Source organism: Desmodus rotundus, chromosome 13 (genome assembly GCF_022682495.2).
Source record: "Desmodus rotundus isolate HL8 chromosome 13, HLdesRot8A.1, whole genome shotgun sequence".
In the NCBI taxonomy this organism is placed as follows: Eukaryota; Metazoa; Chordata; class Mammalia; order Chiroptera; family Phyllostomidae; genus Desmodus; species Desmodus rotundus.
In genome coordinates this window covers 26211448-26332112 of record NC_071399.1, presented here as the reverse complement: position 1 = coordinate 26332112, position 120665 = coordinate 26211448, and the positions used below count along the sequence as shown (strand labels likewise).

The 120665-nt window shown below is 44.2% G+C and overlaps 3 protein-coding genes across 11 annotated transcripts; 1 reads left to right on the top strand and 2 right to left on the bottom strand.

Moving 5' to 3' along the window:
* The first annotated feature begins 41406 nt into the window (after positions 1-41406).
* INTS10 (integrator complex subunit 10) lies at positions 41407-70176 on the top strand. 3 transcript variants are annotated; one of them, XM_045186690.3, is made up of 18 exons: positions 41407-41673; positions 42212-42279; positions 43700-43803; positions 44513-44652; positions 46165-46246; positions 47010-47150; positions 47583-47754; positions 48210-48379; positions 49108-49241; positions 53121-53274; positions 54638-54720; positions 55705-55857; positions 58528-58636; positions 62367-62446; positions 63545-63707; positions 64644-64737; positions 66685-66774; positions 69788-70176. In XM_045186690.3, the coding sequence occupies exons 1-18, from the start codon at positions 41416-41418 to the stop codon at positions 69942-69944; spliced, it is 2352 nt and encodes a 783-aa protein (XP_045042625.1). In that variant the 5' UTR covers positions 41407-41415; the 3' UTR covers positions 69945-70176. The 3 variants fall into 3 exon arrangements, with proteins under 3 accessions (XP_045042625.1, XP_024434667.1, XP_024434666.1); XM_024578899.4 differs by lacking the exon at positions 66685-66774 and adding an exon at positions 67656-67733 and having other exon boundaries at positions 41408-41673; XM_024578898.4 differs by lacking the exon at positions 66685-66774 and having other exon boundaries at positions 41408-41673.
* Positions 70177-74417: 4241 nt separating this feature from the next.
* On the bottom strand, positions 74418-101507 carry HGSNAT (heparan-alpha-glucosaminide N-acetyltransferase). 2 transcript variants are annotated; one of them, XM_071220184.1, is made up of 18 exons: positions 101205-101507; positions 97772-97887; positions 95451-95587; positions 95118-95239; positions 92803-92872; positions 89538-89607; positions 88777-88886; positions 86727-86803; positions 85976-86006; positions 83664-83824; positions 82427-82542; positions 80375-80496; positions 79858-79984; positions 78649-78735; positions 76234-76311; positions 75562-75632; positions 75362-75474; positions 74418-74572 (listed from the first exon to the last, which is right to left on the bottom strand). In XM_071220184.1, the coding sequence occupies exons 1-18, from the start codon at positions 101458-101460 to the stop codon at positions 74478-74480; spliced, it is 1959 nt and encodes a 652-aa protein (XP_071076285.1). In that variant the 5' UTR covers positions 101461-101507; the 3' UTR covers positions 74418-74477. The 2 variants fall into 2 exon arrangements, with proteins under 2 accessions (XP_071076285.1, XP_053772339.2); XM_053916364.2 differs by having other exon boundaries at positions 74418-74634; positions 101205-101506.
* A 4106-nt stretch (positions 101508-105613) lies between these two features.
* POMK (protein O-mannose kinase) lies at positions 105614-120415 on the bottom strand. Of its 6 annotated transcripts, XM_071220228.1 has the most exons (7): positions 120382-120403; positions 118899-118990; positions 117961-118119; positions 117210-117386; positions 115389-115513; positions 114122-114424; positions 105614-106955 (listed from the first exon to the last, which is right to left on the bottom strand). In XM_071220228.1, the coding sequence occupies exons 6-7, from the start codon at positions 114401-114403 to the stop codon at positions 106185-106187; spliced, it is 1053 nt and encodes a 350-aa protein (XP_071076329.1). In that variant the 5' UTR covers positions 114404-114424; positions 115389-115513; positions 117210-117386; positions 117961-118119; positions 118899-118990; positions 120382-120403; the 3' UTR covers positions 105614-106184. The 6 variants fall into 6 exon arrangements, with proteins under 6 accessions (XP_071076329.1, XP_053772607.1, XP_045042631.2 ...); XM_053916632.1 differs by having other exon boundaries at positions 117210-118119; XM_045186696.2 differs by lacking the exons at positions 117210-117386; positions 117961-118119 and having other exon boundaries at positions 115389-115529; positions 120382-120415.
* Positions 120416-120665: the final 250 nt, after the last annotated feature.

Sequence of the window (120665 nt, the reverse complement as noted above, 5' to 3'; positions counted from 1 at the left end):
CATTCACACTCCTTCACCTTAAAGGGTTGATACTCTTCCCTCTTCTGAGGTATCTCCCATCACTGTTCAGTGATGCCACCAGAATTTCTATATAACAGAGTTGAAGCAAGGAAGCTGGTTTGGAAGGCACACCAAGGACTTGACTAGGGGCACGTAGGTGGACTCGGAGTCCAGGTTCATGTGGACTGCTTTGGAGAAGGTGGAGGAGGCTGTGATTGTCTCTGTTCCTGTCATCCAGAAGAAAAAGGAAGATCACTGCAGAATTAATTACATTTCCTTTAGGGGCTCGTAACACCCTTGTCAAGGTACCTGAAAAAGTTTTCCAAACTTTCACAGTTGGGATGCGAATGTATCAGTATACTAATACATCAATACGTGGCATATCATACACATCAATATAGATTGAGAGTCATAAAGCCAGTACTAGGTAAGTGCCTGGTGCCTCTGGATACATCTTGACAATAATTAGTACATGAGAAATACAGGGATTACCCTGACCAATGTGGCTCAGTGGGTTGGGCATCGTCCTGCAAAGCAAAAGGTCACCAGTTTGATTCCCCATCAGGGCACATGCCTGGGTATCGAGTTCCATCGCCAGTTGGGGCATGAACAAGAGGCAACTGATGGATGTTTCTCTCTCACATCAATGTTTCTCTCCATCTCTTTCTCCCTCCCTTCCCCTCTCTCCAAAAATAAATAAATAGTCTTTAAAAAATAATGGAGTTGAAAAAAATAAAACTACGGAAGTCTGATATTATAACGTGAGAAAAGATTCCTTTTTCTAGATGCACTACCCAGAAAGAAAGTAGGTATTATTCTGATTATTATTTAGTAGATATAATTTGGATTATCTTTCAGGGGCCGTCATTAGGAAGCAGTGTCAGTCATCCTTAGTCTCCGTCACTGGCAGAAACAGCAATGAGGGGGAAAGACCAGCCAGCTCACCTCTGCAGGTCCCCTTCCGGAACGCTGCCTGGCAGAACTGAGACAGTGGAGCCAGTAAAAGGATGTGTTCCTTTGCACTGCAAAGCCCACAGGATTAGAAAAACTGGGCTGATCACCAAACCCAGATGTTAAGAAACAATTTTCAAGGCTTACTACAAAAAAAAAATGTTTTTTGCATGGATTTTAGCTTTCGCTGCAGTGTTTTTATGTAGTTATACATTTTTCATAACCATCATGATTTAGGAATCAGAATATGTTATTTGAATTTTCAAGCACAGTATAAAGGTAACAATATGGGGCTGGTAATGTGGTTGTAATAAAGAATATGTAGAAAGTTCTGGAAATAGGTCATGATGCCAGAGTGATGTTATCCCCTTGGGGAAAGTCAATCCATATAAAAATATATTCTAAAACAACACATACGGTGTCAAACTTTTACACGCATCAAATACAAAATATGTAATTTTTAATAGCTTGCTTTCAAGACATACTGCATACATATTAACTTTAAGTACAGACATATTTCACACAGTTCAAGGTCAGACTTCTCAGACTCACCAGGACCCTTGAGAACCTTGACCCAGAGATGCAGAGGCTGAAAGGGCAGCTGTGAAGTTCATTCAGTAAAACACAATTACTCTACTTTCTAAGAGATGCATCAGGCGATCACTTAGGTCGTGTTGACTCTTTAAATAGATCTAATAATCAGCGTTATCTGATTTTGCAGATCACAGTAAATGTGCTGTGTGGCCAGAGGTAGCTCATTAGGTGGGAGGGGTCTGTTGTACTACGGCATAAAGACTTGCCAGATGCTACTACTGTGAGTGGTAAGTCACTGAGATAGGACCTAATTATAGTCCCTATAGTCTACTTTAGAAATCTTGAAAATATACCATATATTTCCAAATAGGTTTTCATTTTACATGAGTCAAATAAATAATGTATGACCCAAAAAGGCAAGCTTTGTTTCTCTAGGAAAAAAAAAAAAATCACACACGTTGAAGACCTCATATACCATGAGCACTGTAACTCAAACATACTCAGGCTTAATTAAGATTGTTGACTGAACAAGGGGTGCCTTTAACTTCTGGATGTTTTACGTTGACGTCTGTAAGTACACACACCAGATCACTGGGTTGGCTCATAATGTTTTCCATCTTACACTCTGCACTATCCATGCCCTTTCTGCCCAGATCACCCCAGAAGGAGGACAGGCTCTCCTCACTGCTCACCCACAAGTCCCTGTCCCCAAATGACATGTGACAGGGGCAGCTCCATGCTGTCAGCAGTAAAACTGCAGGTTCATATAAAAGCCACCTAGTGCACCAAGTGCTTCACAGCTCAACTTTTCCATTCTATTTCTGTGCCCTGAACCTTACGGCCCCCTGTTTAAAGAAGAAAACGAGAGGGTTACAGCGGGAACTACAGAAAAACAAGAGCAGGGAAGCACCAGAGACTAATCCACATCTGGCCCGTGTCTGCCTGACACAGATTCCGGATAACTGAGTACAGAACAGCCCAAACCTGTGTCTCACTCACGCAGTAGTTGCACTCATTCAGCCGCGGGAACTTAGCGTGCCTAGGCCTTTTTTTTTGCACACCCGGAAAACTGGTTTTCAAGCATTTCCCTGGGATAACTCAAGTCTCTTTGGTTTACAGAGAAGAGGTCCTCTCCCTTTCACTCCAGCTTAATTTTTTTTTACTTTGATGGATAAACTATTTTAGATTATTATCATTGTTTCTTTCCAAGGATTATTAGCATCTTTTTTCTAAAACATAGCTTATTTATCATTTAAGTCAACATCTACTACGTCCTGTCCATGTTCAGGCCCCACTGGTGTCCTCTCACTGCTACATAAGAGCAGCGATCTTACTCACTAGTGGGTTAGTGGGTAAGATCTCCACTAACAAGAGAACCTCTTTCAACAACACGCACTATTATAAGAATTTTTGCTACTGAGAGTAGCAGTAGGATGTATGAAGGTGCACTCGGGGTGTTAGAACATGAGTGCTACTGTATAAAACATTAACACTGAACAGGGAAAATGACTTGGGGATAGGAAGGGAAAGCATAGTTAAAATTAATAGATCCAAACATAAGAAATGCCTATAGGAGAGGCAACAAGTGAGATACCCACCCCCAAATGAAAAAGACAGAGAGAGGCAAAGATGATGCTGATACAGAAAACAAGCTTTACCCATTTCAAGTAAGAGTATTTGCTTTCTTTTCTTCTTCAGTCTCTGAAAGGGAGTCATTGTATATAACTGCACTCTTGGGCTCTAAGCGGATGATGTCAGTGGTGCCTCCCTTGCTATCTGAGACAGATGCGGCTTTTTGTAAACACAACCAGAGGGTGTTTAGTCAAGTTATAATTCATCCAACAGCAGGAAGTTAGGCCGTGAGTGCGTGCCAGGCCCAGGGGCCACTATAGCCATAACTCTACACAGTCCTTAACCTCAAGGAACCTCAAATCTAGTGGGAAAAGCCAAATACAATATTGTAAAAATTCAAAGGAAAAAATGAGAGCGATCCCTGAGCTGCCCATGGACGGCTTCATGTGAGAAGTGGCTTTTAAGGTAGATCCTTAGAGAGGAGTGGGGTTTTGATGGGCAGAGAAAATAGGAGGGGGCCCCAGTGAAGCCGAGACAGGTACATGCAGCGCGTGTCCTGCAGACAGTGATCCTCAGTGGCCAGATGTAGGGGACATGTAGGGAGAAAAGTATGAGTCTAAAAAGTGGCCTGAGTCTAAGTAATGGAGGACTTTGAATGGCAGCCAAGAAATTTGCTCTATGAATTTTAGCAGGTGGGAAAGTGTGTTTGTGAGCAGGCTCTGTTAGCTGTCTGATCAACAGTTTTTCTCGCTTGCGGAGAAAACCCTAACTTTGTTCAGAGCCCATCTCCAAGATATTCCATAAGGCCCCGAAAGGGCGGTAACCATACCCCCAGCTATGGGGGGTGGGCGGGGGGGGGGAGTGAATCATGGTTGGTTTAAGCCAACAGGAAAATCAATGTGAAAAATGGCTGGACTGTGGTATCTGTGGGATACTTTAGAAGAGAGGTCTGACATCAACTAGAAATAGAGACAGGCCACAGCCAGAGATACAGAGAGGATGGGGAGTCCTCCACATAAAAAATGTAATCATTTAAATAAGAATGAGAAGATCAACTAGTGAAAGTGATCTCATTTGAAAGAAGGTGGCTGACAGTGATATTTGGGGAATGTTAGAATTAACAAGGCAAGAAAGAGGGTTCTACAAAGGAAATTGGGAAGAAATGGTAAGAAAGAAGAAAGACAGGGGAACCAGAGATGTGCCTTAGGAGCCAGAGAGCTTCAAGGGGCGGGTGGTAGTTGCACACAGAATTCTGTAGCATCCATGGATTTTGTCAAGAAGTTACTGTAGCCGTGGACGAACCACTATCAGCATTTCAGAAACCCAACAGAAAAGGTATATTTATTCACAATGGAACTGCATCTGCTAACTAAATACAGAAATTTTGCTGGTTTTTACTAGAATCATACAAAATCTGTGCAGTTACACTGACATTTTACACTGGGCCCAAGCTAATTTGCTGTTGATGACATCATAGGACTTCCTGGGACATGAATGGTGACCCTGTCACCGTGCACAGAGTATCCCACGTGTCATCGATCTTGGCCTGGAAAACAACAGCCAGAATTAAGCAGCCAGAAGCCATGAACAGGGCACAAGTGTCTATATGTGTTTTTTTTTCAATCCTCACCTGAGGCCATTTTCTTATTGCTCTTTTTTAGACAGAGAGGAAGGGAGAGAGAGAAACATCAGTGTGAGAGAAAAACATCGATCAGTTGCTTCTCATAAGCTCCTAGACCTGGATTGTCTGGGGATCGCACATGCCCAGACTGGGGATCGAACTCTCAACCTAGGTACAGTATGTGCCCTGACAGGGAATCGAACCCACAAGCTTTCAATCACAGGATGACGCTTCAACCAACTGAGGCACACTGGCCAGGGCCAAATGTCTCTATGTTTACTGATCCTGACTGTTTTTTAGTATCACAACCATGTCAGACATTCAAGCAATGACATACATGTATTATATCCCTTTGATAATGGTGAGTCGCATCAGAGATGAAATGGAAAACTAATATAACTACAAATGGAAACAGTCATTTTTGTTCTAGAACCTCAAGACCCTTACTCTGCAGACCCAGCTGTGTTCCAGGCCTGAGTTTGTCCTAAACAAATATGGTGGTCTGTCGGGGTCCACAGCCCCACCACAGAGCAGGGGGTGTCACTGGTCTTGCTGCCCTCAATCTGTGTCCACTATGAGCATCTGCCTGCCAGCAGCTGCACCCTCTCCCTTTAGCATCTGCTTTTTCGGGTAGTTTTAAGGATTGGCCTTGGTTTTCTGGTGGTATGAGTCCTCCTCTAAGAACTACTTCTGCTTTGAAGCCAGCTGTCTGACTAACCCTGGTTCCTTCTTGCTGTTTTCCAGCCTCAGTTCCTCCACCTGCGATACTATTCTCGCACTGAATCCTGCTCCGACCTTGACAACACAGGCAAAGTAAGTTTAGATCTCTGCACCTGAAAAATAATACCATCTTTGCACCTAAACTCCTGTTGCCCATTCCCACACTCCCTTAAAGGTACAGCAACATCACTCAGTCCAAAGTTTGTTGCATCTGATGGACATTGTGGGTGGGCCCGCTAGCCAGCTCTCAGAAGGGCCAACTCTTCCATCTGGTTAGTTCAAATAATGACAATGCTACTTTTATTATTATCATTATTGAGATTTTGGCTTTTGCTGTATTCCAGGCACTGCTAAATGGGATGTAGACAGCTTACACAGCTTTACCCAGGTCTTACAGCCAGTAGACCATGGGGCCAGGATTCACACCCAGGCCAGCTCTCTTTCCCCTTGGACACAACCCTAGGGTTCCCACTTCTTAGCCTGAGACAAAGGAGTTCAGATAACAAATAAAATTTTTCAAAACATTACGCCTATGGGACAAAAACAGTAACAGTCCAGAATTCAGACCTAGCTCACCTGACTCACAAACCAGTGCTCCTCTGCTGGGCGTCACACGTGTCCTCCCAGTGTGTTCTAAACATAACCGACCCGAGTTTTGGGAAGTGAAGCAAAGTATTGCAATGCGAAGTTGAACAAGATTCTAGTTAATGAATCTGCGTCATCATTTGCTTTGCAGTCACGTGATACCATGTTTTGTACTCTAATTGAGATGATAATCCACATCATTTCTGCATTCTCCATTCATTAAGCCAACAACTGGAGTCATCCTGTGTTTACCTATCCAAATAGCGATGCTTTTTTGTTGTTTTGCCTTCTCACAGAACAGATACTTCTTGTTCCTAATTTGTTTTTTTTACCAGCATCTTGGAAGACTACCAGTCCCAGGATCTATAAACAGAGCTTCCATCCAGATAGAGATTTTATCTTGATTGGCCAGAGAAAGGAGGATGGCTCCCTCACTGATAAAGGGCTTTTTGAATACTTATTACATAACTTCTGTTATGTGTTAGAGAATAACACCCAGGAAAGGGGGAGGGGGATATTGCTTATTGACATATGTGCAGTTCTATTTTTTCTTCAGAGTAATATTATGATTACAGATAAATAATTTCACAACACCACATTACAGTTGAATTTCATCAAAGGAGAACTGGGCACTCCTCCTTAAACTTCGGGGTCATTTGCGCATGGGGCCTCTGTCCCCAGGGAAGGAAGAGGCTGCTGAGGCCAACTCTTGGTAGGACATCGCTAGAAAACTCAACCGGTGTCGGCATAGGCTAGGCTCATGCTCTCTTCCAATCCTGCCACCAAACAATCCACTCTGAGAAAAGTTGGGAAGTCACATCACATTTGGAAGTGGTTAAGAAGCTGCCACGCTTACATGGGAAAATGTTTCCTAGCCAGGGCCCCTGGGGTCCTCTTCTGGCAGCGGCCTGACACAGCTCTGAATTTTTAGTTAGAACTAACTGGAGATTGCCAACAGCTATGCCCTTTTAGTTTGGGAGTGGGCGGCTTGCAAAATATATTTATGTTATAAAAAAAGCATACCTAGTCTTAGCTTTTAGATTGTCTTCCTTCAAAGGGACCACTCAGAGCCAGAGAAATTGAGAGGCCAGCAGGCAGCTTCTTAGAGTAACAGCCTAAAAGAGGAGACTAACATTTTACTAGCGTAAGTCAGAACTGTAGCCCCGGTTAATCTGAGTAAAATGTAACCGGTCTCACTGCTCTTGAAATAGATGACATTCTGCAGTGGGAAAGCCAACACCCCACACACGCGCCTATCTCTGCTGAGTATTTGTCGGTGTGTAAGTGCCAGATAGGAACTAGTTGCCTTCAGCATTATTCTGAAATAATGTTTACTGAACTGTATGAAATTCTAAACCTTTTAATATACCTCCTAAGATGTTGTCTGATTCATAAAAATCACAAAAGGAAATGGAAGTACAAACAAAAACTGCAGAAAAATGGGAAGTAAATTTAAATAAATATATCATCAGCCAATGAAGTTAAATAAGTGATTCTAATTCCATACTGTGTTCATTACTATAAACCAGTTCTTCCCGTCCCCACTAAATGAAGGTGAAATTGTTATTTAAATAATGTAATCCAAGTGGTATTGCATTACTAGCTTGCTTGGACTGTGCATGTCAAAAATCTTAAGCCAATGTCAAACCACTGATACTTTTACTACCAAAAAAAAAGAAAGAAAAAAATTGACTTCTGCCATTTTGGAAACTAATTTGGCATTTCTTTAAAAGTTATACACATATCAATGGCATGATCCAGCCATATCACCTGTAGACATTTACCCAGAAGAGAAGGAAATATAGGCCAAGCAGAGATTTGTACACATACGTTCACAGCAGTGTTATTTGTAATAGTCAAAAACTGGAAACAACCCAAATGTCCATCAACAGTCGAATGAACAAAGAAACTGTGGTTTATCTGTATATCAGAATACTGCTCAGAATAAAAAGGAATGAACTATTTAGACACTCAAGAACATGGATGAGACTCAAAACAAGTATGCTGAGTGAAAGAAGCCAAACTAAAAACAGTGCATATTATATGATTTCACTCATAGAAAATTCCAGAAAATGCAAACTAACCTAGAACGAGAGAAAGAAGATCAGCGATTGCTTGGGTATGACGTGGTCAGGAAGGAACAGAAGGGGAGACTCACAAAAGAACATGAGAAAACTTTTTGGGGTGATGGATATATTCACATTCTTGATTGCAGTGATGGTTTTGTCAAAACATAGTTATGTCCAAACCTAGCCAGTTATAAATCCCAAATATGTGTTCTTTATTGTATATTAATTAAACCTTTATAAAACTATTTTTAAATTAACTTTAAAATTTAAAAAATAGGCCTCTGCATTTGAAAGAACACATTCTGTATCTTGCTTTCAGTAAGAATCAGGAAGAATTTTTGGAGACTAATTAAATGATCCTGATATTTCCATTCAAAGGCTAATACAGTGGTTCTCCAAATTTAATAGGCACAAAGACACCTGAGATGCTCATTTAAAATGCAGATTCCTGTGTTTCACCCAGGGGTGAAAAAAGACAAAAACAAACAACATAGATATTCCTTACATACATGAATATATTATATATTTTGCTGATGAAAACAATCTGTAGTATACAATTTACCACATTCAATGTGTTTTAAATTTGGTTTTGTGAATTTCCTAAAGTTAGTTCACTCTTAGGGAATGCTTTGGTAATTTTGCCAAACTCTATGGCTCACCTTATGGTGGCAATTGATGAAGAAGTATAGTTCCACATGACTGTTGGTTGATATTTTCACTGTCATCAACAAGTAAAACGTAAGGGAAACATCATTTATTAATGATGTGAGAGGATTCTTTGCTGAATTGTGTAATAGCTTTTGAATATTGGAAGAGCCTGTCCTCATTTTGTACTATTCACGCACGATGCGTGAAGATTGACACAATGTAAAGTTTAATGGGCAATATTAACGTTTTCTGTATCATGTCCTTAAGTCTGGACAGTAAATAAAACAATAAACCAAACCTGGTTTGTATTTGCCAATTTCCGTGGTGTCAATGCTGTTTATACCACATGGCCAATTTCAAGCTACCACTGAATGTGCAGTTGGGCTCAGATGCACCGCAGCACGCCTCCACTCGGTGTTCCCACCACGCAGATACAACGGACGTGACCTCAAGGGCACAGATAATAGTAAAGTGCAGTAAAGGCCAGAGAAGTGGTGAGTTTTGAGTATTTCTTTTAATTTAATGGTAAGCTTGTATCATTTAATTTTTAATGATTTTTAGTAATTGGCTCATAAAATTTCTTAAAATGTAGTAGTAGTAGTTGGCTCCCAAGAGCCAGTATAAGTTGGCTCCAGCAAACCACTGGCCCCACCTCAGCCCTAAGGAACAAGAGCCTCTGGGACAGGGGCTCAGGAATTCGAGTTCTTAATATCTCCCAAGAGGCTCTGAAGTAAGATGCAAGTAGAAAATCTAATGGCATTTTTATTTCTGTTTAGCTAGTAGGTAATCTTCAGAGGCAACCTATTTTGGGGAAAGAATACAGGATTAAGCATTCCAGCACTAAGGTTCTCACTCTGTTTATGCCACTCATTATACCGCTTTGGGCAAGTCACTGACCCTCTTACTTAGCTCCCTAATCTAATAAGGAGGGAGGGGGACTAAGAAAGGATTGATAGCTCTCATTTTAAAGAGATTTACTTATGTACTGAAGTATTCAGGGTTTAATGGTCTGGTGTCTATGATTTGCTTTAAAATGCTTCAGAAAGCAAAGAAATTAAAAACGACAGCTGAGCTGGGAGGGAGGTAAAATAAGACTGGCAAACTGTCTTTGTGATGAAAACATAAGTTCATATTACACTGTTCTCCCTAGTCTGGATTATGTTTGAAATTTTCTATAATAAAAATGTCCTGGAAGTCACTAATAATCTTCTAGGGTCCCTTCTATCTTTAAAACTATGTTTCACACCAATTAAATATGTATGCAAATTAGGAATTTGGGGACATTTTTGTTAACTTTCGATGTTATTTTCCAGACTATCCATATAGTAAAGGCCCAATTTTTGAAGGCTGTGGAAAGATTTAAACAGACGTGATTCTGATGGCAAATGTACAAAAATTGCATTTGTTGATCTAACATTACAATAAGAAAGCAAAAAAAATTTTTTTAATGTTTCTCATCATCCATGGGTTTCTTATTTGTTTAATGGGATGAGGTCCGAGGTCAGCATCTATTATGTATGGATTTAATCCTGAGGAATCTGAATCTACTTGGAAGTCACAGAGCAAATCAATGGCTGAGTTGGGATTCTAACACCAAGATTTTAAACTGGTACTTGGGGCTCTCCAAAGCCTGTGCAGCTATTTGAGCAAAATGATACTAGGTAACATCGAGAACTTCCACATTGTGAATGTATTTAGTAATTTTTGATTCATCTAATCATTAAAAAATTGTTATATCAATAATGCTACTGTAAATTTTCAGTTTAGGAATTTTAGGACCCTCTTGTATAAATCCGCTACAGTAAAATTAAGTCTATAAGGAGCAATTAAAAGATAAATTATTAGATTAGAGTAAGCAAGAACCAATTATATGCTATTAAAAAAATCTTGAAATATAAAGACATAGTAGGTTAAAGTAGAAGGATAGGAAAAAATATACCATGCAAACTCTAACCGAACGAAAAGTTGGAGTGGTTGTATTAATATCAAAGTAGACTTCAGAACAAGAAATATTGTCCAAGATACAGGGGAAATACATAATGATATAGGGGCCAGTTGCCAAGAAGTGAAAGCGAGCCTAAATGTATGCACCGTACAATAGAGGTTTAAAATACATGAAGCAACAAGACTGATAGAACTGAACGGTGAAATAGAAAAACCCACAACCCTTGAGCTCACCACAAGGGCTGGCAACTAGACCTCAGAGTCTCACATGAAGTTGGCCCTTGCATCGTCTGAAGGCGCCAAAGTAGTCCCCTTGGCACACACCAGAAGGAAAAAAACAATTCTTTCTTAAGAAAGCACCCTCAGTTTAGGCCCTCAGTATTCCAAGTGATTAAAATCGACCAAATCTGAGCTGATAGTAAAAGATCACCAAATATATGGGGAAATAAGCCACCATGAGAGAAAGTTCGGCAACAATAAAGTCAGAACTCCAAGAACTTTAGGATTGGAATTATCAGACACAGAATACAAAATTAATTTGTACGAAGAGGGAAAAGTTTGCATAGCTGAGGAACAAAATGAGAATGAGAAAGCAACAAAACAGAAATGAGCCAACTCTTTTTTTAAAGAACTAAATAGATCTTGAAAGTATAATCATTGACACTAAAGCCTCAGTGAATGGGTAAAATGGCAGAACAGATGTAGTTGAAAAGAAAACTAGCAAACACGATGCTAGGTTAGAAGAGACAGCACAGACTGCTGCAAAGAGACAGGGAAATAAAGGATGTGCCATGGTTGGACCCGGCACTCATTGCTGTGAACCTGTCTTGGCCTCTCACCTTCCTCCCTGAACAACGTGAGCTTCAGCACTCTGGCTTCTCCACCAGCTACTGGACCCTGGGCTCCATGCAGTCACTCAGCCACCAGGCCCAGCCAGCCAGCAGCAAGGCCAGCATCTATGCAGGCTCTGGGGGCTCAGGCCCCCGGATCTGTGTGTCTCACTCCACCAGTGTGTGGGGTGACTGAGCATCTGGAGGCCTGACTGTGGGGATGACCAGGGATCTGGCGGGCATGGGAGGCATCCAGAATGAGAAGAAGACTATGCAATGCCTAAATGACTGTCTGGCTGCCTACCTGGAGAGGATGAGAAGCCTGGAGGCTGATAATCAGAGACTGTAGACCAAGATCTGGGAACACCTGGAGAAGAAGGGACCCCAAGTCAGAGACTGGGGCATTATTTCAAGACCATCAAGGACCTGAGGGCTCAGATCTTTGCAAGTTCTGTGGACAATGCTGGTATCATTCTGCAGATTGACAATGCCCCAAATTGCTGCTGATGACTTCAGAGTCAAGTATGACAGGGAAGCTGGCCATGCACCAGTCAGTGGCAAGTGACATCAATGGGCTCTGAAAGGACACTGATGACATCAATGTCAGTTGGCTGCAGCTGGAGACAGAGATCGAGGCTCTCAAGGAGAAGTGCTCTTCATGAAGAAGAACCACAAGGAGGAAGTAAATGGCCTACAAAACCAGATTGTTGACTCTGGGTTGACTGTGGAGTTGGATGCCCCCAAACCTCAGGGCAACCCCGGGAAGATCATGGCAGACATCCAGTCCAGTAAAACGAGCTGGCTCAGAAGAACTGAGAGGAGCTAGACAAGTACTGGTCTCAGCAGACCGAGCGGAGCACCACAGCGATCACCTCGCAGACCACTGAGGCAGGAGCTGCTGAGATGACACTCACACAGCTGAGATGTATGACCCAGTCCTCAGAGATCAACCCAGACTCCAGGAGAGACCTGCAGGCCAGCTCAGAGAAAGGCCTGAGGGAGGGGAGATGCGCTGCGCCAGGTAGATGAACAGCTCAACAGGATCTGCTGCACCTGGAGTCAGAGCCCACCCAGACCCAGGCAGAGGGGCAGCACCAGGCCCAGGTGTACCAGGCCCTGCTGAACATCAAGGTCAAGCTGGAGGCTGAGATGGCCATCTACCACCTCCTGCTGGAATAAGGGGAGGACTTGAATCTTGGTGAAACCTCTGACAACAGTGACTCCATGCAGTGCACCCAAAAGGCTACACACACCTACAGGACTGTGGACGGCAACGTGGTGTCTGCAGTCATTACACCAGAGTTCGAGGCATTAAGGCAGCTGAAGAGGTGCACCTGTTGGGGGTTAGGAGGCCAATGAAAAGTTCAGAGATCATCATTAAAAAAAAAAGAATGTGCCATGTATCAAATGGCATGAATAAAAATAAATCTTATTGTAAACACATTTTGTGAAACTGAAGAACACAAAAGAGACAAAAAATTCTTAAATGCTGTGGTAACCACATTATTTATTGTCCAAACTGGGACACTCTTTTGGAGTCACTATCCTAAGAAAACAGACTTACACCGGGCTGTCCTGGGCAAACCCAGAGACAGGGTCATCCTATGGAAGGGACATGACACGAGAAGATCACCTCCACGGAATGATGATGAGACTGACAGCAGACTTCTCGCCTGCAGCAATGGAACCCAGAAAACTGCCGAATCCTACCTAAAAAATGCTGAGAGCAAACTGCTATGGATTTTGAATTATGCACTCGGAAAACCTATGTTTCAAGGATAAAGCAGAAATAAAGACATTTTGATGTAAACCAAAACTGAGAGTGTATTTCACTGTACCTTTGAAGAGACTTGGAAAAGATCTTCAGAAAGGAAAGAGAAATACAAACCTGCTGTGGGAGCAGAGTGGGGGATTAGGAAGGAAGGAACGAGCGCAGATGCAGAGAAGTCAGTAAATGTGTGTGCACGTGTACACCTAAAGCAGGTGTTGTCCGCATAGGACAACGATGTCTAATTTGATGGGTACAGATAAAGTGGAAACGCTGGGCAACGGCAGCGTATATTAACACATTGGAAAGAGTGGTCACAAGCAAATGTTCTAAAGCTTTGTATGACCCTGGGAGAGAGAAATTATGATTAATGTCATTACAGTCAAATACTAAGGGTAACCACTAAAATAAAAGAAATAATATCTGTAACTTCCAAACTGGTAGAAGAGGTAAAATGAATATGAAAAAAATTCCATAAAAGAAAGAACAATGAACAAATCTGATAATACCAAGTATTGGCAAGATTGTGGAGTTATGGGAAGTTTTATACATGCTTTGAAAATGTGTCGCTATCTTAGTAAAACGAAATATGTACACATTTCAACCCAGCAGTTTCATTTAGGTATGTATGAGGATATAGTAGAAAATCTCATGTACGTATGTATAGAAACAGGGATGCTTCTAGCAGCATTGTTCATAATATTAAAAACGAGAAACAACCCTACATTAGTTTGCTGGGGCTGCCATAACAAAGTACCACTGGAGCCTTAGACAACAGAAATTTACTTCCTCACAGTTTTGGAGGTTAGAAGTCTGAGTTCAAGGTGTGGGCAGGTTTGGTTTCTTCTAAGGCCTCTTTCTTCTTGGCTTGCAGATGGCCGCCTTCTTGCTGCGTCCTCAGCTGGTCTTCCCGCTGTTCATCACATCCCCGCTGCCTTTTTGTGTGCCCAGTTTCCTTCCCTTAGAAGAACACCAGTCCGAATGTGTGCGGGCCTATCTGAAGGGCCCGATTTTAACATTATCACTGCATTAAAGGTTCTGTCTCCAAATCCAGTCACATTCCAAGGTGCCGGGGGTCAGGATTTCAACATATGAGTTATAGTGAATACAATTCAACCCATATCAAACCCAAATGTATAGCAACAGGGGAACAGATAGAAGTTTGGAATGATTACTCAAAGAAACATCATACAGCAGTAACACGAGTGACAACAACTATATGTGATAAGATACGTAATGTTGATTGGAAAAAGCGAGGCATAAAAGACTAACTCCATTATGATACCATTTTTTACATAAGAAAAAAAGCAAAACTAAAAGAAGATAATATAGGGATGTATACACATGATATCACTATTTTTAAAAGACCAGGGAATGATTACAAAATTCAATACAGTGAATTTTTGAATTCTTCTTGGGGAGAAGCAGGGGTGTGGTACTCAGGAGAACCCCACAGTGTTGCTACTTCCTAATTCATGAGTTGGGTGGTGGACATTTAATAAATAGCTATTTATATATATTTACATCATCATACATAATGTTCATATATAAAACATAAATGTATACAGTTATTATACAGATTCTTTTGCATGTATCAAATATCACAAACCCCTCTTATGGCCCTGGCCAGTGTGGCTCAGTTGGTTGAAGCATCATCCCCTAACCAAAGCACTGCGGGTTCAATGCCCAGTCCCGGCATGTACGGGAGGCAATCAATTGGTGCTTCCCTCTCTCGCATCCATGTTTCTCTCTCTCCCTTCCTGTCTCCCTCCCTCTCTCTCTAAAAGCAATGAAGAAAATGTCCTCAGATGAGGATGAAAATAATAATTTTTTAAAATTTTAAGCCCTCTTATGATATTTCATATAAATCTATTCGAGAATGGATGCTAATTCATTTATATTATTTCAATGTTGTTCTTTTTATTATATTCTTAGAATAATTCAGTGTGGGGTGTAGAATTATAAGACGTCTTTGTAGAGAATAGGATGTGTCTCTGGAACATGATTACCCATACATCAGACTCTCCCTATGCAGTTCAAACATAACACATTTGTGATTTTATCCCACGCATAGTGAGAGCATACAGAATCTATTTTTCGCTCCCCTTACCCTTGTAAATTAATGACTGCGATAGTATAAGTACACTGATTACTTGTTTTAGAGCTGGTTTCTCAGCCTCAGCACTATTGACAACCTGGGCGGATAATTCTTCGCTATGGGAAACTGTCCGGAGCCTGCGTAGGACGTTTAGCAGCATCCCTGGACTTTACCACTAGATGTCAGTAGCACACCCCTGCCCTCAACCCTGGTCTCGACAATAAAAAATGTCGCCAGGCACTGACTAATGTCCCTTGGGACAAAAATCACCCGTTTCAGAACCACTGTTCTTGAGCATTCCTGATGCAAATAACAGCCCACACTGAAATTAATTTTTTCATATCTTACCCGACTTTTGTTCCTTGCCAAATAAATCTATTTTGTTCCTTAATATAAGACCTTAGTGAGCCGCCAAAACAATGCTGACCGCAATACTGATTTTGATTTTTTTAATGGTTTACTTCACAAAGGAGGTGTGGATGTAGAGTGAAGAGAAAGCACCTGAGTTTTTCTGTGTTTTCCCTGTAACGAACCTTAAAGTTTAATTTTCTACAGCTGTGGACTAATCCACTCTTTTACTTAAATTTTTCCAGTTATGTCATGGGAAGGTAAAATATATGCAGAAAATCTCCTTTCTACTTTTTCATAAAAAGCTCTTTATACACTTTCAATAAACCCTTTTCTCAAAATGGATTTACCAGAAATGAAATTATTGGCGCAGCTTATGGCTAGTTTTAGAGCTTTTGAATGCACTGCCTTTACCAAAGTGTTGTTCCAGTTCACACCAGCACCATCTGTGGTTTGAAATAATACCATTTAGTAGATAACACTACTAAAACAATAAGACTTTTCCCAACCACCTTGAAGGTGTTGGCTTTTTCGTTTCTTTGGAATGCTTTCCAATTTCTAGGAACTTAACTTCAAGAAGGAAATGTCTTCAACACGATCAAGGCAATATACAAAAAAATAGAGAGATAGGAACATCACACTCAATTACGACAGGTTGAAAGCCCCCCAGTCATGGACAAGACCAGCATGCCCGTTCTTGCCACTTCCATTCAACGGAGTCCTGGAATTCCTCACCAGAGCAATTAGGCAAAAAAAAGAAACATAAAGGAATCCAGATTGGAGAAGAAGAAGTAAAATTATCTGTTTGCGGATGACATAATCTTATATGTGGAAAACTTGAAAGAGTTCACACAAAAACCTGTTAAAATAAATAAATTCAACAAAGTTGTAGAATACAAAATCAACACACAAAAATCGGTTCAATTTTTTAGATTTTATTTATATATTTTTAGAGAGGGGGGAAGGAAGGGAGAAAGAGAGAGAGAAACGTCAATGTGTGGGAGAAACATCAATAGGTTGTCTATCGCACGCCCCCCCCCACCCCCAGGGACCCAGCTCGCAACCCAGGCCTGTGCCCTGACTGGGGATTGGCAACTTTCGGTTCACAGGCAGGCACTCAGTCCACCAAGTCACACTAACCAGGGCAAAATCAGTTCAATTTTTATACACAAGCAATGAATAACCTAAAAAGGAAATTCAATAAATTATTCCATTTATAATAGCACCAAACAGAATAAACACTTTGGAAAAAAATTAAGGAGGAAAAAGACATGTACACTGAAATTATGAAATAGTCCTGAAGAATTAAAGAAGACATAAATACGGGAAGACATCCCGCATTACTGAAGGAAAATTTAATATCGTTAAGATGACAATATGATACAAAGTGATCTATAGATTCACTGTAATCCCTATCAAAATTCCAGTAATGTTTTTTGCGGAAATAGAATAACCCAACTTAAAATTCACATGGAATCTCAAGGGACCCAAATAGCCAAAATACTCCTTCAGAAAAGAACAAAGTTGGAAGTTCTCATACTTTCTCATTTCAGAACTTACTACAAAACTTCAGTAATTAAAACAATGAGGTAGTGGAATAAGTACAAATATACAAACAAATGGAATGGAACATGGTGCCCAAAATAAGCTCTCACAAAATATGGCCAATCGATTTTTGACAAGGGTGCCAAGGCCATTCACGGGGGAGAAGGGGTAGTGTTTTCAACAAATGGTGCTGAGAAAACTGGACGTCCTCATACCACATACAAAAATGAACTTAAAAATTAACAAAAATTTAATCAAAGACCTTTGATTAAATTAAACTTAACAGCTGAAAACTATAAAACTTTTAGAAGAAAACATAGGAGAACATCTTTATGATTTTAAATATGGTGATAATTTATTGGATATAACACCAAAACACAAGAAACAAAGAAAAAAATAGGTAAGTTGGACTGCATCAAAATGTAAAACTTCTGTGCATCAAGGACACTATTGAGAGCAAAAGACAACTCACAGAATGAGAGAAAAATACTTGCAAATCATATCTGATAAGAGACTGATATATAGATTATATAAAGAACTCCCAGAACTCAACAACAATAACAAAACAACTCAATTCACAAATGGCAAAAGACTTGAATCGTCATTTCTCCTAGGAAAATATGCAAAGACCAAAAGATACATGAAAAAATTCTCACCGTCATTAGTCATTAGAGAAATACAAATCAGAATTGCAATGAGAACACCACTTCACACCCGAGAGGTTGGCTGTTATTTTTTTAAATTAGGGGGAGGGGAATGGCAAGTATTGGCCAGGATACAGAGAAACTGGGTCCTTTGTACATTGTTGGTGGGAATTTTAAATGGTGCAGCTGCTATAGAAAATATTTTAGCAGTTCATCAAAAAGTCAAACATAGAATTATCACGTGATCTAACAAATCCAGTCCAAGGGATATACCTCTAACTGAAAGCAGAGACTCGAACAGACAGATACCGGTACACTATTCACTGCAGGATTACTCACCACGGCCAAAAGGTGGAAACATCTCTGTCCATCAACAATGTGGTCTATGCACATGATGATATATTTTGCAGCCAAAAAATGAAACTGTGACACGTGCTGTGACATGGATGAACCTTGAAAACATTACACTAAGTGAAATAAGCCAGGCAGTAAGGGGCAAATATTGTATGATTCCATTTACATGAGATTCGTAGAATAGGGAAATTCTCAGAGACAGAAAGGACGGAAGGTACTAGGGGCTGGGAAAAGAGGAGAGGGGGTTACGGCTTAGAGGCACGGAGTTTCTGTTTGGGACGGTGAAAAGCTGTGGGGGAGGATATGGTGATGGTCGCACAACCTTATGAATATACTTACTGCCACTGAATTATACCCTTAAAACGATTTAAATGGTAAATTTTATGTTATCTGTATATTTACCTAATGTTTTAAAAGAATGAACAGGTACTTTGAGATGCCAACTGCACAATTAGACAAAATTGAAATCAACGTGAAACACTGAAATCAAGTTTCTAATTTATCAATTTGAAAATCTACTCACCCACAGGTCCATTGGTTGTCATTAAGCCCCGGTCTTATGTGATTCAGCTAGGTTTCCACCCCACCGAATTCTCTTAAAACCTTTAGAGGACAAACCGTAGACATTTACCAACTTCTAAAAGGTAAAAATGCAGTTCCTAATTAGGAAATAAGAACTCTTATACTTAAAAATAGGCATTTACAAAAATAAGGGGGAAAGAGAATGTACAACTTCCTTTCATAACAACACTCCGCCATGTGTACGAGACAGGCTCCAGGCAAGTCCTCAGTCTCTTCGTCTGTAGAATGAGGTCAGCGCAGCGTTACCTGTTCTGCCTCAAGGTCTCTGCCCTGTCCCTCCCCCTGCATCACGGAAAGGTAAACACCGCAGCACGACTCAGCCTCCACACTGAAAACAGGAGGTGGGCAATCTATTTTTTAACTTTAGTTCATGTTCCGTAGACATCTTCAAAGATATACAGTGCTTTTTTAATTATGCGAATTCAAGGGGGGACTACTTTTCTCAAGGATGCATACATACATTGTGTGTGTGTGTGTGTGTGTGTTTTGTATGAAGGAAAATCTAGTCTTGTTGAAATATAACCCCTATTCTTATGTAACACTTTCCAAAAATAACATTAAATGACACACAAATCAATAGAACAACAAACCCCAGGAAGAGGTCCTCTTAGCCCTCAGAATTTGAAATCTGACCACGAGGCACTGCCGACCACTGGGGAAGGCCACGACTGGGGGACACTTGGCCCAGAATTGGGGAAAAAATGTATTTAGATCATCATCTCACGATATATTATTTCGTGGGATTCATAAATTTGTTTCTTTTAAAACCTAATTACATTTAGATCATCACCTTACAATACACACCAAAGAAAAACCATAACAAAAACCAGCAGAAAAAAAGAACTTGGTATTTATTGAGACTTTAAATGAAGCTGCCTTTCTAAAATGAAACAATTTTTAAAGCATAAGGAAAAGATCATCAGCTATGACAGCAGCAAAGGCAAAATTAAAGGCTCGCAAACAGAATCATATATATTAGCAAGTACAAAAGACAAAGGTGAATATCTTTGCTTCATCAGGAACTCATATCAAACTCATTTCCCCTCACTACCACAACCACCAAAAAAAAAAACCACACTTAACTCCTAAATTTTGGAGGAAGGCCTGGAGGTGTAGATACCAAAGCAGTCTGCGGAAATGAGATTAACTTGATGCAGTGAAGGAGAGGAGCTTGTTTTTATGCGAATTGCATATTGTTTTAATTTTATAGTAAGCATATACTACTCTTGTTATTTTTAAAAACATACATTTTTGAGGATATAATGCAACATCACAGCAGATAAACAATTAATTAAAAAGGAAATAATACTAGTAAGCATACATAAATGATTAAACTGTCATTCTATTAAAGAGAAACTAATTAAATACACACTATCACTTTGCTTCTAACAAATTATAAAAGGGTAGGAAACATAATTCCCAGTGTTATTATATAATGATTATAGCAATATGAATTGGCACAACCCTTTGATAAAGCAATTTGAAAATATATTCAAGAGCTCTAAAACTATTCATTACCTAAAACAAATAATTTCACTTTTGATAGATCTGTTTTAAGAAATAATCCATCTAGCCCTGGCTGGTGTGGCTCAGTGGATTGAGTGCTGGCCTGCGAACCAAAGGGTCGCTGGTTCAGTTCCCAGTCAGGGTACATGCCTGGGTTGCCAGCCAGGTCCCCAGTAGGGGGCATGCGAGAGGCAACCACACATTGATGTTTCTGTCCCTCTCCTTCTCCCTCCCTTCCCCTCTCTCTCAAAATAAATTTAAAAATATTTTTAAAAAGAAAGAATCCATCTAAAAATAATACATAAAGAGCTTCACAGGAAAAAGCAGAACAAATGATGAAAGTCCAACTACACTGAAACAGTTAAATAATCATATACACGCATTCACTGAAGCAGGAGACAAACAGTGAAGGATACTTTTGAAGACATTAAAGAACATATAGCATCACAGAAAAAATTTTATGAAAAATCAAAATTCCAAACTAATTATATACTACAATTATAACTACATACTGTGAAAATGTCTATACACAGAAGGAAATAAAGCATCAGAAACGAGTATTCCAAATGTTACCCCCCCACACATGGTTGTGTTTTTATTCAGGTAAGCTCTTACCACAGGGCTAGCACATCGCAAGTGTTAAATAGAGTAGCCGTTATTATTGCCCTTACCATCATTATTAATGGGACTGTGTGTTTCTTAATTTAATGAGCATGTGTTACTTTAAAATAAAAACTAATTCTTTTGAAAAGCATTAAAACTAAATATTAGTGGTGGTGACTCTGGGCAGTGGAATGGTGGGTAATTTATGTATTCTTTTTTGCTTGTTTGATTTTTTTGAACTTCATACGAGAAACACATATTGCTCATATAAATTTTAAAGGGTTTAAATTTTTTAAATTTTTACCACATATATTTAACACATGGGTGTTGCTGATCAGAAGGTCTCTCAGCCAATTTACTGAATCCTATTCACTACAATGCATTGACATTGGTCAAGATAAATGTTCTGGAAAGACAGATTTACACTTCTGACACTACACTTCTGTAAAGTTTACATTCTTACACTGAACATGTTTAAATATATTATTGCCTGTGTATTTTTTAAAATAGCTTGAAAGAAAACTTAAAGAAAAATAGAACATCCCTTTGTCCTCAGATTGTAATCAGAGCACATGGGACCCTTGCTGAAAAAATTAACTCAGTAACTACTCAACTAGTAATCTCGGATACATAGACTTTAGGACGGCAATTACTGTACATAGAAGGTGGTTCAAAAACAGAGAGAAAAGCCAAGTAGCCAGTCATTTCTTGAGTTTGTTGTCTTGGTAACTAAGGCAGCTGTAGGAACTGTTTTCTATTATTTTCCAATCCTGTCACAGAAAAATTTTCAAATGGGAAAGCATGCGTGCTAAGGGTATAATTAATCTCCCCGAAAATGGCACATTAAAATAATGTCAGTGGACATAGGATAAAAATGAAACCAAACAAAAGAAGTAGGAAAATACAAGCCTAAAGCCAAAGAGTGTTACACATTTGGTTCCCTTTATACCGTAACGTGAAAATGTTTGCGACAGGCCAAAACTCTCTGCAGCTGGCATCCAAGGCCGCCCAGGCCGGCTTACTCAGAAACCAGTCGGAGTGGGAAAAAGCTTCCTGCAGCCAAAATCACTAACACAAAGAAATAAAACTCCCACTGGTAAAAGCTTCAAAGAAGAAAAAGTATGACTTCATAGGATAAATCCTTATAAATGGAGTCTGCTTTTAACTGCCATGTGTAAAATGAGAAATTAATACTACCAGTAGTAATTCAATCAGGAAAATCTTTTGTGTGCAACTAACACTGCAGGGCCGCATTGGTGTAGGGACACGTCACAGAGCACCTCCATGGGCCAGCTTTCTAGAACTGGGCAGTTACAATCGACCACACAGATCCCACCAATGTCTGTGAATGCAGGTAGAAGTAGAGACGGATTGCTCTTAGTTGGGTTCGATTTGGGGTTAGCTCCAAGTCAGCCGAACTCAAGACAACTGAAAACGTTTGCAACTTTTTACTCGACCTGAGTATAAAAAAAATCATGGACCTTGTTTTTCACTTTTTTCACACTCCACATTGCCCAGCACAGAGGAACGATTTCTCTTTTAGTGAATCAATAAACCAGCTGGGGAAATGTCAGAGATGTCAGTTAGCAACTGAAAGAGAGATATTCTCAGACTCAGGCAATTAACAGGTGAAATAAGCAGCATTATTATCTGGGTATGCTGGTGTTCAACCAAAGTCTTTCAGGCCAAAGTTTTTTGGGGTTTTTTTCCTGAAAGAAAGGGTTTATTGAGCCATATGCTATCCAGAAAAAGGACCAGGTCCTGGGACATACAGTCTAAATGAACCCCCAGCAGTAGGGCCAGAGGGAGAAGACAGACATCTCCACTGGCTTGGGGTCGACAGGGCTCTTTCATACAGTAAGTTGGGAGAAGAAACATGTCAGTTGTTTTGGAGGAATTTTCATTGGCTACAGATAAAGGAGTGGGAAAAGGTGAAGCAGAGGAAGTCCTGGGGTAGGTGTATAGTCCTTTAGAAAGATGTATTTGCTGATTTTGGATTGGTTGTGTGTAAATAGTCCAGAAAGTTCAGGCATAAGAAAGGTGCTGTGGCCTCTGGTGATTGTCTGTTCTCTCTAGACAGGAGCTGAAATACCAGCTTAGAAGTCAACTCAGAGTTTCAACATACATTCAGGAACCAGAGCAGTCTTTCGCTGGTTCTCTTTGCTAATGGTTTAATCTTCCTGTCTCTCTCCCATTTCTCTGGCCCACTGGAAGTGAATGTAGGATAGGATATCTCAAATTTTTTCTTTTGTCTCTAGCTTGAAAAAAAATTGTTTTAAGTTAAACAGAAAAACTCAGGTCATCCTAAGAACCATACTTTTTGAGTTACCCTCTACACAGGAAGAAAAAATGTTGAGGTTAATTATTGGCCTTTTATACGTTTAAAAGTTAAGTTTCCACTGATTTTTCTTATTACCAAAATAAATTATGCTCGTTGGCCTTCCCTCCTAAAGAAGAAGCATGAGGAAGACTTGGAAGAAGAGGAGGAGGGCAAACAGAATTGAGACAAGCAACAAAAGAAAAGAAACACAAAGCCCAATCTCCCAGCAACGGCCCCCGGGGACCATCTTGGCACATCCGTGTCCCTCACATGTACAAAGTTTCCCCTAAAACATATTATTTTATAAAGTTTTTCCATTTAAAGTGCATAAAATGTTTTCCTCTTTGCCTCTCTCTCCTCCTTCTCCTTCCCCTATTGAACAATCTGCTCCGTGAGCCACTAGGTCATGAAGTGGAGACAAGTAAGGTGAGCGCCAGGGTGAGGGTGGGCTTGGGCAGGTGTCAGAGTCTGACAAGGTGGGAGGGGATGTGGGCATGAGGAGCAACATGGCAGCCCAATGTGCAGTGTCACAGGCCACGTGGGTGTGGAGGACAGCAGCATGAGTGGCAGCCTGATGATGCACAGTGGCCCCTTGCAGGGAGCTGGAGCCTAGGCAGGGCTCGGGGGGTGTCAGTGAGGAGGTGGGGCAGCAAAGGTGATGGGAGATTGTGTACATACAGGGGACTAAACTAATAAGTCAATATTCTAAGGATAATGGAAACCAGGTTTTTCACTGTTGGATAAGAAAGGTAATATCTTATAATATGGAGAGAATTCTGGCCAAGATGGAGGGGTAGGTAGAAACCCTTCGCTTCCTCGCACAACCAAAAGGAGGATAACAACCAATCTAAAATCAATAAACAACCAGAAGTGCCAGAAAATCAAACTGCCTGGAACTCCAAAAACCAAGGAATTAAAGAAACAGTCAACCAGACCAACCAGACCGGTAAGAGGGGCAGACAGAGAGAACCCCCCGTGAGGCGGCGGACCGTGCAGGTGGGGCTGACTAAACAGGAAACTGAGACTCAGAGCTGGCTGTGGACTACAGCGGTTGCCGGCAGGGGAGAAACTCCCAGTCTCACTCGTTAGAAAGTGGGGCTAGACCTGAGCGGGCAAGCTGCATGATTCCCTTTCTGGCCCCTCCCGCACAGGCAGCACTGAAACTCAGCAAGGACTGTTGACCTGCCAGGGTCGATGCCTAAGGCCCTGCCCCCTTACAACTTAACAAGTGTGCCAAGACAAAGAAATAGGGCCCACATGAAAGAACAGAGCAAAACTCCAGAAAGAGAGCTAAGCAATGAGGAGATTGCCAACCTATCTGATGGTGAGTTTAAAGCCCTGGTATTCAAAATGCTCACAGAACTGATTGAGCTTGGTCAAAAAATGAAAGAACAAATCAAAGACACCCAAAGCGAAATAAAGCAATATATTCAGTGAACCAACAGTGTCAGGAAGGAAACCAGGACTCAAATCAACAATTTGGAACAAAAGGGAGAAATAAACATCTAACTGGAACAGAATGAAGAAACAAGAATTCAAAAAAATGAACAGAGTCTGAGGAACCTCTGGGACAACTTGAAACGTTCCAATATATGAATTATAGGGGTGCCAGAAGGAGAAGAACAAGAACAAGAAATTGAAAATTTATTTGAACAAATAATGAAGGAAAAATTCCCCAGCCTGGCAAAGGAAATAGACTTCCAGGAAGTCCAGGAAACCCAGAGAGTCCCAAAGAAGTTGGACCCAAAGAGGAACACACTAAGGCACATCATTATTAAGTTACCCAAGATTAAAGATAAGGAGAGAATCTTAAAAGCAGCAAGAGAAAAGGACACAGTTACCTACAAAGGACTTCCCATAAGACTGTCAGCTGATTCCTCAAAAGAAATTTTGCAGACTAGAAGGGGCTGGAAAGAAGTATTCCAAGTCATGAAAGACAAGGACCTACATTCAAGATTACTCTATCCAGCAAAGCTTTCATTTAGAATGGAAGGGCAGACAAAGTGCTTCCCAGATAAGGTCAAGTTAAAGGAGTTCATCATCACCAAGCCATTATTACATGAAATGTTAAAGGGACTTATCTAAGAAAAAGAAGATCAAAAACTATGAACAGTAAAATGACAACAAACTCACAACTATGAACAAATGAACCTAAAAAAAATAAAAACAACAAAAACAAAACTAAGCAAACAACTAGAGCAGGAACAGAATCAGAGAAATGGACATCACATGGAGGGTTTTCAGGGAGGGAGGGGAGGAATAGAGGGGAAAAGATACAGGGAAGAAGAAGCATAATTAATTGGTAGGCATAAAATTGATGGGGAGAGGCCAAAAATGGTATAGGAAACAGAGAATTCAAAGAACTTATATGTACAACCCACGGACATGAACTAAGAGGGGGAGTGTTGGGGGGTGCAGGGCAGAGGGGGGATAAATGGGTAAAAATTGGGAAAACTATAACAGCACAATCAATGAAATATACTTAAAAAAAGAAAGGTAATAATATGGAAAGGGAGAAAAGTAGAGTGAAACTTGGGTTATGGATTGAAGTTGGAGACAGTGTGAATGCATGATTTTTTCCTCATACACTCACCTGTGAATATGTGTGCTATAAATATGTGAGGTGGTGGATGTGCTAACTAGTTGGGAGGATTCTTTTCACAATGTGTGTGTATATCAAATCACCACAGTGTGCACTTCAAATACCTTTCAAGTTGTTTGCTAATTACACCTCAATAAAGCTGAAAAACAATAAAACATAACAGACAAAAACTACCAGGTGAGGGGAGGAGAGTGGACTTCAGGTGGTGGGCACACAACAGAGTATATAGATGTTGTTTTATGAAAATGTAAACCTGAAACCTATATAATCTTATTAATAGCCAACGTCACCCCAATAAATTTAACTTAAGATAAAACTTAGCGTAGTATCTGGCACCTAATATGTGTTCAGATAATGTTATGACCATATACATCATAGACTGGGTGGCTTATGAACAACAGAAATGTATTTCTCACAGTTCTGGGGGCTGGGAAGACCAAGGTCAAGGTGCCAGCAGAGTCTGTTTCTGACAGGTGAGAGCTCGCTTCCTGGTTGATACACAGCTGTCTTCCCCCCTCAAAGGACCCACCTGCAAAATCATTAGATGGGGGATTAGGTGTCAACATAGGAATTTGCAGGGGACACAAACAGTCTGTGACAGGTACACAGGAGGTGATTTTACAGAAGCCAGGAGAGTGGCTACTGGTTGGAGGGGGGGAAGAGAGAGCGCAATGGGCACAGGAAGCAGCCTCTGGGGAGACTAAAGTTCTTTGCACACCTGGTGGTGGTCACAAGGCCATTTGCCTTAGAATAACTGACAAAGCTATTCGTTTGTTTGGTGTGGTCTTGTATATTCATGTTTTATTTTTCAATGAAAATAATAAGCAAAATTAAATGACAGACTGTGAAAAATATACATGGCAGCAAAAGATTAGTATTCTTATTTTATAATATTTTTTAATTACCAAGGAAGAACATTAGTATCCCAATTAAATACTGAAGGAAGATCATTCAGAGGAGACCTACTCCAATGGTCACTAAGCATAGTCTTGAATGTTCAACCTTTCTAATTATCAAGAAATTCAAATTCAAGCAAAAATAATAACATGGATTGATTAATTTGGAAAAGATTAATAAAATGACAATACCTGATATTGAGGATGGAGAGAATTATCATTCTCCTAAAATGCTGATGAAAATCAGATTTGTCCTAATTTTTTTGGACAGCAATCTGGCAACATTTAAACTAAAAAAACCTTTAAAATGTGTACACTTTATTTAAATAACTCCACTTTTATGATTTAGCCAAAAGAAACTATCACGAACACTTGAGAAGGTATATTTACAAAGATGTTTATAGCAAACCATTATTTATATTTAAAAAAAGTACAGCCCTGGCTGGTGTGGCTCAGTGGATTAAGCACTGGGGATTGAGTGCTGGCCTGTGAACCAAAGGGTCACCGGTTCGATTCCCAGTCAGGGCACATGCCTGGGTTGTGGGCCAGGTCCCCAGTTGCAGGCATATAAAGAGCAATTGATCTATGTATCTCTCACACATCAATATTTCTCTCACTCTCTTTCTCCTTCCCTTCCCCTCTCTAAAAATAAATAAATAAAATATTTTTAAAAATAAAAAACTAGAAATACCTGTCTGATAATAATAAATGTGTTAAATAATCAATTCAAGGAAATATTATGAGGCCATAATAAGTAGAGGTAATGAAAATGTGTTTAAGATATACTTTTGCAAAAAGCAACTTTAAAAGCAATGTCTAGTGCAATACTTGTGTTTCCTCTTAAATGTTTGTATTGTTCAATATAACATACATAAATAGTAGTACAAAAGGAGCAGGTATGGCTGATTTACGGCAAGTGTCTTGCAACTCCCACCCGGGTCCAGAAACAGAACCATTCAAGCATTCCAGGAGTGCCCTCGTGCACCCTCCCGAGCTTTACTTCCTTCCTCCTCCCCAGATAAACACACTCCTGACATCACTGTAATCATTTTCTTACTTTTCTTTCTAGTTTTGCCACTTTGTGTTTATATCCGTGAACACTGTAGTTTTGTCTGTTTTTAAACATTATGTAAATGGAATTATATGGTGCATGAACTTTTAGCTCTGGCCTCTCCCACTCCCTGCCGCTTCACATGGTAGTCTAGTCATTGTTCATGGCTGTTTGTGGATGGGGAAAGGCTTTCTAAATAGCAGTATGAATACACCGTGATTGATATATTCATTCTGCTCTTGAAAGGCATCCGGGGCTATTATGAATAAGGTTACTCTGAACATTCTTCTACTGCACAGGAGCACACATTTTGTGCGGTAAATATTTAGGGGTGGGATTGCTAAGTGAACGATAGGTGGCTCTTCAGTTTAGAACATAATGTCAGTTTTCTAAATTGGCTGTAACCAATTGACATTTTCATCAGCCGTGTGAGAGCTTCCATGGTTCCACATCCTTAATAATTAATACTGGTTATTGTCAGTCTGCCTAAATTTTAATAACTGTATGGTTACAAAGCATTATCTTATAAATTTTTAAAAATGAGTTATTCTACTTTTTCTTTTTTTTCAAAATTTTATTTATTTGCTTTTAGAGAATGGGAATGGAGAGGGAAAGAGAGGGAGAGAAACATCAATGTGTAAAAGATACATTGATCAGTTGCCTCTCACACACCCCCAACTGGGGACCCGGCCCACAACTCAGGCATGTGCCCTGACTGGGAATCAAAGTGGAGACCCTTGGTTCACAGGCTGGTGCTCAATCCACTGAGCCACACCAGCCACAGCTAACATTATCTTATAATTTAATTTGCATTTTCCTTATTTCTAAAGGGTTTATTTGCCACAGACATAGTCTTAATTAATTACTTATTCTAATTTCTTGCATTTTTTTCTATTATATTGTTTCTCTCTTTCCAGAAGTAGAAAAAATGACTGCATAGATATTCTATCATGGTAATAATAATTATTTCTGAGTGATGGAATTATGTGTGATTTATATTTTCCTCCTTGTGTTTTTCTGCACTTTTCTAATTTCCTACAATGATTATGTACTATTTTCAGAACATTAAGGGTTGTACAATTTTAACAAATAAAAACAATTGGTTTTTTGCAAAAGATATTGTCTAGGGAATAAAGTTTGAATGCTTAACTGTTAAATTTATGGGATGTTTGAATGATTTATGGTAGTGATTCTCAAACTATTCCAAGGTGTTCTACAGCTACAGTTGGATAATAGTACCCTTTTCCATTTTACAATGGTTTTGTTTATTTTGTTTAATGCCTTACAACCAAATCTAATACATCAAATTATCAACCTATACATATCACACATCAGCGAATTATTAATATGCCAAATAGGGTCCAGCAGAAACAAAAGTTATGAAAGAAATTTGAGCCATATTAGGACAATCAAACTCCTATATCAAGAAGAATTTCTGCTTTCACTCCCATCAGAGCTCCTATTAAAATAGCAGCTTCTAAAGTAAAAGTATTTATATGCTGACAAATGGCAAGTTAAAAGGCCTTAGATTTCTCATACTCTGAAAATATAATTATCAAATGTTAATTGAGTTGCAACTGTTCCCAGTGGTGTATAGGATAAAAAAAGAATTAGAACAGGATGCTTGACCTTGAAGAGCTTGCCATCCAACTGGAGAAATAAAGCAAGCCTTCTGAAAATAAGAAAATGCATGATAATGTATAAATGATGTAGGGAGTCAAGGAAAACAGACGTTGTACGTAGGATGAAGCCTTAAGTGCAAGCCCAGGACAACAGGAACACAAGCGGTGGGTAAATATGCTTTTCCCATTCTTGGGACTCAGCAATGTCCCACCGTAGATGCCATGGCACGACAGTGGAAGATTTTTGTCTAGATTTATGCTACCCTCTTTCTGTTACCACAGAGGCAGATCAAACAGTTTTAGGATAGTCTCTAAGCTACAACTAACTCCTCAGGATCCCAATCCTGCCTCTGCTGCTTTGCTATGCTCTACTTCTTGCTTATACACAAAAGCATGCTTTCTTTTGGCCAAAGTACCAAGTGTGCCCTTGCATAATCTGAAATAACTTGGAGGCAGCCATGAAATGTTACTAAAAATTTAACTTCCAGCTATCATTCTCAATAATTCTAAATTCCACACAGCAATCTGAAGTCAGCTTTTATAACTGTTAAATTAGAATTTTGACACTGAGAACTTAAATGAACTACTCCAGAGTGTAAGACTAAATAAGCCTGGATGTCAGTGAAGATGATAAAGTGCCAGGAATTTGTCTCTCCATCAGAACAACGTTACACTGGCAAAATCTGTGCTATGTAATTATTTTAGAATTCTATAGTCTATGCAAAGGCTTGTAGTTTCCAGGGGAAGAAGTGTCTGGTAAACTGTGGTTAATTTTGGTCAGTTTCAACCTCCTGCTCCTCCCACACCCCAGCCCCATGGAAGGCAGATGTTCCTAGAGAGTTGCAGGAGCCAGAGTGGCAATAAGGGCTTTGTCCTCCAAATACCAGGGATCTGTGTTCTGATCACAAACTGTTGCTTCCGATCATGGAGGTGCAGACACAGAATATTGTTGCAACCACACCACCGTTATTTTGTGCTCCTCCTGCCGAAGCAGTTTTCAGGGGATTTAAAGAGACAATGGCTATTTTATTCCTTTCATTTTTCCCTTTTTCCCCTTTGGGGTGCCAGATATTTAAGGATTGGTTACATATACATGGAAATTTAGAAAGTTTCCCCTCATGCCCAAAATGCAAGCTCAGAAAAGACCTTAAGTTTACATCTCAGGCAGATCCCTGACACAGAGCCACCTACACACACATACACACAGAGAACAATCCTAAAATTTGTGTGGAACTACAAAAGACTCCGAATAGCCAAAGCAATCTTCACAAAGAAAAATAAAGCTGGAAGCATCACACTTCCTGATTTCAAACTATATTGCACAGCTACAATAATCAAAACAGTATGGCACTGGCATAGAATCAGACATATAGATCAATAGACCAATGAGACAGTCTAGAAATAAATAAACCCGTGCAGATATGGTCAATTAATTTGTGACAAATTTACAATGGAGGAAGAATAGTTTCTTCAATGAATGATGTTGGGAAACTGGACAGCCACATGCAAAGGAATGAAACAGAACCCTATCTTACAACACACACAAAAATGAACTCAAAATCGATTAAAGACTTGACCATAAAACCTGAAACCATAAAAGTCCTAGAAAACATAGACAACAAGCCTCCTTGACATCAGTCTTAGTGATGATTTTTTGGATTTGATACAAAAGCAAAGGGAGGAAAAAGCAAAAATAAACAAATGGGACTGCATCAAACTAAAAGTTCTTTCACAGCAATGGAATCCATCAACAAAATGAAAAGGCAACCCATGGGATGGAAGAATATCATTGCAAATCATATATCTAATAAAGGATTAGTGTTCAAAACATGTAAAGAAGTCAAACAACTCAACAGCAAAAAAAAAAAATCTGATTAGGTAAATGGGTGGAAGATCAAAATATGACAGACATTTTGAATTCTGTTGGATCTACTTACGAGAGTTGCAGATCCCCCTTCCGCTTTGGCCCTGCAGTGGCTGTTAGCATGCCTGATTCAAAGATAACCTAGACCCGGGCTGTCAAACTCACTTCACCGGTGGCCACAGCAGCCTCCCAGTTGCCTTCAAAGGGCCGAAATAATTTTAGGACTGTATAAATGTAACTACTCCTTAACTGTTAAGGAGTTGAAATTACATTTGGCCCTTTGAAGACAACCATGAGGCTGGTGTGGCCCCGGTGAAAATGAGTTTCATACCCCTGCCCTAGACTGAGGTGCTGGAATTTTCCTAGCATACTTTAGAGAAAGGAGTGTGATCCTTTCCTGAGATGGGAATGTTGGAGTTAATTCATTATGTGCAGTCTGTTCAACCAACCCCTACCATACAACTCAGGAGGGCCCAGAAATGCGTTAGTGAAGGCAACACTAGCATCCAAAAAACTTTTTTGCTAAGTGTGCTCTGTAGGCCAGAGATGCCGGTGGGAGATAGTGCCATAGAATTAAGCTTCCTGATATCAGTGGGAATAATGGGATCCCTGTGTAGTAGAAATCAGGTGGCAGCAACTGACCTACAGAAACAAAGTAGGCACAATACCATACTGAGGCACAGGGACAGGGTGGCAATCAGAGCATTTCGGTTATCAGGGTCTGTGGAAGTGTCTAATTGATCATCAAGTTCCCAGGAATAAAAGAGATGGGCAGCCTACTAAGTTATGGCTTGATCTGTGAAACTGGAGACAGTCCAAGCCAGGTGAGCAGAAATCTGACTTGAGTGACAACCGGGAAAGTATCTGATTTCAGTCAACTTGTAGATCCAGAGTTCCTTAACGGAGGTGGATCCCAGTTCTCTCTGTAAAAGGACATGGCAACTGAGCCACAATCTTCTATCACAAATCTTCCTCAAAGCCTTCCACAGAAGGACCTGAAGCCATTTGCCAGGGTGCTGGGCACCGGGGAAAAGGAAATGCTGGACTTCCTAGAAGTACTAGATACCAATTCTGAATTAACATCGACTCCTGAGGGCCCGGAGCACCACACAGGTCTACTGGTCAGGTGCTGAGTGGTGTCTTGCTCCAAGTCCATCCCACACTGTGCCTGATGAAGCTCACAGGAAATGAGCCTGTAATTATTTCCCCACGGGCATGCTTAGCAACCCGCACAAAGAATCCTCGGATGGGTCCCTTGACTAATGCAGTAGGAGCCATTGTATAGGGAGGGTAGAGTGAGTCTCTGAACCTACTCCATCTTGCCAAAATGGTTATCCAAAACCCCATGGTCGCCTCCAGGGGGACTGCAGATTAATGCCACTACCACCTATTTGAAAGGTGTACAATAGACGACTCCCATTCCATTCCACTTAATTTACCTGGTGGTTCGTCCTTGAAAAAGCCAGATGGATCTTGGAGAATGACTGGATTGTCATGAACTTAACCAGGGGTGGTGCCAACTACAGCTGTTGTATTAGATATACAGCTTTATTTTACACTAAAGCAAGTTAATGCAGCTCCTGACACTCAATGTGTAACTATTTCCCTAGGAAACGCCAGCGGAGTGGGCCCCGTGCAGGCGTGATCCCATGTCTGTGGGATCACAGCATGTCTGTGACACAGGGATGCCGACTGGAGCCTGTGACAAGGGCTGACAGGACTATCACGGTGCAGGCACAAGGCACGCCTGTTTAAAAAGCAATTCCTGCATTGCTACTGGAGCCTGGTGGAGACTGACCCCGGGCCATGGGATATCAACTGACCTGTGATCTGAGGTGCCCATCACGATCTTCATATTATCTGAAACATCATTTATGACCCCACCATAAAGTTGGGAGTGTGTACAAGCATTCAACTATTTAATGGAAATATGGTAGATAAGAGAGAGCCTGAGCAAGTCGGAAAAGCACAAGGAACTTTCAAGAGTGTGGCTCAGAGTCCCATGCAGCTAGGCCTACTGCCTCGTGACCCCTCCCCGAACTCCCACTGGTGCCCTCATGGGAGTAGAGAAGGTGCACAGAGGGTGTGCATGGAATGTTGGCAGACGGAATTGGGTGACCACCAAATGACAGCTGTTCCAGGGGGTAGCCCTAAAGCACAACAAGGAAAGTATCCAGGAGATAGGACTTTGGGCAGTTCATCTGATGGTCCACTCTGGAAACAGTCTAAGGTATAAATCTCTACTGACATGATAGGTGGCTGTTGGATTGGCTGACAGGTCAGGGACTTGAAAAGAACAAAATTGGTGACAAAGAGATCCCGGAGAGAAGTACGCGGACACTCGGAATGGGTGCAAAGTGTAAGTGCAGTTGTGTTCTGTGTAAATGTTCCCAAGAGGACATCCACAGCAAAGAAGACTCCCACTAATCAGCTGGAAATGAGATGACCAATCCCCAGGACTGTCAGTCAGTCTCCTTCCCTGGCCATCTGGTGTTTGCTCAATGGATCCCTGGAAAAAAAGTAGCCATGGCAACAGGGACGCTATGTGTGGACTTAACATGAACTTGCCCTCACAGAGAATTTGACTACAGCTACCAGAGTGTCCAAACAACTAATGGCAGGAGCCAAAACAAGTTGCCAAATATGCACCATTCCCCAGGGGAACCAGCCAGCTACCTGGCAGAAAGTGGATTACACTGGACCTTTCCACATCCTGGAGAAGGGAGTGGTTTGTCCTCATGGGAATTCATACTATGACGGATTCAGATTTGCCTCCATAATACGTGCACCTATTCTATTTTCCATGCACTTTCAGAACACTTTATTCATTATCGTTGTGCCCCGTACAATATCACTTCAGACACCAAAACTCATTTTGCAGCAAATGAAATGCGGCAGGGGGAACAGAACCAAGGTATTCACTGGTCCTGCCCTGTTCCCGTCACCCAGAAGTAGGTGGCCCAACGGAGCGGTGGACTGCAGTCTACTGGAGGCTGCGGTGTCAGCCAAACCACATCCTGTGGGGTTGGGGTGTGTATTATCCTGCAGGTACATGATATGCTTTAAACCAACCAAGGGTGGGAAGAGGGAAAGGCCCCTCAAATTGTACCTAATAATCCACTAATGGAATTTTTCCTAACATTCCCTCAATCCGTGCTCTGAGAATTCGGAAGTCCTAATTCCCAAGGGAGAAGGGCTTCTACCAGGGAACGCAATCATGTTTCCACTGAATTGAAAGCAACACTGCCACGTGACTAATAGGCAGGAAAGACAGGGGGTCATTTTATTAGCCAATGATGGATCCTTATTACCAAGGGAAAATAGTCGCTGCTACACAAATGAATCCAGAGGATTCACGAGACACCTCTTTTTACTCCCACTCCTGTACAAATGATTGCCTTAGGGTGGGTTACCCCACGTGCCTGCCCGAGGCATGACTTACAGAGGGAGTGCCCTTCACGCAAAAGCCTGTGTGGAAGGAAATAGGCTAAGGAAGGGGGCAGCACTGGGCATGGACTCAGTGCTGACTCACAAATCTAGCTTTAGCACACACGCTACGCCATAGGTTTGCCCCCCTGGAGGCAAGGGCACTAATATTTTGTGCCCTAATCACCGCTTTGGGAGTTGTTAACTTCTACATGAAGCTGAAGGCATTTCTCTACAGAAAAGGACAGCTGTGAGTGGTTGGCAGCCAGCACTCACAGCAGTAGGGGACGGGCATGAAGCCTGGTAGAGGGCATCTGTGCAGGGCACACCACACCTACTAAATCAATAAGCAACTGCAGCAACCCAATCAAAACACGTCCTCTTCTCAAAGGGGCCAGCAGAAACAGTAGATGCGGGGATAACTGATAAGGCAGATCCCCTGAGGAAGCCAAGGCTATGGGATTCTCAGCACAGATGAAGATTTTGGCCTTCAACGAATGGGATCCTTTATCCTCTGAAACTAACGGGCATGAAATTTGTGTAAAATTAGGTTTAGGCAAATTTGCAAACAAAGGGTGAAGAAATTAAGAACTCACCTAAATGTTCCTGATAGCCATGTCCACAGTATCTTAGTGGCTGGGAAAATAAGTTTTAAAAGACAGTATAAAAGAGCTTCATGTGTGGTAAATCATCAGATATAAAACAGTGTAAGGACCGTGGAGCAAAGGCGGGGTGAGGTCAGGGAGTTTCCCTGAGGCAGTGTTATCTGAGAGGCAAAGAATCAGCCCCTAGAGTTGGCAGAGGTGGCTGTTCTAAGCAGAGTTAAAGCGGCAGCACACAAGGGCACACGGGGATGACAGAGAGCGTGCCTCACTGGAGAAGTGAGAGGAGACCTGGGTGACTGCTGGTAGCAAAGCACAACGCAGAGCAGTAGCTACACGCCTTCCAGGCATTAGCACCACTGGAAACCACAGAAGGGTTTTAAGAACACATATGTGACCAGATGTTTGGCCTTGGTATATAAACACGGCCATCATGTCCAAAATTGAAGGAGTTTAAGGCTTGATGACCTCAATCTTTTCAGTAAAAGGCAAAGTCATCTGCTCATGGTGAAGGTAAGCACTTGAGAAAAATGACCAAGGCTTGAAATACAGTTGACCCTTGAACAACATTAGTTTGAACTGCCTGGGTCCAGTTACAGGCAGATTTTTTTATTGATAAATACAATCAGCCCTTCACATCTGCAGATTCAACCAGCCACAAATCAAAAACAGTATTTTTGCATTCCCAACCACAGATTGAAAATACTGTTTTCTATCTGCAGTTGGTTGAACCTGTGGATCCAATGGGCTGACTATAGTTAATGTTTGGGGGGAGTCAAAAAGTTATATGCTGATTTTCCAACTTAGCAGAGGTTGGCATCCCCGGCCTCCATGCTGTGTAAGAGTTAACTGTAGTTGCTAAAAGAATGGGAAGTGGATTATTCAAGAGCCCAAACTCATACTAAAACCTGCAATTGGCTACAGCATCAATTTGCACAACAAAACTCAGTCTCCTGGAGATTCACTGAACATATATTTATTGCACCCATTTCAAGCCAGTCACAACATCCAGGAAGGTGCACCATAGGATGTGACCCAGGCTCAGTAATTTGAAGAGTGAATACAGTGACAAGATAAAGAGGCAAAGATGTTGAGAATCTGAGTGTCCAAGCACAGGCTTTAGCATGAGTAGGAAGTGGAGTAAGCCCAGGAGAAGGTAGATACACTAGGAGAAAAATGTAGATGTCAAGGGAATAGAGGTCTGAGAAGCTAAAGTAAGGGAGAAATGAGAAAACTGCTATAATTAGAACCAAGCAGGGAGTTGAGGGCAGGAAAGAGGCTGTGTTAGTGAGGGTTAAGAGGGTGCATTTGTGAGTTTTAAAATCTTAAAGTGGAAGGTAAAAAGCAGTATCATGTTCAAAATAAATCTCTGAACTGAGTTCAAGGAACTTCACACTGGATGCTGGGTATCTTACATGACTTAGAAGTTGTCGTGGAGAACGTGAGCCACACTGGAAAATATTTCCAAATTGGGAAAAGTCTCCTGCCAAATATTTTTCCTCCTCAAATGTGTCTTGCTAGCATCTCAAAGTACGGAAGGAAGGTACTGCACCCAGGGGAATTTACATCTGTTGGCCTCCGCTCCATGATCTTGGAGCCTCACTGAGAATCTGGGCCCCCCTGGCTCATGTTTTGCAGATGACAACTTCTAAGTCAGGGACAAGAGCCAGGCAGTTCAGATTCTCCGCAGTACCAGAGGCCTTGAGGAGGAAGCCCTTGTACTGACAAACTCATGGGCATTCTTGCGTACATGACCACAACCGGGAGGAGCGGGTTGCTTTGGTGTACCTACAGCAGCCTTCTGCTGGAAAGATGACGGCAGATACAAATTCATGCTGACTTGAAAAAATAAAAAAGTTGGGTACAAAATAGCCACAAATCTTTTTTTTTAATATTTTATTTAATTTTATTATTTTTGGGTTTTATTTTTTAATGTTTTATTATGCTATTACAGTTGTCCCATTTCCCCCCCTTTATTACCCTCTGCACTGCACACCCTCTCCCACCCACATTCCCCCCCTTTAGTTCATGTCCATGGATCATATATGTAAGTTTTTTGGCTTCTCCATTTCCTATACTATCCTTAACCTCCCCCTGTCTATCTTCTACCTACCATTTATGCTACTTATCCTCTGTACCTTTTCCCCTTCTCTCCTCCCCCCCTCTACCCAATAACCTTCCATGTGATCTCCATTTCTGTGATTCTGTTCCTGTTCTCGGTGTTTGCTTAGTTTGTTTTTGTTTTTGTTTTAGATTCGGTTAATAACTGCGAGTTTGTTGTCATTTTACTGTTCATTTTTTTATCTTCTTTTTCTTAGATAAGTCCCTGTAACATTTCATATAATAAGGGCTTGGTGATGATGAACTCCTTTAACTTGACCTTATCTGGGAAGCACTTTATCTGCCCTTCCATTCTAAATGATAGCTTTGCTGGCTAGAGTAATCTTGGATGTAGGTCCTTGCCTTTCATGACTTTGAATACTTATTTCCAGCCCCTTCTTGCCTGCAAGGTTGCTTTTGTGTAATCAGGTGATATTCTTATGGGACTTCTTTGTAGGTAACTGTGTCCTTTTCTCTTGCTGCTTTTAAGATTCTCTCCTTATCTTTAATCTTGGGTAATATAATTATGATGTGCCTTGGTGTGTTCCTCTTTGGGTCCAACTTCTTTGGGACTCTCTGAGCTTCCTGGACTTCCTGGAAGTCTTTTTCCTTTGCCAGATTGGGAAAGTTCTCCTTCATTATTTGTTCAAATAAGTTTTCGATTTCTTGCTCTTCCTCTTCTCCTTCTGGTATCTAATAATTCAGATGTTGGAACATTTAAAGATGTTCTGGAGGTTCCTAAGCCTCTCCTCCTTTTTTGGAATTCTTGTTTCTTCATTCTTTGGCTGGATGTTTCTTTTTTCCTTCTGGTCCACTGTTGATTTGAGTCCCGGCTTCCTTCCCATCACTGTTGGTTCCCTGTACATTTTCCTTTATTTCACTTAGCATAGCCTTCATTTTTTTATCTAATTTGCGACCATATTCAACCAACTCTGGGAGGATCCTGATTACCAGTGTTTTGAACTGTGCATCTGATAGGTTGGCTATCTTTGTCATTTAGATGTATTTTTTCTGGAGCTTTGATCTGTTCTTTCATTTGGGTTATTTTTTTTGTCTGGGTGCACTTGTTACGTAGTCAGAGGCGGGGCCTTAGTGTTCATTAGGGCAGGGCAACCCACATTGCTGCGTTGTGACACTGTATGTAGGGGAGGAGTCCAAGAGGGAACAGTGCTGCTTGCTCCGCTCTCTGCCGGTTTTGTCACTTCCCCCACTACCTGCAAGGAAATTGGGCCCTTCTGGTGCTGATTCCTGGGTGGGTGGGTTTGTGTACATTCTAGGACCCTGTGGGTCTGTCCAACAAGACCCACCTCTCCTGTGAGGCTGGGAGTTTCTCCCACTGCCACCTCAACCCCCACAGGTGTTTTCAATCAGAGGTTTGAGGCTTTATCTCCCCTCAATGGGACCCTGGGATGCACGGTCAGTCTCACTCCCCAGTTGTTCCTCCCTGTTTATCTGCACTCAAACGTGGGACTGCCCGGTCTGCAATCTGCTGCCTCGCTGGGTCCGCCAGCTGCCGCCTAGTCCGGAGTTCTCTCCAACCGGCTGCCCATCTCCATGCCCCCTACCCGTCTGGATGAATGTTTCTTCTTTAACTCCTTGGTTGTCGGACTTTTATAGAGTTCAATTTTCCATCAGTTCTGGTTGTTTTTTTGTTTTTAAATTTGTTGTTGTCCTTCTTTTGGTTGTGGGAGGAGGCACAGTGTGTCTACCTACGCCTCCATCTTGGTGGAAGTCCTAACAGAGAGGGGAAGGGAAGGAGAGGGCCAGAAAATAGCCACAAATCTTATGTTGTATTCTGGCAAAAAGACAGAAACAATCTCAATTGGCTGGCATTTAAAATACATACAGCCCTGGCTGGTGTGGCTCAGTGGGTTGAGCACTGGCCTGCAAACCCAAAGATTGCCAGTTCCAGTTCGATTCCCAGTCAGGGCACATACCTGGGTTACAGGCTGGATCCCTGGCTGGGGCCGTGTGAGAGGCAACCACACACTGATGTTTTTCTCCCTGTCTCCCTCCCTTCCCCTCTCTCTAGAAATAAATAAAATCTTTTTTAAAAATTCCCATTTGTGTTTTAAAAAATAAAATAAACTACATCCAGAGTTCCCTTATTTAGCCCCTAAATTTAAAAAAGTTAATTTACAATTGCTATCTATTAGAACACTAGAAAACTAAAGATTTAGGAACAAGTATATAGTTTTGTTTTGATTTTTGTTTTGATAACTACAAGCATAAATTTAAAGACCAAATCAGTCATTTTGCCATTTGAAAATCCCTACATAAACTCTGTACATTAAAATCAATAAAATAATGAAAAAATATATGACAGCAATCTGTTTTTATAACCTACTCTTTATAAGATAAACATTATCCTGATCTGTTCAATTCAATTTTCTATCTTCTTTTCTACAAAGCCAAAAAAATTTGATCACTGAGACTTCCTGGCCTACAAAGCGATCGCAAAACTAGGCTGTTCCTGTACATAATCAGAGGACATGAAATATCACCCCTGGAAACATAACGCTTCCCTGAACGCTAATACAGTCGCTACACCACAGAATGACTGAGGTAAATGCAGCGAATCTTACCTAACGGTATCATTGAGGACACCTATGAAACAAAATCGAATTTTTTAAAATTTTGAGTAAAGGTAATATTTAATGTTGCCATTTTTAGACTGAAATTATAAGCAAAGTAACATAATAAAAGAGCTTGGACATTACTGATTTGATGGCATTGGGATGTTACATTGTATTCCTTTGTGCTTGCCCTTTTTGTAACTCTAAAACTAGCACCCTAAAACAAACAAATGAATAAATGTTGCACGCTAACTCACCACTAACTTTAAGATTATTTATAAATTAGTATATATTACACTTTACATGGTATAGTGTATATACCATAGTAATGGTATATACTTATATTTATTTTAAAAAATTATAATTATCATGTACATATTATATAGTAATTTCCTTTTAAAACAGCAATCAGCTTTGAATCCTTAATCTCTTGGTTTTAAATGGAAGCTATCAGTGATAATAGAATTTCTAAAATTTCTGTCTACAGAACTTGGACTGAAAACTCTAATGAACTATTCAGAACCCACATTTTCCTACATTCTTCCTATTGGGCAAATAAGTCCTGCTCCCTCGGGCTCTTAAGTGAGGCCTCCCTTCAGCAGAACACGGAGATGATTTCGTTTCCCTTCCCTCCAATGAAAAACACTCTGGAGTTTTTGTGAAAATGACATTGATTCTGGTTGGAGGAGATACTTAAAAGAACGTATTCTTCTGTAGGTCACACATCCATAACATTGTACAGCCCTTGCTGGGCCAGGTACAACCACTTCTGTAGCTCCCGCAGGATGGAGCAATTTTTTTTAGTACCAGTTACTATTGCAACTGCTCAATCAACGTCTGTTGGAAAAACCAGCGAATAAAGGCGCAACAATAAAATGTGGACATACTCAGAAAAGATACAAGGCACCAGACTAAACGCATTCTCCCCTGTCGAGCACTGTACAGGGGCTCCACATTTTACCCCTAAATTTACTCCCGGGCAGTGACCCAGAGGCTGGTCTCTGAACCCGGCGATCCTTCCCGCAGCCTCCAGACTGCCCTCTGCTTTTCCCTCTCAAACTTCTCGCCAGCCTAGTCCCAGGAGCCAAGCCTCAGGGGAAACCCACAGACCTCCCGCCACCTGGGACTACCCGCTTGCCCCGCGCCTTCCGAAACCTGCCTCCGGCGCCGAAGTTGCGAGCCCCGGGAACAGAAGCACAGCTCCGGCGGGCTCCCGCGCATGCTCTTTGGCTTGACCAAGATCTCGTCAAACCGCCAGAGTGAAAAATCCACTTCTCCAGATTTTGGAGGTGACCTGGGAGAATCTGTACAAAAACACTAGCTCCGCAGGAGGACTGTAGGAACTTGGCCGTAATGGAGGACAGGAGGAGGCTGCCCACAAAACCCGGAAAACTTTTCCGGATTCACTCTACTGGCGTCCGTGCGACCCCAGACATGCGCAGTAACCTCGGCACCGGCAGAGGCAGTGGTGGCGGCGGCGGCGGTGCGGCAGTGGCCGTGGCGGCGTCTCCGGAGCCCGAAGGTTCGGCCACTTCAGGCCGGCGGCCAGACACCTCGTGGGCCATGTCGGCCCAGGGTGACTGCGAGTACCTGGTGCAGCGGGCCCGAGAGCTGGTGCAGCAGGACCTGTGGGCAGCCAAGGCATGGCTGATCACGGCCCGTAGCCTCTATCCCACCGACTTTAACATCCAGGTGAGGTCAGGCCCTGCGTACTGCCGCCGGCGTGGAGGTATGAGCCTAGCAGCGCCGGCTGCCCCGGGTTGGCCACCTCCGGTCTGGCCCGCCCTGCGCCCGTCCTTTCCCGCTTCTCTCTAACTCCCCCCTCCCCATTCTCCCAAGTCTTTCACAAGCCTTCTCCCTGCGGGGCAGGCACCTGGAGACCCAGGGAACCCCGCAGGAGGTAGGGGCTGGTAGGAGGCGTGGCGAGTGTTATTCTGCTGTGAGTCCCGACTGCACATTAGCGCCACTAGGAAAGGCCATTCGATCGTTCATTCATCGCGATGGCAGCCATTTATTCAGCGCCTGCTACTTTTAAGACATTATTCCACTAATTCCGGGAACCTAAGGGTTGTAAGTGAACCTGAGGTCACCAGGTGATACCTTATTCTCGGGCACGCCATCCCTCAGCGGGGTGGGAGCGTACTTTGCGAAAGCCAGCTAGCGCTGCAGGTGGCGACCTTCCAGCGGCCTCCGCAGAGGTGGTGACCCGGGGGTCTGATCTGTGTTGCAGTATGAGATGTACACCATTGAGCGGAACGCGGAGCGGACTGCCACCGCGGGGAGACTGCTGTACGACATGTGAGTGGGGACTCTGGACTCCAACTCTTACTGCACTGGATCTCTCCTGAGGTTTTGTTTCTGTCTGTGAGGTGGGCATTAGGGGAAGAGCTTCAAGTTCATCTACATCCCTGGGGCCTAAAGCTTACTTGGACTTGAGTCTAGTTCTTCTGTCAATTGCTGACAAGCCTTCTGCAGAGGTCTTCTTACGTTAAAACTTTGCTGTCCAAGAATTTATTTTATTTTTGAAATAATACATGCTCTTTGTAAAAGTTAAAACAATACCGATATATACAAAATATAAAATGAAAGTCCTCCCTGAACTCAAGCAGGGTTAAATTTTTTTTGTGTGTGTGTATACATATACACACAATGCATATAATAGGTTTGGGGGGGAGGGGATTACAAAAGCAAGATCATACTAATTATTCTGCAGCTTACTTTCTTCATCCCCTGAAATGGATTCATTTTCATGTTAGTAGGTAGAGATATTCTTCCTAACCACTCTCTTATTGTTAGTTTCCAATTATCTGAAATTATAGTGTCAAAAGGCAATTTGTACCTCTCTTTTGGTGTTTGCTATAGAATAAATTTTACATGGATGTTCATAGTGAAAGGTATGCACATTTTAAATTTTGATACACTGTCAAATTACTCTCCCCAAAAATAACTATTCCAGTTTACATTTCCCACACCTTTGCCAACAATGGATATTACCAGACTTTTAATCAGATTTAAATTTTTGCCAGTGTGATAGAAGAAAATGGTATTTTGCTATTTTTTTAAAATGTGTTTCTATTATATTACTAATAAAATTGAGTATATTTTCTTTTTTTCTTTTTTTTTTGGATTCATACTTGATTTCATACAAAAATTAATTAACACAAAAGTACTGAAGTTAGGTTCACAGGGACACATGGAGAGACAACGGCATTTCTAATGGCATTTGAGACTCCGATTCTCCTCGTTCATTAGCCCCTGGGGTTTCTTTTTTCTCTTAAATTTTATTTATTTATTATTTTTTAACAAATTTTTAAAAATTATTTTACAGTTGTCTGCATTTTCTCCCACTCCCAAATTGAGTATATTTTCAAATGTTTTCTTTGGCTATTTGTGTTTTTTCTGTGGTTTGCCTTTGCCCACTTTTTCTTGGGGTACTTTATTTTCTTGTTGATATTTAGAAGTACTTTACACATTATGATAACTTATCTTTTTATCTTTTCCCTTATGAAAATCTCTAAAAGCTTTTGTGGGTACTTCCTTTTTTTAAATTAGTTTTTATTTTTTTATATTTATTTTGTTTTATTTTGGTACATCTATGTATTCACTTGGGATAAAGAAAAATGTGGTTTTATCCAAATGCTAATGTTCTTACTTTCTTTGCTGGATACTATGTAGAAACTGACATTTTAATTTAATAATGCATTCATTTTAAAACTAGGTTTGTGAATTTCCCAGATCAGCCGGTGGTATGGAGAGAAATCAGCATTATTACATCAGCACTAAGGAACGATTCACAGGATAAACAAACGCAATTTTTAAGAAGTAAGAATGGAGTAATAAAGGTGTATAAATTACCATTTCTGGACTACCAAGTTAAATACAGTAATTGCACAAAAAAGTCACATCTGTCATATTGGTACCCGTATGTATGTTTTAGTCTTGGAAACTAAAGTCTGTATGAATGATGTCACTTGGTCCCTGAGGCATATGCTTAGAATCCTGTAAGCTTCCTTAACGCATGTGGATTTACCAGTTAGCCCAGGGAACTGAATATATATTTTTAACAGGTTTTACAGTAATCAGAAAGCATCTGTACATTAGGCAGATCTTCACAAAACAAGACAGAAACTTTTAATAATTTATGACCTTTCTTTAAACCTGTACTCTGTGTTGGTTGCTATAGGCAATCACAGATTTCAAATTCTATATTAAAAAGAAAATAGACAGCTTATGTCATTTCAGCATAAACAAGCGTATGTTCTTTAGCTTGGCCAGCAACAAGCACTGTTGTGACCTTCCACATATTTCATTCTTGTCTTCTGGATCCCAAAAGGTCTTTTATGGTCATTCAGGAAACATCTTGTGCCCAATACCATGTGACCCCAAAGCCTTCCAGGTTGTAGGTGAACCCCAACAATAGGGATTCTTTATATAGTATTTATTGTTCTGTGTACAAAAATACCTTATGTCCACTTTGGCTTCAGTGTTCTTTCTGAAGGGAACTTTATAAAATGTCACATATCGTGTACAGGTTTATTTGAAACTCTTCCCGGTCGGGTCCAGTGTGAAATGTTGCTGAAGGTTACGGAACAATGCTTCAACACGTTGGAACGATCAGAGATGCTGCTTCTACTTCTGAGACGCTTCCCGGAAACAGTGGTGCAACATGGGGTGAGTGTGATCCTTTCCTTTTGCTTAAGAGAAAATAAAACGCAACAAATTCGTCAGTATGGTCAGGAGCTATAGTGGGTATTACTGTAAAGCAGAAATTCTAAGGAGCACTGGCTAAGATTGAACTGAAATCAAGGAATTTTTGTCAGTAAAGCTAAAAGGATGCCACTATTGTCAAACTCTGCATTTCCAATAGAAGTTGTCTTATCAGGAAGGAGACAGTCACTGAGTTTTGACAGTGCTGTTTATTTGCAATCTAGAGTACAGTACAGTTTTCTTAAAATGCTCTTATTCCATTGTATTCAACAATGTGTTTGAATGTTAATGAGAGCCATAGTTTATCTTCTTAACAGATGTGTTCTCCATGTGCGTTTGCCCTGTGGACACGGTTTTCTCTCTGTTCCTCCCTTTCCTTCTATCTGTAATAATTGAGTGCTACTGGCCGGCCTTGGGAAATGTTAGGAATCTCCTTCTATTCTCTACAGACGCCCTGAGGTAGACAGCAGCCTCTGTGTAGAGGAGGAAACTGAATCTGAAATGTGTTAGTAACTTCCCATAGGCAGTGAGTGGGAGAGTCAGGATTCAAATCGTTAAATCGATGTGCCTTTGGTGGTCGCTGGCACTCTTTGTCAGTCCTTGGCTTGCAGCTATGTCACTCCAGTGTCTACCTCCACTGTCACATGGCCTCCTTCCCTGCGTGTCTGTGTCCCTGTGTCTTCACATGACCTTCTTATAAGGCCGTTGGATTTGGGTCCCGCTCTAATCCAGTATGACCTCATCTTAGCTAATTGCATCTACAAAGAGCTTACTTTTTTATAAGGTAAAATCTGTGTAAGGTCACATTCTGAGGTCGTGGGTGCACATGATCTTTTGGGGGGTTACTATTGAACCCAGTACACTCCCTGGTCATTACTCTGACTTTAAACTTTCTGTGTTGTACAGTTTTTCACGTTGTCCCACCCCAACCTTGTGCATCCCAAGTGGTCGCAAGGAAGGTAATGTAGACATCTTGGTGGATTTTGATAAGCCGACTTTCAGTTGTGCTAGGGCATCAGTCATGGAAAGGTGGCCTTATTAAACTCCCAGCATGCTGTGTGATTGGCCACTCCCGACAACCCTTGAGGGTCATAACCTACATCATCTACATCATACATCTTGATAAAGTTAGTTTCCTCATTTCTTTAAAAATCTCTACTTCTCTATTATCATTTTAACTCTAGTTCTGGCACATACTTTAAGTCTCTTACACATTTTGTCAGTGTTTTAATTGTACCAGTTCACAGGAAAGTAACCCAAAGTGGTCTGTGGTAAGGTGAATTTGGGGTTCCCTTCTAAGAGACTGTGTTGCTGATGTTCTTTTGTTTTCTCATCTTTAAAGTGAGAATATTTGTTTCTTGGGGAAGCTTGAATACGCAAACTCTGTAGTAAATTAAAGAACATGCTGTTTTTTTCATGTAATTCTGGCATCTTGAACTGGAACACATTTAAGTGATTAAACGTGTTTTGAAACAGGTTGGCCTTGGGGAGGCACTGCTAGAGGCAGAAACTATTGAAGAACAAGAATCTCCTGTTAACTGCTTTAGAAAATTATTTGGTAAGGAAAATTGTATTTCGTGTTAATTCCTTCTGATGAGTAGAATACACTAGGGTGAGTATCGTTTCAGAAGTCAGGTTATTTGTAGAAAGCAAAGCAACTTTCCATGTTACGGAATTTAAATCTTTATTTTCTCAGTCCAGAAAGCATCTTAAACAACTTCTAAATTTTTATTATGTAATGTGTAATATCTCCAAAAGTATATGTGTGACTGTATAGTTAAGTATGAAGCTTAATAATAAATATCTGAATTACCGTCCAGTGTAAGGACTAGACCAACAATCTTCGACCTTTTTCATCTCATGTCATGCATAATCTAATTACTAAATTCTGTGGCACACCAAAAAATATATTTTTTGCCTACCTGATTAAAAAAAATAGGTAAAATTTGATTCATTCACATTGAACAGCTATTGTGTTGGCTGTTACCATTTTTCTATTGGACAATCTAAGGGAAAAGGGATCAGTGTCCTTGACTAAATAGTCAGGTACTGCACGTTTTAAAAATTCTTGTGGCACGTGGGTTGGAAATCGCCTAAAAGACCTTTACCCACAATGTAGAATCTGCCCGTTTCCTCTCTGACTTCGCCCACTCGTGTGCCTCTGCGCTGCAGTTTTCAAATAAATGCACCTTAAGGGTTTTCTTCTGCTCTACATTTTAGGTGTAACATTAAGTGATTTTGAAAATAAATTTTGTTTTCGTCAGAACCCCAGGATAGACAGACGACTTAATTGGATTTTTCCTGATTTTTCTCTTCAACAGTTTGTGATGTCCTTCCTTTAATAATCAACAACCATGATGTTCGATTGCCTGCCAATTTATTATACAAATACTTGAACAAAGCAGCTGAATTTTATATCAATTATGTCACCAGGTCCACTCAAATAGAGAATCAGCATCAAGGTAAGTGAGAATGTCCTACAATTTTGTTCAGACAGACTTTGCGATTTCAGTAAAATTGCAAAGTCAGAAGTCCCTCATCATGCTGATTATTCTCCTCTGGATACCAGTTTGATAATGCTTCTTAAAGATGGTTTCTAGAAAAAAATACTGCAGTTAAGAGATGAGACTTTTCTGGAACCAATTGTACCCCTTAATTGAAACAATCAGTTTGCTAAACTGTGAGCTCTATACATATATCACAGTTAAAAAGTCACTTCCTACCTTCTGAATGGCCAGTTGTGGGTCCTTAAACAAAACACGTAACGTGTTGAGACTCTGCACTCCAGCTTTTTGAATATGGAGTCAGACTTCCTTTTTCCTAGCAAGTACCACATAGATAGTTAAGTAGTGATGTTAATTGCAGGCTGTTTTTTTTTTTTCCTCACATCTCAGGTGCCCAAGAAACATCTGATTTATTGTCACCTAGCAAACGTAGCTCTCAGAAGTACATAATAGAAGGGCTGACTGAAAAATCATCCCAGATTGTGGACCCTTGGGAGAGGTTGTTTAAGATTTTGAATGTTGTTGGAATGAGATGTGAATGGCAGATGGATAAAGGAAGACGGTAAGAAATTGTCAATTTCTATAATATGCCTAACAAATCTTTTATAGCATAATCTCCGGATCCTAAGAAACAAAAACACTTTTTTTTTTTTTTCCAAAGCATCTCTTTGGGCAAATTCTGTAACGTGCAGTATTTATGCAAAAGGGGGTAGTTCTTCACTTTCTTAAAAGATTGCCAGCAGAAATATGAAGTCTTAAGGTGACGTTGAGTTTAAAGCACTCTTTGGTCTTCAGAGGAAGGAGAAGCTACTTGGCAGGTTTACGTCATGAAGTCGTGGTCTGGTCACTGCTCTGATTCAGAAGGAGGGCCCCATCCGTGCGCGGACAATACAGAATGGTCGTACATGCCTAAAGCTGCATTTGGTAAATGCAGTGGTTCCACCGGGCCACTTCTCTAGACCTTTCGCTGGCAGGCCCAGAGTAATGAAATAAACTTTATCGTTCTTCATCTTTCAGAAGCTACGGTGACATTTTGCATAGAATGAAGGATCTCTGCAGATACATGAACAACTTTGATAATGAAGCTCATGCAAAATATAAAAACCAAGTGGTTTATTCCACTATGTTGGTCTTCTTTAAGAATGCATTCCAGTATGTCAACAGCATACAGCCATCTCTCTTCCAAGGTTGGTTTGGGAATTGTAGGGTGTCCCAAAATACTGGCCTCAGCGGGGATGGCGAGGAAGATGGAAACGCTTACCTTAACATTGTTCTTGGATCCAGATAATTGTGGGATGATGCCAGTGCTTTTCTTAGTTATTGTTGGTTTCTACATAAGTACGTTTTCATTAAAAGTCTCTGTATCAAAGGAGGTCATGGTACAATGAAACTAAATACAGGTATTGAATGCAGCAGATGAAGCAAAGTATTGAAACAGATTTCACAGAGACTGTGCAATAAACAGATTTTATTAAATAATATATATGCATGTAAATTCTGGAAAACATGAAAAACAGGAAAATAAGAGGGTAAAACCTCCCATAATTCTTCCAGTATAACACAGCTCTCACTTTTGTATATTGCCTTATAGTTTTTCATATATTTGTTTGGAATTTGTAATCATAATGTACGTGTGACTTTGTAGCCTTTTTTTGGTAATTGTATGATTCTTGATAATTATAAAAAATCTGTTGATACATAAGAACAAATACAAAAAAGAGACTTTGATTTGTAATGTATAGCTGTACAGTCTTTTCTTTCTCTACATACTTACTTGTTTTTCTAATTGGGGTCACACTGAGCATATTTTTTAATGACCTATATTTTCACATAAAAGTTGAGTAAACTTCCACCTGATATTACGTATTCTTTTCCTTGCTGCGTGTTTAAGTGTTGATGTTCCCCCCACCCACAGGTCCTAATGCCCCAAGCCAGGTTCCACTGGTTCTTCTGGAAGATGTATCAAACGTGTATGGTGATGTAGAAATCGATCGTAATAAACACATACATAAGAAGAGGAAACTGGCTGAGGGAAGAGAAAAAACCATGGTAATCCTTTCCGATATTATTAATAGATTATATGTTTATGGTTTGCAAGAAATGAATCTTTGTAAAAGATGTCTTTGGAGCTAAATTCATAAAGCTTAGGTCTTTTAATTATAAAATGTACTTACTTGTGTAAATCAGTGGCTCTCAGCTAGAGGCAATTTTGCCCCCTAGGGACATTTGGCAGCACCTGAGGACATTTGTGATGGCCATAGCTGGGTGGGGAAGGGTTGCTATTAGGGTGCAGTGAGTGGATGGCAGGGATAACTGCTAGACATTCTACGGTGCACAGGAAGACACCCCCAACAAAGAATTACCCAGCCCGAAAGGCCAGCCGGGCTGAGGTTGAGAAACCCTGTATAAGTTGTTCATACCTCTTTGGACTGAAACAAAAGCAAACACACCACTTTGGACATGTAGAGCAGGGTGCTGTGGTGCGCACTTGCCTCAGAATGGCAAGTGCCTGGGCGTCCGGGGTAGGACGTAATTGTACCCCACGGGGAGAGGTTGTGGAAAGGTTTTATGAAGGAGGTCAGATCAGCCTCGAAAGTTGTGTGTGATTTTGTCATTGGGAATTGTGAAGTAGCTTTTGTCTAGAAGGGATAGTTTGCACAAAGATGCAAGAGGCTAGAGAACGTGAAGAACCAGTCTTCTCACTGGCCAGGGGGCAGGCCTGTGCAGGACCCCGGTTTCCAGAGGAATCCTTTCTGTAAAATCTTTAGTGGAAGCTTAATGCGTAACGTGGACGTGGAGATGTAGAGGGCCAGGTAGTAAATATTTTGGGCTTTACAGGCCACAGGGTCTCTTGCAGTTACTCAGCTCTGCTGTTACAGTGCGAAAACAGCCGTAGACAATAGTATAGAAATGACGCGGCCATGTTCCAATAAAACTTTATTTACAAAAACAAGGTTGGGCCCGCAGGTCATGGTTTGCTAACTGCTGCTCTAGTTGAAGTGCCCAAGGGGAGCCTGCAGTCTCACTCACTCTTTCCCCGCTTCTCCCTTCACCCCTCCTCTTCAGTTCTCAGGAACATTTTATTAGGCGTGCCAGGATGAGCGGCGTGCCCTCAGATCACTTTAGTCTGATGTCTCCATGGGCTGTATAATGTAGAAAGGATTGGTGCAGGGAAGATGTAGCCATTCTGAATGCTTGTAAAGTTATTAACCCTTTTAACACACTAATTTGTTTCCTCCCACAGAGAAATGCACACATGCACAACTTTGCAAGTAATTTCAGCGGTTGACGGTTGCTTTGAAACGCAGCCGTGAACCCCAGGTTGAGAACTCTGTGCTCACAGGCTTTCCAGATGCCCTGTGATGTTTTAAAAGATCGCTAAGGCTGCTGAGCGTGACCCCACATTCCCAGGTTCTCCTTCTGGTTTCTGAGGGAGTGAGGTGCATTCAAGTACTTCACATTAAAACATCCTCCTCCCGTGTAGATAAAGGTGGTATATTACTAGTTTGAACTAAACAATGAAACATCCCTGTTTAATTAAGTACACACACCATAGCTCCATCTGTCCATTCCTGTCTGTCTCCCCCACTTCCTCCCTGTTAAGCCGTCCCAGTCTCTTCCCTGGATCATGGGAGTTGGCATCCTGTCTCCCTGTTTTCATTCTTGATCCCCACACTCCTCTCTACCCAGCAGCCTGGTTGATCTTTTTAAAACATGAGTCGGACATCACTCCTCTGCTTTACTGCCTCTGACAGCTTCCCATCCTGTGTGGAATAACATCCAAACTCTTCACTTTGTCTTCAGAGCGCTTGCTGAGCAAGCCCTTGGACGCGGCAGACACACTGGGCTCTGTGCTGCTCTGGTGCCCTGAACGGTCCTGCCCCTCCGGCCTCTACCCCTGTCTGCAGTGTGCCCCTGGGCAGGAATGCTTTTCTCTGCCAGGCCGGGTCCTGTCATTCAGCTCTCAGCCTGAACTTTCTCCCTCTGAGGCCTCCCTGAACACCCATCAAAAGGAGCCTTCGATTTTCTTTTTGTTACTTCATTTTAATTCTTTGCATAGCCATTTTTGGCATCTGTCTCTTTGCTGGTTGGTTTGCTATCTGTCCCTTCACTAGAGTGTAAGCTCTGTGGAGCCTAGGACACTGTCTCTTGTCTACCTCCCTATGCTGGACGTGTGAACAGAGCCTGTGCCCCAGGTGGGCCTCTGGTGAGTGAGTGCCTTCCCAGACTTCCCTCTCAGGTTTGGCGCCCAGGCTGCGATTGAACTGCTGTGTTCCTCCTCCCCTTTTTCACCTGTCCCTTGTTACCCACTAGGCCCTGCTCCCATACTCTGGCCCTCTAAGCAGTCTGGGGTTTCCATCCATTTCTGTTGTCCCTCTCTGAACTGGTTTCATCCTGTTGTTCGCTCTGCCCCGCAGTCTGCCTCCACCAGACGGGGGTCCAGCCAGGTCTGTGTGTCAGATCACAGCACAGGACGTGATGGCCCATGAGCGCAGCTCTCAGACACATCTTGTTTCACTCATAGTGTTGGTGTAGTAACCTAGCATCTAAAAATGGGGAGAGTACTTAAGGCAACCCAGATGTCTGACCTCCCCTTAATAATTGGAACATCTGATAATGCTGGTCCCTGATGGTGGCTCATGTGACACGCCAGGCCACAGGAGCTGGGGGGGGGATCCTCTTCTACCCCTACCCACACTCACTCGTATGCATTTCCTGCGGTCAGGACCCTTGCTTCAGAGCATGTCCTCAGAGCTTTAGAGTGCACTTCAACATCCGTTTCTCAAAACTGTACCAACAGGACCTCCACGATATACCCATCACGTCCGAGGTCCTTTCCATAAACCCTGATCACACACATTGCGAGGCAGAATGTTTTCCAGTGAGCGCACCGTTCACAGTAGTGTATCTTGCTAGGTGATGGACGTGGGCAAGGAACAGGGCCCCGATGAAACAGGATGCCTGGCACTTGGGTTTCATTGTGGAAGGGATCTGGGTATGTGTTGTTTCTGAGGGAGGGTGCCCAGCATCAAGGAATAGCAGGAGGATACTGAGCTCTGAAAGTGTGGGAGGGAGGTGGGTGGTAGGAAGGAAGTGCCTGCTTTTTCTGAGATTACCTTGAGGAGCTTTTAGCTAAAATAAAAGTAAGTGAGCTATTTTACCTTTACTGATTTTTTTTTTCAGCAAAACCTCTGAGCATTCCCTTTGGCATTTACAGTAGCTGCCTTTCTCCGAGGCCCCCTCTTTTCTTTGGCTTTCTATTGCTTACGATGCAGAGCAAGTATTACCCATAATGCCGAGCTCATGGGAAAGTAGGACTCTATCGATAAGTGCAGACTGGAGTGATTCCTGGCTGGGCTCCTTGCGGTGGGGGAGCAGAGCTAAAGACAGGTGTGGCCATTGGGGAACTTATATGCAGAGAACAAATGGTAACAGTCATTTCGCTGAATTATTTTTAGGGGACGCAGGCTTAAATTTTATTCACTATGTAACAAGCTCTTATTTGGAAGCAAACTAATGTCGCATATTGAAAAGAATGTACAGTATGAAACAGGCACTACTTACGCTGTATCTCTGAGTGGAAAAATCTAATTTTTGGTTTCTATAACACCGATGTGTTTTTAAGTTATTGGAAGTTTTACATAACTTTATGCTGGAGCCAACAGAAGCTTAGAATTTACCATCAGAAAACATAAACTTAATTTTAGAAGTAAAACTTGAATGTGTGAGAGTGAAAAGATGAAAAATTTATATTAATTTTTAAAGATAAATTGTTAAATTTTAAAAATTCAGTGTACTCACATTAGTATCCATTGATATAAAATCCATGTAATAACCAGAATTGGCAGCAATAACTGTAATAATGCTTCATTGTGTAACTGCATTTGTAATTTTAAATTAATCGTGTTCTCCACACTCTCTAAGCAGAGCTCAGACGACGAGGACTGTTCAGCGAAAGGACGGAATCGTCACATTGTCATCAATAAAGCAGAGCTGGCGAACTCGATGGAGGTGTTAGAGAGTTTCAAATTGGCCAGGGAGAGCTGGGAGTTGCTCTGTTCCCTGGAATTCCTTGACAAGGGTAAGAATATGTTGGTTGCGTTAGTGCTGTTTAATTTTTCATATAAAATCATTCTGCTAAAAAATATTCTATTTGAAATGTCAAGTCACTTGTGGCTAATTAAATTGATCACAATAGTTCACACACATTTTAGGATTCTTTTGAGCAAGATAGCTCATCAGTTATTCATATTCAAATACCCATTTACCTCTTAGCTTCTACTCTGCGGGTATATTATAATTTGGGTTGGGGTGAAGTTTTTGAAGTTGAGGGAGCGCTTTTGGTCTTTTAAAATTTGTATTGCTGGCCTTTTTTTTTTTTTTTTTTTTTGCTGTGTTTGTTTTGTGCTTTTAGTCGTCTGCTCTGTTGCTTTGTGTCTTCCTTACACCGCGTTACCGAGGATGCCAAAGCTAACGCTCCTTTCATCCAGACATCAACTCCACTGCCCGAGACCTCCAAATCCAAATGCTACAGACAGTCTCTCCTCTTTTACGTATAGATACACTTAATATGTTTTATCTGAATAATATGAAAATATTAAGTATTTCAACGTTTCTTAGAAATGACCAGCACTTTGCTAACCAATGTACTTTCACTGTACTTTTGAGCTGAGGCCCATCACTTCCTTTTAGCCGGTGGACATCCACCCCCTGGCCTGCCCTCTCCAGAGCCCTCGGCCATGTTTTCTAAGTAAATAGAGCATCATTCTCTTTCTCCTTGCCACACCTAGAACTGGGGACATGTATGTGACTTTCCTTTTACCTACATATTGTCTTTTGAAAAAACGAGTAAAACTCTTAGTGCCACGTACTATTTTAACTGGGTAAAAATGAAACAAGACCTTTTGGGAGGAAGCAAAGTAATTTAAAAGATAAACGAGGGCCCCAGCTGGTGTGGCGCAGTGGGTTGGGCATCGTTCACAAACCGAAAGGTTGCTGGTTCGATTCCTATCGGGGCACGTGCCTGGGTTGCAGGCTGGCCCCCAGGTGGGGGTGTGCGAGAGGCAACCATTCGATGTTTCTCTCTCCTTCTTTCTCTCTCCCTTCCCCCCTCTCTAAAAATAAATAAAATCTTAAAAAAATAAAAGATAAAGGAGGTAATATGTGAAAAGCATTTTGAACAGTTCTTGGCATGTGGTATGTGCTTGGTAAATGTTGGTGCCTAATCAAAAACATGCTGTGTATTATCGATAAGTACTGTATTTTAACCCTACTACCTAATTGAAGTTCTAGACCATTGCTTTAGAAATTAAACTCTGAAGTTACCGTCCACTTTTTGGTAATTTGTCTCCCTGACAGTTGTTCTCTCTTGCTGAGTTTGTTAGTTTTGTTTTCTGCTTCTGTGTTACATATTTTTGGTAAATTTGCTTTGAATTCTCGCTCAGAATTTACAAGAATTTGTTTGGCATGGAAGACGGATACTTGGCTTTGGTTAAGAATCTTCCTCACTGATATGATCATCTATCAGGTAGAGTAATGTGTATGCCGAGTGCCTGTCTGTACAGGATGCTTGTTGCTGCGAGCCGTCAGCATGCAGGATGGGATGTCCCCCTGTGGGTTGCTGGTCCGTGCTCCGAGGACAGACGCCTGTCTTCAGTGGCAGAGTAATTAGGGTCCACTTTCATCGCTTAGTAACTCCAAAGTGGCAAGGCCACATCTTCTGGGTTCCTTTTGGTGTTTCCAGTCCATTCCTTTGTGAAAATAAGATTTTTACTTTTGAATAAAATATGGATACCTCTCACCCCTCCCGCCCCCTACTCTGATGGAGTCTTTCTGTCTTGCTCTGCTGTTCTCGAGCTCCTTAGGCCTTGAACGGAGGGAGCAGCTAATTCCCTACTGGGATGGAGAGCTTCCAGCCACTGTTGACATGGGCAGGTTGCTGCTTCCATCCTTCATAAGAGGAGTGGTATTAGTAGTAAAGTGTTCATGGAGAAATGGTATATTCAAGATGTACTTTATCAAAGGACTTGGGTTATTTTATTTAATCTTAAGAATTAAGACCAGCCCTGGTTGGTGTGGCTCAGTGGATCGAGCATTGACCTGCACACCAAAGGGTTGCTGGGTTCAATTGCCCGTCAGAGCACAGGCCTGGGTTGCTGGCTAGGTCCCTGGTTGGGGGTATGGGAGAGGCAGCCGATTGATGTTTCTCTCACACATTGATGTTTCTCTCCCTCTCTTTCTCCCTCCTTCCCCCTCTAAAAGTAAATAAATATATATACATATATATTTTTTAAATGTCTATTAAGAAAAAGAAGAAGCAGCAGCAGCGCTGGCCTAACCAGAAGTCGTCCTGCATTGTAAAATGTGAATCCTATGTCACTACCCCTACAGAAGCTAAAAAATTTTTTTTAAATAAAAGAATTAAGACCAGAAAGACTGTTGGCTAGTTAAGTTAGGAGGTTTTTTTTTAATGGCAGTGTGTTTTCCCTTCTTGCTGTTGTGTCTTTCTAAGGGTCAGTATAAAAAGGCAATAGCAAGCCTGCATCATTTAGCAGCTCTCCAGGGATCACTTCCTCAGCCACAGATCACGGGCCAGGGAACCTTGGAGCATCAGAGAGCGCTCATCCAGCTAGCGACCTGCCACTTTGCTCTGGGGGAGTACAGGGTGAGTACCTGTGCGGGGCCCTCTGGTGCACTCAGCCGCCCTGGGGCTTTCTCTCCTTCCTAGAGTTGGCTCTTCGTTCTGTGCATGTTTTCTTGAAATCTGGTCTTTCTGCCTAGATTTATTACCTAGTCTGCTGGAAAATCATGGGGATTTTGTTTTACTTAATTTTTTCTTTACAATAACTTCCCAGAAATTGGGCTTTGATGCTTTATCATTATTCCATTTTGTTGAAGGATTTGTTTTATTTTATTTTTACTTTCTTGCCTGGCATCCCTTTAGAGTGGAATCAGTGCCATTGTACTCGGCAGAAGGGGCCATGACATTAGTCTATGCAAACCTCAGACTCTCTCTCCCCCACGGTGATGGCACCCCGTGGGGGTGTGGCAGGGGCAGGTGTTCCTTCCGTGTTCGTGAGCCCCTCCCACCAGAGTGGGGCCAGTGTTCTTACCCTGGACCTTTCTCACAGTACCTGTCGCAGCAGTTCGCACAGCTTCTGTACCCGATAAATGTTTGAATTCAGTTCAGGCGGTAGGTATGTTCTTTGTACTCCACATATGTACTGTACAGATTTAAGGCCACAGCCTCACACACAGACTCTGATTCTCATCTGTCTATATGCTAAATTGATTACGTAGTGGTTAAAAAACCCTAAGTTAAGTTTTTTATCTTGAACTTTGAGATATGATTTATAATTTTCCAGGAGTTTTAGAAAGAAACAATTAGAGCGTGTGTAGAGTATGTGTGTTTAAAATTGAAAATGCGTTTCTACCATTACTTAGGTAATTGTTGGGTACCTAACCCTAATTTCAGTTAGCTCCTTCCGAGACCCTGAGAGATCGCGTGCTTACCCACAACTACACGTGTGTCATGGAGAAGCAGACAGCTGTGCAGGGCGCTGCCATCCTGCACTGTCGTAGGAAACTCGGAACAAACTGGCCGATTTCACCAAGCTAGGGACCCTCATTCTCTTTGAGAGCGTCAGTTATAGCTCCGAGCTGAGCACTGTTGGACCTGCTTGGTTTCTGGCTTGTCCGATTTCTCAGTCTCTAACTGCCTGTCTTCAACTGAAACTCAACTTGTCCAGACACGAGCTTCCTTGTTTCTCTGGCCCTTTGAGGTGAAGCATCCCAGTCATGGTTGACTCTCGCCTCTAACCCTTTCGTTCTTCCGCTGTGATTCTAACATCTTTGGTGTAGTGCCTTTTGGTTCCATTGCCACCACCCTGATCCGTGGCCCTTAACGGAGTTTTTTGCATGTAACCTTTTTTCTGTCCCTATAAATGATGGTCACTGCTTTCTAAAATATTGCTGTCAGCATTCCACTTAATTGAAAGACTGACGTTCTAGGTGCCCAGAGTTGAACTGTGTGCTGGGAGGGGCGTACGAGCAGGGTGTGGGGAATACGGGATCCTTGCATTTGAGGACATACAGTTTGAGCTGGAGACAAGAGTACAAGGCAGCTAAAAGTGAAATATGAAGTGACACATCTCAGATGTGTGCACAGGTGGGACTCGGGGAAGAGTCTTCACCAGGGTTCAGGTAGGCAGGGGAAGATGTGTAGAAAAGGTTGGCAGCCTGGAACTCTGTAGAGTACAAGTTCTGGCCCCACCATGTCCAAGCCCTGTGACCTGGGCTAGTTACCTGGACCATCTAACTCAAGTTCAGGTTCTTAACAACCAAGCTACCAATCTCAAAGCTGGAGCTCACAACGCTGTGGCAGTGGAAGGGGGGAGGGAGGAGATACCCCCTCAGCCCTCAGGGCAGTTAGGTGTGACCTGGAGCAGCTAGAGCCTCCGGGGCAGTTGCTGCCAGTTCTAGGCAGTCTTTTACATATTTCTTTCTGTTACATGCCAAGGCATGGAAATGCTTGGGAAACATGGGTTTAAGATTTAACTTCCTCATTGTAAAATGGAGATAATAAGAAGGTTGTGCCTGACACATAGAAAATGTTACGGAAGTGGGATCCGCTGTTATTATTAGACTCTGAGTGGGTACCCCAAGGCGAGTGGTGAGTGTGATTTCTTACTCTCTTGAAACCAGCCTGCTCTGTCCACCAGGGCTGCATCTGTCCATCTGTCCTAAACCATTCCCTGCTTCCCCTCTAGGAAGTCACCTCAACAGATACACAGCTCTTCCCCCTAGCTTTCTCCCCTGCTTTGAAAACCTTTTGTCCTCTTTCCAACATTCTAAATTCTTCCCCCACTTTAAGGCTAAGATCAGAATAACCTTCTTGCTACTACGTTTTAAATTCTGTTCTATGCTGTGCCATTTAGTTCTCTACTATATGTCCTATTCTGTTAATTTTTCTATTCAGTGAGTTAGTAAATGTCTTTTAAAACAGAGACATACTTCTTTTGGGTGCCACTATGCTGTTTTAACACCTTGGCAGTTTAATTAATACTCGATTACTTTGAAAGTTTTGTTCTTTTGTTTCTTAACAGCCTAAAGTGAGTTATTGCTCCCTCAAAGGTCTAGTGCATAGATTTAATGCTGCTGTTACTTTCTCTGCATAACCGTGAGCAAACAGTGCTGATCGCTTAGAAAGTGTTGAGGCAATGCCCAGACCTCTGGTGCCCGTTGCCCAGTTGTGTGCAGATTTGTTAGTGCGGTGTTGGTTTGATTTTACTTTCAGAAAACTTCAGACTAGCTCCTGTTCCCTTATCTTCTGTAGATGACATGTGAGAAAGTCCTAGATTTGATGTGCTACATGGTACTCCCCATTCAAGATGGAGGCAAACCACAGGAAGAACCTTCAAAAATAAAGTCCAAATTTAGAAAAGGTACAGTCACAAGTTTTATTTTTATTTTGTAAAAATAGCTTTAGGGCCTAACGCTGGGAAATTTTCTTATCATTCCTTATAAGACAATACTGTGATCTGCAGGGCTTGACAAAATGTATGAAAAATTAATCCCTTGCCAAACTTTTTCTTGGCTCTGAATTCATAAGCAGCTGTAAATCTGTCTTTCTTCCAAAGTTCTCTGCGTTTATTGAGTTTGCTATCTCTTCAATCCTGAACTCCTCTTCCTTCCTTTACCCATTCCAGGAAATCGTGTAGGTGGTTAGTTAAGTGTCTCGTACATATCCTTCTCGGGCTATTCTGAGCTTTACTTCAAGTTGCACATTGCTTGAAAGGTACATACATTTAGTGGTAATACTTAGAGTAGAAAGGAAGAAAGATTTCACTATCACTGATCTAACTTTCCATCTTAAAAGTCGGAAAAAGTTGGGCACGTTAAACCCAAAGAAAGTAGAAGACAGGAAATTATAACGATATGAACAGAAATCAATGAAGTGGAGAAAATTAATAAAGCCAACAGTTAGTTTTCTGGAAAAAATTAATGAAATTGATAAACCCCTAACACGACTGGTCAGGAAGAAAGCGAACACTAATCGCCAGTGTCAGGAATGAAAGAGAGAAGGAAGGTCACTCCGGAGCCTACTGAGACCAGGAGGCGCTAAGAGAGGGAGTTAGGAATAACTGCCTGCCAGTAATTCAGCAGCTTACCAAAGTGGTCAAAAAAATAAACAGAAAATCTGATTGTTCCTATGTCTATCAAAGCAATTCGGTGTGTTATCAGAAACCTCCCCAGAGAGAAAACTCCAGGTCCAAAGGGCTTCACTGGTGAATTCTATCAGCATTTAGGAAGAAATAATACCAACTTTACCTGCACTCTTTGAGAAAATAGAGGAAGAGGGTAATACATTGCAATTCAGTTTTAAGGCCAACATAACTCTAATAGCAAAACCAAACAAAAACATCACAAGAAAAGAACATTAAAGGCCAGCACCCATTCTGAACGTAGATGCCAAACTCCTTAACCGAATACTAGTAAATCAAATATAGCAAATAATGTAATACAAATGACCAAGTATATGGGGAATTTAAAGTTGTTTAACATTCAAAAACCAATAACTGTCAGTCACCAAATTAGCAGATTAAAAGAGAAAAGTTGTATGATTGCCTTAATAGGCAGAGTTCAATTACATTTATATTTATTCCTGATTTTAAAAATCTTAGCAAACTAGAAGCAGAAGGAAGCTTCCTCGGCCTCATACTTAACTAGGAAACACGGAACGCTCCCCACGATCAGCAACAACAGAAGGGTGTCTGTTCCCGCAGCCTCATTCAGACAGGCTCACCAACACAATAGGCAAGGAGAAGAGACAAAGGCATAAAGGTTGGAAAATGCTGCCTTTATTTACAGCTACCTGTTCAGCTACATAGAAAAGCCTAAGAAATCTCCAAAGAGAATAACATCAGAAAATATGGACTACGTAGGGATCAATTTCATGGAAGATGCGCAAAATCACGTGTGTAGATCAGCAGGCACAGTGTAGTCTAACACACCCCCAGTCTGTCTGTAGAGTCGGCGCGAACCCAGTCAGAATCCCAGCAGACTTCTTTTTTTTTTTTTTTTGTAGAAATTGGCAGGGCTGATTTTTAAATTTATAGGGAAATACAATCTTGAACAGGCAAAACAGTTTTAAAAAAGATGAACAAAGTTAGGTGACTTACCCTACCTACCCAAGAAGAAGACTTACTGTAAAGCCAGTTATTAAGACAAAATTGGCATAAGAAAGGAGAATCCAGAAAGAGCCCCACACAAATATGGCCAAATGACTCTCAGCGAAGGCACCACGGTAATTCGGCGAGGAGAAGAATGCCTTTGCAGCAGATGCTGCTGGGACAAGTGGGTTTTCGTGTGGAGAGAAAGAGGGGCCTCAACCCCTCTCTTACACGATTCACTAAAATCAATTTGAGATGAAGCACAGACTAAGTGGAAGAGCTACAATGATAACATTTTTAGAAGAAAATATCTTTGCAACTGATAATAGGTAGATTCCTTAGGGCCCTACACACTTTCTAGAAGAAGCAAGCAGGATAGCTGTGGTAGTCACGAAAGCTCCCCGAGGTACATGGTGGTTCATTATGCTGTTCTGTTTATTTTGTATGTGTTTGAAATTTTCTATAACAAAAGGCTTTTTTTTTTTTTTTTAAGATATAGCCTATACCCCTTTAAAAATTATGTATCTCTGTGGAACAGGGACAGACCTGTTCCTGTGGATGAGACTTGATCTGGCAGACATCAAGGCCAATTTTAAAGCTATAGGAAATAAGTGTAGCTGGGCACAGAGACTGACCGGTGGAACGTAACACCGAGAAGGAGATGACATTACAGCTCAGTGGGGGAAAAGTGGGACTGGGACAATTGATTACAAAAATGTAGAACGACAATAAAAATGAGATTTGTCTTTCAACACAGAAGTAATTTACATTTTAAGATTTAAGTATGAAAACTAAAACTTTGTGAAAGGAGTTTAAAAGTGTGCCTTCTAGGTGGAGACAGATTTAGGCTGCAGAGAGCGCATACCATAAAGGAACAGATTCAGATTGCGGTTTAAAAACCACTGCCTAAAGTGTTTCCCACAAGTGCACAAGAAAATGTGTATACGATGGTTAGTTCGGCATTGCTTGTAATGGTGAAAAGTTGGAAATCTCAGTGCCCATTATCAAAAACCAGAGAAATCAGTCGTGGCATATGTGAACAACAGAACACTATGTACCATTGAAAATCGGGGTGGGGGGAAATGGGTGAATGGAGTCAAAGGTGCAAACTTCTAGTTATAAACTAAGTAAGTCCTGGGGATGTCATGTACAGCACAGGGGCTGTACGTAATAATACCGTGTGGCATATTTGAAAGTTGCTAAGAGAATAGATCTTGAAGTTCTCATCACAAGAAGAAAAACATTCTATAACTAGGTATGTTACTGATGTTAAGTAGACTTACCGTGCTGATCATTTTACAATATATACAAATGTCAAATCATTATATTGTACACTTGTAACTAAAACAATTTTGTATGTCAGTTAGACCTCAATAAAAAAAAAGTCAGTGACTTAGAGCTACAGGTATTAGTATTGAAAATGCAGTTTGCAGGAGGATATGTGTGATGTGACACCATTTGTGTGGTGGACTGAACACATGCAAAGCCCCCTCTGTGGTCTATGAGTGCAGATTTCCACGTTGAAAGTATGCAGTATGCATGGGATGATGGACACTATTTTGAGAATAAGGGTTATCTCTAAGGAGGGAGGGAGGGAGGAAGAGGATGGTATCGGAAAAGATACACAAGGACGTCAACTGACTTTGTGATACTTTATATTAAAACCTTTAAAAAGTAAAACAAAAGGTTAACATTTTATAAAGCTGAATAGTGAGCACCCTGGGGTTTGTAATATTCTCTCTAATTTTCTATATATTTGAAATACTTACTAGTAAAAAATACTTAAGCAAGTTTAGGAAAGAAGATTGGTAAATGAAATCCAGAGACCATTCAAAAACTAATTAAAAAAAAAATTTCTCCTTCACTAAACGTAATTGTGGTTTAACTACTTATGAAACCGTGTGACTGTTGCCTGTCCTTTTCTTTAAGGGAAGCATCTGAACATGTGCTTTTCAAAGCTGTTTTCTTTGGTGATGACAAGCGTACTGTGTACTTTTGTTAGGTTCGGACCTGAAGCTTCTGCCCTGTACCAGCAAGGCTATCATGCCGTACTGCCTGCATCTAATGTTAGCTTGTTTTAAGGTAAGCTTAAAGTTATTAGTGGGAAAGAAACTTAATTTGGAATGTTGTTCTGACGGCCTGGGGCGGCGTGCCTTGAGAACCAGTGTTAGTTTAGCCTGTGGAGGTGCAGGTTGGGCAGTGAGGAGAGCACGTGGGCTAGAGGTGGACAAATGTTTATTGAATGCTGACTGCACGAGGCGAAGACATGCAGGAAGTGATCCCCGTCCTTGAGAAGTTACAAATAATAGTGGGACAGATATTCCAGTAACCTTGCCTGTAGCAGTGTTTAGTAAGTATGTCAGGAATTGATAAACAGTTCAGACTATTAGCTACAGAAGAAGGGGTTGTAAATGTTGGATTCATACAGGGGTGGTGAATTTATTATGGAAAAGATACAGTGGGTGAAACGGTTTTAGGCATGAGGATGAGCTGCAGGTGCCGCGCAGCCTCAGGCGGGTTTATGAGCGAGGGAACACCATTGGGTCTCCACTTTAGAGTAGTAATTCCAGACTTAACTCATCATCAGATTCACTTGGGGCGACGGAAACTGTTTAAAGTGTGATTTTAGGCACAGTTGCTCATTCAGACAAAAAGTCCTTTGCCTGTTTCCAGTTCACACCGCCATGTACTTCTGTGTTGCTCACTGCCTTTCCTTCTCCCCGAGTCCACGTTTTCAACTCCTTCTCTCCGAGACGGCTTCTGGCCCACTCTCCTCCCCCAAGTGACTCCTTAAAAGAAACTCCCAATTCTTCTCTCAGTTACACAGACCACTCAGCTTTCTTTTGCCCTCACTCCCAAATTCAACGCTTCAGGCCACCACGCATGCGCAGGACCCATCAGGACGGTCATGGAAACACACTGCCAGCCATCATTTCCACAGGGCGGGGGCGGGGGTGCCGAGGCTTCTCTCGCTGGGACCCACCGTCCTTAGTGGGCAGTTGTGTGATGATTGCAAGGCAGGTTGGTTTTCTGCTTTGTCCCCTTCTTACTCTGATGACCTCTCCTGTGCATTGTCACAGAATAGCATTTTTTTTAAGGAAGTGGTATTTGGTGTATTTTATTTAGATTGCCCCGTGATTTCCTTTTCCTTCTGTGTCTGCGCAAACCCTTGCCTTGCAGCTGAGAGCCTTCACGGACAGCAGGGACGACATGGCACTGGGGCACGTGATCGTATTGCTTCAGCAGGAGTGGCCGCGGGGAGAGAATCTGTTCTTGAAAGCTGTCAATAAGATTTGCCAACAAGGAAACTTCCAATATGAGAATTTTTTCAATTATGTTACAAGTATCCTTTTTTTGTGTAAGCGTAAGAAATTCTGATTTTTTAAAAAGGAATGCATGTTACACAAATGAATGAACCGATTTGTTGTAGAAATGATTTTCACTATTTGAGGGAGGGAAGGACTGAGGATCAAAGTGGGACAGTGGCCGTTAGTCTTGTGCGGGGCACAAGAGGCTTCAAAGAAGTAGTGTAAGCAGTAGGGGCATCGGCAGCCCTGCTCCGTTTTCCACTTGGCAGCGACTGCCGGGGAGGCACCCGAGATGCCTGAAGGAGTGACCTGAAGGTTCCTGACAGGCCCGGGGTGGCTGGTTTGGCCACAGGCTGTCATAGCTCACGGGCCAGTGTCCCTCAGAAGGCGGCCTCCTGGGGCATTGGCTGTCGCTCGGGATTAGCTGCTGGAGCCCTGCGCCCCAGTTGTCACAGCTGCTGCCGAGCACTCACCAAAGGGGCTGCCCGACCCTACGGTGGCTTCCACGAGAAGTGCTGTATTTCATACTGTTCGCCAGGGGAAGACCACCTTTGAATTGAAGGTTGTGTACCAGTTTGGTGTGTATACTTTGTTGCCTATCTCTACGTTATTTTTGAGTTGCGAGGAATCTAATAATCCTTGTCCAAGTGCCTACAGCGATAGTTCTTAACTTTTGGGGGGATGCAACATCCCCAATGTCATTTTCATTTCTTATTAGGAAAACAAAAGATTTTGCTCTTATGATCATGTAGAACATTTGATCGTTATCTCTGTGAAAAGCATGTTTATCTTTGTGAGGTAGTTCGGTTGGTATAGGAATTGGTAGCTTTGGACTCAGACAGACCAGTTCCAGTCCTGACTCTCCAGATGCTGGCGGGGTGTTAGTTCCTCAGTCACCACTGACCCGTTTCCTCACCCAAGAGACCAGGGCACCTGTTCCCACGTGTGGTTAACCTGAATCTGGCCCGCAGATATTGACATGCTGGAGGAGTTTGCCTACTTAAGGACTCAGGAAGGTGGGAAAATCCATCTGGAATTACTACCCAACCAAGGAATGCTGATCAAGTAAGCAGACTGACTTTTGCCCCCCCCCTCCCGTGCTAAGTGCTCACCTTTTGTGTGTTTGTGGGAAATACCTGTAAGTTTCTACACTTTCCAAAAATCTGTCAGGAAGGAATCCAAACCTGGTCTCAGTTTTTGAGAACAGATTTGATTCTGGTGCCTTTAGAAAGACTTGGTGTTTCCTTAACGACATTTCTGATGAAACATTATTTGAACTGGGGTGTTTCACTTTTGAAAGTTTTTCACTAGACAAATCTCATTCATATTTTCCTTCCCGAAATTTACAGACTGTCTACAAATTTCTGATTATACATAGGGTGCTTTTAATTAAGCCTGCTTAATTAAAGTATCAGATTAGGACAATTCATTAGGAAAAACTATGGACTTTATTTATAAACCGTATTTGGATTTCAGTATTGAGCTGAAACCCACCTAAGCAGTTTCACTGCTTGTACAGCACAAAGAAAAACAGCCCCTTCTAGAGCCTCCACGAACACACTTGCCCCAAGAAGTGCTGGCAGGGTGCTTGGTCTCAGACATGCCCTCCCACACCTAGAGGAAGCTACTGACCATTTATGATTTTTAAATAGCTCATGAATCTTGCTTCTCTCCTTCAGTCCTCATTGTAGTTTGGGTAATATATCCTCTGTGCTATGAACGCCACGCATAGTTTGATTTCCATACGCCCTCTTTTGCGTCCTGCATCTTCAGCGTGTCTTCAGTCAGTATTAGAGTCGCTGCGAGCGACGGAACCCAGAAGGATAAGAAAGTGTTGGGAAGGCTGAAAACGTCTTCTTTTTTCCCTCAACTGTGAAATGAACGAGTTTTCAGTGGTTGAAATTTGTTCTCTGTAGTCTGAGAGACGTCCCTGCTGGATTTCGGTGCGTAGCAAACATGTGCCGTCAGTGATAGGGTCCTGTGGCATCTGGTCTGAAGAACGGGAAGATTAAGTGGGGTGGTTGCCCTTCATCTTACAGATGTTACTAAATATTCTAAACATTTAAAAGAGCGAATGCTTTTTTTTAAAAAACACAAGACCTTTATGCATTAGGTTGCTTCAGCAGGATGGACTGGACATGCTCATCCTCCCATCCCATTACTTCCCTAAGACTAAGTACAAACTGGGAAAAATAACTGCACGGTTCACAATGTTCTTTACGTGTTTGAGAATGAAGATGACTTTTTGACCTGGGAGCTTAGGTAACCCCCGTTGTGTTGTGATTTCTTTTCTAGGTTTTAAGGCTGGGTATACAGGCATACCTTTAATAGCTTTTTAGTTAATTCCCGTTAACACTCATCACACAAATTATCACAATATACATACAGCCTCAGCAGAACCAACTGCGTTTACTTCGGACTAAACCTACAGCTGAGTCTCACTTTAATTAGATGATGCTCAACTGTTGGTGGAAGTGGGAGGAAATGGATTGCCAAAAAAATCAACAGGTGAATCTCAGAGTTGATTGTACTGAACCTTTCTTTTTTTAGCCAGTTTTTACTGAGCTAAACAGTGGTGGGTACATGCAAATAACCTCCAAGATGAATAAAAGCAAGAGGCTCGGACACCCGCGTAATACTGTGAAGGGTGTTTAGGATAAGGCAGGGGGTACACAGCATGCATTTCTAGGCTTTGGGGACAGAATTCCATGCTCCCTACCTTGGTCAATACAATACTTAATTTCTAGACCGTGAAACTTCATCGGAAACCTGCTCTTCCATCAGCTTGGAAGCAGGAATAAGGATTGTTACTTAGTGAGCTGACCTTGTAGGAATTTGCCCAGTCTTCACTATGTGAGTTTCAAAGTTCAATTGAAGCCTGCATTCCAAATTACTGTGCCAAACCTGCAGCGGGAGGAGCAAGCCGCATAAGCCCAAGCACCCTTGCTAATGGAGGTACGATGAAATCTTGAGTAAAACTATCTATATTCCTTTTCCCTTTGGGTTGCAAAGAAATCCTCTGAAGCCATTGCAGACCTCTTGGGTGGCCCCTGCAGCTGAGTGGCAGAGAGGTTGTGAGCAGTGTGCAGCCCCTCCCCTCGGGTAAGGTTGTGAGTCCGTCCCAGGTGGGGCATCTCGGGTGCAAGCAGGTATGGTACCACCCCGGGGCGCCAGGGCTGCTCCACAGGAGGGGTCAGCTCCTTACTCGTTACATAGACATGTCACCCTTAACGTATTTTAAAATAGAGACACATTTCTGTGCTGACATTTGCAGTATTCGAAGTGCATTAGACTGGACGAAATGGGAAACGGTGTCCTGTGTGTGCTCTGAATAGGGTGGATAATAATATTCCACGTGGTGACCACCAGCTAATGTACTAAATCTTCGTTGTTACAGAACTCTGCAAAGCCATGGGGCCCAGGCTCTTACCCCCCGCCCCCATTTTCCTTTTCTCAATACTTTTTGAAATTCAAACTCAACCTTTCTTTATCAAAAAACAGTGCCAGCCCCTCTAGTTCTCTGGAAGGGCCTCTTCAATTTGAGGCTTCAGTCCCATGGAGGATGGTTACAGAAAGTCACTGGGTTTATTTCTAGGATTGGCGTGAGCACAAGAAGAGTGGAAAGTGAAGGAGGCTGGACTGAAAACGCGTCTTCTCAGATGTTAACCCCTCTCCCCACTGCCATTCAATTGCATCTCACCATCCTCTTCCTCAGTGGTTGCTTTTTATGCCAAATGTCAAGTGGGCTGAGCTCGGGGACCAGGAACCAAGATGCCTGTGGACATGGCCCAGCAGAGGGGCAGTGAGAGAGCTCACTAGCTTCTCTCGTCGTCCTGACAGCGCTGCGGCCAGGGGCCTGTGGTGGTGAAGGGGTCTCTGTATGGTCTGCTTCCAGTCTGTGCCTTTTCTCTGGAGTGTTGTTTTTGCAGTGCAGGGTGAGTCGGTGTGGGTGTTTGAATGCTGCCGTTTGCTGTTTTTTAAAGGCCTACTAGCCCTCCCATGGGGTTACTGCAGCAGGAATTCTTACCTGTGCTTCAGCCCAGCATACAGACTGCTGACAGGTACCAAGTGGAAAACGCCTGCTCATGGTGTGCTGTCTGTCAACATGTTTTACTGCCATGGTTTCCAGCTCTGTGTTCCTCAGTGCTCTTTTTCATGCTTGCTTTATTTTCTGATTTGTTCTGCATTCCTTGGCAACACCATCTGGTTGTAATATTGTAACATTTCTTATTTTTTTCCATAAATTGCCAGTGTTTTTGTGTTCGATTTAAAAATCATTATGGATCTGGAAAAAACTGAAAGGTATATAAAACTGGGTCAGATTAAGTGCACGTTAGGCACTGAGCCCTCTCCTTCGAGAAAACACGAGGCATTCCGTTATAAACATTGAAGGGTAATGAACCTTATCTTAATATCTACTCTGAAATTTCTGAGTGACCAGCGTTAGGATTTGGGTCTCAGCAGGCGTTAGCACAGTATTTGCCTGTCGCTGACACTGTTTTTCAGGCCTTACCATTCTGAACTGAAAATATTCGGTGGGCCAGAATGTCACGTTTATTAGCTAACTTAAACCACAAAAGCTAATTCTCTCCTTCATCCAAATTTGCCAGAGGGATAGAGGCTGGTAGAAATGTAACTGAGCTGTGCTGCTGTTTATATATGGAAACAGTACCACTGAACCATGATCAGCAGGACACAGCTTACTCTTATCTTCACTCGTATTAGGAGGAGAGTTTGCTGTGAACCATCAGCGCCCATCACTGTCTGCAGGTACCAGTAACATTCGCTCAGTTGCTCAGAGTTGGCTCCTGTTTGGGACTCAGTCTGGCTGCAGAAATGCAGTATCTCAGGACAACCTAAAAACGCCTGTGTCTGTTCCCAGTGGGACTGTGGCCTCGGCCTCACTGACACTGTCCTGATGACCAAGCGAGCCAGCCAGATTTGACTAGAAGTGTCCCCGAAGAACTGTTTTCTCCATGGCCGTGCGGTCTCACCACATCGTAGTCCATGGGCCCTGCAGAGTGTCCAGTCCCATCTGAGTGCTCTGGCAAAGCTGGGTTTTTCTTCTGTTGCATTGCAACTTTGACTTTGTTGTGCTTGTGATAATACAAGTTTTAAAAAAGAAACATTTGTAGAGTGGTACCTACAGTCCTATTTTGGCCAATACATGAACATCTAATTTTAAATCCTTCTTACTGTGTCTGAGGGAAGTGAGGCAGAAGGGGTAGGGACTGGAGGTGGCTTCTATTTGTCTAACTCCACCAAACTACTGAACAAGTATTAAAACTCCTTTTCTTTTAGTTGCACCCATAGAATTTTGCTAGATGTGCCTTTTCCTCCCTTGTCACTTTGGTGTCTTCAGTTTTCTGGGATTCCCCCTCTAGAGCACAGCGTTTCGAGTGTAGTCGGAGGCCTTGCCTGTGCCCCACTGGCCCTTCCACCTACCTGCTGGTCTCTTGAGCACGTGGGCCAGATCGGCTCCTCAGTTTGCTGGCCACTGACTGCCACTCAGTGACTCTGCTTCCCTCTCCCCACCTGGGCCTGACCCTTGTCTTGGGAGCCCCAGTTCCTCCTGCTCCTCAGGCAGGCCTGAGTCTGGCTGGCCTCAGCACTTGGAGCCGCTGGCTTGCTCTAGCAGCACGGGGACAGAGAGGCTTGAAACCAGGTGGCTGTGCACAATCTGAGCTGTTCAGAGCACCAGCCCAAGGGCCCAGGTGCCTCAGCTCAGTCTGGTACTGGCGGCTGACTCCTCTTTCGTTCCTCTCCTCCCTGCTGCTGCCTCTGCAGCTGTACGCCCTGGCCCAGACTAACTGAATTACGCACAAGTCAGTGTAGGGATGCGTAATGTCAGAGCTACAGGGGTTCACCGGCAAAGCAGGTGACATTTTACCGAACATTTCGATCTTTAAAATATTCTTTCGTTGAGTGGGAAAGACGTCTCTCTAGTTTTAAGTCTTTCTGGGAAGGAATGGGCAACGGGGGTGGTTTGGTTAGGGCTTTTCTTTTTTACTTTTTTACTTAGACTTGAGGTAGGCTTTATTCCTACCCCAGACACACGGAGCTGTGATACCGGCGCTGACCGTGGTGTCATCTGTTTCCCTGTCACTGCCCTCAGGCACCACACGGTCACTCGGGGCATCACCAAGGGCGTGAAGGAGGACTTCCGCCTGGCCATGGAGCGCCAGGTGTCCCGCTGTGGGGAGAACTTGATGGCGGTGCTGCACAGGTTCTGCATCAACGAGAAGATCTTGCTCCTGCAGACTCTGGCCTGACCGCGGCCTCCGCGCCCGAGCGCTCAGCCGCGCGGGGCTTGGTGGAGGACACGGAGCCTTGATAAGTGTTGCTTCACACCTCTTAAAAAGAAGAAAACCACCTGAGTTTTAGCTCCTTAAAAATAGTTTCCAAGAACCTGAGAAGCTATTTCTATTTTTTAAAAGAAATTTTTTGTAATTTTTGTAAAACAACAATCAGCCTGTTTTGTAAATAAAAATCATCCTAAATTTGGAGGTTTTAAAAGTTTATTTTAATTCTTAGGGGTTTCTGAGCAAGGGTGTACTTTATTTACAAAAAGACATTATTCCTTCCATGACCTCAATATTTGCCTTTCCAGAATTAGGTTTTGGTTAAATGTTACATACCAACACAATACTAGGCTTTTCCATTCTGGAAATTTTAATGCCAAAAACCTTTATGCCAAAATAGATTTGAGTGAATTTCTGCTGAAGGAGCCATGTGGGAGGGGTGTGGGGGCGTCTGCCAAACAGCCCAGGAGAGGGAGCAGCGGTGTGGGTAGGTGCCTCCTGCCTTCAGCTGTAGGGACAGTGGGGCCACACTGCCTGGTGCCCAGCTCTGCCTCTGGGTGGCCCTTCACTCCCCACGCACCAGGGACAGTTTTTGTGTGCTTCAAGTCTGTTGTCTGAAAAACAGAGGCATGCCCCTCTCAGGTGGTGGTTGGCAAGACTGAATGTGACTTCACGTGAAACTCTTTGAAGAGGGACTCACACTGTCACTGCTCGACCAGGGCTGGCTGCCGGGTCCCTTTTTGTCTTGCTCTTTACAAACATCGGTAACCAGCAGAGAAACATTTGTTTGTAGGGGGTCTTTAAGAATGAAGGAGCTAAGTTATTCAGTTACTTTGCATAAATTTTGGAAGTCTACTCTGAAAGGCCCTTTTTATATATCTATTAAAATCACTGGAATGGTTTAAGTAGCAAACACATCTCAGAAAACGCTCCCTCCAGCTCGTTTCAGTGTTCATCAGTGTCATGAGCTGATCGCAAACCCACAGACGGTCCCGTTGTTTCTATCAGCGTGTTGTCCCTCCACGGCTTTCCCATCAACGCGCTCCTGCCTCTCGGTTCTGTAACACCTTCACACTGGCGTTTGGAGGCAGCACACATCCAAACGAAGCATTCTGATACTCAAATGGTTCGGCACCAGGTAAAGAACAGCCTTTCACTTATTTGTTAGCGGTGCCACCTCTGTGTGCCAAACTGCAGGGGAAGTGAACGGGGGTGGCTCAAGGTCAGATAGGACAGAGTAACACAGCTGGCTGTGAAAGGTGGGAAAATCAAGAAAACAACGCGAGAGAGAGAGAGAGAGAGAGAGAGAGAGAGAGAGAGAGAGAGAGAGAGTCAGTCAGTCCCCCCCAGGAGTCAGGAAGTAATTCCAGCAGAACCCAAAACGGTACCAGAGGCTGCGGGCTGGGCAGCACAGGGAGCAAGGCTGGCACCCTCGCAGCAGTGGCTCGGATGGGGGTTGGTGGCAGAGTGCCAGTGTGCTGGTGGCACTGTTGTCTGTCGCAGCGTTTTGACAAAGATGACTAACTAGGTAAGGGCCTGGTGAAGTCCGAGGCATTTCATGACATGATACAAACATGTACCATTTCTATCAACGTTGAATTTGGAAATTGCATGTAGCCTGAAAAAAAGTGGCCTTTTGGAACTAACGGCCACTAAAGGCTGATTACCAAAAGGAAAATGTTGGTTAGCTCCACTGGTGAAAAAGAGTATAAAAATAGGCAACTAACGACGAACACCAGCTATGTGATTCCCAAGGAGGTGATCACGGTCCTCCACCCAGCTACAGACTTGTCTAAACCAGTTCCCTTGTCACTGCTGGCTTTTTCATCAAGTGACACACCGGTGGCCTTTGAGGCCCGAGGGGAGGGCTGCCTGGCTGGTAAAATGAAAAGGACGGTGGGGGGCGGGGAGCCTGTCTCCATCCAGCAAGTGTCCCAGCCAGCCTACCTCAGGGCTTCTCCTAGGCGGTGAATACCCTCATAACCTGGCCAAACCAGGACCCCTGCTCCCAGGGTTCAAGACATCCTAACTGACATACTCCCCAGTTTAAGAAAGGCTGATGGACACCTCATCTGGAGAGGCCCAACCCTGCTTTATTGCTGAGATTCGGACACCGCGGCTGTGACGGTCCACCATGGCTCACCGCAAGGGAAGGGCAGCAGCAGGTTTCCTCAAGGGTGACTGTCCCCGAACGGAGAACACTGTCACGGGGCATGCCAGACGCCAATTTTATCAGCACTTACATATTAGACACAAAGACAGCCACCATTTTGCTTTGCTTTAATAAATGTTTATTTAGTGCCTGCTATGTATAAGGCACTGCTTGCGCCATGAATATGCAGAACAAGGCATAATTCTTGCTCTTAGCAAGCTCCCAGTCCAGCATGGGAAACACAACATGTACACAAACAACTCATACGGTGATGGGGGCCGTGGAACTGGTCCCGACAAGGTATTACGAGAAGCCGGAGGAAGAAAATACTACCTTTGAACGAGATAAGAGATTAGAGAGGTGCCTTAGAAGTAGAGGGTCTAAAATGACAAGTCAAACTACATAGGAGAAAACGAAGAGGAAAAAGTAAGGCTATAGTCAAGGTCAGAAGTGGGGGGTCCTGGCCAAGTAACTGGGTGGAGACAGGGGGTCTCGTTGGGCTGGAATAAGCAGGGTGGGCATGGGGCGGGGAAGGAAGCTGGGGGGCTTAGCCGAGGAAGGTCATGTATGTCCGGCAAAGCTGTATCAGCTTCAGTGTTAGTTTTTACAAAGTGGTGACATGCTCTGAACTCTGCTTCATACGGCTTAATCCAGCGACGACAGAGTGACTGCAAAAGGAGGGGTTGAGGGAAGGGGGCCAGCTGGAAAAGAATCACGAGTCTGGACCAGAGTAATAAGGCAGTGTGCCAATGAGAATGGAGAAGCTAACGGGAAGATGGAGACAGAAGGAGATGCAGCACTGACTAAACACGGGAAAAGGGGGGATACCCGAGGTAGGCGGGTGAAAGGTGCTGGCAGCTTTATACCTCCAGATGAGAATGAGCCATTCACAGAGCCAGGAAAACCCAAAGAGGAAAAGGCTTGAATCTGGGGAAACGGAGGAGGGAGGTGAGCCTGGAAGCTGGTGGACATCCAGGCGGAGGGCACGGCGGGCAGGAGCACGCCGGGGTGAGAGTTCAGGGTAGAGGTCTGGGCTGAAGCACAGACCGCAAGTTGTCCGTGCAGCGGCAACAGTCGAAGTGACGTTGGGATGGCCCCATCCCACCACAGAAGGATGCTCTAAAGCACAAGCTATTGTCCCATTTTCCTTAAATGTGGAATTCTCTCGGAAAATTCACAAGTATGATGATGCATCATAGACAAGTGCTGCTTCTCCTCGGGTGCCGTCCCTTCCTCCCTGAGAAAGTACGTCTTCAGGTTTGTGGCTCCAAGCAGGAAATGTGCCTCCACTATGGAGGGTCGCTCTGAAAAGACTTACTCCAACGAGAGTTTTCTAAACTTTTCGTTATCGCTCATCTTGAAGTTTTTCTGTAATAAAATGATTTCTCTAAGGATTTCAGAAAAGCTATTGATGTCGCCCACATCACTGAGTCTTAAGAGTTGGAAGGGACCTGAGAGGTCATCACTACCTCCCTCACTTCACAGATGAGGAAGCTGAGACTCAGACAGGCCCAGGGACTTGCTGGCATCCTCTACGGCGAGGATGGCAAAGCCGGAGCCACACTCGAGACAGTGAGCTTTTCTCTTCCATGGCCCTGTCCCTGGGAAGCAGCTACCGTCTGGATACACAGAGAGACAGATGGGTAGGTAAGCAGGTGGGCGGGTGGACAGATAGGTGATTGACAGACAGGGAAATACATAGCTACATAAGTATATAACTAAGCAAGAGTGGCTAGGAGTAACACATTTATACTTTAACTTTTTTTTTCAAGTGGGAAAAGGATAAAGTAGCTTCTGACAGAAAGGCATTTTCTTGGACCCACCAATGTCTTGCAGACCTGAAAGGTAAATTACCGACTTGTTTAAACATTAAATTTAAATAAAAAATACCATACTACATTATCACACCTCACATTTCAGTCAGCTTTACAGTCAGCCAAAATGGACAGGACGGTATTCGTGGTTGGCTCGGAAAGGCAGTGTGCAGGAAAATGAGATCAGTGAGAATCGGAATTGGTTACCTTGTTCTACCCTTCACAGAGGCAAATGCCATGGCAACCGCCTTTTGAAAAGTTATCCAAGAAATCCTTACATCAGAGTTCCAAACCCATCCATTTACACAGACGATGGCGGGAAAAAGGTAACGACCTTCCAGCACTTAAGTCCCAAACAGGCGGGCCGAGTGCTGGCCCAGCCCACTAGCCCGAGCACGTCAGCACCTTCCCCAGTAACCCGGAAATGCACGCCCCGCTGACGGTGTAATTAACGGCCCGCACGCCCCCCAGGCTCACCAGGGTCTGCCAGCAACATGCTTCGGCTGGAGCGATCAGATTTTCCAAAAAACCTTCTTTTTATAGAGAACGTAAGCAATGAGCACCCAGAGCGCGGTGGCGACGATGTTCTGGACGAGGTGCTCTTTGTGTGACTGGTTGTCCTGCAGCCTCCACTGGAAGGGGAAGTAGTTCCTGAACACCTCGTGGCCAACGTACACCAGAATAGAATTCATTCCTGCAGAGGGACACAGACGATCCTGCCTTCCTATGTCACCTCTGCTCGTCCCCTCAGTTCTGGACATTGGACTTTAGAGCCGTGAAAAACCGAAAGCACGCACTTCTAGTGCCAACAGTAAGTGGTGTGTATCTTAGATACTCAAGTGTAAACTGTATCAAAAATTATTAGAAAACACTCCTAACAGTGTTAATTCCTGAGTGCTAAAGCTGAAAGGAAAGCCAAAATTATTGACTTACACTTTCTCCCAGAAAGTAGGTCCACAGACAGTAACTAACACTGGGATCACAGGCTGAAATGAGCCGTTGGAGTTACCTAGTCTGCCATGGAGCTACAGGTACACGACTCTGTTTATCTCTTGGTATTGTCTCTTGCTATTTCTCATGTATCATCTGTAAGGCAGTGCGCTAACATTAAGGCAGAAAGTATGCCGCATTCCTGAAACATCAGAAACTGAATGACATTCCCCGAATCGTTGCCTGAGGTATCAACAGCAAACACCAGAGTACGTAGGTAAAACAGGTGGACCTCTTTGGAGCAGGCCAGTGCGTGCTGCACGGCCCGGGGCCGCGTGGCCGCCGCTGCCTTCTCCCTCAGCCCGCACAGTAGGAACATGCCACCAGGGCTGTGGCTCGAGGCCCCAGCACTGGGCGTGCTCAGCAGGTCTCTCTGGGCCAGTCTGGTTGGTCACTACCATCAACTTTGTTTGGGGCTGGAGGCAGCTTACCTGGGTAAAAGAACGGGGTTCCTGTCCACATACCCTTCACATCCACAATGGGGTAGAGGATGAGCAGAATGAAGAAGGCGAAGGAGCTCAGCGTGGTGACATATGAGATGGACCTAGGGGAGGGGAACAAGCTGTTCCAGGGCTCCCGAGAGCACCGCGGACCTCACAAACATGGAAATGACTCAGTTTCCTGTACCTACCAGAGATTTTTGTTTACTGGAATAAAGCCTTCATTTTCAGAAATTTTCGTCAAACCAACAGAAATAAGCCCCTATCATGGGAGAGAAAGATGTTAAAGTTTTGTTATGTCTCAAAAAACAATTGTTTTAAATCTGAAAAATATTAGTTTTTTAATTGTTTGCGGGCAAGCTGAAAATTGTGTCATATTCTTTTAACTGGAGAAAGTTTTTAAGGCGCGTGACTAACAGTATTTTCTAAAAGCACCTTTTCAGCATCCCTCTGAGTTGAAGGAAAGCTAAGCGATAAATGAGGATAAATGAGTGAATCCCGGGAGGACATGTGAGTGCAAGGTCAGGGGCGAAGAGCACAGTCAGCCTCACAACCCCTCTGTCCCCTGTAAATCTGGAAGCCGGTTACCATCTGCCTGGCCTTTCCAGTGCGGCTCCCCACCAAGACCCAAACCTCGGTTCTCTTTCTGCACGCGTTCCTGGCTGGCTGACTTATTTATAACAATATTTCCCTTAAAAAATGAACCTGAGAATTTAGGTGTAAAGGTTTGTTCCTCTCTGTTATTCCAGTGAAGAATGCTACCTCTGGTGACTGCTGATGTACCAGTGTTGCTAAACTTTTTTTTCTTTTAAATTTGTATGTGTGAAGAAAAGGCATTTTGGGGGGGAATGTCAGTTACTCACTAGAAAACAACACCAGGCAGTGAATCTGATCAGAATGTCTTTGGTCTGCTCTTTGTAATACAAGAGTATTTTTCCTGCCTGGAAAAGAAAATATGGTATGACCAAGAGAATCACCTAAGGTAATTCTTATTTCATATCCATCCATTATCTTAATCGCTCAACTGGCTCATCTGCCAGCACACGGCTAGACACTGGGATCACAAAGAGGAAAGGCACTGTTATCCCCGCCCTGGACTAGTGGAGACCAAGAGGCACGTGGGGCCACCTGCTGGGAGAAAGACGTTAGAAAGTAAGTGCCACAGAGTGGAAGGCAGGCGTGCAAAGCAGGAAGGGCATCCTTCAGGTGCTGTAGGTCATCGAGAAAGGCTGGAGGGTGGGGAGGGCCAGGAGGTGACAGGCAGGTTGACTTGTAATTCTGAGAAGCACTTTCTCCCATAGGTGATAGGGAGCCAAGGAAAGTCACTTTTTTCCCCCAAAACAGTACCAAGGGACACCCTATCAGACTGGCCTCCCAGATGGTCCAGTCTGGCAGTGGTATAAAAGAGGGACAGGGCAGGGAAACAGTTTAAAAAGAGTAAAATCTGAACTTTGCATAAGAATCCTCCCAGCCCTGGCCGGTGTAGCTCAGTGGATTGAGCCCCGGCCAGTAAACTGAAGGCTCACCCCTCTGACTCCCCGTCAGGGCACATGCCTGGGTTGCAGGCCAGGTCCCCAGTTGGGGGCGCATGAGAAGCAACCACACATTGATGTTTCACTCCCTGTCTCTCTCTCTCCCTTCCCTTCTCTCTAAAAATAAATAAATAAAATCTTAAAAAAAAAAAAAAAAAAAAAAACAGAAAAAAAAAGAATCCTCCCAAATTAGGGATTAATTTCTGAAAACATCAGACCAAATGCAAGTGTTAATAATTTATAAAAATAGCTAAATTTATGTTTTCTACGTGCTAGTTCTTAGAACTTCACGTTCATTAAGCTATCTTATCCTCTCAACACTTACGAAGTAGGTGCTACTGCAGCACAGAGGGGTCAAACCCCATGCCCAAGGCCACCCGGCCAGCCAGGGGCAGAGCGGGGCCCAGACCTAGACAGTGCTCGCCATGTCGGCACTCCGAGCCGCGACGCCAGGCTGCTCCGCAGGCAGACTCACCTGGAGAGCAGGTGCAGCAGTTAATCGCAAGCACAACGTACACCACGCAAGTGCTACCGAGATAAAGGCAACGTTCCTAAACGTGAAATGATTTAACCACCAAAATGTATACAGGACCTGCACTGTCCGATACAGGAGCCACTAGCCTCACGCAACTGCTTCAAATTAAACATACACACAATTTCAAATTCAGCTCCCCGGCACACTAGCACAGCTGAAGTGCCCAGCAGCACCAGGAGACCAGATAGAGTGTTTTCATCGTCACAGAGGAGCGCTGCTTGGCACGTGTTTCTTCTCCCAGTTAGCGCCCCTCAGGTAACGATCTCAAATACCAATAAGGAGAACTTCAGGAAGAAAAATCTACTCTAGGCTGTTCAGAATCTAACATGTGAGATCAACCAAGAATACCCTGTATTGACTTTGTCATAAAATGTGCACAACTTGAGCCCTGGCTGGTGTGGCTCAGGGGGTTGGGGGTCATCCTGCGAACCCAAAGGTCACCCATTTGATTCCCATTCAGGGCACGTGCCAGGGTTGTGGGCCAGGTCCCTGTTTGGAGGCGTGCTAGAGGCAGCCAATCGAGAGGCTACTGATCAATGTTTCTCTCGCACATCGATGTTTTCTTTCCTTCTCTTTCTCCCTCCCTTCCCCTCTCCCTACAAACAAATAAATAAATTTAAAAATATTTTTACAAATGCATAACTTGAAACCATGAGAAGCATACACAAAAGAAAGATGACAGGAGCCCTGGCTGGTAACTCAGTTGGTTAGAGCGTCGTCCTGATACACCAAGGTTGTGGGTTCAATTCCCGGTCAGGCAACATATAAGTGAAGGTATAAATAAGTGGAACAACAAATTTATGTTTCTCTCTCTCACATTTCTTCTCTCTCTCTGAATCAATTAAAAAGAAAAAATAAAGGAAAAAGGAGATGTGACCTGTGACTTCCTAGCATCACCAGTACCCAAACACTGCCCAGTCCAGCAAGGAGTCTTTTATGCAGAAACTGCTGTGCCCGTTTCTAAGACAAGCCATGAGAAAAATAAGAATTTACTTTCAGAATATAGAAATCATACCTAATTATTTGAATGTGCTGAATTTTAGTGACTTTTAGTTTTGACAACCTGTCAAATGTAAACAGAATTTACTAGACCTGTAATACACAGAAGGTGATATTCCAAGTATTTACTTTAATGAAATAGTTTTTGAATTAGTGGTGAATCAGCAATCAGACGCTGTCAGAAAGAGTCTCCTAATGAAGTGTACAAATACCTGAACTCCTAAAAATGCCATCACAATGGAGTTGATGGTCCCTAGGATTCCTTCCGGGTCATAGGCCACCCTGGTGTGATAAAGCACCTGAAGAGAACAGGACAAGAAGGCGGCACTCAGTGACCACAAAAACGCACACAAACAGCCCGCAGACCAACCACAAACCATAATACCCTGCAATGTTTGGCGTGCCTCGTTTTTACTGCAGAAATTCACTGCCATCTTGTGGACCTTATAAGCAGAATAGTTCTGGCCAAGAAAGTGTGTGCCGTGTGGCACTTCAGAAAGGAATGCAGAGACCACGGCTGCGCCGTGGTCCAGCGCGGCCACTTGGCCTCCCGGCCACTCAGCAACATGACACATCTGGAACCAGCTTCACACTAGGTACAACGCCCTCATCATTTCCCACTTTATTCTCTGTGGTTAGCCCTACAGTAACATCATCAGCTTCCTATCTTCTCTTAAGACAAATTATATTCAATACATCTGTATCATTTTATTATAAAAGGTATTGTGGGAAGTGTAGAAATTTGGAAATAGTGTGGTGGATGCTATATTAATGTACCACCCAAATATCGCCCTCCCCCACCCCTTTCAGGACTAAAGCCTTTATTCCTCAGCTGCAAGAAGGGTTAATGGCCAACAGCTCTCAGCCAAGACCCTCTTCTGGATTTGCCCTTGACTGGAGAGAGCTGCCTATCCAGGAGTCATACCCCTTGCTGGGGGCAGTCCCCCCCCAGCCAGGGATACAAGGGCCAGATCCCTCCGTTCAATTCAGAACAACTCCGAAGGGCCACCCCCCTCCCCAGGAGATCAGCTGAGGCCTTTGCTGGACTGCAGCACAGTTTGGGGACTCCCTCTGCCGTTCACTCCCCAGCAGGCGTCGATCCCTGAGGGCTGCCCACCTGACAGACCTCCAGCACCTGAATCTCTGCCTCAGCGTCAGCTGCCAGGAAATCCGGCCTGAGACACAGAGAAGCACCATGCCACACGTTGATACAAGGTACCCTCACTTTAAGACCCAAAGTAATGTTTACGTGCTGCCCCACGATGAACAGTCAAGGCACTACAGTCAGTCCCTTTTTCAAATAAAGACCGGTTCCCATCACAGTTTATTCAATGGACACGACTGGAAGTTGGCCAGCCCTGTCTCCCTTCCCTTCAGAGCTCCTGCGTGTTCCGTTCTGAGCGCAAGGCCTAGTCACTCACGGTCGAGGAAGGGTGCTGATAAATGTGATCCTCTCCCAGAAGCAGGCGGTCGATGTAGCCAGCAGCCCCTCCAGTACAATTTGGGTACTTCCCCAGGTCTCCAATGCCGCCAGGGCCGAGGTAGCCGCTGGGGGAGTGAGAACACACACTTAACTGACAAGATGCCAGAGGGGTAAGAGTACACACTGGCTGTGTAGGCAGCCTAACAAAGACCCTCAAACCCATACAGGCCTAGGACCCGCCCCCTGCCTCCAGCACCAATGCTCTTTGACTCGACTGCCCCCGACATGTTAAGGTTTGGCAACTTCCATTCAAACTGACCCTGAATAAAAACCTCACACAGACGCTCCTCTGGATACTCACCCAAGTTTCCTCCCCAAATAAAATAGGCCTCACAGGAGAAGAAAGAGTGAACGAGGAATCCTTTGACTTGGGAAATGTGAAAGTAGAGCCCCACGAGGTCCGACTCAGCAGAAAAGGACATGCAGAAAAGGATAACCGACATGGGGACACTCACGTGGGGCACCCAGGAACAGGGAGGAAGAACGTCAAGGCCAGCCAAATGCTCTCCAGCATCAGGATGAACAGCCACTGGGGCCAGCTAGACATGATGTCCTGCAGAGAAGAGCATCTTCCCTCCTGAGTGAGGGGTATAAAAACACACGTAAACTAAATGCGAGTAGAAGGAGAACTGACACGCAGTACATGTACTTGGAAAAGCCCCTGTGATTCTTCTCTTGGCCTTGACTGTAGCCATACAAACATCCGTGCAAGTTTATTTCATTCATATTCTGTGACCTAGATGCTCCCTCTCTGTGAAACACTAAATAAAAGAGATCAGTGGACAATTCCGCTCCTGTACCCAAGAGGAATGAAAACCGGTGTTCACACAGAACTTGGACACAAATGTGCACAGAATCGTTAAACTGCAGAATAGCCAAAAAGTGGAAACGAGTCAAATGCCCAGCGACTGATGCGGGGATACAAAATGTGGCACATTTACAAAACGGAATGCTACTCACCAAAGAGTCAACCACTAATACAGGGCACCACACGGAAAAACCTTGAAAGATATTGTGCTAAGTGAAAGAAGCCAGACACAAAAGCCACATGCTATGTAATGCCATTTATATGAAACGTCCCAAATCAGCAAATCTATAGAAGACAGAAAGTAGACTGGGCTGCGCTGGGGGACTTGCAAGGGGACAAAGTGGCTAGTAGTGAGCACCATGGTCTCTTTGGGGGTAGTGAGAATGTTCTAGAATGAGATAGGGATGATGCATGCACAACTCTATCATTAAATATCACTAAATTGTACACATCAAACATGTCAGTTTTCTGGTATGTGAAACATAACTCAATAAAGCTATTCTAAAAAAGAAGTTAAAGAAGAAATGTTTTAGAAGAAAAATGAACCTGGCTGGTATAGCTCAGTGGATTGAGCACGGACTGTGAACCAAAGGGTTGCCAGTTCAGTTCCCAGTCAGGGCACATGCAGGCCAGGTCCCCAGTGGGGGCCACATGAGAGGGAACCACACATTGATGTTTCCCTCCCTCTCTTTCTCCTTCTCTTCCGCTCTCTCTAAAAATAAATAAAAATCTTAAAAAAAAAGAAAAATGAAATTTAAACTTTTGCAACTATTCTGGTTAAAGGAAAAAGGGTGTAACCCACCTATTCTCGGGGTCCCACCCAACCCCTTGCTCCAGTGTGGTGGTCCATGACAGACCCCAGACAAGCCTCCACAGTCCCTGAGGTCCCTCACGTGGCTAACCACACCCACGTTCACCTGCACACGTCTGGTCTCACTGCACATTAAGGAAATCTACAATGGAGGGGACAGACAGGCCACAGGGAGGGCAGAAGAGGTAAAGGAACAATTAAACACACTTCAAAAACATGTAACTGAGCAACCAAGAGAATTTGGGATTAGATGATGAATTTGTTAATTACATGCACAGAAAGAAGCTAGAAACAGGTGCAGCTTTATTAATTTATTATTTAGTAGGACCCCAAATGGAAGGGCTTAAACACTCCCACCTGAAATTTTACCTCCATTAGGGAAAAAGAAATCGCTGTCACCACGATAAATTCAGCAACTTACAGGAAGACAGAAAGGAATCACCAGAGAAGTGACCCACACAGTTCTCACGAAGAAGAAACAGCCAAGGACACAGTCACTCCCCCACACCCTAGCCTGGCACTTGTCCTCCAAGGTGAACCTTTGCGGCCTTTTGAATAGATATTGATGTGTTATGTAAGTTTTTAAAAATCTATCTTACACCACAAGGACAATGAAAGAGCCTAAACTAGCAAACTAGAGGATGGTGATATTATGTTAACACCATCCAAATGCATCTGATTACAGGACACTTAAAAATGTGTTAGGAGAGTAGATCTCATGTGTTTTTTATTTGCCACAAGAAAAAAATTACTGATATAAAGACTAAATAAAAATAACTGCAGAGAAAAAGAATGTTACAGCATTAAAGAGCCTACTGAAGCACAGTACTGCACTCAGAACTAAAGAAAGCCCCCCAGACTACACCGTGCTATTTCCTGCTCGCTCACCCAGGCACCACGTTCAGGCACAGGCTTTGCGAAGAGGAGCTCTAACACGGCCACCACGAAGTAGGTCACCCCCAGTCGCTGGAGCACGCCCGGGAGCCGCATCTTATCCCAAGACACTGCAGGAGGCACAAGTTCGGCGAATGTTAGCTGGCATTTCCCATTCCACCCCAGACAACATGACCTTCTCTAAGGGGGAGACACACCCGTATGGCACCTGAGTCTTCTTTAGGGTCTCAGACATGGAAATACTACATATGGTCAGGAGACACGGCTTAACTCACGGCGGGAAGCTGGCCGGCCAGCTGGGAGGCTGGGATGAAAACCGAAGTGTCCCCTCGGGTGTGGGCATGAAGCAAGGACTACCCCGGCCCTGAGAGCTCATCTCCTGGCCCTTTCTCCTAACAGTATGGATTCAACTCGTACATCCACTTGTAGTCCCAGCACGGGCCCCGACAGACTCCCTCTGCCCCATGGGCTACGTGACTGTGTCCCTGGAAATGTGAACCCGAAAACGGACCCTACAATGTATTGTCCTGTGGGCAGTGGCCCCCTTTTGGAGATCCCCTGGATCAACTTTATGTGGCACCTTCCCTTATGACCCAAATGGAAGGGACCTCTGCCCCCCTCAATGCCTAAAGGCTCAGTGCTTCTGGTCGGTGGGTTCCTATGTCTGGCGTCTAGATACTTGCGTCCTTGAGGACAGCAACCACCGCCTTCCTCAATTCTGACACCAGGTCCCAAACACAGGATTTACCGTACATCCTTCCTTCAGCTTTCCCATCTCACTCACACCGCTAAAACAATGACAGAGACGCCATTCCTTCCCAGCCGCCCAGCTAGCATACTGGTGGTGACAAAGGTGAATTCTTGAACCACCACACGACAGTCTTATTGTGAAAGCTGATAAAACCAAGGGGGCAGGAGGGCAGGGTCTGAGAACCCAGTGACCTGGTCCGGTCCCACCCTGCCCCTCACTACACTCAGCTAACCTGGAGAAAGCACTTCAGTCTCTTGTGGCAAGAGATGGGTTTGGGTCATCTTGCAGGCTCCTCCCAGGTCTAAATGTCCAGTGTAACAACAATAATGGCCCAGATTATACAAGCATTATATATACTTTTCTAATAACTATTCTTTTTGCAGGTCCTTGAGATGGAGGAATTACATGTCTTTCGAATTACAACATGTAGTTTCTATATTTCAACCTGAATATATACTAACAGAGGGGAAAAATACTTACATGGACCCAGGCAATAATTGGGGTTCACAACGATAACTCCTATACAGATTAACAGGAAACTCCTCCACGCAACCTTCCCCAGCAGCCTGAATTTCGAACATCCCCGTTGTAGTACGGAACTCATTGACAGAAAAATGGAGGATCCCATAATAAATACAAACCTAAAAAAAAAACCCTATTATTACACAGTCGATTTTTTTGTCTATACACCATTAATAGTTTACAGTCTCCTAAAAGAGAAGTAACGTGACTTTTTTTACAGTAGCCAATCCCTGACATGGTGCTGGGTTAACAGTGGAGGAAACATCAGAATGTGGCCCTGCTGGGCTATCAGGTTTGTGCGCCTTCCAGGCCTGTCTTAGAGGATGTTGGGAACCGCCCTGCCTGGTTTCAGAAGCTGTAACCCCCATGGCTAAGGCTGAGTGAGAGACCTCGGGACCATAGGCCACTGAGGAGACAAAGCTTATCTCCCTGGCCGGGGTGCTGCCTCTGCCCCCTTTACTTCACTCTGCTTGGCCCAGAGCAGATGACCGGTTAGCCAATGATGGGTAAGATTCCTGAAGGGAGGAATGACCTAAGCCAGGCATGGTCACGATGGGGTCATCAGGCAAGGACTTGGGGGGCTATAGGAAAAGGGGGTGAAGGACCCTCACCCCTCAGCTTTGACATAGCCTGAGTCTTCATTCTGTCTGCAAGAAGTCCCCTAATCTCTTGGCCGCCTTATTCCCCTGCCTGACTTAAGCCTGAAACAATGACAGAGGGCGGTTCCCCAGGGCAATCAGGCCTAAGAAAGAATGCATAAAATCCTGTGAAACCTGCTTTGCTAAGAATGTCCTCAATTTTCTGATAAGGGTCCAAGAATGAAATGAGTTTGTTTCCCCAAAGTTTTATGGCCCTTTAGCTATCTGACCCTGACTCAGAATAAGCCCTCATAGTTCTTTAAATGTTACTTATTGTTTGATCATTACCACCTGACAATGATTGATGAGCTTTTCGTATATGCCCTGTATTCCTAAGCAAATAAACCCAATAAAAGCCCACTGAGAAAAAGTCTCCTAGCCCTTCTCCTTTGACAGATCGGCCACCTTTCCTCCCCAAGCAGATCACGTCTTGGTAGACTTATTCTCATCCGTGGCAACCGGGGGCCCAGCAGGTGGAGCCCCCTACAAGAGGACACTCCTCAGTGCTGAGTGCAATGTCCAAGGACAACCGCCCCATTTAATTATCACAGAGAAATGATGATGAAGATGCTATCATCCACATAGCTCAACACACCCTCAAAGTCCTTGAGAAAGAGACCACATATTTCAATCATTTCTAACTTCACTCTTGCTCCTGAAAGAGTAATAAAAGCTTTTATTTTTTCTGATTTTTGTCTGAGCCACGCACTCTTCTTTCCTTTCTCTCACCATACAAAAGTACCTCTTTTTTAAAAAGTCAGAATAGTAATTTTTCTAGTTATTTGGCAAAGAGTTAACAGAGATGAGTCTGCTCTTGCTGCGCTGTTCCTTGCTGTCCCCCGGCTGCCTCTGGGGGTCACGTGATCAGATAAGAGCCTCTGGTATCAGGGGCCAGGCCACTTTTCCAGAGGGAACCTCACAGAGAAGATGCGCAAATAATTACCAGGCCTGTGGGCTTGCAAAAGTTCCTCCTACCCAAACTTACCTCAAAAAAGGACTCCCCAGCCCCTGCCCCCAAAAAGCCCTGAGTTCATGTTAGTGATGAAACACAAGGGGCCAAAGACATGAACCAACAGCCAGGATGACTCCTACTGATGGGGCCCAGCTGCTCCAGGTGTCACAGCGGAGACGCAAATTCCACGTTGGGCAGGAAGGCAGGGCCCCGCAACGAGATTAACGGCAGCGTTTGCTTGCTCCAGTCTCACTCTCCATGTTAACTCAGAGAACCGTTGCCCTGCTACCTACTTCTCGGAATTCCCTGATACCAACACACCGTGTTTCTGTTAGAAATGATTTTCACACTGATTTTCAGGATCGGTGGTATTTACGCAGAACTTATAATTTCCTACAGGATCCCAGGACCTTGTGCGTCACGTGCACACTGACGAAACGCTCCCTCTGACATCACTCATCTCTCATACGTACGTGCTTGCCTCAGAGAAGCAGTGTGCCAAGCATACGCATGATTCGGTACCACAACTTCTGGAAGGAGCTCACACAGCGGAGGCCTGTGAGTAACGCAGGCTGTGACCCACAATTCAAGGCTGGTCTCAGAGAGAGGCCCCAGCATCAGCCGAAAAGAAAAACCTGGAGACGACCTACAGAAGAGCTGGTGGCAGACTGCCAACTCACCATGGGAACACGAGGTCAGCCACCGTCAGTCCTGCAGAAAAACACAGAGCGGGAGGGAAGGGAAACACTTCCTAAACCTAGAATGGCCCCATTAAGTTCTGATAAATAAGGAAAGTAAACTGAGAGTCCAAGGAAAATCCTGCGAAGGAACAGACACAAGACACTTCTAGGCCACCTGTGGCAGACACTCTGCCACCTGTTACTGGGCCTAGAGCGTTGTCTGAGAGCACAGCTGGGCCCGGGGGAACGAAACTAGAAGTGTGTGGACAAGTCTGTTACCTTTAAGCAGCGCTACTCCAAACCCACTGTCCAGCCAACCACTAAGGCAGACTCAGTGATGTCACTCAGCACCACTCAGACCAACCTCAGGCCAAGGGCACCCCAGGGAGGACCGAGAGTCCCAGAAGGCGTGCATGTGGCTGCACTGAAAGGCACGTCTAGAACATGACACGGACCATTTACAACTAAGTTCTCAGCATCTTCTGCAGAGCCCCACAGTCCTGCAGCAAAGACCTTCGGAGTCTGCGTGTTATCATAGCGAAGCATTACAGAGCCACAGGACACAAAAGAATGTAACAACAAAATAATCGAAAGGTCATTCTATGTGGGGCAGGAGCTCAGTGGCTCTGAGGAGGCTGCCGGGGGACTCGGCTCTGGATCCCCTGGGGGTACTGAGTGATTCTCCTGCCCCCCCCCCCCCCCCCCGTTCTCTGAAGGGGTCCTACTTAAGCAACAATAGCGAAGGACTTACCATTCCAACTTGCGTGTTTGAAATACCAATACTTTCCTCCTCCGTAATTAACGAAGACCATGAGGATGAGAGCCAGTCTGCAAAGCAAGAAAGAGCACATTTTCAGGGCACACGCAGGTGACACGGAATGGCCCCACTGCCAGGGACACATGTATCCTCACGAGGCACAGTCATGATACAAGAGGACACTTAAACAGCACCGAATGACGACATCTCGTCACTATAATTAGGGCCCCACATCAAAGTGCTCTGTGGCCGACACGGCCAACACAATACGGTCTTAAGAAAAATGTACACGAACAGTAAACTATACAGCTTGAAAACAAAGTGAAACATTTCCAATCTCTCCATTTTGTGCTAACTATTTAGGTGTCTCAAGTTACAGAACTGCAGTAGAAGGCACTACACTCAGAGCTGAGGGTTCCAATTTTGAGTCTTTCTCTCCTGTGAGCCGTAAGGCCTCGCCAGCTACCTCAGTGCGCCGCTCTGTGACAGAGCGCGCGCCCCTCCCAGAGGGACTCTCGACCACAATGTAGGTACAGCCCCGAAGAGAGTGTGGCAAGTTCAGCACTTAGTAAACGTTAGTTCCTGTCCACCTGTGAACATGTTATCTCCAAAAGCAGCAATGAGAATCAGAGGGAGAAACACAATAAAATCGATTCTGAATAGGCTCCTGTTTGATGCTAATTCTATAGGAGGCAGAGAATGAAGGCTTTAGTATGTTAATGGAATAATTTGTGGGGACTCTGGAGCCAAACTGCCTAGAATCAAATCCTGGCTGTCTTCCTTAGTCCCTGAGTAAGCTTGGGCAAGTTACTTAACTCTGAGGTTCAATTTCTTCATCTGTGAAACAGGCATATTATAAGTTTATACCTCATAGGGCTTTTAAGAGAGTAAATAAATTAAGACAAGTTAGCCCTGGCTGGTGTGGCTCAGTAGATTGAGTGCTAGCCTTGATTCCCAGTCAGGGCACATGCCTAGGTTGTAGGCCAGGTGAAAGGCAACCACAAATTGATGTTTCCCTCCCTCTCTTTTCCCTCCCTTCCCCTCTCTCTAAAAATAAATAAAATATTTTTTTAAAAAAAGACAACTTAAAACAGTGCCTGGCACATGGTGCGAACTCAAGACTGTTAGCAATTGTTAAGATCATCACTCTTGTTATTATTATTTGGCTTCATGTATACAGGTCAGGAGCACTCAGAGCCCTGGTGAGGCTGCGACAGGATTATAAGGTTATCACTGGAGTTTAAAAGACCCTGGTGAGTAGAAATGGAAGACCTGATACCTAGATGTTTATTTCCGGCTAATTAGTTTTATACTTTGTTTTCAGAGATTGGTCCTGGCCTTCAATCTTCTACCAGAACTAAGAATAATAACAGTTTTTACTGTATGATACTATGGCTTTGTTATCAAAAAGGTCTGGTGCTCCAGCTGTTCTGCCAGCAGTGGTAAAGGGTGAGGGCTGACTCCTTTGCGGTCTGGCGTCTCCTTCCCAGACTGGCACATCTTCTCATCTGTCAAGCTGGTGACAGGACACGAGGGATGCAGATGGGCACCGGACCCCACGCACAACTACTTGACCCAACGCAATAACCTTGACTCAGCAGAGTCTACAAACCGGTAGGAACTGGGTCTGGTCACGTCCCACTGCTCCTCCAACAAGTGTACAGACTGTCGTGGCAGTTTACAAGGAAGGAGAGGCTGCTGCTTTATTTTTATAGCAAGAAATCCTTTCTAGCCTCCAAAGTAAAAGATCTACCTTAACTTAAAAGTACGTTTATGTGCCCTGACCAGTACGGCCCAGTTGTTTAGGTGTCTGCCCACGAAGTGAAAGGTCGCTGGTTCAATTCCCGGTCAGGGCACAAGCCTGGACTGCAGGTTGCGTGTGAGAGGCAACTGATGGACGCTTCTCTCTCACATCAATGTTTCCCTCACTTCCCCTCTCTCTAAAAATAAATACAATAAAATCTGTAACAATGAAAGTGCACTTATGTGTAAACACACCACTTGTACTACCTGTGCCCACCGTGTTACAAGGGAGCCCACATACCCCCTGAACGTGTCCACACAGCGGAGGCGTAAAGGCGCCGCAGCCGGACGCCACACTTCCGATTGGGCATCGTCACCCAGCTGGCCTGCCCTGCTTGGAGAGCCCAGCTCCTTCAGGAAAAAGGGGGGAGAAGGACAATGACAATTCACAATGCTAGGGAATAAATTTCATTTTTCTACTGTTTAGAGAGAAATTAACAGAGCTGGAAGTTAATGGTCATCGTTCTGAACAATACTTCAACTTGCTTTTGTAAAGATCCCATCCAGAGGTTGGGTTTTTCGCTTTATTTGACTTTGTGACTTCCGCTGAGCTTGCGGTACCCGTGCCGATAAACGACCGCAAGGAACTGGTGTGTGAGTGCGGCTGGTGGAAGCGCACAAGGAACTACATCCGTAGTGGAGAAAATGGCCACCATGAATGCGCTGGCACAAATAACACGTTTAGCCATCTCAGTAGGCCGCCACGTTTACAGATTCAATACTGACACTCAGCTGCGTCCATCAGCAGTGCTGCCTGCCGACACCGTGCGTCACAGGGCAGCCCTGGGTCCCAGCCTCACTGCAGAGACACAAGGGGACGGTGCCCTTCTCAGGAGCTGGGAGAAGGCTGCTCCTTATTGAGAAAATAGGACACATGACCCGGCCTTCCACAGTATAAATAAGATTAATTAAACTGGATAGTTAAGATTATTAAACAGGAAACTGTAAATTCAGAATCTAGAAAACCACCCAGACCACACGTGACACATTCCGGTAACTCACCGAGTTGATGAGGCGATCGGTCTCCCGAGAACTCATTGCTTTGGAAATCCAGTTATTAAAGTCATCCAAACTGTAAAGAAAGAGAAGCCTCAGTAAATTTATCTTCTTTGGCAGGATTTTAAAAATGACTGCATATCACACTGACAGAATATTAACTTAAACTCCATATTCCATACAAGTCAAAGAATTAAAAATTTTAGTTTTTTAACGAAACAAAACTAGACATCAAAGTTTATAGCAGCAGTATTTTTAAATGTTCAACCCTTACAGCATCATTTCCTCATCAATAAAAATAGGAATAAAGGTAGAGCCTTCATTCAAGAGTTTTTGTGAGGGTTTAATGAAATTATTATTCCCCAGGGCCAGAATTCTTATTAATGATACTATTAAAATTAAAATAGCAAAACATTTCAAACACACTCATGACAAAAATGACTAAACACAGGATATGACAGCTGTGTGACAGGGTGACAGGCAGCTACTAAAATAGCACGAACATCCCTGACCAGCAAGGCACAGTGGCTGGGCAGGGTCGCTCAAAAGCAGAAAGTCACCAGTTCACTTCATGGTCAGGGCGCTGGCCTGGGCTGCAGGTCAGGTCCCCAGTCGGGGTGCATGCCGCAGCCGACCGATCGATGTTTCTCTCCCTCTCTTTCTGCCTCGTTTCCCCTCTCTCTAAAAATAAATAAAATCTTTTTTAAAAAAATGAAAATAAAATAAGAATGTGGGCTCTCTGCATACAAAGAAATACAAATACAAACTATTGAAAGCAAAAAGCAAAAACCCATTACACCCACTCAATTACAACTAAGTAAAAATGCACACACGCATACTGAGAAAGTTTGGAAGTAACTTTGGAGTAATCAAATAGTTAATATTGGGTTCTTTTTTCTGGACAGGTACTTTAGTTCCGAAAGATATCCAGATGGTATTAAACTGATTTACATGATTAACGAAAGATAAATATATTTACTGCTTTTTCTCTAAGATGAGATTTCTACTTCCCACATTTTAAAAAACATTTTATTTATTTATTTTTAGAGGGACGGGGGGGGGGGGGAGAAAGAGAGGCAGAGAAACATCAATCAGTTGCTTCTTGCATGCACCCAACTGGGGACCTCGCTTGGCAACCCAGGCATGAGCCCTGACGTGGAATCGAACCAGCGACCTTTACAGTTCACAGGCTGGCGCTCAATCCACTGAGCCACACCAGCCGGGGCAGGATCTTTTGATTTTTAAACATAACTATAGTACTTTTATTCCATTGGAAAATATTATCAATAAATTCCTTAATATTATCAAATAGCCAGTTCAATTTCCCTGTCTTGTTTTTCTCACAATTTAATTGTTCAAATCAGTATCCAAACATGATCAATATATCCAATGCATATATTTTTTAAATATATGTTTTAAGATTTTATTTTTAGAGAGGGAAAGGGAAGGAGAAAGGGAGGAAAACACCAATGTGTGGTCACCTCTCAAGTGCCCCCGACTGAGGACCCAGCCCGCAACCCAAGCCTGTGCCCTGACTGGGAATCAAATCAGCGACCATTTGGTTCACAGGTCAGCACTCAATCCACTGAGCCGCACCAGCCAGGGCCAATGCATATATTTTTAATTTCTTCCCTCTTTTCCCCACAACTAAAATCCTATTTCTAGTTTATTCAACACTGATAACATCACTATTGCATGAAAAACATTAAAATAGAGACATCTAAGGAAGGGTGAAAAGGAGAAGTTAAAATTTTTACAAAGCACGTAATTTTTTGTACAGGAGAGGAGCTGTATTTCACTACTCTTTCAGATCCTTTCTGGTTCAGACAACCCTGAACTTCCCTGGACGTCATGGGCAGGCTGGAGAGTGATGGGACCAGAGCAAGGGCCTCTTGCTTTGCCAACAAGAGCATTCTGCCTGAGGCTGCAAAGGCGGAATCACACACAGAGGAGAGTTTCAATTCCACAGTGGGTGAGTGGTATTTCCTCCCTTTGCAAGAGCTAGATATCAGCTACCAGTTACTTTAGAAAGTGATGAAATGGATGCATTTGCATTAAAAGTACCAAATGCAAAAAATCCTAAAAAATTTGAAAAGTATTTGCATCTTAACCGATGACTAACAAGATAATACCTTCATTCAAATAAGTTAAATGTCTCTGCTAGGATTATACTCTGTCCCTAAAAAAGCAGATAGATAGCCCGACTGGTGTGGCTCAGTGGATTGAGCGCCAGCCTACGAACCAAAGGGTCACTGGTTCAATTCCCAGTCAGGGCACATGCCTGGGTTGCAGGCCAGGTCCCCAGTAAGGGGCATGCAAGAGGCAACCACACACTGATGTTTCTCTCCCTCTTTCTCCCTCCCTTCCCGTCTAAAAATAAGTAAACATAATCTTTAAAAAAAAAAACACATTTGCTACTGAGCAGCAAGTCATTCTTCTACCCCTATATGCAGCCAGGTTTCTCATACGTGGAATTATTTCTAGGATGCACAAAGGGAGAGGGTCAAAGTGCATAAACTCCCCAAAGTTGCAGGGTTTCCCCAAGCCAGCAAACTGAAAGGCTAATTTTTTTCTTCCAACTTGGATACGGCTCACCAGTAAAATCTTGTGGTCCTTTCTGAGACCCTAACAGGCTGAGCACATGAAAAGTCCATCTTATTCCTTTTAAAACATACAAGAACTTTCCTTTGAAAGGTGATTTACCAGGCTTGGATCTATTTTACTTTCTTTTCCTTTTCCAGTCTAATTCTGTCTCACCAGAATTGCTGTTAACCAGAGAATTCCCTCCTCCAGCTGCTAACCAACAAAGGGAAGGAGTCCCCACTGCTGCCTGGAGGTACTGCACCTTCTCTGCCACCTCCGCTGCCAAAGACCCAAGGCAGGCGGAGCTGGGAAGCCAGACTAGAGGGGTGGACTCGGGGCTCAGAACCAGAGAGAAGGAAGAAAAGTCCAGTGTGGCAGCCACCTCCTAAAATCATCGCAGCCCACTTCTACTCCCTATGAAACAGGATGTGAGATTCTTTCAGGAAATTATTGCTCAAGCATCTGCTTCTATGTTTTCAGCCATTAGGGAGGATTGAAGGCAATGACCCATTAGAACTAGGTTACGGTTTCCCTGAAGTCAGGGATCATCTTCTGAATCCCTACGCCTGGACCGGCCATGGTGGACACTAAGTGTTCTTTCCATCAAAGAAGGATGGGCATCTGATGGGTCAAACTGCCCTTTCTGAATACGTTTTTTTCTACCCTCTCCTTTCCCCACTGTACCTACCTCAACAGGAACCTTAGAAAGCACACAGCAATGACGGCTGCCAGACCAACCAGGAACGCAATGCACACAGCTATAAAAGTAACAGAAAAGATGTCATCACCAAAAATATCATCCCAAGAGTCAAAGCTGTCACATTATTACTTTTAATCTGTAAATGAGAAATGTAAAAAATTAAAAACAAATGAGGGGAAAAGCTGTATTCTTAGGCTAAATTTCCTATAAACAATTGAAAACACTTCATAAGGGGAGTGCAGTTTTCATTATGAAAAATACCAAACATACACAAAAATACAGAGAACTGTACAATAAACCCACAAATACCCATCACCTAAATTCTAGAATTATCAGAATATTGTCACTCTTGCTTTATGTATTACCACTCTCTCTTCTTTTTCTTTTTCTTTTTTTGCCTAACGTGTTTTTTAAGCAAATCCCAGACACCACGTGATTTCTGCCCTACATCTTCAGTTGTATCTCGTATTGGCACCATGTAAGTCCTAACTCGACCCACCGAGAAGGGCACAACATCACTTCCATAGGAATCTACCAAACAGCACGCCCTCCACCTCATCTTGAGAAAACAGCAAGTTAATCCAAACAACAAACGAGCTGGCCAGTCCTCTTCACAAGTGCCAAGATCGAGAAAGACAAAGAAAGACAGAGGAACTGGCCAAGATGAGAGGAGAGCAAGGAGCCTGACAATCACCGGAAAATGTACTGTGGGAACCTGGATTGGATCCTGGCCAGAAAAAAAATCAGAAGGAACTGTGGGAAACTGAGAAGTCTAGATCTGTTAACAGCACTGTATCGAAATGTTAGGTTCCTGGTTTTAGTAATTGTCCAGGGATCACTGTACTATGATGATGTAGGTTAGGGGTTTGGAAACGCTGGGTAAAGGGTACATGGGAACACTTTTTTGCACTGTTTCTAGAAGTCTGAAACTATTTCGGAATTTAAGTGTTTCTTAAAATTAAACCTTTTGGGGCAGAACCACAATGTCACACAAAATTAATGAATATTTCCCAGGTGTTTGTAGTTAGTATGTTCAGATCAGGGTCCTAACGAGGTTCACATCCTGCATTTGCTTGTTTTGTTTCCTCAGTCTCATTCAGTCGTGAGCAGCCCCTGCCTGGAGTGACTCCCAGGGCAGCTGTCGTCTGTCAGAATGCCTCCTGCTCTAGACCCGTGAGCGCGCTTCCTCGCAGCGACGCCGAACTCTCTTCCAGCCTCCACACGTTCTGCACACGGGAAGTGAGCTGTAAGGGCTTCGCTAAGACAGTTCAACTTTCGGGAGGAATGCTTCACAGGAGGTGCGGTGTCTTTCCTAGTGCACCACACCAGAGGCTGCCCCAACACTGACCACGGGCCCGATGCATGTGTTCAGCTGGTGACAGCCAGAGCCATCCCACGTAAAGTTCCCGTTTCATCTGATGGCATTGCTCACTCGTGATTTTTGGCCTGCAGCAATTATTTCATTGGGGTTACAAAGTATTCTGTCATTCTGCCATTTATTAACTGGCATTCTTCTCTCAAGAATTTACCTATCCATCTAGGGCTGTTGAATTATCCTAAAATACAGTTAAAACAGGATAAATACTTAAATCTTTCCTTTCAACGGACAATTCTGACGTCAGGTAGTTAACATCAGGTGTGCTATTGCCTCCAAAGGCAACCAAAGTGTCGTTTTTGTTTTGGCTTGGGGAGAGGGGCCTTGCTCTTTTCAGTGTCCCAGTGAACTCGCTGGGTTTTGTGTATTCAATGTGTTTCCATCAGTTACATCGGTTCTTCTTTTCAATACTTAAATCGCCCCACTCTGGCCCTTTCATACAGGCTCTCATGTTCTTATAACGCGACCCCACAGTCTTCAGTAGCTTCACTGAGGGAAGTACCTCTAATGCCCTAGGGCCTTACTATCTGACAGATTTTCCTCACTGGCATTATTATAGAATGAACGGTCCCTTCTTAACCTAAGGGGACCTCTGGACTGTCAACGTCAGACCCACACAGGAAATACCAGACCCTAAACCCACAAACAAGGAAAGATACTGGACAGTTTCTTTCCACGGCATTAACTTTTTTGGCTTATTTATGCTTCATAATTAAACAACCAAGAGACTATGTCGATATATAATTTTTTATATACACAAAATCTTCTTGGTATTTTAAATACCATTGACACAATAAATATACCATAATTATGAGACAGATAACCTATAATCCAGGCTTTAAATTACGCAAAGCGTTGCAGACAGCATTCAAAAACTAAAACGCTTGAAAACGCAGATCTGAAGAGCCCACAGAAAGCGTATACATACGGAGGTTGCTGTCAACTGGATTCTGATTGACAACCAGGTCACAGGCAGCACCACTGCCTCCACTGTGGGCGTGCTTCACCAAGAGAGAATAGTTGCCAAATTCACCAAATTTGTATTCCAGCCTGTGAAAATTAGGTAAAATATAGAAAAAGGATTAGATTAGGAAAAAAAGGAGTTGGATTTTGGTTATGTCATGAAGGACAGGCATTCCTGGGTGGAGACCAGGAAAGATATAAAAAATATTTTGAAGCTAAAAAAAAAAAAAAAAAACTAAGAAGAAGAAAAGTAGAGAGAAAATAGACCTCAGCAGGTCACAGTGAAGCGGGTACTAACCTACAAACTTCCTTCCCTTCCGAGGCGTCCTTCAGTTGCAGGACGGACCGGTGCTGGGTGCTTACGGCCACAGTGGCTGTGCTGGGCTTCCCGGGTCTCCCACTCCCAGAGACGTTCACCAGCACCTGAGGCAAGCACTGCAGAACAAAAGCAGGGCGCGCCCATCAGAGGCTGCAAAGTCTCTCCGCGGTTGGAGGACGTGAACATCCAACCGAAGGTCTTTTTCTTTTCTTTCGTACTTAGGGAAATGACTTTTCTTTCATACTGATGGAAAACTTTAAAATTTCAATAAGTTAGATAAAGTCTATATGCTGCCTAAATGTGTTACAGAACTCTATGAACAACCTTTACTCATAGGTCAATTTTCCAAATGATTAACAAATACAACATACATTGAATCTTGTATTCTATTGCCTTATTATTTAACAAATATTTCTACACTGTATCCAGTTTGCATATTTATCATTTTTAATGACTGCACTATATTTCACTGAATATCTTAATGTGAGTTTTTAGGCTGCTTTCAAAGCTTGTTTTTTATCTTTTATATGTGATTTATATAATTTATAGTTTTTAAAATTATGTAACTTAAGTAAATCTATCTATAATTTACATGTTATATTGTTTTAAAAGATCTATGCATAATGCTCTTATTCATTTAAATGCATTTAAAGTTCTATACAGTTATACTAATCTGGCTTGTCATTTCTTCTATTGCTTCATTACTTTAAATGGGTATTCTGCCTTTTTTAGTATTTCTTAAATTTGTGGCAGTTTTTTAAAACTTGAATCCACCTGGAGCATTTTACAGATGGTATATAACAACTCTAAACTCTTTCCCCCATGGTTTGAGTTGTAATATGTTAAATTCTTGTGTAAAATAGTTCCTGCCTCCTACACTTACTTTGGTCCTGCCTTCACTTCCTGAGTTCTGGCTACAGAAACAACTGTGGCTTCGAAACAGATCTGACCTGGTCCCGCAAGCCCCACAAAGCCCTTCTCCCTTTGGGCGGCCCTTTGATTCCCCGCTCACTTACTTTTTCATAGGAGTTGGGGAATTACTTAGGCAGATTCTATAAAGCACCCGTTGATATATTCACAGCGACTGTGTTAAATGTCTGAATTTGGGAGTACTGTCGTCTTCCTCTTTAGTCTTCCTATCAGAGTGCACTGGCTATCTCTCCCTTTAACCTCGATTTTCCCCATTAAAATTTCATCTTTTTCTTTTCATATGAGCTCTAAAGATTCCTCAAGGATAAACATGTCAACATAAGTAAATCTTTCAATATGCTAACTTAGCCTACTTGGTAGAATTTTATTTAAGACTTTTGAACCCTCATTAACTAGAAAAGCTTGCCTGCACTTCTGGTCATATCCTTGCCAGGTCTGAGGATGAACATCCTCTCTGTACCACAGGACAAATCCAGTATCAAGCATCGTTTGTGAGAGGTGGTTACATTTGGGTCAATTCACGTAGATTGAGAATTACTTATTACTTGAAAATGTAGAAAACTTTACCTATCTTTGAGTAGAGAAATTCGTTACAACTTCCCAGATTTCTTCATCAGTTGCTGATCTGTTAATGTTCTCAATTTCTTAAATCAATCCTCATGTACTTTTGAAGGAAATCAATCAAGTTTTGAATGTTGAATTTATCAGCTTGTAACTGTTCATTGGTTCATAATTACTTCAATTACAGGGGTTATATATCCTAATGTCTAACTTTATTAATTTCCATTGTGCTCTTAAATTTACCAATAAATTACCAATTGTGTGACTTTTATTTTAAAATATCATTTCTTGACTCGTTCCTACTTGAATTCTTTTTCATTTTCTAGTTTACATAGTTGCCATTTTTATTGCTTTCTTTTTTTCTCTTTGTTTGGATGATGATACTTTGCTTCCCAAAGCCCTGAGATCCCCACTCAGTAGCCTTGCATTTTCCCTTTTCTTTCTGATTAACATAAAGCAGGATCCTAAGAACAGAGAGATATAAATCCGCACTAACAGCCAGGTAAGCCAGGAAAAAGCCACTTTACTTTTCTTAATGTCAGCATCACCCCTGGGGAATCCTGGTATAACCTCTCTCCAGGACTGCTGTGAGCACTGAATGAGGTAACTGGTTTGTTTGATTTTTTAAATGGGTAGTGGAAAAGATAAACAAATGTTGCTCATTGCTAGGCATTCTCCCTCATTACATTTCTTCTGCTTATACAGCCTGTTTGTTTCCAAACCGATAAAACAGCAGGTGTGAGAGCATCAGGGGTATCTCAAACCACCCCCAAAGTGAGCACAGTTGTGAGCGCGAACACTATACCCACGTGATAACAGCGCTCAGAATTCCAGTAGACGGTCAAGTGAGTCCCCAGTAGTTCATTATGGACGAGCAGCAAAGCCTGGTCCATCTTCAGCTCTACGTGCCCTTTTTTGTCTAAATCTAGTAAGAATTAGAAAAATAAAAGTTTAAAAAATAAAAGAAAAACAAAGCACTTAAAAAATGTGTTAAAGAAAAAGTACGCCATGTGAATGGCAGCTTCACAGGAGAGCTTCTCAAATGCCCGCATTCCGGGGTCTCTGGTCCCTTACTCTGTGTGTACACACACACAGGCACACACGTGCGTGTGACACACACTTGGATCCCCTTTGTACAGGTGTCTCTACTGCACATGAGGACTCAGCCAACACCACTGACACCCAGTGTATAAAAGGACTGTGTACATTCATCAATTGCTAAGATGTGACAGGCACTGAATTTAGTGCAATAGTTTCCACATATCTTCTATTTTGATAATAAGACAATCTCATGAGCTAGGCACTTTCTCCATTTTACAGATGAAGAAATTAAGGTTCACAAGGATTAGATAATTGCCCACAACCACAGAGTTTTTCTGTGAAATGTTTTGAACTGTTTCAAACCCAATTTGGGTGATTTGAAAGTCCAAACTTTCTCTGACCGCATTACTCAGCTCTGAGCATGGTATGGGCAGCAAGAGACCAGCAGAACCCCAGACCTGCTGGGTGGGGATGAGCAGCTGGTCAGACCTACCTGGGCACTTGTGTGCCCTTTAAAGTCTGCTTCGTATCACTTCGGTTTAGAGTTCTGAATCTCCTTCTAGTTTCCACAGCAGGTTTGGGGGAGGTAAGAGAGAGGATAAGCTTAGAGCTCCCCACTTTATTCAATCTTTTAGAAGTCCACCAAGAAATGCACATTCTAAATTTAAGTTTGCCAAATGTGGAGAAAAACAAAGGGAACTGCTATTAACTAAAATTAAAACAAAATGCTTCATTGAGACCAGCTGGGCCACTTATATCTATTATATGGAGGAGAAATTAATTTACCCCCTAGCTTCTAGGCAAAGGGAAAACACGGGAAACTAACCAGAAAAGTAATAATATAACCTCTTATTTCATAATAGGAAAGCTTCCTTCAGGGCTAAAAACAAACAAACTAAAGCCCTATTTCAGACCAACTGAATCAGAATCTGTACCCAACCAGCAAGATTTTTAAAACTTCCTTCCCAAAATAACAACAAAACTCCTCAAGTATCAATAATTCTAATACGCAGCCAAGGTCGAAACAACAGCTATAGAGGCTGAGTGCAAAGCCAGGGGATTCTGACACCTTTGTACTTCTTACCATTATGTGAGCGTATTCTTTTTAAGCCAATGAGTCTGTATTACTCAAACACATAAAGGTCGCAATTCCTAAGCTATCCAATATGACACTGGAATTGAACCTGATGCTCAGTTTCAAGAAAAAGCTGCCAAGTTCAGACACAGCTGACTTTAGAAACACCAAGCTTAACGCTCAAGGAGCATTTTCTACAAAAGAATAACCGCCTGCACCTCCTCTACAATGCTTTGGTGAGGAAATAAACCAAATAAAGTCACTTTTCAATAGGCCTGGGTAACGATGCTGTTTGTACATTCAACGTTTATTCCATTTCCAAATATTGAACTTCAGGTGCTAGCTCTCTGCTCAGGAGTCTCTCTCCTGGGCGTATTTTAAAGGACATATCGTACTCAACTTTTTCTCTCTTTTGAAGCAAACTTGAGTCCTCAAATCCTATATGAAGATGGAAATCTCTGTAGTCAGTTGTTCAGCGCAAACCTGGGCTCCAGGTGGCTCTGGGTGTCCTCTCTGCACACCTTGGTGAAGGTTCTGGGGTGCATCACTTAAGAATACCATGTTCTCCCTCTCTACACACAATTACTATTTACAAACTACCTTTTTTCCCTAAAATAGTTATGGTTATGAATTGGTGCTAAAATACAAAAAAAAAAGAGCATTGTAGGAATCTGTCCCCGGTAAGTCATGAACTGGGCACATTATGTTACCTCTCAGGCTGTTTCCTCAAATTATGGAAGGAGAGGAGAGAAGGGATTGAGCCTGAGGGTGGGGGAGGCAGCATACAAAATGTAATCAGCTAAAATGCGTTCTCAAAATTTATTCCGTCGTAGCCCACCAAGATTCTGATTGGGGAGGAGCGGCAACCTCAACTTCACCCTGACACCAAACCCCCACGTTCTGATACAGAAGAGGGGGTGACTCTCACCCCTCCCGCGGACAGCCTGACCCTCCCCAAATGCCGACCTGCTCAGGGTTTGCTACAGCTGGCTGATCCCACAAACCCTGACCGAAGCCTCGCCAGGAGAGCGCTTGGGGTCCTCGTTCCAGAAGTCTAGAGAAAGGCTCTGGAGTTTGTACTTTTCACCATTTCCCCTGGTGAGTTCGGAGACCAGACAAGTTAGGGAAAGAGATGCGCGGACTGCCTCTCCCGACCGCACAGCAGAACCACTCCCCATCCAGGCAAAAACAACCCCGCCAAGCCCCTCCAGGCTGCGAACCGCCACCCTCGCTCAGTGGCGTCCCCGCAAACTGCAGGGTGCCGCCGGCAGGACCACAAGCTCGACTGTTCGTCCCGCCGCCTCGAGAGTAAAAGCCCCCTGAGGAAGGCCGGGGGTGGGGGGAGGTTCGCTAGAGATCGGACTTGGAGTTTTAAACTCCCGCAATCACCGCCCTCCCCGCGCTGCCGGCCACTCCCGAGAGTAACCCCAGCGCCTAGCGAGGCCTTCTGCGATGCAGTTCCGACCCCGGCTGACGCGCACCCGAGCCCACAATTCCAGCCACGCGGCAGGGCGGCGCCCATGCATCGGCTCCGCTCACCCCCCCCCCCCCGTGTCGGGCCAGCGCTAAAGCCTCCGTCCTCGGGGGAAGGGACTTCATTTGAGCGGAAGAACTGCCACACTGGGCTCGAGCGGAGCGGCGCGAGTAGGGAGCGCCCCTCCTGGCCAGTCCGACTCTCCTCCAGCTCTACACTGGGGACGAACCGGGCTCCCGACCTAAGGCAGACTGAGACAAAAGTCGCCAAGGACGCTGGGCGCCCCGCAGCCTCAGGGACGGACGGGCGAGGGGCTTCTTTGCCCCGCGGCTCCGGGAAAGACCGGCGCCCGGCGTTCCCGCGCTTCCAGCCTTGGGTGGGTGCAGTTCGGAGGTCGCCCCCACCCCATGCGCGCCGCAGACCCGCGCGTAGCCAGCACAGCGGCCAGCGTGCTAACGCGCAGGACTCCTGGCCCTTGCACGCTCACTGCGTAGAGTAAACAACACGCCAGTTCCGGGGAACTGCCGCTCCGAGAGCCCTCGCGCGAGCGTCGCAGGCCGCGGGGGCAGCCGCGTGGCCTCGCGGGCGCGGCAGCAGGAGCGGGCGCGGGGTCCGCGGAGCCGCCCGGGATGGAGCGTCGGCGCGCACTCACCTCGCGGCGGCGCGGGCTCGGGGCCGCGCTCCAGAGAGCCGCCGGGGGCCAGCAGCGTGGCGCTCAGCACCGACGCGACCAGCGACAGCGCGGCCAGGGTCCGGCCCGCGGCCCGCGCCCAGCTCATGCTGCCCGCTGCCGCCTCCACCGGCCGCCGCTCCCGCCGGGGGGCAGGCTCGGCCGCCGCTCCTCCACCGCCGCCGCCGCGCTCCCGAGCTCTGCGCTTCTTCGCGGCGCACGGCCACGCGCCCGTCATAGCCCCTCCGGCGAGCGCGGTCACCAGAGCCTGAGTCACCCGGGGGGGGCGGGGCGAGGGGCGGGGCCGGCTGGTGCGGGAAGGTCCGAGGGGCCGGAGCACTCTCCACGCCGGGCTCCAGGAAGCTGCCTAAGGGCCAAGATACCCTCGCAGCTGCACTGTGCTCTTTGTTGTCGGGGAGACAACCAGAAGGCAGGCCTTCCGTGGGGCACAAGTCACTGCTCCCGTCTCTGATCACTCCCCCGAGCAACTTTCTGCTGAATTCCTATAAATTTTGTATGCCGTTCACCATACAAAAAAATGGGTGTTAGTGTTCCTCTGTCCACTGTTCTGGAATGTCAGGCTGAGTACACAGGCAGAGCCCCATCCCAAGAGGTTCACTCTCCAGAGAGAGAGATGAGACTTAAAAGCCATCATGTGGTGTGACCACTTTGAAGAGCTTTACCAGACTCTGATGAAGTTCAAGGCAAGCAGGCACGATGACCCCGCAGTTGCACTCCCAGCTGTATGATAGGAGAAACGATCATACGTATAAAGGGACATGTATAATAATGGTTGTAGCAGAATGGTTTGTAACTGCAAAACCCTGTAAACAATCTGAATGTCCGGCAGTAGAAGTTGTGGATAAACTGTGGTATAATGTATACAGCAGTAGTACTGATCTAGAGTTAAATGTATCGAAATGGTTGAAACTCAAGGCAGAGGGGAAAATGCAAGCTGCAGAAATGCCTTCGTAATAACTTATGTGTAAAGTGTAAAGCCAAGAAAAATACTACTATATGGTGTTTAGGGATATATGAATATGTAGTAAAAGTGTAAAGTCATGTAGGGGAAGATAAATACTAAACAGCTAACAAGACACTTGAAATACTAAATATTTCCCCCTTGGATCAGGAACAAGGCGGGAATATCCACCCTTACCGCTTCTGCTCAGCATTGCCCTGGAGGTCCTAGTCAGTGCAACACGGCAAGAAAAAGGGGGGAAAAGTATACAAATTGGCTTTATTCAAGCATGGCATGAAAGAATGTGTGAAAAATCTTAAGGAATCTCCCCCGATCTCCCAAAAGTACGAGAACTTGTAAGTGAATTTAGTAAGGTCACAGAATTCAAAGTCAATATACAAAAATCTATCATAGTTTCATATCCTAGATATAAACAAACTTGGAACTTGACTTTTTAAAAATAGCATTTACAATAGAATTTATTTTTTATCCTCACCCTGAGGGCATTTTTTCACTGCTTTTAGAGAGAGAAACATCTGTGTAAGAGAAATGTCAATTGGTTGCCTCCGCATGCACCCCGGTCAGGGAGCATACCTGCAACCCAGGTATGCTCCCTGACCGGGGATGAAACCCTCAGCCTTTCAGTTGAAGGGACGATGCTTCAACCAACTGGGTCACACCGACCAGGGCTACGATATCATTTTTTAAAATTAATACATAAATAAATTTAACAAAATAGGTATAAGACCTGAACCCTAAAAACATCAATGAGAGAAATTAAAGGTGACCCAAACTGTTGGAGATTACCATGTTCATAGATTAGAAGAACTGTTACTGTTAAGTTGCTAGTTTTCCACACACTGGTCTATGTAGATTGAGTGCAATCCAAATCAAAGTTCCAGCAGGCCACTTGCTGTGTGCATGTGTGTTTATGTGTGTAGAAGCTGGCAGGTGATTCTGAAGTTTATATGGAAATGTAAGATGAGTCTGAGAAAGAACGACGAAGCTGCAGGTCTTGCCCTGCCTGAGTTCAAGATTTACTATAAAGCTGTAGTACTCTGGACAGTTTGTTACCGGTGTAAGAGTAGAGTATAGATCGATAAAATAAGAGCCTAAAAGTAAACTCACACAGCTGGCTTTTCACCAAGTTGCCAAAGCACTTTAATGGGGGAAAGAATAATCTTTTCGATAAATGATGCTAGAACAATTGGACATCTATATGGGAAAAAAGTGAACCTTAACACTGACCTCACACCATACACAAAACTGAACTAGAAATGGATTATAGACCTAAATGTAAAAGCTAAAACTATAAAATAACTTCTGGAAGAAAACAAGGGAGAAAATCTTCATGACCTTGGGTTAGGTAAAGCTTTCTTAAACACTATATAAGCCATTTAAAAATAAACAAATGCACTGGTAAGAAAATGAAAAGGCAAGCCTCTGGCTGTGAGAAAAAAATTGCAAAAGATGTATCTGGCAACAGACTTAATTCTGGGTTAAATAATGAACTCTTACAATTTAATAATAAGCAAATTCTTTTAAAATAAACAAAAAAGTTGGACTCTTCACCAGAGAAGCCATGTGAATGGCCAATAAACATGAAAAGGTTCTCAGCCTCATTTATCTTTGGGAAAAAGGAAAATAAAACTACAGTGAGATGCCACTACGCACCCACTAGAAGAGCTAAAACTAAATGGGCAGATAGTAGCAAGTGTTGGCGTGTGGAGCAAATGAAACTCTTCGGTGTTGCTGGATGCTTTGGAAAACAGTTTAGAAGTTTATTATAAACATATACTTACATGTGGTCACCAGGACACTCCTAAGTATTTACCCAAGACAAAAGACTTTATTTAAATGTTAATGGCAGTTTTATTCATAATAGCTCCGAACTGGGACCAACCAACCCCATGTCCATCAGCAGGTGGTTGGGTGGCACATATAAACACAATGGAATATTACTCACCAATAAAAAGCTATAAATTACTGATATAAACAACAACATGGGTGGATCTGAAAAACATTACAGTGATTGGAAGGGGGGGTAGTCTGGGTGGAGGAGGGCAATGGGGGAAAATGGGACATTTGTCATTGCATAAACAGTTACAAAAATTACAATGAATGAAAAAAGGCACAAAAAGTTTTATGCCATACTGTATGGTTCCAATCATATGAAATTCTGGGGGGAAAATCCTACTCTTTCTAAAAAGCAAGAAGTCATTGCCTGAGGCCAGTAGTGGGGAAAGGACGGAGTGGGATGGGACACAGGAAATTCCAGCAGAGACAGGATGGCCCATGTTTCATCTGCGGGGGGGCGGGGGGGGGGGGGGGGGCGGGGGGGAGGGTGGCACGAGTATGGGAGTTTATCAAAGCGTATTGAAGTGTACACTTGAAATGGCTGCAGTTCATTTTGTATAAACCAGGGTTTTGCCTTGGAGAATCAGGTGGATGGTGTGCCATTTACAGACGTAGGAAATACAAAAGCAAATCTGGAGCAGAGTTACTTGGGAAATGTTGAGTGTGAGACGTCCTTACTGTGGACTTGTTTTCAGTTCTCTAGGGTGAAAACTTGGCAGTGGAGTTGCTGAGTCATGGTGGCTCCGTTCTTAACTTTCCAAGGAACACCAGGTTATTAAAGCAGCTGCACCATTTCACCTTCCCAGTGTGAGGAATGTGAGGGTTCCGGTTCTCCACATCCTCACCAACACTTGTTACTGTCTGTCCGCTTGATTACAGCCATCCTAGTGGGCTGTGGCGGAGTTTTTATACCGAAAAGCAGCAGTTAAAACGATACTGTGGTGAAGCACATTCTCTCACCCAGAGGGCCCAATCCACCACGGGCAGTGAGTGCGGACAAGACTGAGAACGCTGCCCTATCCTACTGCCTGGGTGCACTGTCGCTGTGATTGCAGCGATCCTGCCCCCGACGTCAGCTTTAACCGCCTTACTGGGGATGATTAGCATGCGCCAAATCCATCATCCTCTGCAAGTGAGGGTGAGTGAGCAAGGACAGAGTCTTTGGAAAGATTCAACCACGCCACTTGGGTGGGTTAGACACTTCGCATTAGTGAGTGGCAGTGTTGGTGAAAAATGCTCACAAAAATTAATTTTGGACACACAACCCAGCAGGTAGGTAAATAGGCATTTCACACAAGTACCATCCAAGGCAGTAACACAAATTTCCCTCATACTTGCTGTTTTAAATATTCCTTATCCATTCACAATTTTAAAGAGCATGCTCCAATAGTTCTCCTTTAGCTCCTAGGAAGGGGGATGGGACGGGACCTTCAACAGATCAATCATTTAGCAGGTCAAGACAGTAAAGATGGCCCCACCCATACCCAGTGAAACAGACCAGAAATACTCCCATGACATGGGATGTTGACTATCATCTAAAAAATGAGGAAAAAAACTCCTTGGAGAACTACTCTATGTTTTTTACATTTTTATTTATTGATTTGGAAGGGAGAGAGAGAAACATCAATTTGTTGTTCCGTTTACTTATGCATTCATTGCTTGAGTCTTGTATGTCCCCTGACCGGGACTGAACCCACAACCTTGGCATTTCAGGGTCAGTGTTCTAACCAAATGAGCTACCTGGCCAGAGCTATGTTTCTTTCATATGTTACCATTTAAAAATCTTCTCTATCTACCTTTCTTACAAGCTGACAAACTCAATTAGGATAGGGGAAGCCTCTTTACTCTCTGTAGCTACGTTTTTTCTTACTTCCTTCAGATACAGATTAGATTCGATGCTTCTCTGCATCTTCACCCTGGAGGGATTATTGTTACAAGTAAATCCAGACTCAAGCCTGCTTTGCTCTTGCTTAGCAACTTCCGCCTAGGTGGCCAGGAGGGGCAGGACACCCGAGTGTGCACGCATGTGCACGTGGGTGCAGAGGAAGAGCCCCGGGGCCAAACAGCAGCGAGCTCACCTCAGAGCAGAACCGCTGTCACTGTTCCACTCGTTCCTTAAACCCCTTCACTGGCTGCACTAGTTTTTAGAGCATTTCTCTTGTCTGAGACATCACCGTATCTCTGAGTGAATTCAACACCTTCTGGTACGTGTCCAGGACATCCTGAGCCGTGGGTCTCTCTGCAGGGGTCTGGCTCTTACAGGCCTTGTGAATATCGAACAGATGGAATCGGACCATATCACTCCCCTCCACCTGCCCCAAAAGGAAACTGGAGACATCTGGAATCTTCCAGATGTCAGTCTTCTCGTCATACGAGGGCATGAGATGATCCTGAAAAGGTGTGTCTTCTCCATAGGGCCACAGCTGCTCTGGAGCCACAAAATCCCCGTGAAGCTCCCTGTGGCCGCACTTCACAAACGTCCCGGCGCTGCGGTTCACCAGGGGCAAGGCGTCCAGGTCGTTCACCACGATGCTGAGGTTACTGGTCAACAGGTACTGGGACAGCGTCTTGGGCAGGTCGTTGGAGTCGCACATGACCAGCGTGCCCAGGGGGCTGTGGTGCAGGTAGTTGATGATGCCGACGTAATCCACGGCCAGCTGCAGCCTCTGCTGCCAGGTGTTTACATGGTGGTACCTGGAAAGGTTTAACGTTTCTTCCAGGCTGCTCAAGGACCCTAAGGGGTGATACTCAGTAAGAATGGTGTTGTCATCCTCGCAGAAGCCGAGCAGCGTGACAACATGTTTACTCTGCAGAGATTTCAGCATCTGCAGTCCGTGGAGGAAGTCATCCTTCATCTCCAGACCGGTGAGCCGTGAGAGAGCGACTTTGCGTTCCTTCCACTCCGACAGAAAGACCTGAAACAGAGCCAGAGAACATCGCCTGTCTTAGGGCGCTAGGAAACAACTCCACATCTTTTAAGTGCTGGATCTGGTGCAGAGCACACAGAAATTAACGAGACATAGACCCAGCCCTAGGGCTGCTCTTAGTCTAGTCACAAAAACTCACTTATGAGCAAACAGAAGATACCCAGCGAGGCAAGTGCCACATCAGCAAGTAAAGGCCCAGGGAGGGAGGAGGCCAGAGGGGCTGACTCTGGTCAGGGTGTCGCCGGCCATCTGGAGAGGGTGGCAGCAGGCTCCTGGGAATTGCTCTGAGGGATGATCAGGGCTTGCAGGGTGATGTGGAGCATGGGCAGCGCATTCCCAGGAGAGGGGACTGACTGTGTAATGGCACTGAGTGGCAAGCTGACTGCCAGTTCCCAAACTTGCAGCATAAAGGGGGAGAGGGTGGGAGAGAAGACTGGAAAACCCTACGTGGGGGGTTAAGCCCAGCCAGCCCATCACACACAACAAGACTACTCATTAATTTTAAAAGGTAGCACAGCAAACCATAAATAAGAATAGTCCTATGTAAAGTAAACATTTTAACATGGCTTGTGGGTTTGTGTGACTTCAGCTGTAAAAGCAGGAGGTGAAACATCACAAACGCCCATCCTGGCACACAGCGTCCAGGAAACTGTACGGCACTGCCTGGGATTCCAATTGTTCTTAGCTCCAAAGGCTCACAGGAAGCCCTGTAGTTAAGAACTTCCGATCATCTGCTCAAATCCCCAAAGGCGAGGCAGAAAACAGGCTCAAAGGTCAGATCACTGCTCCAGGCTTCTGCTGCCAAGGGGCTGTGTCTCTCTAGGCTTCTGCCTCTTCACAGTTAAAGTAAAAAGGCAATCTGGGGCAGTATTTATCAAGAGCTTTTAACATCTAAGTCTATAACCTATTTAAAAAGCTCTAGGAGCCCTGACTAGTGTGGTCCAGTGGGTTGGGCATCATCCTACAAATGAAAAGCTCGCCGGTTCAATTCCCAGTCAAAGCACTTGCCTGGGTTGTGGGCCAGGCTCCCTTTTGGGAGCATGCAGGAGGCAACCAATCGCTGTTTCTCTCATGCATCAATATTTCTCTCGCTCTCTTTCTATCTCCCTTCCCTTCTCTCTCTAAAAATAAATAAAATCTTTTAAAAATAAGTTAAAGAAAAGTTCTAGGAATAAAAATCTGGCATTTTTTATGAAAACATAAACTGGAATCTACCCATCCATCAAAGACTGGGAATAGTTCAGTTATGGTAGGATCAGCGAAATGCATATATAGGTAGAATTTTCACAGATAAAATTATGCTGCAAATGAAAAGGGACATAAAATTACATAGAAAGAGAAGGCAAGAGGCTCATGTTTCAGTTTTCAGTTACATAGTACGACTCTGAGTGATCAGTGTCCTTTACAACTTTTGGTTATTTTCCATCTTTTCCAGAATGAATATATATTACTTTTACATTTTAAAACAGTTTTTAAAAAGAACTCAGAAACATTGTATCAAATGGAGGCTGGCTAGAGGACTTTGAAGATTTCTTTTGGATCTGCAAAGGGCGATTCATTAATAGAAAAAACCAGGTAGTGAACTGGGTCCTCTTTCCCACCCAGCTCTGTAATTTTGTATGGACCTATAACGCGATCTTCCGTGATCTACTTCTGAAGACTTGATGGACATTTAAATTACTTCCCATTTTTTCTTCTTAACAATAATGCTACAATGAATAGCCTTATATTTACATTTCTGCTCACATCTGCAAGGAGCTTTACAGGCTGGGTGGTAGGCGGCCTCCTGGTGGGGAACGGGTACAGCCCTCAGTCCCCTCCACAGTCTGTGCCAGCATGGCTCTCGCCAATGGTGTGTGCCAGAGTCTTATTTCCTACAGGCCTAATCCACTAGATGTTATCAGTCTTTGCAATTTGTGCCAATCTGAGGGATCAAAAACACCTTACGGTTCCAATTTCAACTTCCCTGATTACTGACACTGAGCATTTTCATCTTAATTGGCATTTTGTTACATCTTCTGCGGAAAAGATGTTCACTGTCCTTTATCCAACATTCTATACGGTTGTTTGCTTTGTGCTTATTAATTTCTAGGAGCTCTTCACGTATTATCCAGGTGATCCCTTATTATAAATGTATAGGACAAATTTTAGAAAATAATTCACTTAGTTAATATGGTCTTTGGTAATCAAAGAACGTAATTGTTATGCAGTCAAATCTGTCTTCCATTTAACAAGTACAGATGACCCAGGACAATGCAGGGGTTAGAACTGCCGGCCGCCTGCGCAGTCGAAAACCCGCCTGTAACTTGGGTCGACCTTCCACGTACACAGATTCCCAACTGCCAATGCATCCAACAACAACTTGAGTTTGAACTGAGGCCAACTGAACAGCGTGGATTAATTGAAAAAAGTCCACATGTACGAGAACCCATGCAGTTCAAACCTGCATTGTTCCAGGGCCAACTGTTTTTGTGTCAATCAAAGAACTGAAATAAATCCCTGCTCTTATGTAATTTACATTCTAGTGCAGGAGGCAGACAGTAGAGAAAATAAACAGGAAATGTATGAAGAATATTGGAAGGTAAAATGTGCTTTGGAGAAAAACTGGAGAGGTTTACAATTTTACATAGTGTCGGGGAAGCTCTCGCTGAGGTGATGACTGAGCAAGAACCTGAAGGAGGGAGAGGAAGGAGCCACAAAATCTTGGGAGGAACCACACGCCAGACAGAAAGACCCAAATGCAAAAAAAAAAAAAAAGACCCACATGCCTAGCCAGGGCAAAGGCTGCGGGGAGAGTGCGCCCAGAGGCCGCCAATCGGTAAGGCCAGGGCGGCTGTGGAGCAACAAGCAAGGGAAGGGAACAGGGGCTGGTGAGGGGCGCAGACCTTGTGAGGCCTTTTGGTTGCTGAAGAGACTCTGGCCTTTACCCAGAGTGAGACAGGGAGCCACCGGAGGATGTGAGCAGACGAGGGACCCTGGCTGATGTAGCAGCTAACAGCAGCATTCTCACTGCTGTGCCAAGAAGAGACTGAAGGGAAGGGAGGAGGACAAGGGCGGAAGCACAGGCCACTTGGAGGTCACTGAACAAGATGATGGTGGCGTGGGTGGGGAGGAGGGATTCGAGGAGAAGTCTCAGGAGCGGTCAAATCTCGATCTCTTCTGAGTTCACACACATGACAACTCGCTAAAAGATGGGAGGTGGATGCCAGAGAAAAAGGAGTCAAGGATGTCTCCCAGACTGGTGGCCCGAGCTCCTGAACGGAAGGAGCTGTCCTTCCCTGCTATGGGAGAGTGAAGGAAGAGCCAGCTGAGGGAGCGATCTGGGGCACACTCGGTGTGAGAGGCCTTTCTAGCATCCAAGTGGAGCTGTGGGGTGGGCAGCTGGACAGAAAAGTCTAGACGGTCCAGGAGAGAGGTCTGAGCTGCAGATGAAGGCCTGTGGTTGGATAAGGCCACCCAGGGCACGAACACGGGAGGAGAAGAAGGTCCAAGGTTAAGTGGGGTGAGGAGGTGAACCCTGCAAAGGAGACTGAGAAATGGGCAGTTCTTCAAAATATGTAATTCATGTAACAACTGACGGCACTGCTCAGGCTGAGGGCACACGCCCTGGCAGTTCCAAACCCAAACCCAGACACGCAGACTGGGGAGAGAGGGTGCTGGTAGGGCGTCTGTGCAGTGAGGAAGCCATCAAAGCTCGGCCAATTACTTTAGTTTCTGAGGATTCAATAAATGAGCCTTGGACGGCCAGCCCCTAAAATGCATACTGTGAAAAAAAAATAAATTAAAAAAATAAAAATAAAGACTAAAAACTAAAACAAAATATAGAGACAAGTAAATGTGTTCTCTGAAGCACACTGGGCTAGATGCCGAGGACTGGCCCTCTGACGCCTTGGGGAACTTACAATTGTGAGACACAGCAGCAGAAGACATATGAGAAGTTCATGAGGATGGGGATTAGATGGGGGCACGGGGAGGGAGGGCGGTGCAGCGATCAGGGAAAGCCTCTTAGACAAGGGAGACCAGATACCAGAGCTGAGACCTGGATGATGAGGAGCTGGCTGTGTCAGGGGTGGAGAAAGAGTTTCAGGCAGAGAAAGGCAACTGCATAGGCCTTGCGTTGAGAAAGGGCTTTTTGATGGAGGAGTGAAAGGCTAGGGTGAGTGCAGGGCAGGGAGTAGGGTGTCTGGGGTGAGTTCAGGAGGCAGCAGGGCCCAGATCCCGGAAGGGGGTTGGGTTTTTTTTTCCCTAAGCACAGTGGGAAGCCACCAAGGAGTTTGAAGGAAGCGAGCTGCTGGGTGTGAATTGTGTTTGGAAGTGGCTCTGCCTGGTGTGTGGTGAAGGGCAAAGTGGACGCAGGGAGGCCTGTTCCAGGGTGAGAGCGAACGGCGCCTTGATGAAAATGGGTCAGGGCACACAGGTTATTGAACAAGTTTCGGACATGTGTTCAAATATGACCGACGGAACCTGCTCTTGGCTTGGTTAAGGGGAAGATGGTTCCCAGGTTTTGGCTCGAGTAACTGGGTGGGTGAAGGACAGGTTTCAGAGCAGGACATTAAGAGTTCCAAACGGGATGTACTTAGATGCTCAAAGACCTCCAAGTAGAGGTGTGGAACCAATCGTTGAGGAGTAAATAAATCAACCTGTGGCTCAGGGGAGAGGTATGGGGTAGAGATGTAAATCTGGGAGTCACCAGCATCTACCATGTATTTAAAGCAATGGAATTAGATTAAATCACCTAACAGTGTATCTAAGGAAGACAAAGAAGAGGATCCAGGAAGGAACCAAAGGAATAAGGTTTCCCACCATCAGCGCTACTGCCGTCTGGGCCGGGTGTTAGGTTTGGAGGGTGAGGGCTGGCCGTGCGCTGCAGGACACCTAGCAGCATCCCTGGCCTCTCCCCACTGGAGGCCATGGCACCTCCTCTGCCCCCAGTGTAACAACCTCAAAGGTGTCTCTACTCATTGCTGAATGTCCCCAAGGAGCAGAATGGCCTCTGATTAAAAACTGCTGATTTGGTGGCAAGATGGGGAACGGAGGAGAGTAACCGGGAGTGGCCAGTGAGGGGGGAGAAAACGAAAAACATGCGGCAGCTAGAAGACCCAGGGTTGCAAGGACAGAGAAATCAGCTGGAACAAGGGCTGCGAGAAGGAACTAGAGGAAGACAGAAACGTCCAACCTAAAATTTGCTGGCATCTGCATAATAGCAGGGGCAGAGTTTGGCAGCCACAGGGAAGCGGACAGATGAATGAATGGGAGCGGAGGAAAGAGAGACCACGCTGTGGCAGTTTTACTATAGGAGAGGGAATCAATAGAAGAGGATATTCTTTTTTATTTTCTTTTTAATGTTTTTTTCTCACTTTATGGCTTGATTTTTCACTTTTAAAAAAAATTTTATTTATTTATTTTTTTTCATTCCAGGGAGAGGGCACAGGAGGGAGAAAGAAAGGGAGAGAAACATCAATGTGAGAGAGAAACATTGAAAGGTTGCCTCTTGCATGTTCCCTGACTGAGGACCGAACCTGCAACCCAGGCATATGCCATGACTGGGAATCAAACCCATGACGTCTCAGTTTGTGGGATGACACCCAACCAACTGAGCCGCACCAGTCAGGGCCAGGCTGTTCTTTTTTAAAAGACTGTGTGTTTGTGCACCAGCAGGAACATTCTTCAGAGTGGGAAAGACGGTGAAGGAACAGGGAAAAGCTGAAACGAGGGAAGTTGTGAGAAGTCAGGGGGACCACACCTGAGCTGGAAGATTCAAGGTCCACTGATAGGAAGATGAGGAAATTTCCTCTGGGTGGTTTCTATTCCATAATAACTTAGGTAACGAGATCATCAACTAAGACAGGTGCCCCGCCGGACCAGGCACCTCAGGTCCTTCTGGACATCGTGTGCTACTCCTCATCCTGCCTCCAGGCACACTGGTCCTTCCTGGTCCCCAGACAACAAAGCCAGTGCATCCTGGGCCTCTGCTGGCCCCCATCTTTCCTACTGGAACATCTTGTCCTCAAACATCCACACAGCTCGCTCTCAGGTGGCTCTGGCCACCTACAGCAACCAGCCTGCCACTTGCTCTTTGTCTTCGCAGCACATGTCTCGGACATACTTCATTACACACTGTTCTCGTTGCCTGGATGTCTGACTCCCCCAGTAGAAGGCAAGCTCCGAGGGCCTTTGTTTCATTCACCGTGGCACCCCTGACATATAACAATGAAATGAGCACATCTTTACAGGAACCAGTTACCTTGTCTTACGGTTTTACTTTACATAAATGCCTGTCCCTTCTCCCTGTCTGACTTCTTCCTTTCAGATGTCTCCTTTCTGCAAACCTGGAATCAGCAGCCATGGCTCCCCGGTCTCCCAAAATGAGGACCAGCACTTGGTCAAGCTGCAGGCCCATGGATGCATTTTCCGCTCCTCCTTCTCTTTACCAGGCATTCAGTGCAGCCTCGCAAAGGAACTGTCTCTCCAGCAGCCCTGCACTGGCTTCCGGAGCATCTCACAAGCCCCGGTTGCCACAGGAATGACACCCCGAACTGCAGCACAGCCCCGGCCGACGAGACCAGGGCTCTCAAAGCTTCTGTCTGAGAAGTGAATTCGCCCCTTTGGTTTCCCTTATTCAAATTAAAAACTTAGACACCAACACACTGTCACAGAGTTTGAATAGTGAGAATGAAAAAATTGCCCATAACCCTCCTTCACTGTAGCATAATTTCTATCATTTTTATATTTTCTACATAAATACGTAATTTTGCAGTTGGAAACAGTATGTTCAACAATTTCATATTTTGCTTTTTTCACTTATCATTGGGAAATTTTTTCATATTATTGCCCAAGTTCCTAACTACACTTAATGGTTACAGAATATTCCATCAAGTGGCTGGACCATAATTTAATGAACCGTCCCACTATAGTTATTACTTCCAGTTGGTTATTACTACAAAAGCAAAGTACCCCTTTAAACATTTAGCTTTTTCCTTCCCCTGGATTATGGTATCAGGTAAAGCCCCAGATGTGCATTGCTGGGCACAAGGGTACAAACATGTTGATGGCTTTCAACACCGAATGCCAGGCTGCTTTCCCCAAGGGTCACCCCCCCTGTAGCCCCCTCAGCGTGGGGCAGCAGCCCAGAAGTTAGTTAGCCAGGCACTCACCCTCTTCACGGCTCCCTCCCCAACGCGCTTCAGCTGCCTCACTTCTGTCCTCAGCTCCTGGCAGGACAGCCAGGGCTCGCAGGTTTTCATCTGTCCCATCCTGAAGGAGCCATGAGGACAGGGACTGGGGCCCAGGGCCGCATGCCCAGGGGAAATGAAAAGCCGGTCGAGGCAGAGGTAGAGGAGCACGTTCATGAGGGCCATGGCCAGCAGCAGCCCCACCACGGGGGGCGCTTCTCTGTGGGGGGCGCCTTTTCTGCCTTCCCGGGGCTTCTTTTCCATGTTGTTATCCTCTGCAGCTTCCTACAATATAAAATGAGACAAGTAATAACAGCTGTTTTTTTACTTCCATTAACGTGTTTGGATGATGAGGGGTGGAAGGTGACACACCCTCTGTGCCTCTGATTCTCAAGGACCCTGCACTTCTGTGCCATCGAGGGTGAGAGAGGGCACTGAGTACTGGGCTCGTAGGCTGTGCTCAGGGTCAGCAGCTCACAGAATCAGAATGTTCGGTTACACCCATAGTCCGGGTGCATCTCCCTAGATTCCGTTAGGAGGGAGGGGTTGGTGTGCGTCTGGTTTTGTCTCGGACCCTCCCACAGTGCTTGCACTGAGCGCACAGTCAATGAAGAGTGAGCACGATGGAAGTGTGGATGTCAGCCCAGTGGGGCTGGGACAGAAGGTGGACAACGGAGAGCAGCAGGAGACTCACTAGGGTGGTGGGTGGGGGCTGGAATGCTCTCGATCGCAACTAAGGAGCTGGGATGTTCCTTGGAAGGCACTCAAAAGCTCCTTCATGTTTTTAAGCAGCAAAGGCTGCTCTTCAGCAGGGGTGGAAGGGACTGAGCCTGGGAGGCTGCTTAGAAGGCCCTGGCAACAACCTAGGGTAAGAGCTGACGAATGTGTGAGCTAGAACAGTGGTGGCCAGATGCGGAGAGGGTGACCGCACACTAGGTGGCCATTGAAGGCGCGGTTACTCACAGAACCAACCGCACTGGCTCTGGGCTCTGGCACCGGAGTGGTGCAGACTGTGCTGAAGCTGCAGGCACCACAGCTGTAGGTGCTGGGTGGGGGAGGCGTGGGAGGGGAGAGGGCTGGGGAAGGACCCTGGACACGGGTGCCTGCCACTCAGGGTGCTTGAGGCAGAGGCTACTCATGAACCAGAATGGAACTGTGTCTGTATTTCAACACGGGATATGGCCATACCAGTGTGTGCCAGCTGAATATAAGCACTTAGAGGTACGGGGACAGGAATGACAGAACTGACCCTGCACTTCTTGGTTCTGAGACGCGTGTGACAGGAAGCATCACCTCCTAGGTACGTCTTCCCTCTGCCGGTTCAGGTCTCCATCCAGACACCTGGGTCGGTCGGCGTTCGGGTTGGCCCCGGCCCTGGTTAGAAAGTACTCTGCCACAAAGTGCCAAGAACGTTTGTTAAATAAAAATGGAAACTCCGCACACAGACAAATGGCAACAGTAGAAATGGTTCGCCTCCCCCAGGGGCCCTCCCTGGGTCTGGGTGTCCCTCCGGCTCTCGAGTCCTAGGACGGTGCCAAGGCTACAGGGAAGACCTGCTGTGGCCCAACTGCTGTCGTGAAGCCCCATCAGCTTGTCTGGAGAGGATGCTGAATAGCTATGTGACTTTGCAGTCTCCCAGAAAACCAGACCCTGGGGTCCCTGTGCAATCCAGACCAGATCTTGACCTTTTCACAGACAGCGCTGCTTGCCTTTGGGCCCATCACCATAAAGCATCATTTCGGTTTTCCCTAAATGCCGCCTGCCCCCGACTTCGGTAACAACTCTGTTGTTCCCTGATTGAGACACCAGGTTCCAATGCTGTGCGGGTCACTCAGCACAGTGGGTCAATAAAACTGACAGGTTCCTTCCCGTGGCCTAGGTCTCCCTCTCTTCAAACTGTATCACCTCCACCCCCACCTTCTCTCTCAGCTGATGCTCCCGTTTCCTACATCCCTGAACAAACAGAAGCAATCGGAGAGCACTGCCACCAGCCCCCACACCACCCTGCAGGCTCCTGCTCCCCAACCCATCTTTTCTGTGGCTCTGAACGAAACAGGCCGGACACTCCAGCCCCGGGCCTGCGCAGACCCCTCCCTGCCCACCTGCTCCTGGGTGCCTTCTCCTCAATCGTGACAAGTATGCCCTGACTTCCCCCTCCATTTCAAACACCCACCCCCTGTCACCCTACTTCCCCTCCACTCATTGCTTTATTTCTCTCTTCCCTTTTTGCAAACGCCTTTAAAAACTCTCTACACTCATTATATCCACCTCTGTCCCCCGATTCTCTTGAAATCACTGCTGCTCTGCCCACATGGACCCTATCGGGGTGACCTCCACAATGGTAGACACAACAGTCAATTCACGGTCCTGGTCTTGACCCCTCAGCAGCACCTGGCATGGCCGATCGCTCCCTCCTCCTTCGACCGCTTTCTTTCCTTGGATCCCAGGGACTGCACCCTGGTGGCTGCCCCTGCCCCAGGCTCAGATGTGACCTCTTCACTCACTGCCTACAGGGCTGGGTGATCCATCTGGACTCAGGACTCTCCCATCTCCACCTGTTGCCCGTTCCCAAATGTCCAGCCTTCTCAGACCTCTAGACCTGCTTCCTTGAAATCTCTATTTAGATATCTGAAGGACAACTCAAAAGTATTTGTGTTCAACACAAAAATACAATAACTCAATTTCAAAACGGGCAAAGAACCTGAACAGAAATCTCTGTGAAGTAGATGTACACACGGCCAATAGGTAGGTGGAAAGATGCTCAACCCTATTAGTCATCAGGGAAAAACAAAGCTCATCACACGTCCACAGGAAGGCTGTAAACAACGTCAGACAATAACAAGTGTTGACAAGGATGTGGAGAAACAGGAACCCTAATGCACTGCGTGTGGGAATGTAAGATGGTGCAGCCACTGTGGAAAACAGTCTGGCAGATCCTTAAAGTTAACAAAAAGTTACCGTATCAACCAGTAAATCCACTGGTTGGTATATACCCAAGAAAACACATTCATGTAAACACTTGTAGAAGAATGTTCACAGCAGTGGTAGCTAAAGACTGAAAAAAACCCACCTGTCCAAACTCAAAAGGCCCCGTATGATCTGACTCCATTTATATGAAATGTCTAGAACAGGCAAATCCATAGAGACAGAAAGCAGATTGGAGGTTGGCAGGGGCTGGGTGCGATGGGGCGTGGGGAGTGGCTGCTGGTGGATACAGGATTCCCTTCTGGACAAAATGTTGAAGAATCTGCAGTAATGGTGGTAAGTATACTAAAAATCACTGGTTGTACCCTTTAAAGTAGCAAATTTTACAGTAAGTGAATATCCAACTTAAAAGAGAAAAATAGCCCCCAAACTGAGCGCCTGCTCTTGCCCGCCCAAATCGCTGTTCTCACAGTGTTTGCAACCTCAGTAAATGACAAGTCTATTCTTCCCGTTACCCAGGCCAGCGAAGCTACAGGTCAAGGGTGACAGAGTGACACTGCTCCTCTCCAAGCAGGAAACTTTAGAAATAATGGACTCCCCCACAATTCCGTGTGCTTTTCCTACTTACTTAAAGAAAGGGCTGCTGTGCTTAGCTCTACTGTCATTAAGAGGTGCCCGGTAAACCCTGGCTCCAGCATCACTCATCAACCTCTTTCTCTGGAAGCGATGCCATCTGCTCACCCCACCACCTCGGTCTCCCCAGCTCTGCCTAGCAACCAGCAACGTTCTAACAGTCACTTGCTCCCCTTTCTCATACAGATTCCAGGCCTGCATCTTTCTCTCCAGTCCCTTCTGTCATCTTCAAGGACTTCAACTGAAACTATGACGACTTTTACCACTCAGCCCTCAGTCTCTTGAGCTCCTTCCACTGGTCCCGGTCCTCAGAAGGTGCTCTTGAAAAACGAGTAAAACAACTGCCATCTCTCCTCTACAGCAGTTAAAGCTGACCAGGTGTGTCTCACTCAGACGTCAGGTCAGGGACCAGCAAGCTTTTTCTGTAAAGGTCCAGATGGTAACTATTTAGGTTGAGGGGCCAGAGCTGAAGTTGAGACAACCGCATCACTGGGACTGGTGGTAGGCTGAGCAGAGTGCAAAGGGATGAGAGGTCACGTACTGTCCCTGACACAGTTATTCGCTCTGTCACCAGAACGCAAGAGCAGCCCCAAACACTCCATAAACAAATGTGCATGGCTGTATCTAATAACATTTTATTCACGGGCACTGAAATTGCATAGTTTTCATGTGTCACGAAAGATTATTCTTTTAACTCCCCCCGCCCCAATATTTTAAAAGGTTAAAAAAAAGCACTTAACTCACAGGTTATACAAAAACAGGTGGGGCACTAGTTGGCCACGCCCCGCCATAGGTGATGATGCTCCTCTGGGTCTGCTGCAGGCCATAGGGCCTTCCTCTGCATTCCCTCTAGGTAATCTCATCGACAAACACGCTTTCACAGCCACGTAAATACTGACTTCCAAGTCTCTACAGCGGCCCAAATCTTTCTATGCTTCACTCAGCAGGCTCTTCCAGGTCTGGGCTGTGTCTCTCCTGTCCACAACATGCCCCTTCTCCAGGGTTCCCTCTCTGTGACAGTCATACAGCACACCCCCTCCCTCAACTCACAAAACAGGTGACTTGATTCCTCCCTGCCCTAACCACTAAACCAACCAATCACCGCACACAGTCAATTCTATTACCCAAATGTCGCTCAAACCTGTTCACCTCTCCCCTTTCTTGCTCCCCAACCCTGGCCTAAGCCACCAGCATCTCTTACCTGGGCTTCTGCAACAGTTCCCTACACCGTCTCCCACTTTCTCTTTTCCAATCCATTCTCCACACAGCAAACAGGACCTTTTTTTTCCTTTTCTGAAATGTTTCAAGCACAGAAAAATAAAAACTAGGACATCCGCTCAGCTTTGTCAGGTAACACTGCATCACATTTTTAAAAGACCTTTTTTTAAAGATATGAAATATTACACACATAGTTGAAGCCCTGTGGACCCCTCCCAACCCTAGACTGCTCCCTCCCAGGAAGTAACCACCATCCACAGGTTGGTGGTGTCAGTTCTCAAGCTCTGGTCCCAGGACCTACAGCAGCAGCATCACCTGGGAACTCACGAAAAATGCAAGTTCTTATCCTGGCTCCAGACCTCTCCCCAGACCTCCCGAATCAGACACTCTGAGGTGGGCCCCAGAAATCTGTTTTGATAAGTTCTCAGGGTGATTTAGACGCACGTTAAAGTTTGAGAATCACTGGTGCATTTAGTTCCCGTACCTGTTTTATTTTCACCACACAAGCACATTTCTTAAAGGCTTTTTAGCCCCCCTCAACACCTGATGGGCTTTCTTCTTTCAAAGGCTTATTTCTGGAGAAGGCTACCCAAAGCCTGGGATATAAGCTGTGTGGCTGAAGTAAATTTCTTGCCCAGAAATAAGCAGAGATACTAGTTGCGAGGAAAAACCCCCAAGCCAGTTAAGGAGTAACTATTGTGGGTCCAGCTGGGTAGGAGAAATTCTGGCACTGTTTAGAGAAAAAGGATTCCTGACATTCACAGGAAAAAGCTGATAAACGGGGAAAAGACTGGGAACCACCACTCTACACTCACGGTTTAATTTTTTAAAAAAGAAGAAAAGCAATAGATCAAAACTAGCTTTTACTAACTTACAAAAATTTGATACAACCAAGGACGACATGGATTAGTGTCACTCAATACAATTTAGAGAGGAATGCCATTAAAATAATTGTTTTCAGTATTCCGGATGCTGACTCAGCCTTAAGGTTCTATACAGTAATGATAAGGGATGGAGAAGACAGGACTACTAAATAAAAATGTCTCAATAAAAAAAGAGCAGCGTATGTTTACACCCAACACAGAGCTTGCACCTAGAGGCCGCTAGCAGAGCTGGCACGAATGATCGCGTGCAGAATAAACGCCTGGGAGAAGGACCTGAAGCCTGTTATGTTAGTTCATGTCCAGCTCGCGCTCCAGGCGGGGTACAGAGGGGACCAGGAGGGTGGGCGCCGGCTGTCCCGGGCCAGCCTGGCCTCCAGCTGGACTCCGGTCCAGCCGCCCAAGAGGCACGCAGGGCTGCCAGGGCTTAGGGTTGGGGGATGCGAGCCGGGCCACGGACGAGCCCCGCAGGAGGCCGAGCTGCCCTCTGCACCCGACCCGCAGCACCTGTCTCTCGCCCGCCGAGCGCCCAGCCACTTTCCTGCACGCTGTGCCCCCATCCTTTCCTCGATCCGCCGCGCCTACCTGCGGCCCTGGGCCGGGCACGCAGCCTTCTGCGCCTGCGCGGCCGGAAACGAGCCTGGGCAGGACGAGTGCGAGGCTGCCCCCTGGTGTCCACCGCCCGCAGGCCCCGAGCACCCGACACCTCATCGCAGAGGAGTTAGAGCGCCTCGCAGATTCCAGCCTAGGTGCACCCACGGGTCAGTCTCCTATGCTGGCTTCTTTTCTAGGAGAGTAGATGATGTGTTGACCTATCACAGTTTTAGTTCAGACGCCCAGCCTGGTGCTACGTACGGTAGAGAGGAGCT

Coding starts and splice junctions, on each gene's coding strand:
- INTS10 (XM_045186690.3), top strand. CDS start 41,416: ATGCGCAGTAACCTCGGCACCGGCAGAGGCAGTGGTGGCGGCGGCGGC. Junction 42,280..43,699: donor GGGAGACTGCTGTACGACAT/GTGAGTGGGGAC, acceptor TTTTAAAACTAG/GTTTGTGAATTTCCCAGATC. Junction 48,380..49,107: donor ACAGCCATCTCTCTTCCAAG/GTTGGTTTGGGA, acceptor CCCCACCCACAG/GTCCTAATGCCCCAAGCCAG.
- HGSNAT (XM_053916364.2), bottom strand. CDS start 101,460: ATGACGGGCGCGTGGCCGTGCGCCGCGAAGAAGCGCAGAGCTCGGGAG. Junction 95,588..97,771: donor ATTCTGAGCGCTGTTATCAC/GTGGGTATAGTG, acceptor TTTGTTCTGCAG/TGCTTGCCTCAGGTGCTGGT. Junction 78,736..79,857: donor ATCAGCACCCTTCCTCGACC/GTGAGTGACTAG, acceptor TGTTCTCTTCAG/GTGCTTTATCACACCAGGGT.
- POMK (XM_045186696.2), bottom strand. CDS start 114,403: ATGGAAAAGAAGCCCCGGGAAGGCAGAAAAGGCGCCCCCCACAGAGAA. Junction 106,956..114,121: donor GGGAGGGAGCCGTGAAGAGG/GTGAGTGCCTGG, acceptor GCTCTGTTTCAG/GTCTTTCTGTCGGAGTGGAA.